Source organism: Ictalurus furcatus, chromosome 10, assembly GCF_023375685.1.
Source record: "Ictalurus furcatus strain D&B chromosome 10, Billie_1.0, whole genome shotgun sequence".
In the NCBI taxonomy this organism is placed as follows: domain Eukaryota; kingdom Metazoa; phylum Chordata; class Actinopteri; order Siluriformes; family Ictaluridae; genus Ictalurus; species Ictalurus furcatus.
In genome coordinates, this window is record NC_071264.1 from 9,594,427 (window position 1) to 9,716,322 (window position 121,896).

The window sequence follows — 121,896 nt, forward strand, 5'->3', positions numbered from 1 at the left end:
GATAGTCTGATAGTATGTATGATAGTATGTATGATAGTATGATAGTATGTATGATAGTATGTATGATAGTATGATAGTATGTATGATAGTATGTATGATAGTATGTATGATAGTATGATAGTATGTATGATAGTATGTATGATAGTATGATAGTATGTATGATAGTATGTATGATAGTAAGTATGATAGTATGTATGATAGTATGTATGATAGTATGATAGTATGTATGATAGTATGTATGATAGTATGTATGTATGATAGTATGTATGATTGTATGTATGATTGTATGTATGATAGTATGTATGATAGTATGTATGTATGATAGTATGTATGATTGTATGTATGATTGTATGTATGATAGTATGTCTGATAGTATGATAGTATGTATGATAGTATGATAGTATGTATGATAGTATGTATGATAGTATGATAGTATGTATGATAGTATGTATGATAGCATGTATGATAGTATGATAGTATGTATGATAGTTTGATAGTATGTATGATAGTATGATAGTATGTATGATAGTATGTATGATAGTATGTATGATAGTATGTATGATAGCATGTATGATAGTATGATAGTATGTATGATAGTATGTATGATAGTATGTATGTATGATAGTATGTATGATAGTATGTATGATAGTATGATAGTATGTATGATAGTATGTATGATAGTATGATAGTATGTATGATAGTATGTATGGTAGTATGTATGATAGTATGATAGTATGTATGATAGTTTGATAGTATGTATGATAGTATGTATGATAGTATGATAGTATGTATAATAGTATGATAGTATGTATGATAGTATGTATGATAGTATGTATGATAGCATGTATGATAGTATGATAGTATGTATGATAGTATGATAGTATGTATGATAGTATGATAGTATGTATGATAGTATGTATGATAGTATGATAGTATGTATGATAGTATGTATGATAGTATGATAGTATGTATGATAGTATGTATGATAGTATGTATGATAGTATGTATAATAGTATGTATGATAGCATGTATGATAGTATGATAGTATGTATGATAGTATGTATGATAGTATGATAGTATGTATGATAGTATGTATGATAGTATGTATGATAGTATGTATGAAAGTATGTATGAAAGTATGTATGAAAGTATGTATGATAGTATGTATGATAGTATGTATGATAGATGTTATGATAGTATGTATGATAGTATGATAGTATGTATGATAGTATGTATGATAGTATGATAGTATGTATGATAGTATGTATGATAGTATGATAGTATGTATGATAGTATGTATGATAGTATGATAGTATGTATGATAGTATGATAGTATGTATGATAGTATGTATGATAGTATGATAGTATGTATGATAGTATGATAGTATGTATGATAGTATGTATGATAGTATGATAGTATGTATGAAAGTATGTATGATAGTATGTATGATAGTATGATAGTATGTATGATAGTATGTATGATAGTATGTATGATAGATGTTATGATAGTATGTATGATAGTATGATAGTATGTATGATAGTATGTATGATAGTATGTATGATAGTATGTATGATAGTATGATAGTATGTATGATAGTATGTATGATAGTATGTATGATAGTATGATAGTATGTATGATAGTATGTATAATAGTATGTATGATAGTATGATAGCATGTATGATAGTATGATAGTATGTATGATAGTATGTATGATAGTATGTATGATAGTATGATAGCATGTATGATAGTATGATAGTATGTATGATAGTATGTATGATAGTATGTATGATAGTATGTATGATTATATGGTAGTATGTATGATAGTATGTATGATAGTATGATAGTATGTATGATAGTATGTATGATTATATGGTAGTATGTATGATAGTATGTATGATAGTATGATAGTATGATAGTATGTATGATAGTATGATAGTATGTATGATTGTATGAATGTATGTATGATAGTATGTATGATAGTATGTATGATAGTATGTATGATAGTATGTATGATAGTATGATAGTATGTATGATAGTATGTATGATAGTATGATAGTATGATAGTATGTATGATAGTATGTATGATAGTATGTATGATAGTATGTATGATAGTATGATAGTATGTATGTATGTATTGTTGTGGATAAAAAATGTCATAAAATAAACATAAGGGAGACCTAGTATCCAGCAAAGGGGAGAGGAAGGACTGACGACGGGCACCTAGACACATAGAAGCGGGATTAGGCGGACATTGACAAATTGGAATTACACTTTAAAGATCTTTAAGAGCAGTAGTAGTCAAAAAAGTCAAACAGAGATATACGAGCTGAGCTGAGGAGTGCTAACACACACACACACACACACACACACACACACACACACGCTTGTACAGTCAAGGGCGGGCAAGTAGACATAACACACACACACACACTCTCCCTCTCACACACTTACTACAATAACTTTATAAGAATAATAAAAAGGAATATTAAGATATTTTAAGGGTAATATCTTATAATAATAATATATATACTCTTTATAAAAACCAGAATAGTAGGATATGTGGGACAGTAGAAGGGTAATATAATGATATTATGAAGTAGGAAGTACAGTAAACCGTGTTTTCCAGCAGTATAACTATATATAAAATAGAGATATAGAGCTAATATGAAAATAAATTATAAACTAGAAATGCAGGCTCGCAAGGAAGGCCTTAAATTTAAGAAAGAACCATGAGGAGCCATTTATAAGGGTGGCTGAGTCAAGCTGCCCCCCCGTGAGATAACAATAAGACCAAGGTCACTCTAGATTGTTTAGTCTTGTCCACTTTCTATTTTACGGGTTATTCAAATTCTCTGGTTTCGATTCTCTGGGTAATTCAAAACTCTGGGTTTTTATTTTCTGGGTTATTAGAAATGCCTGGGTTCTGATTTTATGTGTAAATTAAAACCCCTGGTTTCAATTCTATGTGTAAGTGAAATAGCCCTTTTCTGGAACATAAGAGTAAGGTAAATGAGCTCTTTTTTAACCCTATTGGTAGTGAGATCATAGTCTTCTTGAAACATATGGGTTATTTAGTGTGTAAGTACAGTATAAATACTGGAGCTTAAGCTCAGGGTATTGGGATCACCTCTGAGAATTCTCATCGGTGTGGATCTCGTGTGGTGGAACGGAACAATAAAGCTGGACCCTTGCTTCTTTTCACTCACGGCTGGTGTATTTTTTTCTATCTCCAACTGGGCTCAGAGGTAGATGTGAGTATTGGCTTCTAAGTTGAATTTTAAATGTTTTTGGGTAATAGGCTAAATTTGAACCAACAGTATGATAGTATGTATGATAGTATGTATGATAGTATGTATGATGGTATGTATGATAGTATGTATGATAGTATGATAGTATGTATGATAGTATGTATGATAGTATGATAGTATGTATGATAGTATGTATGATAGTATGATAGTATGTATGATAGTATGTATGATAGTATGATAGTATGTATGATAGTATGTATGATAGTATGATAGTATGTATGATAGTATGATAGTATGTATGATAGTATGATAGTATAACACAACACCTGTGCCACCCTGTGACCACTTCCTGTGTCTTGGCCTTGAACACAAGTTCCCGGTCCTGGTCTGGGAACCCCCAGCCCTTTCTCTGTTCCAAACACACCTGACCAAACTTAATTGAGAGGTTGTTAATTATCTGCTTAGTTGAATCTGATAGGTTGGGAGAAGAGAAACCAGTAAAATGGCCAGGACAAGGGGAACTCCTGGACCAGGGCTGGGAATCTGTGTTCGTTTAACTGTGTGATTATTCCTGGTCTTGGCCACAAGGTGGAGATGTGCATCAACACTGAAGCATGCTCCTTCAAATCCTGCAGAGTACAAACAATAAATACAGTATAAACATTTTCAACAATTTGTTAAAGAACAGCTTTGCATTAAAGTATATTAGTATAAATCCAGTCTCTTTCTGTTAGCATGTTGTGTTACAGGGACAGTGGATTGGAAGGTTAAATGTGACTTTAAATCCCAAGACTCTGTGCTTGCCGTGTGTTCTGCCCGTCTTGTACGCCTCTGCCAAATCTCAAATTCCAAAGTAAATCTCAATGATTTTGTGAACTTTATGTTTTGAAGTTATTTACATCTTAACGCCTGATTCTAATCTAATTGCAGTCATTCCATTCATATGCACACATTCATTTCAGGGTGGTCTGGCATGCACTTGGTCTTGTGTTCACTGAGAACTTGGACTGCTCTTCTGCCTCCAAGTAGCTCTCTTCAGATCTCAACTGAGAGCAGAGCCTCAGAGCTCGGTTATCAGTAGATTAGAAAAATTGCCAAGGTGCTAGATTTTTATTGCCTTGCCATTGAACTCACTAGACCATATTTACAAGCAATTACTGCAACATTTACAGAGGCTGTTAAAACTAATTTAATGAATGCACGAACCAGCTGCTAGCTGTTTACATTGCTTCATCAGCTGCAGAAGGAGGGCCAATTTGTAGAGATGACTTGTCTCTTATGGTGTTCAGTGTAGAACAACCTACAGTTTAGGTTTTGAGATGGGAAAATGTGAGTACTTGGAGTAATGCAGAAATTGATTGTTAAAGAGATGGTTAACTTAGTAACTTTCATTCCTAGGGCACACCTGAGCACTTTAATCGGGACACCTGCACAACTACTCATTCATGCAATTATCTAATCAGCCAATCATGCAGCAGCATGGGCTACAACATGTTACTCTTCTGTCAGCCAAGAACGGTGGAGGCTACAGTGGACACAGACAAAACTGGACAGTTGAAGACACACAGATGATAGGGTCACAATTTGGTGCCAACAGCATGAATCCATGAGACAAACCTGCCTTGTGTCTGCAGTCCAGGCTGGTGGAGGTGGTGTAATGGTGTGGGGAATGTTTCCTTGGCATGCTTTGGACCTGTTAATACCCATCACTCATCGTTTGAATACCACAAACTATTTGAGTATTGTTGCTGACCATGTGCATCCATTCATGCCCACAATTCACCATCTTCTAATGGCTACTTCCAGCATGATGATGCACCACATCACAAAGCAAAAGTCATCTCAAACTGGTTTCATGAACATGACAGTGAGTTCAGTGTTCTTCAGGGGTCTTCCCAGTCACCGGATCTGAATCCAGTAGATCACCTTTGGGATGTGGGAGAACGGGAAATTCACGGGATGTAGTCATGTCAACATGGACCAGAATCTCAATGGAATTGAGGCTTTGACAGTAAAATGAGGCCCTACCCGGTATTAGTATAGTGTTTCTAATAAAGTACTTGTTGAGTGTATCACTCACTTCTAATAAACTGCCTAACAAATCTATTATGCAAGTTTAATTTATTATAATATGATGGTTTCGGTCCATTTAGAATGAGAAGGCAATCATTGTTTGGTCTAAAGTTTGACATCTTTGACCAGTGTTAAAGTATTTCATGTCATAGGCTATAAAAAATGTGTCAAGATACAAGAGAATAAGTGAAGTCTGTCCTTGTTTATAAGATTTTAAATGTTGATATTTATTGGAGTTATTGCTCCAAATCAGGGATTTATATTGTTTTGGCCTCTTTTGGAGAGCAACTGGATGTTTATGATGAAATATCGCCCATGATATGAATCTGTTTTCCATTTTTCCACTGAAGCCTCATTTATTAAAAGATGAGTTGAAACAGGTGTGTTTGAGCTGGAAAACATCTCCGAACTTTGTTGGACTCCGAGCTGTGCATGGCTGTCTTAAATGTTCTATCTGGCTGACTGTAGCCATCCTGTCAAGTCCTCATAGTCTCAATGAAACAGTATTCTGAGCAAATCTGATTGGTTCCACCACACACGAAAGTGTAAGACCTCATAATTCCGTCTCGAAATTTGTGCATGCTTAGAAATACAGGTTAAATCTAGAACCCTGAAGTGTCTTATTGTCCCTATGGATGGATCTCTTGTTACATTTTTTATCTATAACCTCATAACTTAAACAATTAAATGACACTTAATTACCATGCCATCACTGGGCACCATGCACACACAAACATTCACACCTATGTGTAATTTATCGTAAACAATCCACTTAGTCGCATGTTTTTTTGGACAGTTGCAGGAATGTGAACATGGGAAGAACACGCAGAACTCAGCACAGACAGAAACCTGAGCTCTGGATCGAACCCATTAGGCAGCAGTGCTACCCAGTGCACCACCATACTGCCCAAAGCTTCAAATTCTTAACCCTGATTATTCAACGAGTGTATTGTATAAAAAAAATGTAATCACTTTGTGAGCTACATGTTTAGAAAAGGGGTTCTTTGAAAGTTAAGAGCCTCCTTAAGGGGTTCTACTTGGAACCCTCTTTGATAATTGTAGATTTCTGCATCGAACCTTTAGGAGACCGATTTAACCTTTTTTTTTCTTTGTAGAAAATAGTTATCAAGTAATATGTTTCCTTAATAAATAAGACTCTTTGATAAATCTGACAGGAAGGTTTGCTACACCCAGCCTCTGGTGAGTTTTCTTTCAGTCTCCGAATCTCCATTTTGCTAAAGAGTCTTAAAGTATTGGCTTTTGTATAAAATAATCAGCTGACTTTTGTATAACATATCGATCCAGTAGCGTGACTCCTGACTTCTCCCATTCTAATGAGTCAGCATGTATAAAGCAGCTGATGTGGACTTTCTCCTTGACTTACAGCCTTAATTGATTAGCTGTTTCACTTTGCTTTCACAAGTAAGAATTAGCAGCCCATAGTGCTAGTTGCTATGTACCATTGTTTATTATGACTAGTGGTAAACGTTGTGCTAGTCTTTGATTAGCCTGTAGTTGTAATTTCAGATTGTAATGTGTGTGTGGAGTAAAAAAAAAAAAAAAAACGATTGTCACTTATCTTATGGTTGGGGATCAGCAAGCCTGGTTAATTCAAGGAAACCTTTTAATCTAAAGAGGGTATGGAAACCAAAATATAGTTAGCATTGATCCCCATTGCGTATTCTGATTAATGAATGTTGTTTTCTTTTCTTTTTTTTGAACATTAAATCACATTCAATATGAGGGTGGGCATAAAACTGATTTCATTTTCATCTTCACAGGCCCCTTGAGAGTCTGTGAGTGCACCTCTGCTCTCTCTTAATTGTATGCACCCCGAATTGAACAAATGCTTCTATGAATACCTTTGATATCAGTGTTTGTTGGAAGGTTTTCTGGGTAATGGAGAGCACGCTGGTAATCCACTCAGCAGAACCTGTTAGAATCTCTGTCTTGAACCTTTTCTCATTACATATCACAACAATAGATCTGCAGGACAACATAACCTTTTAGTATTGTTTAGCATACAGATGCATTGGTTGCTATAAAGTAATGGATGAGATAAGCTCAGTGTTTATGATGCATTTATTGAAGTCTTCCAAAAATGTAAACAATTTGTAAAACAAAAAAGAACTTTCTGTATGTAAATGTAAGTGGTGGTATGTAGACACCTTATGAGAGTCACACAATTTCTCCAAACAATAGACTACACTAGTACTACGTATATGAGGTGTAATATAGATATTTATAGATATTCATAGTAAATTATATTTATAATACATATTCATACCAATCATGATATAAATGTTAAATATTTATTCCCATTGTGCTAAGTGAATCTTTGGCTGGGAAGCATCTCTTACACAACCAGTGGCAAGTGAAAATTGAGGCACACGATGGAGCTTAAATGAATAAACTTCCAAACCACGAGAATCCCACCACTGAATAATTTACACAGTGCTGAGCCACGGGAATCCAATACACTGCAGCCAAACTTCTCACACACTGGGATTTGGCTGCTTGCAGTATCAGTCAAACACACAACTTGACACACACACACAAAAAAAAACTTAAATGGGGCAATGTGCAGACCTTCATGACTGATAATATGTTGTTTGAAAAGCTTGCCTTTGACAGACAAGATGGAAGGAACATTCTGCAGTAGCCCATAAGCTGTCCCAGAGGAAACTCTCTCTTCAGCCACGTGCCTTGGTGCCATCTGAGGAGAGATGATGACAGACACATACTTTATGCTTTACACATACTTTACACAGACTTCTGATTGATCTATATGAGCATAAAGAGTGTATAAAGAGTGTAGACTAAATCTAAGGTCAGAATATTGCAACAGAGCTGAGAAACGTGTTTGAATTTCCCCTTGGGGATCAATAAAGTATCTATCTATCTATCTATCAATGTTGTGGGGAAAAAAAATACATGTAAGTTCATGTAGTATTTACTTTAACAAAATCCAGGCTAGATACTCTGAACAAAATCCAGGGTAGTTACTTGAACAAAATCCAGGCTAGTTACTTGAACAAAATAAAGACTAGTTACTTGAACAAAATCCAGGCTAGTTACTTGAACAAAATCCAGGCTAGTTACCTTAACAAAATCCAGGTTAGTTACTTGAACAAAATCCAGGCTAGTTACTTGAACAAAATCCAGGCTAGTTACTGAACAAAATCCAGGCTAGTTACTTTAGCAAAATCCAGGCTAGTTACTTGAACAAAATCCAGGCTAGTTACTTTAGCAAAATCCAGGCTAGTTACTGAACAAAATCCAGGCTAGTTACTTGAACAAAATCCAGGCTAGTTACTGACCAAAATCCAGACTAGTTGAAATTTCTATAATAACAAACAGTGTTCAGTCCAGAATAATACTTTAAATGTGTTTTACAGTTCAGCCTGTTTGGTATTGTGGGAATTACTGTTCTGGCAGACAAAAGATCTGCACGGGTGTCAAACTCATTTTAGGTCATGGCCCACATTATACTTAGTCCAGAGTCAAGCAGGCTGAACCAAAAGAAAATCAGTTTAGAAAATCAGCAGCTCCTCTTAAAGGTGTTCATTTATCAGCATTTATCTAAAAGCTACATTCTGAACACACAAACGGATAGATAACCTGCAAAACAGATGAACCGACTGCTGTTCATCAATCGGGATTATATGTAAAGATTGTACGCAAAATAATAATACTCAACTGGGGAGAAAAAAAAATCAATAGAATAATTACAATATCAATAAAACATTGTGAAGTATTCAGCCCTGTTGCTGTGAAAACGTTCAAGAGACATGATTACAAGTCCATCTATTTATTTTCTGTACGTCTTATCCTACACAGGGTCGCGGGGAGCCTGGAGCCAATCCCAGTAGACTCAGGACACAAGGCACAAGGGGGGACACGCTGGACAGGGTGCTTGGACGTTTGTGAAGCCCTTAGATTTTCACACGAGTCCTAAAAGTAGACAAATAGAAATCTATTAAACACATGAATTTATAATAGAAATATTATACTTGGACATTTTTTTGTTGAGAAAAATGATCCAATATTACATATCTAGCCCATTCCTCAGTACAGAACTGCTTCAACTCTGGCATGTTGGTGGGTTTCATCACATGTCCTTCCACAACAATTCCATAGGATTAAGGTCAGGACTTTGACTTGGTCATTCCAAAACATTAATTTTAGTCTTCTTTAACCATTCTTTGCTAGAACGACTTGCGTGCTTAGGGTCACTGTCTTTCTGCATGACCCACTCTCTCTTGAGATTGAGTTCATGAACAGATTTTCTTTAGAATTTGCTGTTTTACAAAGCAAGCAAAGGTTCAAATACTTTTGTCACTCACAGTTATGTAATATTGGATCATTTTCCTCAATAAATAAATGACCAGATATTAGATTTTTGTCTCATATTTTTAATTGGGTTCTACTTTTAGGACTTGTGTGAAAATATGATCATGTCCATCCATCCATCCATCCATTCATCTTATATACTGCTTATCCTTTCCTTCAGGGTCACGGAATGTGATCATGTTTTACATCACATTTATGCAGAAATATAGAAAATTCTACAAACTTTCAATCACCACTGTGTTTCCTTTTCACACCAAAAACAGTGCATTGTGGGTATACTTCTAGTGTTTTATCATTATGGTAAATAGATAAAGGCCATGGTTTAGGTTGAAATTTCACAATTGAAAGCACTGATCACTGTGCACTGCTTTTGATAGTGTTGATAGTGTTATGGACATTGTGTTTTTCAAGAAAATAAAAGTAGATTTTAATGTGTGTTCTAAACATTTTTAAAAAAATCACAAGTACAGTATAAATTTTTATTTGGTTTCAACCTAGAAAGACCTAGAAAATGTTGCTCCTTCCAGTCAAATTTTAAAACATTGTTGCTGTGTGTGCTTATCAGTGAGTTTTCCTCTTTATTGTCCTTTAGATGTCATTCAAGAGCATTATTCACCATTGTTACTGGACCAAACCCCATCAATTCGAAACCCCACCTGATACCCATAATCCCAGAAAATCCCAGAAAAAACCTAATCAGTGAGACTAATTCTTTAAAAATTAAAAATGAAAAAGATATGACTACTAACCCAATCACAACTCCAAACCTTAGCCTTCCATACCTTTTCGCAAAATCTTACACATTTCAAACAGTTAGGCCATATTACACGGTGAGTGCGAGCATGGCCAGCCAAGCTCCTCTTACACACAGCAGATGTAAGGCCTCAGTTTCTCAGTGAAGCACAGCTGCAGGCTTTTCCTTCCTCTCAGAGATGTTTATAGTCACCATGATCTGAAGGCAGCAGTGTGTTTCACAACCCACTTACCTGATCCTCAGTCTTTGGCCAAGACCTAATCAGTATTCACAGTGAACAGTCTGTCCCCACACGGTCTCTTGACCTTAATAACCAAAGTATAAACCGAAAAAGGGATTGAATGACTTTAGGGTGTGATTGCTTGGAAATCACTATTTTCCGCATACAGCTGCCATTTTTACTGGGATTTTCTTGCCCCAGACGGTATGTTTGGACTGCGGTTTTCATTCGTCATGTCACAAACCTCTCTCATTAGCAGAAAGCAAGGGGAAGCCTTTAGCGATGGATGCCATGCCAGGAGAGAAATCTCAGCCCGGGTGCTGGGATTACATTTAGACCACACAAAACAGAAATTTTCTCAGCACCCTAGTGGATTTTTATAAACGCACACTTGCAGACAGAGGTATTTGTAAAATCCCTGTTGGGTCTTGGAGATGATCTTTTTGCATGAGCATGAAATAAAAAGTCTCGCTCCAATTATTTAAATGAACACAGCGTTTAACATTTAATCCTGTTATGAAATTCTATTTAAATACATACATGTGCGTATTATATGCTAAGGTGTAACACAGTCTTTCTCACAGCTGTCAGGCATTATTATTACAAGTTACTCTCAAGGTCATTATTCTGAGGTGGGAAAAAAAATCAACATTGCTGCCGATACATGACTTAAACCCATGTGTTTTTCCATCGCTCTATGGAAACCAAACAAATGTGTTGATCCACATCTAAGTGACACATCTATAACCCTGACTGGATCATCAGTCATAATTGCACTCAGTTTCATTGACTTAAACACAGCCTTCATCAAAAGAGAATTTAAAAAGTCAGTCTAAACCTGTTTGAGTTCGGGAAAAAAAAGGATGTTAATGATGGAGGTCGGGTGTGGTATTTAAATTTAATTTACTGACTTAAAAAACAATCCTAGTTACTATGAAACTACTAGCTTGAAGCAATATTTCAATTTAGACACATATATCTTTTTTTGTTTGTTTGTTTTTTTACACTCAAACACCCATGTATGAAAGTGTTCTATAAATAATTTACTGTATGTTTTCGTCACCAAAAATAAAAAGCGTAAAATGTCTTTAGACTTTACATTAGATCTTAAAATATTTCATTTTAAAAGTCCTCAAAGTATGTTAAATGGGCAGATTGTTGGGAAGCGTAATTCTGAAACTGTATATAGTAGCATAGTAGTCTGAGACTAACATAGGAAATGTAATTCCTAAACTGTACACAATCTCTCCCTTGAAATGTAAACTCATTACCTCTGTGCTCATGGTCACTGTTTGGAGTTTGGACAGTTGGTGGGCTACTTAGATTATCACTCAGATTCTCTGAAATCACACAGTGAATTTCTTAAATGGAATGATATTTTCAACAATATATAGTACAAATATATCAAATTAAGGAGCGAACACTTTTTCACAGTGTTGGTCATGCAGGACAAAACAAGGCAAACCTCCAGCACCATTTCTAGCTCAATGTAATAGGAAACAGATCATGTACATGCACAGAAACTATAGAGCGACAAATTCGTACATTTTATTCCCAAATATCTTCTTGATATTGTAATGATGCAATCTTACCCACCATCTTATCAATTCCAACCAAGCAGGAACCACGCCTGAGACCGAAATCACCAGTTATGATGATGATGATGATGATGATGATAATAATAATAATCATAATAACACTAATAACAACAATAATAATAACAATTAATAATAATAACAGCAATAATAATAGTAGTAGTAATAATAATAACAACAACAACAATAATAATAATAAGAAGAAGATGAAGAAGAAGAACAACAACAACAACAATAATAATAATAATAATAAGAAGAAGAACAACAACAACAATAATAATAATAATAAGAAGAAGAAGAACAAGAAGTAGAAGAAGAAGAACAACAACAATAATAATAATAATAAGAAGCAGAAGAAGAAGAAGAAGAAGAAGAACAACAACAACAACAACAACAAAATAATAAGAAGAAGAAGAAGAGGAAGAAGAACAAGAAGTAGAAGAACAACAACAACAACAACAATAATAATAATAATAAGAAGAAGAAGAAGAAGAACAACAACAACAACAACAACAACAACAACAACAACAACAACAACAACAACAACAATAATAATAATAATAATAATAATAATAATAATAATAATAATAAAGAAAAAAACCACAACACATCACCCCGAAACTGGGCATGTTTCTCTTGCACCTCCAGGGTTGGGGGTTTGATTCCTGCCTCTGCCCTGCTTGCGTGGAGTTTGCATGTTCTCCCCAAGTTCAGGGGCTTCCTCCGGGTCCTCCAGTTTCCTCCTCCAGTCCAAAGACATGCACTGTTGACTGATTTCCAAATGGTCTGTAGTGTGTGAATGGGTGAGTGAGTGTGTGTGTGTGTGCGATTGTGCCCTGTGATGGGTTGGCACCTCATCCAGGGTGTCCCCCGCCTCCTGCCCCGTGTTCCCTGGGATAGGCTCCGTGCTTCCCACGACCCTGTGTAGGGTCAGCGGTACAGAAAATGGATCAATGGATGAGATCCTGAACCAAATGACTGAAGTGACCTCATGCTGGCTCCTGTTGTTAAAAAAAGTAGAAAATGAAGGGCCGGGGGGTGGAAGGAACGCTAAACTGCCTACTTCCATAAAAGCATGTCACACCTGTCATAATGAACCACTTATTGATATACAAGTCACAAGTCATATATTCTGAATTATAATTATAATTATAAACAATACACATAAAACAGTGTTCTCCATAAACATTTGGAAAGTTTTAACTGAAGGGAATATGTGAAAATGACTATAAAAACACAAGACGTTGTGATACTGTGTACCGTACAAATATACATAATGGAAATATACACAATTAGACATTGCTACTGGTCAGTGTACAGGAATTTTTTAGTGACAAATCTATAATTAACTTTTTTCCCCCCTCACTATCCCAGAGGAGGAGCTTATTTATCTTGCATGTGTGTCTCTAACAACACTCCCCATAGTGTCCCCCCTTTCTCCCTCCCATCTCTTCTCCTGAACCATCCCTCTGCAGCAGCGCTTCAGCATTAAACCAGCGTGAGAATCATCTTCACACACCAGTCTGTTCACTACACAAGAAACTGGTCTGGTCATGCTGTGGTTGTTAGACATCTAGTAGCAGCAGATTTGGGTGACTTTTTTTTAATTACTTGGAGAACATTTTATAAGCTTAACATATGGGATTTGTCGGAGCAAAACAAATGTGCTGCCACCAGCTATTCCTTCATTTTAGTGAATCACTGCGAAGGAATTCTGCAGAATAAACAACTTTCTCAAGGCGTTTTATCTTTCAGCGTTGTATTTCATGACAAGCCTGGTGAGAACTAGTAAATTGCGTGCAGAGCTTTTTTTTTTTTTTTTGAAAAAGCACGTGCTTTTTAAATTACTTTTGTGTTTTGTCAGAATATATTTATCACTATTTTGGTCAGTCTTACAGTGTTTTGGTTTTTTTCCTTTTCTTATCATCACATCAACTTTCTGAAATTTATGTTTCTGACTCTGAATGCATAACAAGACCCTGACAACAAGATGTGGATTTGGAGATGTTTTTTACACACCCTGAACTCCTGGATGTCTGATGATCCCTTGAAGCTGAAAGAATGCTGCACTTTGGGGGGCTAATGCTCTAGACTCCTGAATGAAACCTGTGCAAGACAGCAATAAACAGGAGACGAAATAACTACACTGTCTTTCACCGCTCTCAAGTGTAAGAGCTGGAATATTGATTAATGCCATTTTTACCCAGAGGTCAACTGAAAACATTAGCACTCTGACACGTCTGGATAAGCCGGGCAAACGGTAAGAATACATCCTCTATTCCCCACTGAAGCTGGTGCTTAAGATGTCGTTCAAATTTGAATATTAATATTAATTATTATAATGTCAAATTCAAATTTTTTTATAAATAAATATTGCTCTTTAAGTCAACTCCAACAGAAAGTTCTTGTGAAGTTCATGTAAACAAAGCTGTGTAATCTGGAAGAACTTTTCTAAAGTAGCTTAGACTTCCTTATTTTTCTTTCACAAAAACCTTTCCACTTAAACTTGAATTGTAATGGTGCTAGGCGTCAAACCTGCTAGATCTGTGTTTTGTCATTTTATTTACTCGTTCATTGAGTCTTTTCCCACGGTGCGTCATGAAAGAAATGCACTTCAATATTAAATGTACTTTGATATCTACAGATAAAAATGTATTAGTCCAAATGTAGATCATAAAACACTCAAAACGTTGTTTTCTTAGTGACTGAAACGTGTAACTCTCATGCTCACTCTCACATGTAGATATCCAAGGACAGCCTCAGGCGTAAAACACGTGACCTTATGTATTTCTGTGAAAGCACACATGATGTGTAATGTAGCACAGGAGCAGAAAGAAAGCCACTCATGCAAAACCAGCTGGGATTGTTAACACTGTGTGGTGAGCTTTATTTATTAGGCACGCACTTGTACATTAGGCAGAATACAATCCAAGCATAAACCTAAAAAACTTAAGTTTTAGGGTCTTGCTACAACGGCCCAACACGGCCTTCGTCTGGTTCCCAGAACAGATAATGTTGCTGGATCAGGACACATATTTAAATATTATGTATATGTTTTAAATTCAAATACAAACACACTCACCACTGTATTAGGAACACATGTGCACTTGCTCATTTATCAATTAACTAATCAGCCAATCATGTGGCAGCAGAGCAACGCATAAAATTATACAGCTACAGGTCAAGAGCTACAGTTAATGTTCACATCAAGCATCAGAATGGCAGGAGTGGAGCTCAGCGTGGTCTTCTGGTGTTGTAGCCAATCCACCTTACGGTTCATCATATTGTGCTTCCTGAGATACCATTCTGCTCACCACCGTTGTAACGAGCGGTTGTAACAAGCGGTTATTTGAGCTACCGTATCTTTCTTGTCAGCTTGAACCAGTCTGCCTGTTCTCATCTGAAGTTTCTCAACAAACACAGCATTTCCACATTTTTTTATTTTTATTTTTTAGGTTTTTTTTAGGTTTTTTTTCTCATCGTTCTGTGTAAGCCTTAGAGACTCTTGTGTGTGAAAATCCCAGGAGCACCAACATCCATCCACAGTCACCATCAAAGTCACTGAGATCCCATTTTTAACCCGTTTTAATGTTTAACGTGAACATGAACTGAAGCTCTTGAGCTGTATCTGCACGATTGTAGCATTTATGCATTGTGCTGCTGCCACACAATTGGATTGATTGGGTAACTGCATTAATGAGCGGGTGTACCGGTGTTCCTAATAAAGTGGTCAGTGAGTGTATATTTAATGTATAATAATGACTGATTGTACTGAGAATATTCAGCATGAAATTGTCATCAGAAAGTTTAAAAGCCAGCTTTGTTGAATCAGAAAGGAAGAGTTATGGGCCTATTGAGGTGTAGAAATAAATACAGACTACACAGCCATTATGGCTAAACTCTGAGCAATTGCTCCTGGCAGAACAAAGACAAAGGATTGAGAGATGAGATCACTGATAGTGTTCACTTTTCTCTACTTTGACCACCTGGCCAAAGATAGCATGATGTGTGTCTACAGCATGATGTCAGTCTGTTAAATAGAACGTGTCGTAGCGGCCCATTTTGTGTGTTTATTTTTATCTAATCCATAAAGTATATTTAAGTAATCAAATTACATATATACAATGGGTTATAATGATAATTGTTGTTTTATATATATATATATATATATATATATATATATATATATATATATTATAATATATGAATGAGGACTATACTAAAGTCACTGTTAACAACTATAACAACTTAACAAAGTGTTTTTGTTTAATATTGCTCTATTTGGATGCTGAGTTCATATAAAATCATTTCTATATTTCTATTAATATGATCATATTAAAAAGCAATTTTTAAAAGCAAAGAGTTTAATATTTGTATATGGTATCTGCAGGTACAACCCCTGGCAAAATTGATGGAATCACCACACTAAGACGATGCTCACCTGGCTTTTTTACTTTGTAGAAAATAAACAAAGCACAGATATGACACTAAACAATTTTTGTTTAATAGCTGAACATTCTGGTGTCGTGAAACACATCTCAAACAAGTTAAATTAAATTGATTTAATTAGTGGCATATTCATTTCCATATCAATTACACGAAGAAAAAAAATATGGAATCATCAACAACAACAACAACAACAACAAAAATCACAATTAGTACTTTGCTGCTCATCCTCAGGCTTTTATGATGGCATGAATTCTCTGAGGCAGGGACTTCACTAATGAAAAACAATATTCTCCATCAAGCTGGTTACAACCTTCTCGAATAGCGTTTGAAAGATCGGTTTTGCAGGATGGAGCCTTGTCATGGACAATTTTTTAAATTTCCGGATTGAGATCTGAACTGTTTGCTGGCCATGTCATTGAGTTGATCTGCCTTTCCTGAAGAAAAGCTTTAACACTCTTTGCTCTGTGGCAAGATGCATTATCATCCTCAAAAATTACTTCATCTTCACCAAACCTTTTTTCTATTGGGATGAGAAAAGTGTCCAAGATTTCAGTATACACTGTGCATTGACTGTTCATGTCTCTCCTGGTCCTTTACTTGACATGCAACCCCATTTCATAAATGAGTGGGGATGTTTTATTGTTTTCTTTAGGCATCTTTATATGTTTCATTAGAACGGCACCAGACAAAAGTTTCAGCCTCATCTCCTTGGCCAATGCAAATTCATGATTCACCACTGAATGTCACTTTCCTCCACACGCCATGATTGCTTCTCTTCAGCCCACTGTAACCTTGTTTTCTTCTGTTTTGGTGTTAGTGCTGGTTTTCGTTTCGTTTTTCGTTTTCTATACATAAATCCCATTTCATTCCACCGATTTCTTACAGTTCTGTCACAAACATTGACTACAATTTCCGCCCATTTGTTTTTCATTTGTTCTATTTTCAAGGCATATCGCTTTGTGTTTTCTATCCTGAGGCTTTGACGTCTTTCTTGGTCAACCCGTATGTTTTCCTTTTATAACCTTCCCGTTTTGTTTATACCTGCACCAAATTTTAGACAAAGCTGACTGGGAACAACTGACATCTTTTGCCACACTCCGTGTTGGGGCTAGGTTTCCTTTCAAAAAAGTCCAAGGTTAAGGTCTGTAAGCACTCTTTTAAGGTCTGTAAGCACTCTCTTTTAACTGCAGACTAATTTGCATTTTTAGACTTGCTGGTATTTATTTTAGAAATACAAATTACAAGGTGATTCCATCATTTTTTTCCTCTCAACATTGAGTGATTCCATATTTTTTTTTCCTCTACTTGATCTGGAAATAAATATGTCATTAATTAAAACAATTTCATTTAATATGTTTGAGGTATGCCAGAATGTTCAGCTATTAAACAAACATTGTTTGTGTCATATCTGTGATTTGTTTAGTTGCTACGAAATAAAAAAAAAATGCTGGGTGAGCATCCTCTAAGTGTGGTGATTCCATCATTTTTGCCAGGGGTTGTACAATAAGTTGTTTTCATATTATCTATTTGTAGAGTACTAAAAAAACTGAGCCATATTATTAAATATGCCAATCAAGAAAAAAAAAGAACAGCAAACACAAAAGGATACTTCTCACTCATACAGAATAATAATAGCTTGTGTTCTATGCAGTTGCTAGATAAAAAGCCTGAAGGTATGGAAATGAAAAATAAGGATACAAGGTTACATAAAGGTATTTCTGTCTCATGCTTGTCCTATCAACATTGAATATACTGCAGTTCATAAATAATACATTATTTACATTCACTCTTCAGTGAACTTTCCTGGGTAAAAGCAGTTACTATGACAGACTAAATACAACTAGACATAAACATGCAATATAGCAGCAGCAGGCAGGGGAAAAAAAACAAACAAGGGTTTTGAACTAAACATTCATCATATGGCCTATAAACACTGGAGAAGTTCCCTTCATTTGGCAGACATCTGTCTAGTTTCATTCACTTCCATAGAGGGTGTGATTAACTAGCATAAACTTGACGATGAACATAGAACACAAGTCCAATGTTGGCTAAAATTCCAGACCTACACCATGCATGAAATGAACATTATTGTTGGAAAATATAATAAACTCGGTGTTTAGTGTTTTGGACCGTCTCAATATGATCGACATTAGTCTCGCCTATGCTTATGAAGACACCTGGAATACTCAAGTGTTACCCTGAGATTAGCGCTTTCTTCCCTATTCTTGCCAACTTTGTATGTGAGGAAATCATTATCTATTCCCAGTTCAGCATTTAATGGAAGTTACACGATAAAAAACAAATCAAGGTGTGCTTATTGAACAAACCCTGGTGGGACGTAAAAAGAGGACCATGACATCAGAAGGCATAAATATCTTCAGTACAATCAGCAAGAAAGAGGGAGAACGAGGGACTATCATGCAGACTATTATTCATATATTTTACACTGATTACACAGTATGGGGTTGAACAGGGGAGTCTGCTGTCAGGTTAAAGGATAATGCTGTCACTCAACCAAAGCATTTCAACATGTTCTTTTGAGTAGAAACAAATCTGAAAACTTACTGTAATGTTTGGTCCACTTTGATGTTTATTAATGTTGATGAATGATGAGGTCGTAGTAGAAGAATGTTTTGTGGATCATTGTTTGTATCCAAGTAACAAGAGGCCTCTGGGATAGAATAAATAGTTACCAAAACTGACAGAATGTCAGATGTATTATATTTTCTTAAGGACTACACCATGTCACACTTGTAAAATCGTTGTGAATACAGACACATCCTGTTGTCTCAGGATTCATTTGATGATATTTCTACCACACTTAGCTAAAACAGCATATTTTTTTCACCGTTTTAGTTAAGTGTTCAACAGTCATGCTAGTTCATTGTTTCTAAAAAGGGAGCTAGTTTAAGAAATGCATTGGTAAAATCAACATACGCCTAATCAATACTAGCTGTCAAATCGTCCAAGATGCACCTGCACCACAGATTTTTAAAGTGCTATAACTTTGTATGCTGTAGCATTACAATTTCCCTTCACTGGAACTAAGTGGCCCAAACCTTTTCCAGCATAACAATGCTCCTGTGCACAAGGTGAGGTCCATGAAGACATGGTTTGAGAAGGTTGGAGTGGAAGAACTCGAGTGTCCTACACAGAGCCTTGACCTAAACCCCACTGAACACCTTTGGGATGAACTGGAACACTGAGTGCACCCCAGACCTCCTCACTCAACACCAATACCTGACCTCAACCCCACTGAACACCTTTGGGATGAACTGATACACGGACTGCTCTTGTGGTTGAATGAACACAAATCCCCACAGCCACGCTCCAAACTCTAGTGGAAAGCCTTCCCAGAAGAGTGGAGGTTATTATACCAGCAAATGGGGACTAAATCTGGAATGGAATGTTCAACAAGCACGTATGATTGGATGGTCAGATGTCCACAAGCATACTTCAAAAAAAGAGAAACATACTTCATTTCAGGAAAGCAGTTAGTTTGTAGAACTACATTAGAAAACATCAACATGTCACCATTTGAATGGTTTTCCAAGGAAGCCGCACATATGCTCATACGAGTATACGCATTCATTGAGGATGACCGAAAGAGAAAACATCAAAGATAATAGGAGAACAATTGTATATTGTATTTATGCATGTGTATATAGACGTGTTTTGTGAGCGCGTGTGTCTGTCCATGCCTGATGAGCCACGCTGAGTTCTAGGAATGACCGTTTTGATATTAGTTCCCAGGATGTTAGCCTCCACATGATTGACAAAGTAAATAGGATGGTCTTAACACTAATCCAATAAAGCTTTAAATAGCTTTTCCATCCCTTCGTTGTGTTCGTTCATGCATCTGAGTTAATGTGTATGCTTGTGAGACACAGAATTTTTTTGTGTGTGTTGATAACCCGAAATATTTCAAACTGAAATTGATTTTGTATCAGATTACTTGCTCAGGGTCAAAGCTGTTTTCTGAGGTGTATGAAATCAACAAGTATATGATTATACTGTGATAGAGTGCTGTGATATGAGAGTTCATTTCCAATTGTTTCTCTCGCATGAGAACCTCGCGTTAAGGAAAGGTAGTCCTTAAGGTCTTATTGTGTCCGTCTTTGTATTGTTAAGAACCCACTCGACTAAAGAATCTGTTTTATTTTTAGTCTTGTTTTCTGTATTCCATAAATACATATAACATTCCAGTTTCTTTTGTAATGGAAATGCAGATATAGGTTAGTTGGAAGTGGGCAACTTTTCAAAAGCATTCTGTAAACAATTGCATGTTTCCTAATAAAGGAAAAAGGCAGTTAAGTGTCAGATTTAGGGAGAGAGAATAACCTGGACCCCACTTCCGGTGTAGCTATTGAAACAAAGAAACTTCTCTGCGAATGAAGAACAAGGCCTATTAGTCAGGTAAGTGTTTAGACAAGACTGAAGGCGCAAAGACTCACACATAACAAATTATACACACAGAGACGCCATGGTCAAGTGGATATTTCAACAATGACAGTATGAAATACTGATTTTGAATGGAAAATACATTTGAGAACAAACATAAAAAAACGTTAAATGCTTAATTAATGTTCGAGTTTAAACACCTGATCATATTTTTCTATCTGTCCTATTAGAAGTAGATATTTTCCATTACTTCAGGACTACTTTAATCAAATGAAACTATATTATCATGATCTGTATGTCTGGACCTAATCAAGGTGATAATAATAATCATCATCTTAGGGCTCACAAGTCATGCATGGTTGAGGGTGGGGGGTCGTACAGATGTTTGACTCCCGACAGCAGCAAAGCTGTCTGTGGCCAGGAGTCAAAGACAGCAACATTGGCCACTCTTCGTCATCTTTGAGCGTAAAATGTCAGATAGCGATTTTCTCCAAGGGTGTTTGTCTGCCCCTGACATTTAACAAGTGACACTGCATGACCAGCAGTTCAGAAAGATGCGGTGGCAGTGCTGTTTATGTCTCTCAGGATGTGCGTTAGCTCTCAGCCTCTATCATATCGTACAACTAGGCAGTTTCCTCCTCCAGTCCAAAGACATGTGTTGTAGGCTGATTGGCATTTCTAAATTGTCTGTAGTGTGTGAATGTTTGTGGGATTATACCCTGCAATGGGATGGTGCTAAAGAAGTCCTTCATTTCTTGTTCCTATTTCTAAATTTCTTTTCATTTGGTACTTTATGTGTAACCATGATGCTTGGAAAGATTTCATAGTATTGAAATGCTTTCTTTGTCATCACTTCCATACCAGAATAAGATCTGCTTTATTGAATTATTTTAAATCCTTTATTGAATACAATAGTGGAGGATTTGTGACCATTAACTTGTTAGAGGAATTAAGATACATATCCATGTTAAAGCTTAATAAAAAAAATATGGTAGTAAACAGGGCTTGTTTTTACGTGAGTGTTAAGACGCTGGAATGAATATCAGCACCTCCAAGTCAGAGACCATGGTTCTCTGCTGGAAAAGACTGGGATGCTCGTTTCAGGAGAGGGGAGAGACCTTGCTTCTGGTGGAGGAATTTAAGCATATATTCACAAGTGCTGGAAAAAGATAGTGTAAGATTGGGACACAACAGATTGGGTAAGTGTAAGTCACTGTACTGGTGGTGAAACAGGAGCTCTGTTTTTGGACAAAAAACCAAGGATTCCCCCTGGTTGACTCCCACTAGAGCTGTATCAAGCACATCCCACTGAACCTGCTAGAGAGATTAGATTTCACAGTTGGCTCGGGAAAATCTGGGAATCCCCCAGGAGGAGCTGGAATCTGTAGCCATGGCTAGTGAAGTCTGGGCTGACTTTTTCAGTTTGTTGCCATCATCAATGAATGATTTTTTTTTTTATTGTAGTCTCTTTATAAGTAAATGATATGTATCACACTAGAGGCAGGAGCTAGTCGGATATTTAAGAGACACTTGATAATTTTTCCATTCAAATGCCTTTGACCCTCATCCTTCAAATGCTGTGTAATGACTAATTTACTTCACAGTGCATGAAGTTCTTTTCCGCTGACACTTCTTTCAAGACATCAAGCGCACTAAGCTCCAAAGTGCATTTAAAACATTTTAAAGAAACTTTTACGACCCCCAAATTTCCAGCGCAGGTTTAAATTCTTAAAATTAAACCCAGGCAACATTTTTAGGTTTCAAGATGGGTTGTTTAAATCTTTAATTGTATATGCGGAATGAAATGAGCTTAGAAGGAGATCGTAAACACCTCAGATTGGAAGTCACTCTTCATAGGACTGTAAAATATCAGTATCTTCAAAGCCATTCATTTTTCCAAGCATGGAATTCAAAATCTTGGTCACTTTGTTTCTCTGTTCCATATTTGACTCTTTCTAAGTTCTTCTGGTTAAGAACCAAATGCTAATTGAAGTCAAGGTATACTTTATATAAAAAAAAAAAATAAAAAAAAAAAACCTCTGGAAATGTACTTTGAGAAGTTGTTGGTCTGGAGAAATCCTCCACTGTGAGATTATTTTTCCTGATTTACAGAACTGTTTTGCATCCAAGTGTCTCTAGTCTCCTCCAAATACATCGTAAAAAACTAGAAAATAAGGAATGAGGTAACAAAAATAGCATAATATTTTCTGTTAAAGTTATTTGAAGCATATATGAGAAATAGTTACATTACACAACATGGATATATAGAAAAATGCCTATAAATCTATGAACGAAAATATCCCCATAAGGCTAGATACCCAAGAACCCACAGAGTGCACTAACCGGGTAGATCAATGAAAGAAACGCACTAATCTGCTTTTCGTGTGTGTCTTGGCAAATCCCCAAAAGAGGATCCTATGACTAATGTAACACCATAATAGTTTATCCAGAACCTGTGCTGGATTTCCAGTTTCAAGTGCAACAAGAGATTCAAAATAATAAAACAATAAATAAGAGCATGTAGGGATTGAATGTTCAAGGTGGTTCTCTGAACACGAACCATCAATCGAGGGACATCGCATCCCTTCAAACACTCCACAGCAGTGAGTATTAAATGACGAGGAAAGTTCAAAAGAGAGCTAAAATATCTTACCATTTGTAATAACATCTGTGAAGGAAATTGCTGAAGGGTGAAGCTTTCTACAGGAAACCCTTTTCACAGAAGGGAAAATACTCCAGTGCACATGCAATTTGTTTGGTATGCGTCATTTGGTACGGCACAACATCGCAGCATTTCATTGAAAATTTCTGAGTGTAAGATGACGAAGCAATTTTTAATGTTTCCGAGGGTTTGTTTATGAGTAAGAGCAGCTGTTCTCAGAGAGGAGTACGGGGAATTACAATTACAGTCCAACCATTATCAAAGTTTATTATACACATTTAAATAATACACATGAAATAAATTTGTATTGACTTTATTTCACAGTATAAAGGGTCACTGGTTACAGAAGGATTAGCGAATAGTATTAGACAATGGTATTAGGGTAATAATGAATAATATGTAGAGCTTTCTTTACAAGTCATGTTTATTTAAAAATAATAATTGGGTGCATTGATATGAAACCCTTTTTTTCCCTTGCAGAGTGCCAATGCTCTTAATCATTTTAAGATGAAGTTATGGAAGTGTGTTGCCATCGTCTTGATGCTCTGCGGTGCTGCACTCTCCGTCTTCCTCTCTAGAATTCTGCTTTCCTCCAAAGCACATGTTCTTCCTCACTTTGAGCATTCATCTTCCTTATTAACATCATCAGCATCAGCATCTGCAGCATCAATGTCTTCAAACATCTCCTCATCTGGGACTAGGGGGAAGTTTCGGAGGGTCAGATCGGCAAATGGGGACAACTCGGCCATCTCGGATTGTAAGCTACAGTCTTTTATCTCTCAGTAATCTGGGAAGTATGTAATATATTTACTGGCTTAATGAAAAAGCCTTTATATAGCAATGAATCAATGTATTTCGAGGCTCAGTGGCTGTATCAGAATGAAAAGCATTGTTTGCGATTCTTTAAAAGGCATACCCTATATTGGTCCAGTCAATACAATAATATAACAATGCAGTAATGCAATAATGCAAGAGGTCACGAAGTCAGAGAGAAAGCATTGTTTAATCTGGATTCTTCTTATACAGAATATGAAGTACAAATTGATTTTTTATTTTTTTGTATTTTCATATGAATAGTTATGGATACAGGAACTAACTGTAATGGATCGCCTGATCAATTGCTTTAACATACAATAAGGTAACATAATAATTAATGCATAATGATGCAAACAGACACAAGCACACACTTTCAGCAGAGATGAATTCTCGAGAATCCAATTGACTACCGAGTCGTCTGATTAGAGGACGGATCAGAGAATTACTCGTGCTAAGCAGGTCAGCGAGGGCTCAGCGTACTCTTTGGCCACCTGTCCTTAAACTCTAGTGCTTAGCACAACACTAAGGATAATGTATAAAGTGATCTGAAATGACATTAAGATTCCGAAAAATTTGTTCCATACTGTGTAAAACTTAACATAAGTACAATATCGGGTATATACATACAGTATATCAAGAGGCTAGCAAGACATTTGTCCCGTTTCATCTTCTGACTCAGTGAAAGGGCTGAATAATTAGTTAAATGTAACAGAAGCATTTTTTTTTTGCAATGCAATATCTTTATGGAAATATTCATGTTCAGGCTATACACATACTGTTTTTTAATGACAAACAGATGGATATTTTTTGAACGATTTTCCATTCATACATGCAGTAAGAGCTTAGCAAAGAATTCTGGACCCCCTGGAAGAATACTGCTCTGGGCCCCAAACTCGTTTTAAGTTTATATTGCATTTTGGATATATTAGCCATATATTCTGACATACTACTGGAATTTTTGTGGCTGTGTGCCCCTGGAATGATTGTCTCCTTTCACCCCACTAGATCTGGCTTTGTATGCAGTTCAAGCAAGCGCTTACTATAGTAAATTGTTACCAGTTTAGGCGAAGCATGAATGGAACACATTAGTATTAGCATATCCTGTTACTATTAGCTTATTTTGTATGAACCTTTAACCCTCTTATTCTGTTTGCTAGTTAGCAATGGTTGTGGGTTTGAGCCAGGTCTCCTATTCAGATTTTTATAGAGATACAAATGTAAAATTGGTTAAAATACCCAAATAAGCCTTATTGTTCATCCCATATTAGGTACATTTACAATACATGTGAAAATAAATGTGCAAAACTACGTCACATACTTGAAGATGCTAGCAACCAATGGCAAAGGTATAAATGCCAGAGATGAAGGTAGTTATTTATATAGTATATAGTTATTTTAATCTTAGTTACACTTGTTAGTGTTTATTAGAGAACCTACCCCTCTAAAACAATTAAATCTGACTAGCATAACCAGCTAAGACTAGATAAATGTCCCAGGCTGTTTTTTTGTTTTATTTTTTTTCTAGCAGGGAAACATTTTGGAATTTCATTTTGGAAGAAAAACTGTATATTTATTCTGACCTAAGTAAAACATTGGAGTTCACTGTATCTCCTTCTTCTATCCTGTCTCCAGTCATGCACCTATTCCAGAGTTTCACGGAGGGTGAGTTGAAACAGGTCATCGGCACGCTGGTGCAGAGGAAAGCTCAAAGGGATGCTAAACTGGGTAAAAGAACTAAGCGGGCCAAGAAGGGTACCAAGCCATGTTCACTGACAGACAAGGAGGTCACGGTAAGCCAACTGGGCTTGGGCTACGTCAGCGACGAAGTTATCCTTTTCCGGTACTGCAGTGGCAAATGCGTGGCCAGTCGCCGCAACTACGACCTGGCGCTGGCGAAGCTGAAAGGTCAGCGTTTGTTGACTAGAGAGAACGTGGACAGGGCTCGGCACAGCCCATGCTGCCGGCCCACGGCCTATGAAGAGATTACCTTCCTGGACAACCACAGCCACTACCACACCATCCATGAGGTTTCTGCACTGAAGTGTGCTTGTGTATGACATCAGTCACATGGCAAATGAGGATTCTTCTTTTTCAAGTAAAGGCATAGTTCGTATGAAGTACAACAAAATTAATAACATGGGGAACATGTCATGACAGCTCTAGGGAAACTGAAATGGAAAGAGGCCAGGTTAAGAATACAGAGGCTGCAATTGAAATGAACAGTATAGCCTTATATTGCTGGTCTTAAAAACAGAAGAAGCTGTTTTTATGTTTTTATTTGCCTTTCTGGGATAAGGTTGTTTTTTTTTATTTAGATATAATTAGTCAGTCAGCAAATAAACTGCAAGACTAAACAGGATTTTAAATAATCAATCAATCATTTTCTTCTCCACTAAACTTCTCGAGCAGTCAGAAGAATCTGCTCAGCCTGAAAAGTCCTACTCTATAACTCAAAGACGTACTTAAAATATACGCATACTTGTTTCCCTTACAAGCAAGTCTAATCCCACATCCCCCAGACCACACACTTAACAAGACTATGACACAAAAGCAGCAACAAATTGCATGAAAAGATGAAATGAACATCGATACTGTAGACACTGGTAATGAAAGTAAAGGTAGAGATAGATATTGACAGATATACTGTATAAAAAAGAGTAGCTCCACTATTAAGTAACAATGCATAACATTTCGTCTTTAAAATACGCTACAAGGTCAAGACAGCTTGTCCTTTTGCACAGAGTGGCCATTAGAGAAAAAGAAAAAAAAAACAGAAAAAGACTGAAATGCAGAGAGATTGTAGGCAACATAAGAAAGGACAAAGTCTGCCCCATGAAAATTTGTAAAAGCCTGTATACCTCAAGACAAACCAATCCATCTGTTGGTGTTTCGCAACCTGTCATTTAATTGTTGGCAGTGGATGGTAATATGTTTTACTGTTAAAGTTCTGGCAGCCTGATCAGTTCACTTGATCAAAAAAGAAAGAGAAAGTACATCAATAATTTATTTGTGGTCTGTTTAACTGGAAAACAAACTTACATGAATGTACAGTGTTTCTGCATGACCTATCTATGTCTATCTATGAAAAATCAGTAAGCATTTTCAAAGTTGTCATCCATGTCGTCATATCAGATTCCATTTTAGCGATCCAGGCCACAGTCGAGCTGTTTTTATCAGACTGATCTAATCAGTCTTCAGAGGAAATGTTCCTTGGGGGGAAACTATGACTCATCAACTTTTGCACAAACATTAATTCACATGCACTGCACAGGTCATAACATAACACAAAATCTCCTTTTCTTGTGAAATAGAACCAGCTACTGTACATATATGGATAAAGACCCAGCAGATGGTTAGAAATATTTCTTTCATACCCAATGCATGATTTGAGAAAACCTTGAGAAAATCTTCCTGATGCATAGATACAATATGGGATAAGATATAGGCACTATTGTAGAAACAGTAAAGGTTTCAATAACCGATTCGCATATAGAATTAGATCTGATTGTCGTATTTGACTGCAAAATCAGTCGAGGAGCAGGTGTCCTGTTAAGACTGTGACAGGAGGATTGTGCCTGAGATAGCCTCACCAAATCCATTCCATTTTTGTAAATCCTATAACAGACTACTCTAATCCACTTAGTGCCTTTCGTAGAGACTCACACAAACACTGAATGCTGAAGTGGACAGAACAGTAGGACTTTACTGTACATTATTAAATCAATATTCTACATACGTAAAGGAGTTATTCATTAGTACTTCATATTCATTTTAGTAAAATGCGTAGTTCCTTCTATAGTAAAATCATTAAAACAATGCATTAGAACAGAGGTGTCCGGACGATCTTTTCCGGAAAGGATGCGAGTGCTCATTCTAAACAAGCACACCTTGAACAGTCTATTGAAAGCCAAGATCAACTGATTAAACAGGTGAAATCCTGCACCCACACCGGCTTTTCTTTTGCGGATAAGATTGGACACCCCTGCTTTAGTATGACAAGATACCTCTGTGCAATCCCTCGAACTCCTATCCCTGGGTTTGTAATACAAAATAATTCCATCCAGAAATGTCGCAACGTCAGGCAGATCAAAAAGGAGCTCGGAGTACAAGTGCTTTTCACATATCTGCTCTGTTTTTAATGGAACATTTCAGATAATCAAGGAAAGAAAGAAAGAAAAAAAAAACATCCCGAGTCCAACTATTTAATTAGACTCTCAGCAGGCAAGACATTGTGCTAAAAAAAAAAAAAACACCCAAAAAACCTCCAGGATATAACACTGATATTTATAGCTTATTCCCAAACCTGTGCATTTAATAAAACAGACGTCAGGATGTTGGAGGATTTTGTGCATGCAGTTAAGCCACATTGCAGCATGATAAACTATAACTACGGCACATTATAATATTCGTATTTTTGTTGTTATTCACTGGATGTACCGATTGGAACACTACTTGTCTTTCAAAATTCCAAAATGTATGAATTAAACAGTTATTATGAACGTATTATAAAAAGAAAGCAAAAATACACCGATACAGACACTTTGCCGGGGCTTTGTTGGACCCTGTCAACCAACGACAATAAACATTGATGCAATGCATCTGTATAAAAAGGTTTATCTATATTTATTACAGAGTAAATTATGGTTTATTTATTTACATATCATCACAGACAAAACAGGAGCATTTATTTATTTGAATGTATTGGTGCCAAAGTCTCATGCATTATGTTCTTATCACAGTTTAATAAACTGTACAAGCTTTAAAACATGCCTGTTGTTTTTTATTATTGTGTCTTCTGTTGCCTAATATTCTTTTCGAAATTTATATATATATATATATATATATATATATATATATATATATATATATATATATATATATAGTAAAGTTCATTGTTAGCGCAACATTCTTTTTTTAATGCTTAGTTTAAACATCATGCGCCCTTCACACAGTATCCTACAAAGCTGCACACATGAGCAATATACGCTTTACAATAGCAGTGTGAACATTTTCAAAGATAAAACCATTCATACTCTGATACTGTATACATCAATACACTCTACAAAATGGTGTGTTGAACCTTTTGGGTCATTGAATTGGGTTAATTTCTCAGTCTTGGGTAGTTTTTGGGTAGTTTTGTCTAACCCACCTGTTGGGTTAATGGCTGGGTCATTGTCACTGACAGTTGAATCAATGCAACCCTTCCCCAACCCTGACACCTCAGCCCAACTACTTGGGTCGTATCAACTCAGCGCAGACTGTTTATATTCACCTCAGGTGGAGATAGCGGTTTTTGAGGAAAGGAAAAAAACGACCACATGTAAGTTAGTGTTCATCACCATTTAGCGTTAAAGCCTGGCCGAGTTTGTGATATTTAGGCAGGGAGCTCTCGAAGATGTATTCACTGTAAAACAGTAACTCAGCGAGTGATAATTCACTTTACCTATCGCCACGGCTTCAAAAGTGAATATCATGTACTGCTTCCTCAGTGTTGGAGTTACACTACTAGTGTCGTGTTTATGTTGGCTGTGAAATATGGACTGAGGTTATTATATAATTCTCCGGGTCTGCATCTTATCTGAGGCTCTGAGTGAGGGTTATCTACCTGGATGCTGTCACCAGTAGGGATGAGTGATGCTAACCTAGACCCTCAACTGAGGTAATAACATTACTTTAGTATACAGCTCACGGTAATATTAGACATTCCCATTACCTTTTTGAGAGTTAATGATAACATAGCATTACGGCTGTTCACCATGATGTAATACAGAGATTGGGTTACATTTAGCAGGTGTTTTGGACAAGGCAAGCTGTAGTAATTAGCATTAGGAGGATGGGTTAGGGCAGTGTTTCTTCATGTATTCGGTGAATGTTCATGCAGGTTAACAGGTGCAGACTGTCAGTGGCTAACGGCACTTAGCTAGCTCAGTAATGTCGAGGCCAAAATTTCTACACAAGGTTAACGTGTGTCTGTCTGTCTGTCTTATTATTTCTGTGTCTGTCTTATTATTTCAGACATCTGATATTTATCATATATATTAAATGTTTTATAAACATGTTAGCATTTTAGAAATGTTTGAAGGATTTTTACACACCACCCTGATTGGGAAACACTGGTGTAAGACATCAGTAAGATTTCCTCAGAGCTAATAAATCTAATCCGTCTTCAAAGGGATTGTTCTTCAGGTGAAACTATGATTAATCAACTTTTGCACAATCATTAGCACATGCACTCAAACACACACTGCACAGGTCATAACAAAAACACATTTTGAATGTTCTTTTTTTAATAATTGTTGATATGGTAAAGTTTTCTGAGAGGAGCATGGTGTTAAAGGAAAATAATCAAGTTTGAGCTGGTAACGCACCACTCCATCATTTATTATTTCTCTATAACTGTAAGCCTAATTATATATTATTCCTTGTGTAATCCATGTCATCATGAGGAAAACAGGTCATCTTGTGTCTGAACACATAACAGCACACCAAATCTACCAGAAAACCTGGACTAGAAAGCGTACACAGGGTGATTCAAGAGTGCTATGGTACAAGATTGCTCAGGATTCCTTGGTATTGCCCTTTTGTGCTCTCAGAAAAGTCTATAAGCACCTTTAAAAAGTTAAGTCTACTTACCTACCTCTTGAGTATTTATACTTTCTTTCATTATTTACACTTCTAAAGACTTTGAACATTTACTCCTTTGCCTTTAAAGGAGATTTATCGTAGCACTACTTTTCAACTCCGCTGCATTCATCGAACACCTCATTACGTTGTTTAAACTGAATGTTTTGATGTCTGAGTGACTTGCTAATGAAAACCACCTAATCACGAACTTCATTTTTATGTCAGTATATCTGTGTAATTGTTTGAGTGTTTTTTAAACACGTACAAATTATTCATTTGAGCTCCAGTGCCTCTTGCATGCAAATTCAACTTGAAATTTGATTCACATTACAACATACCGTACATAATACCTAATGTCAACAATTAAATAATCTATATAATGTTTGTTTTTACTTAAACACTTGACAAAGATGTCTGATGGATTTCTGAGTGCTGGGTGTCCTTCACATCCCTCGAACGATTTCAGTTACATTTACAATTTTCCAATGCTGTGACTTCTCTATTCTTAGATCACTTTCAAGCGCACAAATACTGTAACTTTTGGAGTTTCAATATCCATGGTATCCCCATGACCATAAGGGCAGCAGGGTTTTGTTTTCATCTTCTTTTTTCCTCCCTATGTGTGATGTATAAATGTATGTCAAGAGCAATGCTCCTTTTCTCTAGCTTGTTATTATCAGTTAATTTGATATACAATCATGGGAAAAAGAAAGTACACCCTCCTTCAAGTCTATGTTTTTATTTACCAGCAAATCGACATCCAAATGGCTAAAGAAGAAAAAAAATCAAGGTATTGGAATGGCCAAGTCAAAGGTCCAGACCTCAACCCCATTGAAATGCTGTGGCAGGATCTTAAGCTGTGCATAGACGAATGCCCTCAAACATCAATGAACTGAAGCAATGTGGTAAAGAAGAGTGGGGGAAAATTTCTCCAAAAAATTGAGAAAGACTGATAAACTCTTACAGAAAACATTTACTTCAAGTTATTGTTGCTAAAGGAGATTCTAGTAGATTCTACATATTACTGGATTATAGGGTGTACTTATTTTTACCAATCTGGTTTCTGATTGTTGGTTTACTTTCTTTTTCCCATGACTGTAATCTATCAGCAGCAGTATGATGCATTAAATCTGTTCCCAAATGCAGGTACATAAAATGTCCTACTGGTACTCTGTGTTGTGAAACTGGATATTGTGTTTACATAGGAGGTTAGGATGGGATTCATATTTGGGATTCAGACTAAAACAGACATAGACTCTACAAAACCTCTGAAGGTGTGCTGTGGTATCTGGCACCAAGATGTTCCTAACAGATCCTTTAACTTGAGTGGTGGGGCCGGTTCCTCAAACCGTTCCTGAACAATGTTTGGAGTGTCGCAGGGTGCATTATCCTTATGAAAGAGGCCACTGCCATTAGCGAATACCGTAACTATGAAGAGGTGTACTTCATCTGCCACAATGTTTAGGTACGTGCTACGTGTCAAAGTAACATAGACATGAATGCCAGGACCCAAGGTTTCCCAGCAGAACATTGCCCAGAGCATCACACTTCCTCCGCCATCTTGCCTTCTTCCCACAGTGCATCCTGTTGCCATCTCTTCCCCAGGTAAGCGACGCGCACACACACACACACACACACACACACACACACGGTCATCCACATGATGTAAAAGACAACATGATTCATCAGACCAGGCCACTTTTTTCCATTGCTCCCTATGTAGGCACTTTCGGTGTTGGACACGGGTCAGCATGGGCACTCTGACCGGTCTGCAGCTACACAGCTCTGTACACAGCTGTGCGTTCTGACGCCTTTCTATCATAGCCAGCATTAACTGTTTCAGCTATTTGTGCTACAGTAGCTCTTCTGTGGGATTGGACCACACACCTTAGCCTTCGCTCCCCATGTGCATCAATGAGCCTTGGGAACCCATGACCCTGTCACCGGTTGTCCTTCCTTGGATCACTTCTGGTAAATACCAACCATTGCATACCAGGAACACCCAAGAAGACCTGCTGTTTTGGAAATCCTCTGACCCAGTTGTATAGCCATCACAATTTGGCCTTGGTCAAACTTCGAGAACTGAATGGTCACTTGCTGGATAATACATCTGACAGGCGCCATTTTTCACTCATATAATAAATAAAATATTAAACTATTTGCAACAATGTTGCACCATCTGCTTAAATGTTTATAAATGACTGCTCTTTGACACTGAAATTAGAATAATTCATGTGATCATTCAGCACAAACATTAGCCTGCAGGCCTTTAGTGCCAGGTCCAAACCCCTCCCCATTCTACCTTCTGGGACGGAGATCCAAATCAGTCCAAAGAAGAAAAAAAAAAAACTTACTTCGACTTGTATATATCATTTTATCTCCACTACACAAACACCATCCATCACAGTCTCCCACTGTCTTCATTTGTTTATTTTCACTGCATTCAGCCGTTACGTGTGAATATCACTGGGATCTAGGAATAACAGTGTAATGCTTCAGAAAACTCAGAAAGACTATACATGTATATGACTTTAGTTCATTAAAAAAAGTGTTTAGAGCGTTGATTTATTTTAGAAGTGTTGTGAAATCGCTATGATCATAATCCATGTAGTAGTATTCTTTAATAATATAAATAAATAAATAAATCAAATGCAAAAGAATACCACCACAAAATGTATTACTCTTTTTAAACAACAGCAATTTGCCAAAGATTGCCATTTTATTATTGATTAAAGAACAGCATAATTGTTTTATTCATTTATAGTTATGGTGTGGAACATCTATGAAACAAATTAGTTTCCCCTCAAATTAGTCGTTTCCCCTCACCAACCCCACCAACCTTTCTTTCTTTCTTTCTTCAGACAAAACAAATGTAACTTGTGTTACTGAGAAAAAGAAAAGCTCTCCATCCTGAGTTACAGCTTGACCTCTGACTGTTACAAAGAGCTGACAATGAAGACTGGTAAAAACGCTAAATAAATGTTTCCCCACAGAAAACAAAACTAAAACAATGATTAAACATTTTTATACGGCACATCCAACATATAAGTCCCTGTGTTAGATGTTACTACAGAAAATATAATGTATTAGAACAAGCGCATTAATATAAACCATGCCGCTGAAACTACTGTCTGAGGTGTGCTATAACAGAAAATCAATAAACACCTTTTGACCAATCAGAATCAAGCATTTAAGGTCATCAAGTTTGACTAGCTGTTTGCAGTAACGGCATACAAATAACATTCTTCATTTGTTTCTGCAGTTTGATTGAAACTCTGATCATACACACTTATCAAATCTTGAACGCTGGATCCTGAATGCTCGAGTAACTGAATTAGGTGTGTTAAATTAGACATCTTTCCATGATTTTTTTTTTTTTTTTAAATGGTCAAGATGTAATTTAAGAGAGGCTGTTATCAGTAGACAGACTGTATTAGAACATATCCCCCGTATAATACATTAAAGAAGCTGAAGTCTAAGAGGTTATAAACTAAATGCGTGCTGTGGGTTATTGTCTAATTGACTTAATTGTAAAATATGAACAAATCACCGCTTACATATATTTTGAAAACACAGCACTTGTGAGTTACATGTGTGAGTTAACATCTCAGGGCATTGTTTGCAACTGTTTGGAAAGTTCTGCATTTATATTCGCCGCTCATTTTGGAACAGTCTGTTGGAGTGTAATTAAAAGTCATTTTTTAAATCCATGGGATGTCAAAGAGTTGATTTTGTTATTTGATAAGATTGTCATACTCTAGCTTTTGAGCTGATGGAATCTATTTTTGCCTGTTCAGCTCTTGTAAAAAAGACTGAAGTCTCAGTAGAGCCACCCACCAGAGATGACCCTCTCCATAGTTTTAAATAGGAGCCATGTTTGTGGTTCTATCCTGCAGGCAGACATAGAAAGTCGGCTTGTAATGTTCGGAAAGCCTTCCAACTTATTTTTTTTTTTTTTTGTTTGAGCTCTTAAAACATCAATAAGAGTCTAAACTCAGAGAACGTTTTTGTCACATGTGATACACATGGACAAGCCTGGCAGCCCTAGAACACATGAAAAGATTTTATTATGTATAGCTGGCGAAGAAATGCCCTCCCTGTTCAAAAATCCATATGTTACTCAACAGGATTGGTTCCTTTAATGAGTCACAGTTTAGTCACAAAGGCTCCAGGTTTTAAAAGGCTGCTGCAGAACTTGAATCAGTGCCATGGTTATACTGCAAACATAATGATGGAGTCGGTAATTGGAGTTACCACTTTGGACACTTAGGTGACTCATGTGCAACTCTGTTTTCGCTGCTCACCATCTTTGCTTACTTTGAGGTGGAGTGGAAAACCAAAAGTGTGGTCGGGCCACGGCTGTCGCTCGCAAATGTGATTATTATGCTTTTAAATCATGGTTACCTTTGGGTACACAAGGTTCATTTTAGCTATCGGAATTCATAAACATTTGGAAAACGCCAAAACATAAGAGTGTGTTTTCTGACATATCCATTGTGCTTGGAATAGCACCGTTTGCAAAACTGTGAAATACAACGTTACATGATATGTACGGTAAAACACTCCGATTTTGTAATTTGATCACAGTAAATCGTCATGTTTTACAGAGCCGTGATAATCGGTTTTTTCGCCATTTGTCTCTTTTTATGGAAACCCGACTGTTGTTTAAATGTTTTTCCCGGTTTCCTCATTCTCATTTTATTTCACTATTTGAAGTCTATTTCTGCTTACAGCAGGTATATGATCTCAAAATATTCCTACACTAACACAAATTATGGTGTTTCTGACCATGTGGTCACTCCTGAAATAAAAGAGAGCGCTGAGTAATGCCTGCTTATGGAATATACAAGTATCATGAGAGTCAACTGGTTAAAGAAATGTAATCGGCACACAATTCCTCAGGGAAGAAAAACAACATAGCAGCTAAATTAGAACTACTTTTGAATATGATGTACCTTAAAAGGCTAGTTTTAGATTATTATTTTTTTCCTTAAATGTTTTCATTTTGTCCAAGTTATACAGTAAACAGTAACATATTTAAGGCTGTGAACATATGAACGCTTATATTTAAAACGATAAAAAAATTTCACATGTCTGAGCATAAGGAGTTATCTACAAAGGAAAAACATGCTAAGTTTACTTGACATTGTTTTACTGTTTGAAAGACAACGATTCATATTTTCAGCACCTTTAAACCAATTTCAAATAGACTTCATATTTACAGAGCATAACAAATTCTCTCATGCTTCGCTATTGTCCTCCAGCTGCTAACTGTGCAGTGGTAGGATTGGATTCTGCCTCAGTAGTCGGTTATCTTGTATTAAAAACAGCTAATTGATTAAATCTAGCTTTCTTTCAGAGGGAAGCAAAAGATGGACATATATTATTGACGACCCAGACATAGCACTTTTCATAATTTAGTTGAGTGAACAATTGTAAATAATTCAAAATCCAATTGATCACATTAAGAAACTAAAATCATGCTGTTGCAAAGATCTACATATATATTCCCCCCAAAAAAACAGTATCAAATCCCAAACATTTCAAGGTAAAATAACCTGTCTCGAACTGACAGAGCTGTCAAAACTGACATTTTCTCTAAAACCTTAATCGAAATTCCATGTTGGTCTTATATTTCCTAAAATAAAAAATAAAAATAAAAAACCACTTCTGGCCCTTCCAGACACATGAAAGCAATTTTCAATACTCATAATGGACCATATATCGAAATATTTTTTCGAATAAGTGGAAAGTTGACTCCTGAATTGTGAGTAAGACGTTTTAGAGATGTGATATAGTGCGTGAAATGTACATAAACCTGCCATAACCCAGTTACAGTCTGTAAAATATTTCAATTTGATATTTCATTAATATTTATACTACAGAATTATTGATGTGCGTTTACCCTACAGACATAATTTCTCACTTCTACTAATCACAGTTTGACTCCACGTTGGCAAAACAACAGAACCTGGATCAAGCTGCCTTTCAAACCCTCAGTAATTTATTTGGAAGACTGCGCTGAAAGAAAGAAAGAAAATTACAAGCATATTTCAGCATCTTGCCAAGTATCCAAAATTTGTTGAAATGAGCCACAAACCAGTTCACAATTTGATATATTAACAGCTGTCTCAAGTAGCCTACATTTCATATGGGTCCTTTTTTCAGTACTTTTAGGAGGAAAAACATCATCATAATATTACTCCAAGATCATTCTGCAGCTTGAATTCTTGTTTTTAGTCTTGTTTATACTGTCTCCTAATCACTCTTCTTTTTCCTGGATCTTGCAGGAGGAATTTAACAATTGAGCAAATTAATTACAACCATCACAAAAACATTCAGAGAGAAACGGACGCAGAAAACACGTAGAACGGATGCTGTGCTGATACAAATACATCTCCTGAACTTTGCACTTTGCTTAATATTCAGGGAGGTCAGTAAAAAATATCACATCTAAATGCAGTTCTCTGTTTAGTAAGCTGGCATTGCATCAAATTGCTCTCAAGCATTATGTAGAAAGCAGCATCACGGGGTATTCATATAATGAATACCTATAGCTTGTTCTAGGGCATGCTAGCGCCGGGATGAGAATGTATCTGGTCAGTGGTGGTCACTGATGGAGGGTTTACAGAATATCTGACAAAATTCAGCAGATGGACTATAATCTGTAATTGTACATCTGCAAAAGTACAACTGTATGGTATGTTTACCTAATGAACTGGCAACCCAGTGTGGGATTGTGATGATTTATGGTATAGTACATAGTGATGATATGCTCTGCTTCATGCATGGATAGTTTATGGATGGCAATGTCGCAAAAAAATTTTTAGGTTATTCACTAGGAGCGTGATTAATTTCTTTTCCTGAGAAATGTGTACATCAACATTGCTTTGATATACTACTGCTTACAACTAACATGATTTACAGAAAACAGATAGCAAACCATGACATTTCCTTGTTCTCTTAACTGTTACAACGTGTATCTACAAATTAGTAACATCATTAGAAATGAGTTTTTTTCCCCCTCAGAGATCGTCTACTCCTGTGTTCCTGCAGGTGAAGACGCATTTTCCACTGGTGTGAACATTTTTAAATTCAACCCAAAAGAGAGCATGTTAGCAGTAATCTCCAAGATCTGTCAAGGCTCCGGTTATGGTCCAGTGATTTGACATGAACTGATTGAAAATGTTTTTACATCCGACTTGTTTTAACCTGTAAAAATCGCTTTCCAGCTCGTCTCTAGTCATCACTTCCGCTCCTCCAGCAAGCAATTCTTAGCTGCAGCTTTGTTGTTTGCGGCTGCTGACTCTACTGTCACTATCTATCAGACACACACTGATAGAAAAAAGGAAAATAGTAAAAGCAGTTCGTTTTGTGAATACCAGCCAAATGTCCTCATAATTTCATTATGGCGCCATTTCAGCCTAATAAAAGGCTCAAAGCCTGCACCACACATGCACACACACATGCACAGGCTGTTTTGAAATCATAATTCACTCAGTCCGCCTGTCAGTTTACCACGCTGATGACAGGTACCCTAATTTATTCTGGCATGCATATCCTGACCTTCCAGTTTCCAAACACAACTGCATTTAAACAGAATGAATATGTGAAAAATTTAAATTAGCTGCATGTTTCACTAAGCTTACTGGCAGGTTAAAAAATGGAAATCATTTTGGTTTTTAACTGAAACAGCAAAAAACAGGTCAAGTGTCATTAGTCCACGTGTCAAATTCATAGAAAATTAAGGATAATGAGTGCACTTTTCCCTCTCCAGTTACGTTTATGTTTAGACAGCATACTTTCCTCTGAATTGACAGCTGGTGATGAGCAGGTTCTCTGGCTTGGCCGCTGGATGATTTTGACTCCACACTGCTCTCTGCTGTTGCTTTGCTGCTTTTCCCAAGCTTCTGAAAACCACAGCACACTGCTCAACATCATGCCTCAGCAAACACTGCTGTGCTTCTGTGACATCTTTTTTTTTATTCTGACATGAATAATGTATAATATGATGTAGATACAGAGCTCAGTCGCTGAGACAGCTCCTATAATGCCTGATGAGGTTGGAGAATACATGGCAAGGGATCTGAGACCAGAATCTCTCCAGATTCTTCACATTTTGAGGTCCATGCTGGTGGACTCTCCGGTTCAGTTCACCCCACAGGTTTTCTTTTTCTTCAACCATTTTTGTGATGATTTTGATTTTGATCATTGTCCTGCTGGAAAATCCATCCACGGCCCATTTTAAGCTTTCTGGCAGAGGCAGTCAGGTTTAAATTTAATATCTGTTGATATTTGATAGTCCTTTTTGGATAATTCTGTGTTGTGTTTGCAGTTGTTTGATATCTATGAGAGCAGAGTATTTTTGTGAATTTTCTGAACAAAAGATCAACGGGTCAATTTTTCACCACTTTCTTTGCTAATATTTACCGAGGGTGCCAAATATTCGCGGAGGGCACTGTACGTTCGACTATTTTCAAGATATTTTCACTTGCTAAGATGTCAGTTTTTGCAGTGTGGTTGTGAAACACAGTTCGACTCTTGGCTGCATACCGTACATCATTCATCCTGCATGCTGTTATAATCTAGTATTTGGATCAGAGTGTGAAAATGGATAGTCTGCAGATAATTTTCCACCTTTTCCTAAACTTAAAACTAATGCAGAGATTGGCATATGCTAGGATTGGGATATTCTGAGCTTAAGTCAAATTCCTTACTAATTTCATCATGAATGCAAATAGTGAAAGGTCTGGTGAGAGATGTCTGAAGCACAGAAAACGCCATACACACAAAATACATTCTGACAGCACAAGGTTCACTGCACACAAGCCATGATTATAATAGAACCATCAGAGATGCTCATGTGAGCAGTGTTGATGAATGATCAATGGACAGCAGAGAGAGACACTCTTTTGAGTGGTTTACCTATCTAAATTCACCACATTGTGCTAGAACACAGTAGAGAATATTGTACCATAGAATGTAAAAGAAAATGTGTGATGTACAGTATGAACTCACCAGGCTATGAATCAACAATTCCAGATGGTGAAGGCAGAGACTAGATGGCAAGGAAATATTATTCTTAGACACTGGAAAAGTGAAAAGAACAACCATCAATCAAAAAAACCCACAAATAAATACGGAACGATCAGATAACTCGACAAAGTTCCGAAACGAAACAAATATGCCTTACTGTGAGTAACAGGAGAAGTAAAATTATAGCCACAGAGGGTAGAAGGTGTGTGTATGATGGTGTGTCTCATTTAGTGGGATGGCTGTAGCTGTTATAATCTGGGAAACATGGGACCCAATTTAGTAAAGACTGTAAAGCAGACCTTCTGACTGATATATTTCTTAAATACAACCTGGAACAGTTGTAGCAGGTTTATCTGCAATATAGAGATACATTTGGTGAACTGCATTAAGTGCAAAACGTCTAATATTTCAAAAAGTATTGTAAGATTGCCACATGCATTCATTTTTAACTGATAAAACTTGGATAACCAGTAACAAACAGTGCCATCCATGACTTTATTTATTAACAACAGCACAGATTTTGAAGTGAGGAGACATTTTAATATATTCATTTTGATGGAATTGGGCTTTGGCTAATTATGCACCATTATCCAAATTACGGCCCGTCACAGTTTCTAAAACAACCTGTGATGTACTTTAGAAACAAAATTAAAGTTATCTCATTATTAAGAAAGTACAAAAAAAAAAAAAAAAAACAAGGTTCCTAATTTGTAATACTGTATAATGTAATACTGTCTTGTCACATACAAGTACAATACAAGTACAAAGGAAAAAATTGATTTTTAAATGTCAGTGTGCTTACAGATTTGACCTAAACACCAATGTATATAATTAAAGTAATACATCTACTAGTAGTTAAACATAAAACATCAAATCTTTGAATTTAGGCGTACTTTAAATATATATTTAAAATTTTTTAAAGCATAACAGAATGTGCAATTATCCTTCTTAAGAATCATTTAGAGGAAATAAAATATCAATTTCTTTTGTCCAGCTACCTACTGACAGTAATTTGTGTTTAAAGGATTTGGTCCAAAATGTTATGCATATAAAACCTATATTAAAAATCATTATAAAAATCATTATTCTCTTGTGCAGAGTGTCCAATGTCCTACTACTTTAAGGCACCTTTACCTGAACCGCAACACAACTGCACATAATCAGAAGTCCTTCCCAATTCAGAACACTGGGTGTCCCTATAGTGTAAAACGAGCCCACATTGTTAATGACGTTAATTTTACATGCCGATGTTAATGATGGCCAGCTATCATGACTGGCGGCACCAAATACACAAAAAAATAGAAGTTTGCAGTAAATGCAGAAAATTTCAGTCATGTTGACAAATGTTCAGAGGGAAGTGTCTGTTTAGTTTGGGGTAAGGGGTAAATGTTAAGCGACGTTATGAAATGAAACACTCTTTCAAGTCGTATGCTGGTGCTGAACGAGAATTGAACGTAATACAACTGGAAGCTCCTGTTTTTTATCCTCCTCAATAAAAAACAGTATTTTGTTTTGTGCTCAACTGATAGCCCAGCGTGGAAAACCGTTTGCAGAGGGAGACTGTATAAAGCAGTGCTGATGAAAGTCATTTCTATAACATAACTATGCCAGAGCCATATCTCCCTGCAGTTCTGGCCTGGTTTCCCAACTGAAGCTAAGCAGGGTTGAGCCTGGCCAGTACCTGGATGGGAGACCTCCTGGGAAAAACGAAGGTTGCTGCTGGAAGTGGTATTAGTGAGGCCAGCAGGGGGTGCTCACCCTGTGGTCTGTTTGGGGCTTAATGCCCCAGTATAGTGACACGGACACTATAATGTAAAAACAGTACAGTATTGCGGATGAGATGTTAAACCTAGGTCCTGACTCTCTGTGGTCATTACAAACCCCAGGACCTGTCGTAAAAGAGTAGGGGTATAACCTCGGTGTCCTGGCGAAATTCCCCCATTGGCCCTTCCCGATCATGGTCCCCTAATAATCGCCATTCCTGAATTGGCTACATCACTCTCTCCTCTCCACTAATAGCTGGTGTGTGGTGGGTGTTCTGACGCACTATGGCTCACAGTGGATGCTACACACTAGTGGTGGTTTAGGAGACCCCCCCCCCCATACTATGTAAAGCACTTTGAGAGTCTAGAAAAGCACTATATAAATGTAACTGTAACTAACTAACTAACATACCCAGAAAAGACGCAAGAATTTAACATTAACCTTTCAAGAAACACAGTGGCCCAATGAATCAAAGATCCGTCAACCAACCAAAAGCAGGAAGTATCTTTACCTGATACTGGGCATGTGAATTAGATTTTTATTCAGTCATTTATGATGGCTCAACATGTACTTATACATGAGCAAACAATTTTTTTTAATGAAGCTAAACAAATGCCGAATGAGTTCCAGGATAACCGAGTCACCTTTGCGATGTGCTTCGAATCTCCACAATAAGACTTATTAATAACCAGTGAGAGTAATCTTTATTTACACAACTCTGTTAAGCATTCAGAATAAAGTGTTTAAAGCCCTCTATTCAGTTAAACAAAAATACAGTGGTGATAATTTTACTGAAACAGACTGTGCCCCTTAACTGCACAGTTTTCTTTTACATCATGTGGACGGACAGGTGTGTGTGTGTGTGTCACTTACCTGGGGAAGAGATGGCACCAGGATGCACTGTGGGAAGAAGGCAAGCTGGCGGGGGAAGTGTGATGCTCTGGGCAAAGTTCTGCTGGGAAACCTTGGGTCCTGGCATTCATGTGGATGTTACTTTGACACGTACCACTGACCTAAACACTGCTGCAGACCAAATACACCATGGCAATGTTGCTGCCTAATGGCAGTGGGCCCTTTCAGGAGGATAATGTGTCCTGCCACACCGCAAAAAATGTTCAGGAACGGTTTGAGGAACAGGACAGAGTTCAAGGTGTTGAATTGGCCTCCAGTTCCCCAGATCTCAATCCAGTTGGGCATCTGTGGGATGTGCTGGACAAACAAGTGCAATCCATGGAGGCCCCACCTAGCAAATTACAGGACTTAAAGGATCTGCTGCTAATGTTTTGCTGCCAGATACCACAGCACACCTTCAGAGGTCTTGTGGAGTCCAGGAGTCAACGGGTCAGAGCTGTTTTGGTGGCACAAGGGGGACCTACACATTAGTAGGTAGGTGGTTTTAATGTTATGGCTGATCAATTTATATTCTTATTCAATCGGTCTACACTACACCGTTATTATCTAGAAATTATTCCCATATTCTGTGTGTGATAAGTGTGAGGTGGAGCCGAGTACTCTCTCTCACACAATCTAGTCATGGTTGTTTTGGCAATTAATTTTCCAGAGCTTTTGGGAGTGATCATTTAGTCCACTGCTATTATTGTGATATTTGGAGCAGTTGCAGATTAACTTAGTGTATCTAATTCTGCTAAAGCAATGATAGCATTCTCTATAGCTAATAATAATCAAATCTGGCAGTTCTGATGTTTATAGGTTCCATAAATAAGTCTTTCTTTGTCTGATGATGTATTGTACTGACAATTCAGCATTCCTTAAAACAAAACACAACTAAAACTAGAAAGTTTGTAATGTAGTCGATTTAAAAATCTTAAATGAATTAATGTTTGAAACCCTATAAACCCTCGGCATAAAAAAAAGATTTGTAAACCTGTTTGAAAGTCTCCCTTTCTCTGCCTCTTGCATCCCCTACTGGGAAAGAATAAAATCATCTAAGATTGTACTTGTAATCCAACTCTTTTTCCCCCCATCCAGTTAGTAACAAACAAAAAATATCAGAAACCTCCACAATTCAGACTGCCCGTTTTTATTTTGCACAAATAAAGAGATAAATGAATACAATAACTGTTTAATGAAATATATTAATAGGCAGGCAGGCTTGAATGGAATTAAAGGTTTTACATTTCATTATTAAAGTACTCCTGAATGCAGAAAGCATAAAAATAATTCATATATAATATACAATTTGGAAGCCGCTCAATTTTCTCTCGTCATCAGTATCGTCGGTAACATTAGGTAATTTAGCCAGCCTGCAGGCTAACCTAGTAGACCTGAGGAGGATAGATTTTATCAGTAGGCAGAAACTGTCACAATATACACTCAAAACTCATTTGTTACTATTTCACTAGCCTCAGTCAAACAGCTAAAAGTTTCCAGGCACGTCCTCGAATCTGGGACGTGATTGCTCCAAAGCTGTGGAGCTTATTTTATGACATCATTCAGTACGTTTACATGGACAACAATAATCCGATATTAACCCGATTAAGACAATACTCTGATTAAGAAACTAGCATGTAATCAGTGATTACTGATGACCTTAATCCGACTAAAGTCATACTTGTAGTAAATACAAAATGAATAAAGACATGTGGAGTATTCCTGTTTAAGTGTATTACAGACATGTACACACCTTAATCACACTATTAACATCATGTGGGAGTTTTCACACCTTTTTGCGACAGGACACGTACACACACGGCAGCGCTCAACTGTTTGATGGCAAACAAGAGAGCACGGCTGCGTCCGAAATCGCGTACTTATTTACTAAATACATGTATCTCGGCTACTATATAGTAGGTAAGTACGCAGTTTCGGAGGCAGCCCACGGCTTCAAGCAGTCGTCTATTTGCACGTACAGCATGACAAATAATTAACTGCACTTGAAGTGTTCGTAAAATTATAAATGAAACACCCAAAACTGTATACGGTTCCATAACGAAGACAAACTGTATGTCGATACGTGAAATTCTGGAGGGAACGTCGGACGGCGTGGCGTGGGGACGTAATGACGTGTGCTGTTAATCGATCTGTGTTCTATAACATGTAACATGGGAACATGAAAGGAATATTCCAAAAGTGACTAATGTAAACACCTTAATCACAATATTGTCTTATTCAGAATAAGGTCAAGAATTAGATTACTGCTGTCCATGTAAACGTAGTCATTAACTGTGTATGTAATACTGTCTTGTTACATACAAGTATTGGGGAAAAAATGGATTTTTAAATGTCAGTGCATTTTCAAATTTGACCTGAACACCAATGTATATAAATTTTAAAGTAATAAATCTACTAGTAGTTAAACATAAAACATCATATCTTTGAATTAAGGTGTACTTTAAATATTTAAATGGAAAAAAAAACCCAACATTTTTAAAGTATAACAGAATGTGCAATTATCCTTTTTAATAATTATTTAGAGAAAATAAAATATCAAATTCTTTTTGTCCAGATACCTACTGACAGTAATTTGTGTTTAAAGGATTTGGTCCAAAATGTTATGCATAGAAAACCTATATTATAAATCATTATAAAAATAATTATTCTCTTGTGAGGCATGTCCCATGTCCTACTACTTTAAGGCACCTTTACCTGAACCACAACTCAACTGCACACAATCAGAAGTCCTTCCTATTAGTCACCGCTCAGTACCTGATATACAGGATCTTTACTGCGATAAAGGCAGTAGTGCTGTATCATAAATATGATGTCGAAAAATATTGAGAAGATGCCCAATCCGAATTTTGTTGGGTCTCCAAATATGAGTTTCCACTGATCTGCAAAAGGAACAGAAATACAGAAAGAGTTACAAAGTATATAGAAGCTATATTTAGCTATTTATATTTTTATATTAGCTATCTTTATATGTACTGTTCCTAAGTTCAGTTTTGATGTTTGTGTGCATTTGCTGTCCCTCCATCCATATCTATTTCTGAACTGTATACCCCAGGAGAAAGCCAGATGACGTGACACTGGGATTTACACACAGGAAACTTCATCACAGGATAATAAAAAGGAGAATGCCAGCAGCACATCTGAACCCATTATGTCTCTCAGCTTTAATAAAACTCTGTACATTTCCAGGGTACGTTTTAACAGGTAACAGATCAGGATTCTAACTCCATAGTCTGGAACATGGCATAATGCTGTATCCAGCTTAACTTAAATTCAGAATTACATCATTTTATTCATTCAATCTAAAAAAAAATTTTTAAATAATTTTTTTAAAAAAATCAACGCTTCCATGAAAGCTTGGATGGAAACAAGCTAGCCGGTTAACCTTGGCCATATGAGCGCTATTTAAAGTTCATGATATAGACAATATGGCCAAAAGTATGTGGACACATGGCCATCACACCCACCACAAAGTGTGGTCCATGAAGACGCGAGTTCTTCCACTCCAACCATGGCAAACCGAGTTTGAGCACGGAATGAGCACAATTCCCCACAGCCACACTCCAAAATCTAGTGGAAAGCCTTCCCAGGAGAGTGGTGGTTATTATAACAGCAAAGAGGGACTAAATCTAGAATGGGACGTCCAAAAAGCACATAGGGGTGTGATGGTCAGGTGTTCACATACTTTTGGCTATACAGTGTATTTAAATGTGTGCAAATTTCACTCTTTAAGAGATTTATAAAACATTTACAGTGGGGGGGAATAAGTATTGAACGCGTCAAAATTTTTTTCAGTAAACATATTTCCAATGAGGCTATTCACATGAAATTTTCACAAGAATTTGGTATTAACTCAAGAAATCCACACATATCATTAAAGTCCATCAATGAAGTTATGTGTAATAAAGAGGAATGACACAGGAAAAAGTATCGAACACGCTAACTGAAATGTATTTAATACTTAGTGGAGAAGCCTTTGTTTGTAATGACTGCTTGAAGACGCTTCCTGTATGAAGAAATTAATTGGCCGCAGTATTCAGGAATGATTTTGGCCCATTCTTCTAAACATATTGTCTTTAAATCTTGTTCAATTAGATTCAGTATATTTAATATATTGTGGTGTAGGGATTGGAGTAGAAAGTGCTGCAGCAGGGATGTCTAAAAGGTCATGTCCAAATAAAATAAACACTTTAAAAACACAAAATGTAACAAATTCCTGTGCAGTTATGATTATTCTATTCGGTGTTGATCCAAATAAAAGTATTAAACTGTGTGTGTGTGTGTGTGTGTTTATTCTTACCGTTGTTGTAGGACTGCAGGAACATCTGAAGCAGGCTGAAACTGCCTCCTGTTAAATCCAGTAACACATTGCCAATGCTCCACCCTTCTGTGCTTTGTCTGCGATAGTTCATGTAAGCCTAAAAATGGTTAATGTGAGACAATTATAAATCATAAACATAGCTACAAGCAGTGACTAGCGGGTCCAAGCACCAAGGGTGTGGCAACGTCAGTTGCACGACATCCCAATGAGGTATCAGTGAAGACAACTGGTGGTAAAGGTCTGATACGAACTGGATGAATCCACTCCAGAAAGAGTATTTAAAAGTTTAGTCTAATGAAGTTTAGCGTCACTTCCTGCTGCCAGTTAGTGGCGCCATGACAGTGAATCACTACTGACATGTGATTGTGTCTACGCACCATTAATATAACATAAATGTGAACTTTAGGCCACAATGCATATGCACAATTGCGTGGCACAACGATTGATTGTTTCGTCATGGTCACACCATTTGAGATATCTAAAATTCATTCTAAAATTAATTAGCATGGATATCTTGATGTCATCCTGACCAAACCTGGTATGAACTGGATGAACCCTCTAGGAGGAGTATGCATAAGTTTGGTACAATAATAAGAAAAAGAATCTTGCCAAAAAAACAATAGGGTCCTTTCTACCTTTGGTGCTTGGACCCCAATAAACAAATACATGTGCTAAATTCTTAATTCAAGCTTCTTTAAGACATAGTAGTCTATTGGGCTATGAAAGACCAATAGCCAAAGCTGCCTTAATGTTTAACATGTAACATTTTAAAAAGCTTTGCGCACTCTTATGGAAATCTTAACTTCAACAACATAAGACCTGATTGTATTTCAAGTAATAAACTTTCTCAAAGGCTTCCATGTAAGAGTACAAAAAAAAGCCATACCTGAGGGACATACTTAATCAGTGTTATGCCAAGTTTAATGTAGGAGAAGTAGTACAGGTAAGTGAGCCACGAGATCTTCTGAGCAATAGCAACAAAAAATGTGACGAAAGCGAACGTCCAAGAGACCACCAGGAAAAAAATGGCCACCTTGGACACCTTTTGGCCTCCTCTCTAAACAAAACAAACAAAAAAGTTTTCAGATTTCAGATATTGATGCTAAGGGTCCAAATGCATAACGGGTGCTTAAGTAGTGTTACATATACATATTGATTTCTTCTAAAATGTACAAATTGTACGCACTTATGTATGCATTATTTTATTCGATACATGAACATGAAACAAAAACAGGCCTGGTCTGACCTCGTATATTGCACACTGGCAGATGTAGATCAGAGTAAGGACCACTGCATGCAGACTGAAAAACACATCATTGGCATCCACTGGATTGACCCCATTTGGATTTCCCTTCAAGAATTCTTCCTGTTGATATAGTTATTCATAAAGAATTATTAAATAACTCCTGGGAAAATGTCACCTGATAACTTTTCATGTTTGTAAAGAAACTTCATCAACAAAAGTTTGTTGCAGTACAGATAATGCAATGATGTACTACACATAATGAAAGATTATTTGGTGTCTAATGAATCAAAAACAAGGTCGATTCTGTGTTTACCTTTATGTAAGGTATCCAAAAGAGGCCGATATTGAAGACACTGTAGGCAATGAATCCGGTGAGGTTGAGGGCGAGAAAATCAAAGCTCAGGCCCACCACGCTGTAAAATAATATTACAGTATTGATTCAGATAAAGTGGAACATGTAGCCAAATCATAATACTAGTAACCATTTCTACCTCCGTCTTTTCCAGTTGTCAAACGCCTGCGGATAGAAGGAAATAGACCAGGCCAGAAAGTAGATCCAGCCGATGATTTGGTTGATGATGTCGAGAATATTGCTTCTGATTACCACAAATCTGATTCGAGTTTGTAGGCTACGGATGAAAAGTAGTTATAGAACATGGAAGTTAGAATCCTTGTCATCAGCTGAAGAATTGAACATGACCATACATCAGGATACCATAACATACTGGTAAAGCCATGCTGAGGAAATGTACTGTAACCAGATACTGTGACTGAATTTGATAAATATCGTAATGTGATATTTATCTGCTCTGCTACCATTTATCTCATCTGCTCCCATTGGTGTGCGAGTGTGTGTGAGAGTATGGGTGAATGAGACACAGTGTAAAGCGCTTTGGATAAAAGCGCTATATAAGTGCAGACCATATACATATATATGAATATTTATTTCATTTTTTATAAAGTACAGTACATTTTCATGGTAGAGTCTGTACTGTTTATTCTTGTAATAAAGTTCAGCGATATTTCACTTTGAGCGTTGTGTTTTCATTCCGTATCAATTTTTAAAACTATCGATTGATTAATCGGTTAACAGCAGGTACCGCCCAACAGTATCGGTAAAATCCAATATCGGTCAACCTTTACTTCTGGAAGTCTGAATCTGATTTTGGCGTTCCTTTTTGTGAGGAAGAAAAGGAGCACTTGCTTTTTGTGTTTTTATGAGATAACTGCTAAACCTGACAATTATACCTTTTTTTAGTTTGTTGATTTTTTTTTTCTTTTCTTTAAACATCATTAGAACTGACCTAGCAACGTCCCCCTGTCATGTCAGCACCGCAGACATCCCCTAACTTCTTCCAGGAATAACAAAAATGTACCATCAACCAACAAAATTATCACCATGCACTCTACGCACATAAATATTTCAATACAAGTATGTTTAATGCTTTCCTTCAGAAAAGAACCAGAAAAAAAGCAGTCAGTAGTAATCATGTGAAGCTTTGATCTAACTGAAGTGCAACCCAAAGACACGGATTAATGATATGCTGCATACCTTTGGATTTCAGTGTTGTTGCTGTACAGATAAGCGGTGACCTGTCCGACGTGTTTCGCTTGCACTTCAAAATAGGTCGATACATTTTCTGCTGTCAAAACAACCTGCGGAGCCAAACCGAGTGAAAACGCAGTTTCAAACAAACGCAGTATGAAGTTTCGGTTCAAAGTAAAAGTAACGAGGCATTGTATGTGCCATAACGCCCGGCTTAGCTTACCTCTCCTGGAAGATGAATTATTGAAGAGGTGTTTGTTGAGTGATATGTAATATTGAAGAAGATGTAAACGGTAACATTCAGAGGAGAACTGCAACAACAAAAAAAAATAAAAGGAAATGAAAGTAAATGAATTTGAATGTTTTCAGCACTACACTCAAAGGCTGTTTAACCGAAATATATATCTGCATTAAGATCATAAATAATCAGACAGACTGACAACACATGCAGTATTTGAGTGCTTGTCACACCTTGCTGTAATGGTGATATTTTTAGAGACTTTCTCCTCCAAATCAACAACTTCTGGAGCACTCAGGTACACTCTGTCGTCTGTATAGAGATCAGAGAATACAATGATATGTTAGGATCATACCATACCACCTGCACTATGAATTAGGTTCAATAATAAAAAGTTAAGACTCACCACAAAATGCCGTGGATGCCCACACAGACAGAAACAGCAGTGCTACTTCTCGTGTCTGCATCTTCTTCAGCTCAGCCTGCGTGGAAGGAAGCGGACAGACTGCTATTATTAACACAACTACTTCCTCAAATGAACAAATAACACCCAGCTAAGGTACAATGACGCTGCCATACAGATAGCTAAGCCAACATACAGTATGGGGTAAGATATCCATTTTAGCGCTGCCGAGCTACATCTCCCCAGCTCTTTTTCTCTCTCTCTCTCTCTCTCTCTCTCTCTCGTCATTAATAAACCGTGTCTATAACTACACGAAAGGCTACCATACTTTGAATAAACGTGTTCAATGGAAAAACAAGAAATGAAAACAATTACCAGCGTCTACATAATATTAAGTGTCTCACTGTGCAGCCATTTCATGATCATATGACATAAACCAGCTGACTTGGAGATGACGCGAGTCACGTGTTCATAACAGAGCCCGGTGTGTATCGCTGCAGCCCGGAGACCGCCAAGTGGGAGGTACTTAACGCCAAGTGGGAGGTACTTACCTCCAAGTGGGAGGTACTTATGCCACAAGCGGGAGGTACTTACCTAAGTGAGAGATACCAACCGCCAAGTGGGAGGTACTTAACTCCAGATGGGAGGTACTTAACTCCAGATGGGAGGTACTTAACGCCAGGTGGGAGAGAAAATGGGCGAAAATCCAGAAGTGATTGCATGGATGCGGAAATTCCCAATCGCCCCGAGTGCGCGGTGATAAAAGATGACAAAAACACCGACTTAAAACTAAATAGCAACTCTTCTTCTTGTAGTTTTAATTTAATTTCTTACAGCTTTGTTGTTGATGGCAAGTATGCGGAAGTCCCCAATCGCCCCGAGTGCGCGGTGATAAATGACCGGAAGTAGCGACACTAGTGAAAAAACACAGATTTAAAACTAAATATTAACACTTTTTCTTATAGGTTTAATTTAACATCTTACAGCCTTGTCGTTATTGTATGCATGTCCAAAGCCATTCTACTGGCTGAAGTTTATATAATAATTGTCTAATATTAAATATTAATTTTAAAATTCAACAGTATCACGATGGAAGCAAACTTAAAACGAGATCTAACTGTACTCAGTGAGGTGAATGTGTAACAACATTACAACAGACAATTTTTTATTGCTCACTGAGTTTGTTTCTAGGTGAACTATTCATTCACAACAAAATCTACTACAAAATATGTACAAGTTACTCAGAAATAAAAACTACATCGTACATATATTTACAGTACATACCCTTACCAGCGTAACCTGGTGCATACACAAGCACATTATAAAACGGATTTTAAAAAAAGTCTTTTAACAAATTAATATTTAAAATGTAATACCTGCAAGTTTACCTGTTTAACTCGGTCAAGCCACCGTATTTCCTCTGGGGAAAAAAAACAACAGTTTAACCCAACATGACAGACACTACAGTAACCAATCAAAGTCCTCTGGAGGGTTGTACAGCCCACCTGGAGCTAAAGTCCCACCCATTTGGAGCTGACCCTCCAATTTGGAGCTTACCCTCCCATTTGGAGCTGACCCTCCCATTTGGAGCTGACCCGATATAAGATAGAATTAATGAAGAGATATGCAACTATTACTTATGAATTGAAGAGATCTGATACTATTAATTGTAAACTGACACGATATGAGATTATTATATCATTATCATATGAGACTATTATACCATCACAGAACACTAATGGTCCATCCATCCATTTTCTATACCGCTTATCCTTCAGGGTCACGGGAAGCCTATCCCAGGGAACATGGGGCACAAGGCGGGGTACACCCTGGACAGGGTGCTAATCCATCGCAGGGCACAATCACATACACATTCACACACTAGAGACACTTTGGAAATGCCAATCAGCCTACCATGCATTGGACTGGGGGAGGAAACCAGAGTACCCAGAGAACATGTAAACTCTGCGCACACACAGGGCAACAATTACCATTACCATTATTGGTCCTTGATGATATAGACTAGATATGACATACAGAAGGCAACAAATTATCTGAGACCTAAAGGGACCATTACAGTTTCCATTAAAACCAATCCAATCCGCATTATAACCATTAAACCCATTAAAATTCTATTAGGGTTTCTATTGTTTTTTTTGTTCAATTGTTTTCATTTGTTGATATCGCACAAAAATGTGTTATATTATATATGTGGAAATATATAATTAATGCACTGAACTGCTTATAAAAAGTGTACATTGCATCACTCTACAATAGGAACATATGCCCCACATGTCCACCAGAGGGCACAGTCACCAGAATTCATTCGATTACTAGTTACTTCTGCCATTGTCTGGACTATTAAAAAACAATCCTAGCATTCAGTCACTTTTTCACGTGCTGTATTGCACAGTGGGTCTGAACTGTGAAACCCCACCAGATTACTTTGTATTTTTAACCCTGGGCTGTTTACTGTCTTGGATTATCCCTAGTGCCTGTTTGGCCCAACTACTTGTTTTTGGATATTATAAGGTTTATTTACCCCGTCTTTTGAATTATGATATTTGTCTTGGATGTTTGTCTTGGATGTCTTTTTCTGATAAACCACACTGCTCATGGCTCCCCTAAACTCCATCTGTAGTTTATATAATTTATATCTAGTTTAAATTATTATCTGGATGCAGTGACACAGTAGATATTAGAGATGCGCTGATATTAAATTTCTCAGCAGATACGATAACCGATTATTCGGAGTGATATCGGCCGATAACCGATACCGATAGTTCTGCCATTTATGCCTCCTTTTAAATGAATAATAATTAATTCACAATTCTGAAGGAAATGCAAATAAAAACTTTCTTCTCTCCATTTCAACAAGTTGTTTCACAGTAACTGGTCTCATAAACACAAAACACTTTACTCTAATTAACATTAACACATGAACTCAATTCTGAAGATTAAAGTAAGATTTCTTAACTTATTGAATGTTATTAATTCATATTAACATTGACTGAATACTGAAAAACCTCCTGTTAGACTCACATTCACTCTCCACAAACACAAGCATTTCTACTTCATCATTAAATATCAAAGTGGTCATATATAATATCAACTTTTTATATATATTAACATTAACTGGATATGAAATACACTACTCTTCAAATATATTTTTCTGTGCAATATATACTTTTTTTGTCAATTCATCCTCATTTAAATATTTCAACAGTGTACTGGTGCTTTAATTCAGCGCGAGCAGTGGTAATAAAAAAATTTTTTGACTTGACCCGAAACTCCCGCTTCACTGCTGCAGCGTCCGGTGTAAAATTTTAGCAGTGCAGAGTCAACCATTAGCTTACTCTCAGCGAACACGCGAAGGTGAAGTGCTGTTGTGTATGGCATCAAACAGTTGCTTGACAATAGCAGCAAATGACAGCAGTCCTGAGAGGAAACACTGCTTTGTGTCACATGGTCATTCAAATGTGTAAATGTTGGCAGAAGGTACATTCGTGGCATCTGATATTTAATTTTATTCCATGGACAGTCAAAAGAATGTAGGAAGAAATGTCAAATGTGGACAGAATGAAATCACTTTTATTGATATATATTTATGTGATGCTAATAATGTGTCTTTTTCAGTGTATTAAAGTCTGCATTCATAGTAACACTGTTTTGAACATGAAGAATAGATCATATTGCTTTAGATCATATATCCCCCCACCCCCCACCCCCCCCCCCCACACACAAAATTTCAATGGGATTCAAATCCAGGCTTTTTCTAGACCATTCCATAACCCTCAGTTTCTTCTTTTTGAGCCATTCCTTGGTGGATTTGCTGGTGTGCTTAGCATCATTATCCCGTTGAAAGGTTCACTTTTGGTTCAGCTTCAACTTTTGGCCTCACATTATCTTCAAGCACTCTTTGATATGATGCAGAATTCATAGTTGAATCAATGAATGCAAGCTGTCCAGTCCCTGAGGCTGTGAAGCAACCCCAAACCATAACATTTCCACCACTGTGCTTTTGGTATGAGCTGCTTCTCCTGAAACGCTGTTTTTGGTCTGTGCCAAACGTGTCTGTTGTTACTGTGGTCAAACAGCTCTATCTATGATTCATCTGTCCAGAGCACATTATTCCAAAAGGTATGTCTTTGCTTATACAGTGGGGGAAATAAGTATTGAACACGTCAACATTTTTTTCAGTAAATATATTTCCAATGAGGCTATTCACATGAAATTTTCAACAGACATCAGTATTAACTCAAGAAATCCACAAATATATAGAATTCACAACTTTAAAGTCCATAAATAAAGTTATGTGTAATAAAGTAGAATGACACCGGAAAAACGTATTGAACACACTAAGAAAAAGCAGTTCTCCAAGGCAAGGTAAGACAAGGAACCAGCTGAAATCCGTAAGTAATTATACCTCCTATCTGTGCAAATTAATATCAGCTGGGTTAGTAAATTGATGGTCTATAAAAAGGCTTTTCATTACCAAGGTGTCACACAAGAAACATCTCATGATGGGTAAAAGCAAAGAGCTCTCCTAAGACCTTCACAACCTTATTGTTGTGAAACATATTGATGGAATCGGATACAGACGCATGTCAAAACTTCTTAATCTTCCAGTAAGCACCATTGGGGCCATTATCTGCAAGTGGAAGCAACATCACTCCGTCATCATCCGACCACACACAGGAGCTTCTCACAAGATTTCTGACCAGGCAGTCAGAAGAATAGTCAGAAGAGTAGCCCAAGAGCCAAGGACCACTCGGAAAGATACTTAATACTTCTCCACTAAGTATTAAATAAATTTCAGCTAGCATGTTCAATAAGTTTTTCTTGTATCATTCCTCTTTTTACACATAACTTAATTTATGGACTTTAATGTTTTGATTTCTTTATATGTGTGGATTTCTTGAGTTAATACTAAAGTCTTGTGAAAATTTCATGTGAATAGTGTCATTGAAAAAAATGTTGACGCGTCCAATAGTTATTTCCCCCACTGTATGCTCATTTGCAGACTGTAGTCTTGCAAAGGATTTATCCTGGCACACCTCCTATAAATTTGTGCAATCTGTTTCTGATTGTAGAAGCATCCACTTTGACACCAACAGTTGCAAGACTTACTCACAGATCCTGAGATGAAATTTTGCGGTTCTTGGAAACTTCTTTTTGCATCAGACGGTCTGCTCTTGGGCTGAATTTGCAGGAACGGACAGTTCTGGATGAATTGACAGTCATTTAAAATCTGCTCCACTTGTAGATTTTGTTCCTTACAGTGGAATGATGTATTTTAAATAATTTGGGGATCCTTTTAAATCCCTTGCCAGACATCCACAACCTTTTTTCTGAAGGCCTTACAGAACTCTTTAGATCTTGGCATGATGACACCACACACCTCAATAGCAAAGGGAACACCAGACACTAGATATGAGCGGAGAATAAATAAGACCGGTTCCACCTGCACTCCCTAAGCAAGTTCTAATCACTGGCTTGAACACCTGAATTTAATTTTATGGATTTGAATGTGTGATAAATGTAGGGGTGTCCTTACTTTTTCCATGTGACTGATTGGTTTTTCGTTCATTTAAATTGTGAAAATTACTACAAAATGTCAATTTTATGTGTCATTTGATAAAGTGTATTGCCTTCATTAATAGGCACTGTTTCAAAGAGGACCAAATGTTTGCTTGCCCAAATATGTCAAAAAAAGCCAACAATTTCCATAGGGTCATATATATATGATGGCCACTGAGGAACACTGAACTCATTATTATGTTCATGATAGAAGATGGTGAATTGTGGGCATGAAATGATGCACATGGTCAGCAACAATACTCAGCAATAGTCTGTGGTATTCAAGTGATGATTGATGGGTATTAACAGGCCCAAAGTGTGCCAAGAAAACATTCCCCACACCAATACACCACCTCCATCAGCCTGGACTGTTGACACATTGACACAAGGCAAGGTCAAAGAGTTATAAAAAGTGTTTGCAAGTGATCAAATGCTAGCAGTCGTTTTGCATACATGTATGCAAGATTAGGATCTAGTAATTACATAGTACTTCACCAGTAGGAAATGCAAATTTCTAACTGACATTTGGAAGCAAAGATTGAAAACCTTAAAAAAAAATGGTCATGGTCATTTCATATTCTTGCCTTCTCTTGAATTAATAATATCTAGTCTATTAACAATTAATAATATCTAATGTATCTAGTAATATTATTTATGTTTGACCTCATCAGTGAAGATACTGTACTAAAATCTGGTGTATTATTATTATTATTATTATTATTATTATTATTATTATTATTGACGCCTTTGCAACTTAGCAACATTATATCTATCTGAAACTTACCAAGTAATTTCCTTATAAAACGGCACAAACTGTACCAGAGACTACTATTTTTTTTGTGTGTGTGTCACACCAAAAATTGATTTAATTTACTACTGTTTACTGCTCTTTACGGTATTTTCTTTTTAATGTAGAAACATTTAATTGCATTATTTTGAAGGCATCTTTGCTCTACAGCAAAACTTTAAAACATTTGCACAGTTATGTATATATATATATATATATATATATATAGAGAGAGAGAGAGAGAGAGAGAGAGAGAGAGAGAGAGATGCTGTAATGAATGACTTACATAATAAGTCTTAAAACAGGGACATGTGAAGAAGTTTCAACAAATGCGATGAAGCAGTCTGAATGAACTGCATGTGTATTTTGCCCCCATGCACAGTAAGGATAATTACTTCTTCCTGTGAAAAGAAAAGAAAAAATTCCACACTGTTTGCTGTGTCTTGTTATAGCCTTATGAAAGCTCTTAAGTTTTCAGTTAAATGCTGTTAAGTTTTATTTGGGACCAGGTTGTATGAAAACATTTGTATGTCAACAAACACCACAGATTTGTTGTATATATGAAAACTACAGGAAACTAATTTCAATGTAAATGTGAAACATTGCAGTAAATGTGAACGCTGAAAAGAATCATGATTTCCAAGTAAGATGTTTTTTTCTTCTTCTTCCAAAGATTCATGGGAAACTTGCTTTTGAAATCATTTTACGGTAAATAGGATCATGAACTTGCGGAACAAAATCTGGCAGCCGTCACTAAATATGCAACATTGATTATTTTAGGTTAAGTTGTTTTAGGCTGCTTGTTGGATGTTTCAGCAGGATAACGATCCAAGAATGTTCTCAAGAGATACCCAAAACTGAGTCCTTGAACCCAGACCAAGGTCCTCCCCCCATCCAACTTACGGAAAACCCAAATCCCACTGAAAATGTGTGAGATCCACAGAGGATGAGAATGTGGAGATATTCTGAATATCAAGACATCATAATATCTGCAGATAATCCTAATAAAGAATAGAAGTGATATATATTCACTCATGAAATCACTCATGATTCATGAAATATTATACTATGAGTCAGGACATTAGTGAGGCTTATAAGTGAGGACAACCATGTGTCCAGGAAATTGATCTTTTTTCCCTCCAAGTTTGCAATCAAATCAAAAAGTTTGGAATTGATTAACAAAATGTCCTCACACCTCTATCCCTCAAATGTATTTGTACTTATTTTATCAATAGTAATAAATCTGTACTTTAGGCAGTGTGGAATTTTGTTTATTCCTTGGTTGGGTTATAGAAAAAAAAGGGGGTGTCAAAATATTTAGCAATAAAATAAACAGTTCTGGTTCACAGGTAGATGCTATCTTCAAGGTGATATACTGGAAGGATATTTATGTAATGCAATGCTAAGTGTCATTAAGTCCTGAAATATATTCACAAAGACAAAATATATTAAAAATGTGCATCATAAAATCTGGAAAGATTTTTTAAACTTGTATTTTGTTTCACTAGACATCTAAAAACGTGCACTACAGAACACCTAAGGCTCAAGTTACTTTTGTTTTCGACAGTGTTTTCAAAAAAGAGCACATGAACATGTTTCAAGCTGTGTATGTACAGAGTTCATGCAAATCATTGCACAATCTCACTTCTCAGGTTTTTGTTTTTATTGGCTTTTATGTGTTCCAGATGTGCATGATCAAGAGTTGGGGGACAATATGCAAGCAATCCCATATTGCACAGCATTGACTTGGTTAGTTTATCAGAATAAGTCTTTAAAAGTTTATGAACAATCCTTCTTTCCTATTGAAACAGAAACCAGTGAACTCTTGGAAGGCTATTTCTTGAAGTAGCCATGAAGATGACTGTTTAAGGATTGTACTGTTGTAATGTTGTTATAGTTTTGTTCTACCAACCAGAAAAAAAAAAAGAAGAAGAAGAATCTGGTTTCAAGTTAATGTCTTCTTCATCATTGGTAGGATCCTTTGTGAAATGAGAGGAAGAGGCGTGTTCGTGTAATTGCTGGAAGCCATAAATGGCAGAAGCTCCCCCAAAGGGTGCATACGAGCAGTGGACTTTCAGCGATTGAGCAACATTCTCTATTCTTCAGACTGCCAAGGTATGTGTTTTAACCCCACACCGATTTGATCCCAGCTCAGGAATTGATTACATACAGAAGTATTAGATTCATTTAATGCTAGAGCTCAAAGCGAATGTTTTATTCTGTCTCAGGTCAAATCAGATTGAGCAGCAATGAAGTTTTATGTCCTCTGTTTTCTCCTGCTTCTGGCATGCATGTACCCAAGTTTGGCACAAGGTCGGTAACCACTTTTCTGCATCTGCACCATCCTTTTGTAATGACTGACATGTGTTTCGGGGTTTAATTGCACCATTCCAAAAGCCATGAAAACGCAGATGATTTATAGTATTATACTTTTTTTTTTCTTTTAAACTAAATTTGTTATTCGGAATAAATTTTCAATGCCTCATGTACATTCAGCTGAAAATATTGAAGATATTATGAAATGCTATGAATATTATGCAGCTCATATTTGATCCATTTTATGAAGATTAATATTATCTCCATTTTGTAACAGGTTCTTATGAAAATTGTTGCTTAAGGTATGGTAATGAGCCTAACAGAAAAGTCAAACGCAAAGTTGTGAGATTTAGGATTCAGGAGACTGATGGAGGATGCAACATCCCTGCTGTTGTGTAAGTCCTGGTTATTTTCCAATCTGACTCGGAGAGATTAATAAACTTCTCAACATCTAGACTAGATCTCCAAATGGAGAGTGAGAGTATATTCTCTTTATTTTAATAACAGTCAACATGTTATTCCATGATATTTTAGTGAAACTGTTATGTTATTGATATATTCATTGATCAATATTTTCTTCTCTATGTTTCCAAAAAGATTCACTTTTCGAAAGAAATCACTCTGTGCTGACCCCAAAAAAGCCTGGGTGCAAGAACTGATGAAAAGACTAAAATGATTTGTTTTAATTGAAAGTGCTCTGGAAGCCAAGGTGGGAAACAATTTATTGAAATCATTCCAACTGTTTTCATCTATTTGTGTGCTGATTATGATTTTTTTTTTTTTTAAAGAAGCAGTTAATAAAAACGTTTGAGCTGAGTGTTAGCAGCTCGTAACCTTAATAACCTAAATGTATTACTCTTTCTAAGAAATTATGTTTAAAGTTTTTTTTAATCACAGATCATTTTAAGTGCAAAGATTTTTATTTAAGCTTCACAATGAATGTTTTATGTATTTGACTGTATTCTTCTGCAGTTCAGTGTTTGCAAATGAATGCATTGTAAATATTAGACGTACTTGCTCTATTTTCTGTGTTTCCTGTATACGCTGTGCTGTTACACTTTTAATCAAGTGCCCAGTCCTTTCTGGTTTCAAGGCATCGATTGAACCTATTAGGTTTTGTTTGTTTTGTTTCATGATATATTTTTTCATTTTTTATATTTTATATCAATGTAATTTTGTTCATAGACATTCCATTACAATACATCACGTTGCATTAAATGTGAATATGTGTGTGGGGGGGGGGGCATTTATGTATTGTTCTTCATAATAAAACACTGAAAATATTTCCTTAAAATTTGTCTGGGATATTAATGATTATTTTTTCAGTGATAAGATCACATTTATTTTGTGGTGTTTAAAAAGCACTACAGAAAAAGAGCACACCAGTGCATCATTAACCCTCTTACCCTTTAGTTCCCACAGTATTATGTCCCACAACCCTATATTCCCCATAGAAACAGCACGCCAACCCTGAGTTCCCAGGCCAAAATTGGCCCCAAAATCAACATTTTAATTTTAACATTTTTAGGCCTTGAGACAACTTATAATAATGTGTGTAATAATACTTTGAAAATGAAGCAGTTCAGTGTTTTTACTCCACTTAGAGCACAATTCTTAACTAGAGAAATGACGAAAAATGCTCGCTAAAATCCTTATACTCCTTTAGAAGTACCATACGAGCATCAGCATGGACAATGCCTTTGAATAAATTCAAGTAAATAATAAATAAATAAATAAATGCATTTTAGCGCCAAAAGTCAAGTTTATGGTGATAATCAATCCATCTCCAGAATTCATAAAACTGAGCACAAAATGAATATCCAAAATAAAGAATGATCTGGGCTAGGTTCCCCAAAAGCACTGCAAGGTTCATTTGAACAGGGAGAGAGAACGTTCAATGTGATGCTCACTCCACCATTTAATGATGCTCTTTGTTCAGGATTGCTCTGTGAAACGCGGTCGTTTATAGTTGTATTTTTTTACATAGACATTACAGCCATTTTTAACTAGTCCTCCATTTTCACAGGTCCAAAAGTAATTGGACAAACTCACATACTGTAATTATAAATATCTATTCCTCCAACCATCCATCCATCCATCCATCAGTCCATCGCAGGGCACAATCACATACACCCATTCATACTCTACGGACACTTTTTTGGACATGCCAATCTCTTTGGGTTCAGGGAGGAAACCGGAGTACCTGGAGGAAACCCCCGAAGCACTTGGAGAACATGCAAACTCCGCACACACAGTGCCAGTGTGAGGCAAACAGGCCTAGCACTAAGCCACCTTTAATTATAAGTATAAGGATTATTTTTAATACTTGAATGCAAATCCTTTGCAATCAATGACTGCCTGAAATCTGGAACCCATGGACATCATCAAATGCTGAGTTTCCTCTCTTGAGATGCTTTGCCAGGTCTTTACCACAGCTGCCTTCAGTTGCTGCTTGTTTGTGGGTCTTTCTGCCTTTGCATGTGAAAGTGAAAGCATGCTCAACTGGGTTGAAGTCAGGTCACTGACTCGGCCATTTAAGAACATTCTGTATCTTTGACTTAATGGTTGCTTTCACAGTATGTTTTGAGTCATTATCTATTTGTACTGTGAAGCACCCGTCTTCAGAGAACAGAATGTTGTGAAAAATTGTCTTTATTGTTTAAACTTTTGATCTTTTGTTCAAACAATTCCCAAAAATACTCTGCGCTCATGGATATCAAACAATTGCAAACACAACACAGGTATATTAAAAAAAAATCTTTGCCTTTGCCAGAATGATGTGTTAAAATATCAAAAGGTTAAACATTAAAGACAATTTTTGACAGCATTCTTTGCACATATTTACCAAGGGTGCTAATATTAATGAAGGGCACTGTATCGCTAAACACTTCAGAATTCATCCTGCTACGTCTATCAGCAGTCACATCATCAATAAACACAAGTGACCCAGTTCCACTGACAACCATACATGCCCATTCCTCCACCATGTTTGACAGATGATGTGTATGCTTTGGATCATGAGCCCTTCCTTTCCTTCTTAATACTCTTCTCTTCCCATCATTCTGGTACAAGTTAATCCCGGTTTCATATGTCCAAAGAATCTTTCTACAGAACTGGACAGACTTTTTAGATGCTTTCAAGCAAAGTCTAATCTGGCCTTTCTGTTCTTGAGTGTAACTAGTGGTTTGCATCTTTAGGTAAACTCTTTGTATTTACATTCATGAAGGCATCTCTTAATTGTAGACTTTGACAATGATATGTCTACTTCCTCGAGAGTGTTCTTGACTTGTCCACTTTGATAATTTTCAGTAGTCTTCCAGGCCTTTTGGTGTTGCTGAACTCACCGGTGCATTCCTTCTTTTTAAGAATGTACCAAATTGTTGATTTGACAACTCCTAAAGTTTCTGCTATCTCTCTGATAGGTCTGTTTTGTTTTTCCAGCCTAATGATGGCAAACTTCACTTGCATTGACACCTCATTGGACCGCATATTGAGAGTTCCCCTGAACAGCTACCAAATGCAAATTCAACACATGGAATCAACTCCAGACCTTTTATCTCCTTAGTTTGTCATGAAATAATGAGGAAACAGGCCACACCTGTTCATGAAACTGCTTATCAATCAAGTGTCCAATTACTTTTGAGCCTGTGGAAAATTGATGGGGGGTGGGGGGTGGGGGGCCTGATGGCTGTAATTCTTAAATGGTTAATGCAATATTTTTTGTTAAACCCCTTGAATTAAGACTGGAAGTCTACGCTTCCATCACATCACAAACGATTGGGTGATACAGATAAACCAGATCAAAAACAAAGGTAACGCAAAAGGCTTAAGCTGGATTAGGATCCAGATGGATCCTGAGTGGTAGTTCCTGGATTGGCAGTGTACCAGTGCTGTGAAAAAGTATTTGCCCTCATTCTGATTTCTTCTGTTGAACACACTATGCCAAAGTTGAAAGAAATTCCAGAAATGATGAGGAAGAAGGTGATTGAAATACATCAGTCTGGGAAGGGTTACAAAGCTATTTCAAAGGCTCTGGGACTCCAGAGAACCACAGTGAGAGTCATTATCTCCAAATTGAAAAACTTGGCACAGTAGTGAACCTTCCCGACCTTCCAAAATTCCTCCAAGAGCACAGCAACGACTCATCCAGCAAGTCACAAAAGAGCTAAGGACAACATCAAAGAACCTACAGGCCACTATTGCACCAATAAAGGTCACTGTTCATGACTCCACTATCAGAAAGACACTGGGCAAAAATGGCATTCATAGAAGAGTGGTGAGGAGAAAGCTCCTGCTAACCCAGAAGAACATTAAGGCTCGTCTGAATTTTGCCAAAACACATCTTGATGATCCTCAAACCTTTTGGAAGAATGTTCTGTGGATTGATGAGTCGAAAGTGGAACTGTTTGGAACACAGGGGTGTCCTTACATCTGGCGTAAACCAAACACAGAATTCCACAAAAAGAACATCATACCTACAGTCAAGCATGGTGGTGGAAGTGTGATGATGTGGGGATGCTTTGCTGCATCAGGACCTGGGCAACTTGCAATAATTGAGGGAAACATAAATTCTGCTCTCTACCAGAAAATCGTAAAGGAGGATGCCCTGCCATAAGTCCATAAATTGAAACTCAAGCACAACTGGATTATGCAGCAAAACAATAATCCAAAGCATAGGAGTAAATCCTAATCCTAGAAGTAAGTGAAAGACTGATCTCCAGTTATCTGAAGAGTTTGGTTGCAGTTATTGCTGCTAAAGGTGACACAAGCGGATTTTAAGTTTAAGAGAGCAAATAGTTTTCCACAGTGGTGATAGGTGCTGGTTTTTTTTTTTTGCTTCCAAAAAAATAATTAATTAAATAAATAAAAACTGTACTGTGTGTTTACTCAGCTTGCCTTTGTTTTATGATTATTTCGTTTGAAGATCTAAAACTATTTAGAGTGAGATACTCACAAAAACCGGAGGTGAGATATGAAAGATCTTATCTGACTACAACTCACTTTCATTCAACTGATGCTTGATCATGCTTTGAGTTCATGGGCTGCATTTTGGGGGGGGGGGGTTGTTTGTTTGTTTGTTTTTTCAAAAAGAGCTCCATTCATGCAAATTTTACAACAACTTGTTTTTATTGAAGTGGTGTTTAATAGTCCATTTTGAAACTCAAAACCATCAGGAACTTGTTCAATTGTGTAATTCTAATACAGTGATCTTTGGATTCTTCACACACCATCCTTGTCACTGTGAGGAAGAACAGCATTACCATGCATCCTCCTTTTGGTGATTTTTCTGTTGTTCCAGAGCATTGAAACTTTTTATTATGCCTTTAATTATGGCCATTGAAAGCTTTAACTATTTATATTTAAAAAAAATGTCAGTCATACTGTCATTTAAATTCTTAAAAGATCTTATTGGTGACTGAATTTGGAATGAGTGAGAAGTCAGTTAGGCCCAAACTGAAAGCTTAAAAAATGAAAAACATACTTTGAAGTGAAATGGGCCAAGGAATACTGAACATGAGATCACATTTCATCTGAACTTGTGAAAGCTGGACATTTTGGTGGATGACTTTTGCAAGGAGAAAATAAGAAAAAAATCTAAAGTCGCCTAAGGTAAGACTGCCTTCTTCAAAGCACAGAGGCTACTCAAATACTCATAATGGATGTGCAGTGTAGTAATGTTTGTTGGTTGCTGTATGTATGGGTTGCAGGGCAGTCAGGGATCCATGCATTGGTTCATGCAAGGTGAGGAGGAGAGCCCTGCTTACTATTCTGTCCCTGCTGATTTGAACAATCATTTTTGCCTATTCTCTTGATCAATTTGAATGATTCCTGAGTTGATTGTAAATTGTAATCATTTGTTGTAAAACCAAGAAATCCATTCTATTGTTGATTGTGCCTAGAAAGATGGTCAAACCTGAGAAGCCAAGTGGAACAACACATTGACAACATTGCAAGGAGGTTCCAGAAATACAAACCATCCATCCATTTTCTATACCGTTTATCCTACAGGGTCGCGAGGAACCTGGAGCCTACCCCAGGGCATGGGGGACAAGGCGGGGTACACCCTTGACCGGGTGCGAATTCATCGCAGGGCACAATCACATACATATTCACACACCCGTTCATACACTACGGACACTTTGGACATGCCAATCAGCCTACCATGCATGTCTTCGGACAGGGGCGGGGGCGGGGTTGGGGGGGGGGGGTCATAGGACCAGGCGTAGGAGAGGAAACCCCCGCAGCAGGGGAATTGTGCTGGATTTGTGTGTAATACGCTTAAGACACATTTAAATGTCTAATACATCATGTACATGAAAAAGTTGCACAATATGGAAGGTTGCACAATAAGAACATTCTTTTATGAGAACGTTATGGACAAACATTTTTCATAATAAAAAGTCACTAATCTAATGTGGATAAGTTCTGTCAATATGCCTGTTATAAATATGATTCAGCGTGACAAGATGTGATATGTTGTGTTTTTCACTAACAAAAGTACAGTGTAGTGTTGCCAAGTTCCTGCATTTGATTGGAACCTTAATTAGGAAATCTCAATACTTTGTTGTACTACTGTGTTAACTGTCAGCTAGTTCTTTATGCCTCATTAACTTCCCTCATCAATGGTATACAAATCAGACTCATCTGTTGTAATGTTCAATCTGTGATACATAACACTGGCATTGATTTCAAGCTGTTCTGCAAGTTAGTTCATGCTGTGACATCCTTATGGGGAGAGTACCCAAACCGGTTTATCTTTTCCTCAGTCATCAATCCTCTGCTTCATCAGCGTGGGATAAAGAAGCCTGTACTCCCTTGAGGGGATAGGATTACAAAAAAGATTTGGTTTTTTCTCTCTCTCTCTGAGCTTAACGCTACTCTAAATCTATCATCAAATCCAACAGGCTTTACGTGGAGGAATTTTAATATTTGGTACAAACAATGAATTTTTTTTTTTTCTTACACCTTATAAACTTAATGTTAGTTCTGATTTATTGTGATCGCATTTACTGTAAATGAAAGACTTGATATCCTGTGATAAATCATGTTAGGTGTGGATAATTGTGGTTAAGCAATATGTTCTGACTAATATCATTCAGATAAACCACTCTCACTTTTATGGGGGGAACCAATAAAATGTAGAGACATGTCTAGTCAGCTGAATGCCAACTATTTCAGCACAAGCACTGCATACACTTTAACTCTTGTGCTGAAATGTAGACCTGTGATTTTTAAAACAGTTAAAAAACCACTAGCATTCTGGGTTGTCTGAAATGATGTCATTAGGTCAATCATAGGCTGTTATGCAGTAGCAATAGTGTGGTTATCTTGTATATCATCATGGCTGTGATTTGGCACAGACATGAGCCCGCAGGACGAGAGGTGTAAGTAATCCAATACTGCAGACTGATCCTGACGAAGCCACACCCACTTTATAGCTTAAAGGTTCCAGAAAATTAGCGTCCCTTCTTCCTTTTCATCTTCAGATGATGAGCTTTCATATATATTAAACCAAAAGTTATGTTCCTGAAAATGATTGTTTGGCATGTCCGCTGATGATGCTGCTGCTAACACTGCCGTAGTAACGGTTTCGAACTAGAAAGTGGAATTTTACGTGGCGAACACAGACGAGCAGACTGATACACACAGTAAAACGTCTCGTGACCAATCAATTTAGTGGACTGGAACGAAGTGCCTTTCTAGAATGTTGTAGGCACCAACAAAACAGCAATAAAACCTTGTTTTTGTGAAAACTGCATTACTTAGTCATGAAAGTAAAAAGTATAAAACACTAATAATACAGCTTGTGTGAAGGTAACTTGAGGGAACATAAAAAAAAAATCTAAGGCTAGCAAAGACTTGCCAGTGTGTACTTTTGCTTCTTGCTACTCTCTCCAGAAAATGTTTCAGCAGATATTGACAGATGTGTGTGTGCTGTGTGCGTGTCTATGCATGTGAGTATTGCAAAAGCTTTGCCACTGGAATTCATAAAAGTAACAAGCAAAAACTCAAACACAGTAAAATATCAATGGACTTTTTTGAGAAGGGTCTGGCTGCAGACTTTCACTCTCCGGCTTGCACACTCACTCACCTGCATTTCCTCTGCAAATGACGTCACGTGCAATAGCCACCTGCAGTGACGTCACTTACAATCGACGCAAAGAAACATTTCCTCATTCTGTTCACGTTTTCTACACATTTTCTACAAAGACTGAGAGCGAAATCTATTTTTTTAAAGATTTTTGTTGTTGCAAGAGTTTATGTTTATTGCGCGATTATAATAAATTGTATACTTAAGCATTCAAGTTGGCTACACACTATTTATTTATAATAGCAAAAGTAATAATATATAGCCCATACCAAGGAGCGCTGAAAAAAATGGAATATGTGGTCGTATTACATTTCTCATCAAAACGTGATTTCATTGCTTACGCTAAACTTAATTTAAACAACTTTCTAATTAATTAGATTGAAATATGTAAAGTGAGAATGATCAATTCACATGGAATTAACATAAACCAATTACATTATGAAATCTTGCGGAGATGTTGGCACTGACAGGTACTATAGCTATACTGTTTAAATTAATATGATTAAAATGTGTGTGGTAGATTGGTGCGGTGGTAACGTCGCAGCTGTGGCATGTTGGCTCAGGTGAGAGTGCGGAGTTCACTTTTTTCATCACTGTAAAACCGGACAGTTCATTTAACTCAAAAAATTTGAGGAAACTAATTACCTCAAAATTTTTAAGTTGATAAATCAATTTCTTTAAGCCAAATTCACTTAAATATAACAAAAATTTAACTCAAACTTTGTCATTTAAAATTAATTTTTGTTATATTTAAGTGTAACAACACTTAATATAACAACAAATTTATAGTATCTCTAACAGTTTGATCTTTCTTTTTTTTTCTGAAAGAAAATATCCCAAAACAATTTGTAAAGAAAACTAAAATGCAATACAAAGATGCACATGGCCAGCTATGGGACGGTCTGATTCTGTGTGTCAGAAGATCAACATTCATCATATCCCTTACCTGTTCAAGGAACATTTGTATATCCTGTATCTGTCAAAAGACAAGGCTGAAAGGTTGTACAGCCTGAAGCCTGTCTCTGGAAATTAATAAGTTGTCCATGGACTCAGCAACATCTTGGTTCTCCATGACGTTGTCATAAACCAATAACAGCACTATAGCACCTTCACTGAACCCCATAGAGAATCTATGAGAGACACCGGACCCAACAATACAGACGAGCTGAAGGCCGCTATCAAAGCAACCTGGGCTTCCAGAACACCTCAGCAGTGCCACAGGCTGATTGCCTCCATGCCACGCTGCATTGACGCAGTAATTCATGCAAAAGAATTAAAGCCCTGACCAAGTATCAAGTGCATAAATTAACATACTTTTCAGAAGGTCGACATTTCTGTATTATAAATTCTTTACTCTAATATTTTGAGAAGCTGGATTTTGGATTTCCATGAGCTGTAAGTCATAATCATTGAGATTAAAAAGAAAAAAAAGGCTGGAAATATTTCACTTTATGTGTACTGAATATATGAAAGCTTCACTTTTTGAATTAAACTCAATGGGGTTCGTTCTTTGAGCCATTCAGAGGTGCTCTTGTACCTGCTCTATAACTTAATTGTGCTTGAGCAGCAGATCATGGACTGACGACCAGACGTTCTCCATCAGGATTTTCTGGCAGAGAGCAGAATTCATAGTTTCTCAGAAGCAGCAAAGCATTCCCACACCATCACACTAACACCAGTGTTACACTGTTTGTATGATGTTGTTATTGTGGAATGCTGTGTTAGCTTTAGGCCAGATGTACCGGAGCCAAGTCTTCCAAAAAAGTTCCACTTTTGACTCAGCAGTCCACAGACCATTATCCCAAAAGGCTTGGGAGTCATCAGGGTTGGTTTTTTTTGGCTAGATAGGCCTTTATGTTCCTCTTGGTTAGCAGGGATTTTCACCTTGAAACTCTCCCATGGATACAATTTTTGCCCAGTCTCTCTCTAATCATGGAATTATGAATGCTGACCTGATGAGGCTAATGAAGGAGGCCTCCGATTCCTTAGATGTTCATGTAGGTTTTGTACTCTTGGGAGGAATTTTGTTAGTCTGACCCATTTGTTTGTTTTCTCCATTTGTATATAATGGCTCTCAGTGTGTTTGAATAACTTTCTTTGTCATCACTGCTGGAATTTCTTTTGATCAGAGCATAGTGTGCTGCATGTTGAGACCTTTTAGCATACTTCACATTGTTGCAGGACCGGCACCACCTATAGGCAGAGTAGGCAATTGCCTAGGGTCTCGGGCGTGGAGGCGGTTCCTCCATAACTGTAACATCCCTATATGTTGTTCCACCAATCAAGACAGGCAGCAAAAGACTAGGCTCTTTGTCAATTAGATATAGATGAAATGCCACTCCCCTGTAGTGACACCAATTAATGTCACCGTTTCAAACTGGGTCCCACTCTCTGAATGTATGAAAACATATGGTACGATGAACAAAATGCAAAAATGCAACTTTTCTGCAGCTGACTGACTTTATGTCAGTGACTTATTATTGCGCAGAAACAACCACATCCTTTGGGGGTTGCTGAGCGAAAGGCTAAACAGGCACGCAAAGAAAGTTCAACTCGGGTATGTGAGTTATTATCGTCCATTTTGGAGTGATCGTAATGTATTCTAATAATAAACTGGGCCTTGTTCTGTCGATCAGCGTCATATCCGGATAGATCATTTGCCATTTTATTCTGAGTTCAAAAGAACGTGAGCGCCGTCCACACGTCGAGACTGTCAGACACTTTAAATTCACAATGACATTGCGTTGGGAGCCGACTAGCAAAATACTAAAGTTTGTATTCAAAGTCAAAGACCAAACACACTAGAGCATTAAAAAAAAGTGCCTCAACTGTCTGTATATCTTCTAAATTCCACTAAATGGTAAATGGTTTGCACTTATATAGCGCTTTTATCCAAAGCGCATTACACCGTGTCTCATTCACCCAGTCACACACACACGGTAGCAGAGCTGCCATACAAGACGCTAACTTGCTACCGAGAGCAACTTGGGGTTCAGTGTCTTGCCCAAGGACACTTCGGTATGTGGAGTCACGTGGGCCGGGAATCGAACCGCCAATCCTACGATTAGTGGACAATCCACTCTACCACCTGAGCCACAGCCATGAGCACTAAAATAAGCATACAATTTTATGAAGAAATTAACTATTCATTCTGCTTAGTAGTTTGTCTCTTTTACTTCCACTAGCAGTTGATTTGTGTATATACAGTGAGGGAAAAAAATATTTGATCCCCTGCTGATTTTGTATGTTTGCCCACTGACAAAGAAATGGTCATTCTATAATTTTAATGGTAGATTTATTTGAACAGTGAGAGACAGAATAACAACAAGAAAATCCAGAAAAACGCATGTCAAAAATGTTATAAATTGATTTGCATTTTAATGAGGGAAATAAGTATTTGACCCCCTCTCAATCAGAAAGATTTCTGGCTCCCAGGTGTCTTTTATACAGGTAACGAGCTGAGATTAGGAGCACACTCTTAAAGGGAGTGCTCCTAATCTCAGCTCGTTACCTGTATAAAAGACACCTGTCCACAGAAGCAATCAATCGATCAGATTCCAAACTCTCCACCATGGCCAAGACCAAAGAGCTCTCCAAGGATGTCAGGGACAAGATTGTAGGCCTACACAAGTCTGGAATGGGCTACAAGACCATTGCCAAGCAGCTTGGTGAGAAGGTGACAACAGTTGGTGCGATTATTCGCAAATGGAAGAAACACAAAAGAACTGTCAATCTCCCTCAGCCTGGGGCTCCATGCAAAATCTCACCTCGTGGAGTTGCAATGATCATGAGAACAGTGAGGAATCAGCCCAGAACTACACGGGAGGATCTTGTCAATGATCTCAAGGCAGCTGGGACCATAGTCACCAAGAAAACAATTGGTAACACACTACGCCGTGAAGGACTGAAATCCTGCAGCACCTGCAAGGTCCCCCTGCTCAAGAAAGCACATATACATGCCCGTCTGAAGTTTGCCAATGAACATCTGAATGATTCAGAGGACAACTGGGTGAAAGTGTTGTGGTCAGATGAGACCAAAATGGAGCTCTTTGGCATCAACTCAACTCGCCGTGTTTGGAGGAGGAGGAATGCTGCCTATGACCCCAAGAACACCATCCCCACCGTCAAACATGGAAGTGGAAACATTATGCTTTGGGGGTGTTTTTCTGCTAAGGGGACAGGACAACTTCACCGCATCAAAGGGAAGATGGACGGGGCCATGTACCGTCAAATCTTGGGTGAGAACCTCCTTCCCTCAGCCAGGGCATTGAAAATGGGTCATGGATGGGCATTCCAGCATGACAATGACCCAAAACACACGGCCAAGGCAACAAAGGAGTGGCTCAAGAAGAAGCACATTAAGGTCCTGGAGTGGCCTAGCCAGTCTCCAGACCTTAATCCCATAGAAAATCTGTGGAGGGAGCTGAAGGTTTGAGTTGCCAAACGTCAGCCACGAAACCTTAATGACTTGGAGAAGATCTGCAAAGAGGAGTGGGACAAAATCCCTCCTGAGATGTGTGCAAACCTGGTGGCCTACTACAAGAAACGTCTGACCTCTGTGATCGCCAACAAGGGTTTTCCCACCAAGTACTAAGTCATGTTTTGCAGAGGGGTCAAATACATATTTCCCTCATTAAAATGCAAATCAATTTATAACGTTTTTGACATGCGTTTTTCTGGATTTTTTTTGTTGTTATTCTGTCTCTCACTGTTCAAATAAATCTACCATTAAAATTATAGAATGATCATTTCTTTGTCAGTGGGCAAATGTACAAAATCAGCAGGGGATCAAATACTTTTTTCCCTCAATGTAGTGCATGTTTAACGTATTGCACTACAACACATAATATGACTATATCTGGGCCTCCAACATAAATTTTGCTTAGGGCCTCTAAATGTCTAGACCGGCCCTGCATTGTTGGAAAGGTTCTATTTAAGTGATGTTTATATTCAGCAGGGTTGGCAGTAATTACTTCTGGGTGTGTCTAGCCTAATTGTACCCAATTATTAATTACATTTGGCTAATAAATTGTTTGCGTAACTAAGGAGTCAGTTACTTTTTCACACAGGGTCAGTTGCTGTTTTCCTTTTTACCTTCAATAAATAAAATGATCTTTCAAAAGCGGTGTATTTTGTAGTTTTTCAGGTTGTTTTTGTCTTCATTTACATTTTGTTTGAAGATCTGAAACATACAAGAGTGTCAAATATGCAAAAAATCCGAAGATATCATGAACAGGCAAATGCTTCCTTGTGGCACTTGTATGAGCAGATGCCTCAGTAAGGCCTCTTTTTTTCTAGAAATTTCACCTCGGGCTTCAGGAAGTCATGTAGGAAGATTCGCTGACGTTTCTTTACATTCTAACTTTTTACAGCAGGGTGAGGACAGAGTGTTGGCCAATTTCAGTTGGGTAAGTCTTACTTTCTGATGAAATATACCCTAAAATGTTGATGTTGGCATGGATTTCGTTGCAAACTTTGTGGAAAAGTACTAAAGGAGCTTCATAACTTGTTATATGATACAGTAGGAAGTAGCATACACACATCCAACTGTATCACATAAGTTACAGTTTCCTGCATGTTAAATTTGTACTGTAATATAACAATGATTTGTAGCTAGTAGCTCTTTATTGGCTGTTGGACCCTAAAGTACTTGTATTTAGGACAAGAGGTAACTTGGTTTTAAAGTGGGTAAAACAGACACTATCATGTATCTTGTAAACACATGGCATGCGGAAATATGGATGTACTGAATGCAGGTACTTACATGTGGAATAGCAAGCGATTGACTTTAGGAAAAGATGCATAATACCATTCCAGCTGGTACAGTTGTAGGGCTATTTGTTAACACTGGTAAATTTGGTAGCCACCAAACATGTCAATTTTTTCCTGATCTGAGCATGAATAGCACCATAGTCATATCCACTTAAAGAGTTACTACTAGAGTACTATGGCCAGTATTATAAATGAATTTTAACCTTAAATTGCACAGGTTTAGTCTGTTTCAAGAGCAACAGAGAGCATTTCACAGACGTGATGCCACATTTTAAGGTGTCTTTTTGTGCAATGCAGCACGTGTTGCTGTTATGTGTCTTATTACAATTCCATTTCAAAAATGATCTTAGTAGAGGAAAAAAGGTGAAAAGGAGACTGTATCACACCAGGGCAACCTGCATGAAGATGCCAAACCATCTAATCTAAACAACTTAGATTTGGAAAGTAACCGTGCAGCCAACCGACCCATGTGGCCACCAAGGACCGATGACGTGATTCTGACATGCCTAAAGTTTGGTTTAGACGCTGACTGTCTTCATTGGGGCAGGTTTTGTGCAATTCTGTGTACATGAGCAGTCAGGTCAAAAAAATGAAGGAAGTGGTTGCAACAGAGTGAAGTATGTATCATAATGTTCATTTACATGAAGTTAAACGCGGCTCACGATCCAGTCCAAATGAGCACCAGGTGGCAGTAGTTACAACTGTCTGGGTTTTGGCAGAGAAATTTCATACAAAACTCTGTTGCCTGCTGAGACTCTGATGTTGTGGAAATTAGGCAACACTCGCAGACTCGTCCTCTGAAGATAAAAAGGTTTATTACAGAAAGATGGTTAATACAGGATAGAATAAAGCATGATAGAATAATGAGAGCACTCTAAAGCATTTGTACTAAATCACTACTATATATATGAAACGCAGAGCATGACATAATTCTGTGTACCGATAAGAAGCAGTTTGAGGCAGTTCAAACAGGCTTTGTTTTAGGGTCTTGGAAGATGTTTAGACGAACCTTGAACAGAAGAACATGTTTGTGTCTCTGTAAGCAGATACACATTCTGTACTGATCTCAGTGACATGACATGGCCTTCTTAGGCGTTATCCTCAGATGAGAATGAAATAGAACAAGAACAATCTTATTTCAAAGTAAAAATGAGTAATTCCCCTCAAATTTCCCTCATTTTATCATTCCAAAATATGATAACTAAAATTAACAGAGAAATTACAATGCTGTGAATACATCAGAACTTCAGAATCCTTTCACGGTTCAACTGAATTCATCGTAAAACAGAAATAATGACGGCGCTAAGGGTTTTTTTTTTTGTAGATATAAAGTATCCTGTCATCAAGCAAGCTCATTTAGGCTGAAATGAGAGTCGTCATGGTCAAAGGAATATTTACAATAGGTGTGAAATGGATGTCAATGGGTCGTCATTGTCAGTGTCACTGAGAGAATCTGATACCCAGTCAGGTTTAGGATACAAGTCAGGTTGGTCATCATAGGGATTTCACTCAGTCTTTGTCAACATCAGCGTTTGGTCATTAGTGATTTCAACGAGCGTGAGAGACTGCTCCGAATGAGAGAAACAATACAAGGCAAAATGAGCAAGACAAGAAGAATTATTGCACCTATTGGTAGACAGACGGTTAATACTCACGAGCCCCATTCCCCGAGTACTGAGTTCAGCCAATCAAACCCCATCTTTGTAGTCTGTGGAGGGTTGCGTATCGCAGACCGCATGTGTTCAATGATAGAATAATCATTATGTGTCTGTGTGACGAGGGGACATGTGATGTTGTGTGGGTAGCACTGTTGGCAATGATTCTTATTCTTATGAAGTTCATCCCCAAACTTTCGTCCTCCTACTTCGCGTAGAGCCGGCAGATGCGTCATGCTGCTCCTGATGTCTTCCAATGTCCAGGGTCTGTGAACTAGCATAGGGCCTCCTTCTCTGACCACTTCTAGCATTGGGGCATTTACCATGGCGTGCACTGTCCCTTCTCTGTCTGATTTTGTTGGTCTGAAGCTCTCAGGCAACAATGTTGTTGGTCCCTTCACTTGGGATCTTGTGTGTAACGCAACCGGTGAGGATAGGACAGCTGGCGCATAGTTCAGTGGGGGTTGGAGGCTCAGTTCTGACAGGTTCGGATGGAGTGGCGTAGGCTGGGCCACTTCATCATGAGGAGGTGCCTCTGAAACTGCAGGTTCCTCCCTCCTTACTGGCTGTGGGCGTCGTGGTGGGGCGGAGTCCAGGTTGGGATCGGCTTTCTGCAATTTAGCACACTGAGAAACAGATGAGGGCCCTGCCTGACATTTTTTCTCTCTTTTATGTGCCTCGCTCTGCCATTCAGCAAATGCCTTCCAGTCAGCTAAAAACTGCACTTCCCTCTTTGTTTTAGGGGTCTGTCTCTCTCTCTCTCTCTCTCTCTCTCTCTCTCTCTCTCTCTCTCTCTCTCTCTCTCTCTCTCTCTCTCTCTCTCTCTCCTTTGTCTCTAAATTAAGTTTCAGTTGTTCTAACTGTCTGAGGCTAAAACTACCCTTTTCAGGGAAAGCACATTCTTTAACCCATAAATCATATTGGTTCAAACATCCTTCCCCATAATTCACACACATAAATGTGATATTAGGACCAGCATATGAGCATCCTGTACATACCATAGCATGTGTCACAGGATATCCTTTGCTACATGTTTTTCTCATATTATTTTTTTCTTTTTACACCTTCTATAACTTTCAAAGTTTTAATCAATTTAACATGCTATGAAAATCAAGTGAATATGCGTTCTCGTGCACAGACAGAAAAGGTTCTAAATGCGTGCCAAATCTCTAGACATTCAATTAATCATATAACCTATAGGTTCAATAGAGCAAACCTTAAGAATGTAAAAGAGTTTACCTGTGAGGGCGAGTCCACATACAGCAATTTGGTAGGACTTACAGTTTTCTCTTCCCTTCTTTTTTTTAAGAATAATTTTATTATTATTATTATTATTATTATTATTATTATTATTATTTATCTCAGTAAAATTTACTTGTGCATTAAATTTGCCAAATATATCATGTACCGTTGATATGATGGAATGAGTCAATGGGGCATGCCACTTGATAATAATCCGCCGTAAAAATACTGCACCTCTTGCACTTCTTAATAAGCACTCTCTTTACTTATTTATTCCTCGAAACTGAATCTTTCCGTTTATTTTACCATTATTATCTCTCTCTATATATATACCCATCGGTATATATCTTAGTTTTGAAGCTGTGATCTAAGAAACACCAATCTATCTGCCGTCGCAGAGGTGAAGTTCCCCGAACTTCTTATAAGAAATCGCCTCCTTGTAATATTTCTTATATCATTGACTTGCTTCCATACAGACAGCAATACACTATGACTTCATAAAATTCGAATTCTAATTCTATATCATTGACTCCCTTCCATACAGACAGCAATACACTATGACTTTATAAAATTCTCATTTACCTTAAGGCTGTTTTTTTTTATGACTCCTATCAGTCAGTGGTAAGGCTACATTGGTCTTTCACTCTGCACAACAAAGGGCAAACCGCCTGTATCAACACGGACTTCAGGGTGAAAACTTTTCCAGGAGCGTTCTCTGGCTTGCTTGTTGTCCAGAAAAACTGAAAGACTCGCGCAGCCCAGCCAGGAGACGCCAAATTGTCGTGGAAATTAGACAACACTCGCAGACTCGTCCTCTGAAGGTAAAAAGGTTTATTACAGAAAGATGGTTAATACAGGATAGAATAAAGCAGGATAGAATAATGAGAGCACTCTAAAGCATTTGTACTAAATCACTACTATATATATGAAATGCAGAGCATGACATAATTCTGTGCACCGATAAGAAGCAGTTTGAGGCAGTTTAAACAGGCTTTGTTTTAGGGTCTTGGAAGATGTTTAGACGAACCTTGAACAGAAGAACATGTTTGTGTCTCTGTAAGCAGATACACATTCTGTACTGATCTCAGTGACATGACATGGCCTTCTTAGGCGTTATCCTCAGATGAGAATGAAATAGAACAAGAACAATCTTATTACAAAGTAAAAATGAGTAATTTCCCTCACATTAGACAGCACCAGATAGCAAGCACACAGGGCCTTCAGTTTTAGACACATCACAAAATAACGACAGTCAAAACAAATGGTTGTCCATTTGGCAAGTCATCATGTCATCACATCAGCTATAGACAACCATATAAATATTTGCATATGTATGGAAAATCAGGCATGATTGTAAGCTCAGTTATGATGAAAACTAGATATGTATCTGCTATTACATAATTATTTAATTAGGTCATATAATTCATGTAATTTTATTCCCATCCAGAGCTAGATAAATTTAGTATATCTATTTAAAACTACTCTGACAGGATGCACATGTAGTAGTTAGTATCATTACTATAATAAAACAACAACAGCAAAAATACCAATAAGAATCAAGGTGTGCTGAGGACCTGTTATATTTGGAGTTGAAAAGTAGCAAGATGGAAGCAAGAATGTAATTGATGTCTGGAAAGTTGACCCTGAATAGTAGGTCTGTATCTGAATCTGTTTAGAACTCCAAATATCAGCATCTGTAACTGTTTTCATATTTAAATCCGAAATTGGCATGACCTAAAAGTGAAAGGATGTTTGTTTGTTTTTGTTTGTTTGTTTGTTTGTTTGTCTGAGGATAAAACTGAGATAGAAATGCCAGCACTGTCAGCGTGGACAATGAATTCTGGCTCTCACAGTTCATCAACCTCAGCTACATCACTACAATTCATCATTGGTCTCAACATGAGTTTTGCGCAGGACTTAGGGTTTTGTTTTTGTTTTTGTTTTTGTTGCTTTTTTTTTGTTGCGTTTATGCCGCAATATTTTCTAACAAATTTATATGATTGTAATTCCCAAAATATAAACAACCAGTATCCTAATCTAAACTGGGACTCTTAGCAGGTAGTTACTAATGCTGTGTTTCACTAGAGGTCATAACTTGTAATTCCCAACTTCCAACCAGGAAAAGTCAAAGAAAACACCCCCTCAACTCAAAATTCCTACTCATGAACTTTCCTTGTTAAAGCTATAACATTATCTATACCATCTCAAACTCTGACTTAACACTTTTAATGTAAGTCAAATGCAGCATACAGATACGTCCAGATTAATGAATGTGGTCTTTATTTTCCCCCGAGCTTCATATCAAGTCTGCATTAAAGTAAAAACCTCCTGTTTATGCAACTTTTTGTTGCATCTCGAAGGATCTCAGTCCCGATGCAAAACTTTAGTCTCGCCCTGTGAATCTTTCTAAAAAAATTAAAAATAAATAAAAACATATTTGTATTTGTTTCTGTTTAGACATGCATTATTTGTTCATCCCGAATAATGTATTTGTATTTGGTTACAGCCCAACTATATAGATCCAGCACTGGGACCAGGGCCAATAATACAATCTGTTTTTATATGCTGATTTGAGACTGGTTTTGGGTTTGCTACTTATATTTAACACTATAGGGCTTTGTTGTTCTTGGTCAGTGCTAAAGGGCAACCTTTACCCAGTATTGCCCAGCGTGTGGTCGAGGGGAGGGAGAACGGAGCTTCTGATGGTCAGGTCAGGGGAGATGACAGACTGTTTCATGTTTATCAGCACATGAGTATAGCAATGTGCCACCAGTCATAAACGTGAACTCTTCTATGAATTACAGTTCTATTGCTCCATAGACAGCAAGTACCCGCAACATCTTAAAATCATGAGTGGTAAGTGGACATAGTGAAGTTGGTTTATGTTGGGCAGTAGCTACTTAATCTGAAAATAAAACATTTAAAGATAAAAATGTAAAGGTAAAGTTTAAATATGGATCTTTGCAATATGTTGGATTAATTGTTACATGTTTAAAGAATTAATTTTGGGCTAATTCTGTGCTACCTTATAATATGATATGGTGATTCTGATATGATGATTTTTTTTAATAATCTAACTGGGATATTCTATTTAACTTACATACAACTAAGTAATGTACTGTCAGTGTGATCTTCAGTTACCCATGGAATTTTGGTGATTGAAGATGCTCAGGTATCTGAGATATACCACCTCTCTAAGCAGTTACACTGAACACAACACATTGTGCACTGTACATGAATCAATAGCACTTGAAAACAAATTCAGTTTGTTGAACTTAGCTTTAACATGCATGTCTTCAATGTGGACTGTGTACTTTGTAGGCCACCATGAAATGAAGTTGTATTTACTAACCATTAGAATCTTTGTGCACAGGTTGTTTGCTTGTATATGACTCTGCCATTTGTAGAGTCAGAATGCTGACTTGCAGCCTGGGGCTCAAACACCTTTCATTTGACCCAGCTGGTCAAGATGAACTAGAACCACTCTAGCAGAATAACTGTGAAGTAGAGACTGACAGCAAAATCTTTACCTTTGTTTTTTAAAGGATGTATTTTAATTGCTCATGATGATGATCCTGTCATTTGAAAGACATATTTAACAGTTGAATATTTAAATTGTAGTAAAATAAGAGCTCCCAATGATGATGCAACAGCTATAGTACTACAGGAATTGATGCATACACTGATTTGGTGGTAGTCTTGCTCTAAATAACTTCCTTATGGCATAAAGGTGAACGTTCTATACTGGACTTGATAAGTATAGATACTAAGCTCTCTGTACTAAACCTAGGGTACAGAACAAGTGGAGAATATGAGCATATTGTTAAGTATGACTTAGAAAATAAAAAATAAGCAATTATGCATAATGCAATATTAGTTTTTTTTTTGTTTTGTTTTTTATTTTAACCATAACAATGGTTAGAAATTTAAAGAAAGGTAAATTTAGATTAACACACAAATAAAAACGAAAAGCAGTCCTCTAACCTGGAAGTCAACAAAGTATTTACATAGAAATAAAGTAAACTAATTTAAGATGTGAATGAGTGGTGGTCTCTTTTAATGTTTTATCCTATTATTATTATTATTATTATTATTATTATTATTATTTTATTATTATTATTTTTTTTTTTTTTTTTTAAAAAAACCCACACACATATTACTAATATAATGTAATGTAATGTCTCAGTCAGTTACCATGTATGGGGTTGCCTCGCACCTCCGGGGTTGGGGGTTCGAATCCCACTTCTACCCTGTGTGCGTGGAATTTGCATATTCTCCCCATGTTTTGGGGTTTTCACTGGGTACACCAGTTTCCTCCCTCAGTCCAAAGACAAATGCTGTAGGCTGATTGGCATCACTAAATTGTCCGTAGTGTGTGAATGGTTGTGTGAATGTGTATGCGACTGTTCCTTTCAATGGATTGGCACCCTGTCCAGGGTGTCCCCCAACTTGCAACTTGTGCCCCAAGTTCCTTGGGAAAGGCTCCGGACTCCCCGTGACCCTGTGTAGGATAAGCCATATGGAAAATGGATGGATGGATGGAACATGTATCTTTATTTTATATTTAGTATATATATATATATATATATAGTCTTGTTCCAAGATCACAGGTTTGGCAAGTAAGATATTGCCAGAGGTTGACAGTGAGAATTAACTTGCAACCCATCTTCCACACTCATGAGAAATGCAATATTGAAGGAAAGCAGAATCCAGGGCATAGACACACAGCAACATATCATTCTTGTAAATCAAAAAACAAACAGGAGGAATGAGTAGATATGCTGGCCTGAACCAAATGTACCAAATGTTCCTGAAACAAGTGTAACCATTGGTGGATTGAGGTATTACGCAGATAAACATCCATGGTTGCCAAAGACGAGATGCAACAAGTTGAATTATATCTGGAAGTTAAAACTTGGGTGTTGATGAAAGACAAGTCGAATACCAAATTACTATACACTCTTCTGGGAAGAGCAAATGCTTCTATTGGTAGAAGATTTACCTACACTTGAGCGTGTTGAATATAATGGAGAATATGATGGAATCTTCTCAAAACTGTAAAGCTTTTAATCTAGGCCCCCGATACCAAGGAGCACTTAGTTCCACTATTCCCTCACTGTGACACTCTTACGTCATTATCTATGCTTGTGGGGTAGAGACTGTTAATGAAGTTTCAGTAAAATTAGCCTAAAATGCCTATCCAAGGCATACCCAAAGATAAATTAAAGCTGTTCTTGAACCACTTGGTGTACATGAATGGTTTTGGTTTCTTTTGAAAGGGGACACTATAAGGTTTTGTTCCCAGAAGAATCACTGTAAGTGCTATTGGTGTTGAGTAATAGAGGTTTGAACATACTGAAACAGAAGGGGTTTTTTTCTGTCTGATTTGTTTATTTTTTTTGCATACACAGGCCTGCAGATGCCTACAGCTGGGATCTATTAGCTGGAAAACACAGTTGGACCACACCATAAAGCCTTTCCTAGTCCAAGTTCCAATTTGATAACAATAGCAAAGAAAATGAACATTTTACGCATGTTTTTCTACCAAAAACTTTTGGAGACTCATATTGGGTCAAATGATGTGTCATTCGATAGGTCTCAGCCCGAGGGCCATTTTAAGCTCTGCGTTAGGTGTATTCACTCGTGCACTGAGGAGATATGGAGAACAATGCAGTCTTCTGAGATGATTTGGAACGACGCAGCAGCAGTTCTTTTGGATCTGTTGATGTAAAATGTGTTTTGGACTAAATATTTTTACATAATTGGATTCTTTGGATCTTTGGCAGTGTAACAAGACTGTTTTTTGTTGGGATGTTATGGTTCAGTGGACTGCTATCTGGCTGCATAGATGGGTTGGCTCCGTTTGGTGTTCTTTTGTTTGTATTGCTGGTCGTCTGACAAAGACGGTGATTGTAGCTGCTTTTGTGTCTGTATCTTTAAATGGTTTATATCACTCGAATCACAAGACTCTTAGCTTTCCAGTGGAATATCGCAAGAGAACATAAGTACTACATACAGCTGTGGAAATGGCAAAGTTCTCCTAATAACACTGCATAAAAGGATGTTAAAATTCCTATGGCCCAGGTCCTAACACCAAGCACTCTCCTTTCACATTCTTTGTTGAAATATGCAGAGCAATATTTTTAAAAAAAAAAAAAAAAAAAAAAAAAAAAAAAACCTTTGTAAGGAATCAAACAACAGAGTGTTGTTCTAGAAAAATAATCAACAACAGCATGGTACGATGTGGCCCAGCACTGATTACAACCCCAAAGCCGATTATTTTCAGCACATCCTAAAGTTTTATGCCTTTTACACTACAGTAATTTGCCAACAATTAAAAAAATATATTAATTAAAGAATACTGTATACAACCAAAGTGAGTAAACCTCTGTGCAATATCACTTAAATGTCAAATGATTCAAAATTGTATCACCCCTCTGTAATTGCAGCATTTCTAAATTGACACATAGAGTATTTCCTCTTATGAACAATATAAAACAAATGATTTAGATAGACTGTATTGAAAATACAGGCCCCAAAGTAGAAAATAAGTGAATACACCTGTGATCATTGACACACAAGTTAGAAAAGCTGTGATCATTGAAACAAAATTGAGTATACCTGTGATTTCCATTTAGCCTAATTGCATGAACATGGTTATACATTCAGCTGTGAAACCAGAACTTTCTCAATTTTGGGCCTATGGGCTGTGTCTCTCTGCACAGAATTGCCAGAGGAATTGAAAAATCTGATTGTTCCTGAATCTTCCACAAAGATAGAAAATTATACAGGAAGATCATGACCAACTAAAAACCAGTTGAACCACAGTTGCAGAGGTAATCAGGAGGTATAGAACGAGCCATAGTACCCCTGATCAGAGCTGTAGTTGCCGTCCTCCTAAAACGACGCCACAGACAGTGTGCTACGCTCTTCGGCACAAATCTGCAAGATTAAACTTTGCTAAAGAACATGAGTATAAGTGAATATTGGGAGCACATTCTTTGGTCAGATCAGACTGAGATAAATTTGTTTGGCTAAGATGTTTGGCATGAACCTGGCCAGGACTACCACGGTGAATGCATAGTCCTGACAGTGAAGCATGGTGGTGGGAGTGTGATATGGGGCTGCATGAGTGCAAAATGTGTTGGGGAGATGATATTTATATACAGCACCATGAATATTTGTGGATATGCCAAAATACTGGCTGACAAGATGACTCGCAGGCTCCAGAAGCTCTGCAGAAGAGGAATAATCCAGCAGGGTAACTGGCAAAATCATGCCAGAGTTTCTAAAGAAGAAAAAATTGAAAACTATGACCTGGCCAAGTATGTCGCCTGACTCGAATACAATAGAACACCTTTGGGATATTTTAACGAGAAAGGTAGAGCAGATGATGAAAAAAATTGTCTCTGAAGAATTGCAAAGCAGCTCTCTAGACATTTGTGCAACACTGGTATCTTCCATGCTGAGGATGATTGAGTTTGTCATCAAAAATAAAGGTGGACATACAAAGTATTGAAAAAATAAAAGATTTGAATCTCAGTAAAGAACGGTGCACTGGCTTTTGTCGCATTGAGTTCGACAAAATTGAGTAAAAATGTATTTTTAATACAATTTTTTTTAAAAAGTCAATCTAAACAAAGCAAATACCCTGCTGTTTTTAGATGTAATGCAATTACTATAAGGTGTTACAATTTTAAATCATTTAACATTTAAGTGATAATGCCAGTCATGCTAATGGAAAATAAGCTGGTAGAAATTGGAGAAGAGTGAAACAAGAGCACATACACAATGCCAGAAGTTAATGGTAGCGTTTAGGTAGTTATCTGGAACAATGAAGCTGTTAAGTCATTATAGGAACTTGTGATGACACCAACCCCAATGAGGAAGTGAAACATTTATAATATATTCAGGCAACAACAGCACTCAGTGTAGGCATTTGGGTAGGTGTAATGTTGAGTGAACAGTTTAAAACTGAATATTCTCTAAAGTTCTTCTCTATCTTTCACCTTTACTCTTGATCAGTTTCTCATGAAACCTGCCTCCTTGACCAAGTCTTTGAGTTGATTATAAACGAGAAGCCCCCAAACAGCAACAGCCTCTTTCTTGACGAAGACTCTGAGAAGCCCCATCACCCTGAGAAGGACCTTCACTGGTTGCACAGAGCCATGCAGAAACAAGTGTCTGGAACCAAAGTCAGGATGTGCTCCATCAACCGAAATGCCATCAAGGCGTTCCTGCATCGCAACTCCTTTGTGCTCTTCACTGTGGGAGCAGTTGTAATAGGTAAGGTTTACCAAATCAGTATTATACATAGATGCCCATTTTTTAAATTAAGACACACTAACACATACAGTATATATTTGTTCTAGTGTTTTAGGAAGTCACTGGGCAGTAAATATCAAGTGGCAGCTTTGGTGAAGTTAAATTTCATCTTAAGACTTATTATTTCTTGTTGTTCAGGAATCATTTTGGGATTTGCTCTGCGACCTCAAAACTTATCATTGAGAGAAATAAAGTATATATCCTTCCCTGGGGAGATACTGATGAGGATGTTACAGATGATGGTCCTTCCACTCATTGTATCCAGTCTTGTTACAGGTATGTGGACAAAGTCAAGTAGAAAACCATATATGGCCCCTTTTAGTGTAATAATATATTTACACCATATGTCCAAAAGTAGGTAGACACCTGACCATCACACCCATATGTGGGTCTTCCCCAGCCTGTTGTTACAAAGTTGGAAGCACACAATTGTCTAGAATGTCTTTGTATGCTGTAGCTTTAAGAATTTCCTACACTGGAACTAAGAGGCCCAAACTTGTTCCAGCATGACAATGCACCTGTACACAAAGTAAGCTCCATGAAGACATGATTTGTTAAGGTTAATGTTGCAGAACTCGAGTGACCTACAAAGAGCCCTGACCTCAACCTGACCTGAACACCTTTGGGATGAACTGGAACACCTACTGCAAAATCCCCACAGCCACGCTCCAGCATCTAGAGGAAAGCCTTCCCAGAAGAGCGTAGGTTATTATAACAGCAAAGGGAGACAAAATCTGGAATGATATGTTCAAAAAGGACATATGGGTGTGATTTGTAAGGTGTCCATATACTTTTAGTATATAGTAGTGCATGTTTCAAATGGATCTCTTCATTCTCAAAAGCATCTTATCTCAATTATAAGTTACACTGGTTTGGTTCACTTTGAGAGTCTGTTGCTTCTGTTATATTACAATAAGTATGTGGGGAAATTATTCTTTTTAATTTTACCAGGTATTTCATATTTGGACAGTAAAGCCACTGGAAAGATGGGAGTGCGGGCTATCATTTACTATATTGTGACTACTTTTATTGCTGTGATCATTGGTATTCTCATGGTGACCATCATAAGACCTGGAAAAGGCCAAAGAGACACTCCAATGTCTACTAGTGGTATGGTTGAATCGGTGACAGCTGCTGATGCATTTCTTGATCTCATTAGGTAAAAAGAAACACATGATTCTATTTAGTACCTTGTTTGAAGATTTATTATTGTGACATTATGCAAGCATGTGTTTTATTTTTCTTACAGAAATATGTTCCCTTCTAATTTAGTGGAAGCCTGCTTTAAACAGGTAGATAAATGTTGCTTCTCTACAATATGGCAGTATCTAGTTTGCCTTTACTTTAAAAATGAATCCTTATTTATCTGTTCCAGTACAAAACACTTTACAAGAAAACGGTTTTGACAAAGAACATCACTGTTATGGTGAATGGAAGTGGCATTCTTATTAATGCCACTGAGTCCAGCCAAATGGGAAATTACAGCTCAGTCCTGCAGACCATTCAGGAGACAGTGGAGGAGATTGTTCCAGTCTCTGGCTCCTCTAATGGAGTGAATGCTCTGGGTCTAGTGGTATTCTCCATGTTCTTTGGCTTTGTGATTGGAAATATGAAGCAGCAGGGCCAGCCATTGAAGGATTTCTTCGACTGCCTCAATGATGCCATAATGCGCTTAGTAGCAATCATTATGTGGTGAGTACCAGCCTATGTTCTGTTATTAACTAATTCTGTGTGGATTGGTTTTGTCTATTCCGTCTTCGTTCAGCTCATGTTCCATCAGAACTTGTTTCAGTCATTAACTATTAATCAGTTCCCTATTTAAGGTGTTGAATTTGGTGTGTTAAAGGAGGATAAAGTCTGTGAATACACACATACCCAAGGAGCAGGAAATTTTATTTTAAATTTTACATATATATATATATATATATATGTATATACTGGCAGACTTCATATAATTAAAGGAACGATGAATGGAGCCCTTTACCGGGAGATTCTTGAGAAGAATCTGCTGCCATCCACCAGGATGATGAAGATGAGACGTGGGTGGACCTTCCAGCAGGACAACGGTCCAAAGCATACAGCAAAGGAAACTCTCAATTGGTTTCAGAGAAAAAAAGAAAAAGAATCAAGGTGTTAGAATGGCCCAGTCAATCACCTGACTTGAATCCAACTGAACAAGATTTAAAGACAATATGTTTAGAAGAATGGGCCAAAATCGCACCTGAATACAGCGGCCCATTCATTTCTTCATACAGTCAGCGTCTTGAAGCTGTCATTACAAACAAAGGCTTCTCCACTAAGTATTAAATACATTTCAGTTAGCGTGTTCAATACTTTTTTCCTGTGTCATTCCTCTTTATTACACATAACTTCATTTATGGACTTTAATGTTGTGAAACATTTTTATTTCCGGAATTCTTGAGTGAATAGCCTCATAGGAAATATATTTACTTAAAATAATTTTGACGCGTTCAATACTTATTTCCCCCACACACCCCCGTTTATATGGCAGGTATTTTGTGATGATAAATCAACATATGAAACGTGAAATTACAACATGTAAAATTAAGTGAAAAACAATCAAAACAATTTGGGGGAAAATAGGAAAAAATAAGAAACCATATAATTACAATAACAATTACAACAACCTGGCTGCATGAGTGTACATACCTTTTTACAATTGTAATTATCATACAGCTGTCATCAATGAAATTATTCTAATTAACCCCAAATAAAGATCAGCTGTTTCTGTAGGATTTTCTCCAAATCTTACTGGTTTCATTCGACTGCAGAAGCCCTGGTCCGCAAAGAGCTTACAAAGCATGCATGGTATCTCATTTGCTCAAAGGTATCGATAGGGAGAGGGGTATAAAAGATTTTCCAAAACATTATATGTACCATGGAACACAGTGAAGGCCATCATCAATGAATAAAAAAAATGGAGCACCATACTGACATCACTAAGAACAGAATGTCCCTCCAAAATTTATAAAAGAACAAGACAAAAACTCACCAGGGAGGCTGCCAAGAGACCATCGGCAACATTAAAGGAGCTGTAGGAATATCTGATAAGTACTGATTTTTCTCGGCATGTGAGAACACTTATATTTTTCATATTGTCTGGGCTTTGGGGTAGGGTGGCTAGATGAAAGCCCTTTCTCACAAAAAACATCCAAGCTCAACTAAATTACCCCAACCCATGTGGTAAAATGTGTTATGGCCTGATGAGACCAATTTCAAAAAGTATAATAAATTCCATAATTCCAAAAGGTATGTTTGGTGCAAAAAAATAAAGCACATGACCAAAAACACCATATCCATGATGAAGCATGGTGGTGGCAACATCATGCTTTACGGCTGCTTTTCTTCAGGCAGAACTGTTGTTTTTATTTATTTATTTATTTCTTTCTTTTTTATCAACGTGGAGGGAATCTTGAATAGCTTCAAATACCAGTTGATTTTAGTACTTTCAGGTGTCTGCTAGTAAGCTGAAGATGAAAAAGGAATTTCGCCTTTCTGCAAGACAGTGACCAAAAGCATACATCCAAATCAACAAAGGAATAGCTTAACCAAAAGTAGATCAATGTTTTAGAATGATCTATCCAGACCCAGACCTGAATCCAACTAAAAATCTGTGTGGTGACCTGAAGCAGGCGGTGCACAGGAGATACCCTTACAATTTGATGGATCTGGAATGTTTTTGCAAGAAACAGTGGAAAATATTGCCAAGTCAAGATGTGCCACACTGATATTATTACACCATTCAGTCTTTTTGGGTAAGAATATAAAATCAATTGGTGCGTCAATATAGTATTAATTTAGGGGTGTGCACACTTATGCAACCAGGTTACTGTAAGTTTTTTTTTCCCCCCATAAAAACGTTTCTGATTGTTTTTCACTTTATTTGTATACTTTGCAATTTCACATTAAAGGTGGAAAAAGTTCTGACATGATTATTTTAATTGCATTTTTTTACTTCACAAAAAACTGCCATTTTAGCAGGGGTGTGTAGACTTTTTATATCCATACTGTATATAGTGGTTACCACATTTGCCTTGCACCTCCAGGGGTGGGGGTTCGATTCCCGTCTCCACCCTGTGTGCACTGAGTTTGCATGTTCTCACCGTGCTTCGGGGGTTTCCTCCAGGTACTCCGGTTTCCCCCCCCAGTCCAAAGACATGTGGTGTGTTGACTGGCAATTCCAAATTGTCTGTACTGTGTGAATGGGTGTGAAAAGTGTGTGTGAGATTGTGCCATGTGATGGGTTGGCACCCCGTCCAGGCTGTCCCCCGCCTTGTGCCCCGAGTACCTTGGGAAAGGCTCCAGCCTCCCTCTGACCCTGTGTAGGATAAGCGGTATAGAAAATGGATGGATGAATTGCCATTCTGTTATTTCTCTTCAAACATTCTCTCTTAGGTATGCTCCAGTTGGAATCCTCTTTCTAATTGCTGGGAAGATTATTGAAATGAAAGACCTGTTGCAAGTTGGAGGACAGCTGGGAATGTACATGTTGTGTGTCATCGTCGGTCTGCTCATCCACAGCCTCATTGCTCTGCCTCTGCTTTTCTATTTGGCAACACGGAAGAACCCCTACACCTTCATCTCTGGTCTGCTCCAGGCTTTAATTACGGCCTTTGGAACATCCTCAAGGTAGTAAAACGATCTTAACATGCAATGGAGCTCTATATTCATAGAGAAAATATGATATTTTATTGTTTAGAGTTTTTGTTTAATTGTAGTGTGTATGGAGTTTCAGAAAGGACATTATAGAGAATTACTATAACATAATATATTAAGGGAAATATCCCTGCTGAAAAATCCAGCTTGATCTGACCAGCTACCAAAACACGGGCAGAGCTGGTCAAGCTGGTAGACCATCTTTGCCAGCTGGTAAGTTATTTTCCAGCTTCTGAATTATTTGAATTAATTGCTAAATAAATGTTTTAGATTTTCTATCTTATCATTGGACTATTATTTTCTTAAAAATAACGTCTATTTTGTTGCATTAGTATCAGTCATTCAGAAACTCTTTCTTTTCTACCAGCACTAACCAACTAACAAAGACAGTCTATCAGTTGTGCTTTGCCAGCTAGACTTTTAAGCAGGAAAGGTATTAGATGTTTGATTTCTTTTCTGCAGTTCAGCCACCCTTCCCATCACCTTCCGTTGTTTGGAAGAGAACAACCATGTGGACAAACGTGTAACACGCCTTGTTTTGCCTGTGGGAGCCACCATAAACATGGATGGTACAGCTCTTTATGAAGCAGTGGCTGCCATTTTCATAGCCCAAGTTAATGACATGGACCTGAACTTTGGACAAATACTTACCATCAGGTAACAATAACAAAGCCACTAAAAATAACAATATGTTACTGTATAAAGTGGATCCATAGAGTTAAAGGGCTTATAGCCCAAGACAAGACCAAAACTATAAACCAATAATGCGTAATCTAGTCTGTCCCTCAGTGCATACTTTATTTAGAATTTTCAGTATGTTTCATACTTCATACATCACTTCTCAGGACACATTCCTGCACTGCAAAAAAAAAAAAAAAAAATGCTGTATATTTCACAGTAATTTATTGCCAATTTTGCAGTAAACACCTGTAAAACAAACTTTTACAATAAATAAATTTACAATAAAGTACTGTAATATCTTAAAAGTTGTATAAAATAACACAGGATACAACTGTGATAAAGGTTAATGGTCTTGCCCAACCATGCCAGCATGGCGGTGCTGGGATTTGAACACAAAACCTTCCGCTCTGTGACTCAAAGCCTTAACCACAACTACATCACAACTACACCACAACTAGCTTACACTGATTCAACTACTTTACCACTGACCTAACGCCACTTAAAGATTGCATCGAAGCAATCCAAGCTAGTCGAGCTAGTTGTGGTGGCTCAGTGGCTCACACAAAAGAAGGTCATGTGTTCAAATCCCAGCACCACCAACCTGCCTTGAGTGGGTCCTTGAGCTCAATTGTTTCCTGCATCAACCAAATGAGCAAATGTACCTGGTTATGTGTTACTTTTATACTAAGAAAGCTATTATAGTTCTTTTTTGTAAATACTGTATGTTTTATGTTACAGTTGTTTACTGTAAATTTTACAGTACTTAATTGGCAATCCAGGTTGCAAGTAAATTACTGAAAAATCTACAGTAATTTTTTTTTTACAGTGTGCTGTATTTTCTTACTGTTAAAATGTCATTTTCCAGCATCACAGCAACTGCTGCCAGCATTGGAGCAGCAGCTATTCCTCAGGCTGGTCTGGTAACCATGGTGATTGTATTGACATCCGTGGGACTGCCCACCGAGGACATAACACTCATCGTTGCTGTGGATTGGTTCCTGTAAGTCTTGACTAAATGTCACATTTGTCACATCTCCAGCAGAGAGCACTCTTGCAAAAAGGTTATTGATACATAATGCAGATACAACGTAAGAGAATATGAAATGGTCTAATAGCTATACAACAGCCACCAAACTGACTGGAGAATTATTGTGTATTTAGCCGTTTTCAGAATTATTCTGTCAGAACCACTTCCATACATTCTCTTTATAAAAATCAAAGTTTATTGCAAAGACTTTTAGATGTCTATAACGTCTGTTCCTATTTTCACTGAGACAGGGATCGCCTCAGAACCACCACCAATGTGCTGGGAGACTCATTAGGGGCTGGTATTGTGGGACATCTATCAAGAGAGGAACTGCAGAACCTGGATGCTGGGATCAGCAGCTCTGTGATTGAGGTCAATGAAAAACCTTACCAGCTCATCTGCCAGGAGGATGACTGTCTCAGACATCGAAACAGCGAAACGACAATGTAATAACCATTATACTAAACGGCATCTAGAATAGTACAGTGGTATTGTTTTAAGTGTTGCAAACAAGAGCAAAACATGGAAAACACAAATATTTCAAGACAAAAACTTTTAATCAGCATGTTCTTACCAAGTACATTAAAACCATATCAGCCATTAACCCTTTAACAAGCACACAACAAAATACTTGTGGAAAAAATAGTTTTACCTTAATTCTTAAAAATTGGCTCACATTCAACAGAATGACGCTGATTTTTCTTTTAATTCACCCATTTGATTAGGAGTCATAAAAGTCTACCGTCCGGTTAAGCTGCCTGTTTATGGAACAGTAGAAGTGCTTATTGTGCACAATGGACTAGTATTATAGTTTAACTTTTGCAACTACAAATTTAACGAATTTTCATTGTAAACTTTTCCAAGTGCTTCGATATGAAATTACAATCAAATATTTTTTTGGTATTTAGTCTCCCACACACATTAGACAGGACAAGACCATGACTATAAGCTTCTATAATAAACAAACAAATAAATACAACAACATAAATTATATTACATATCCTACACGCACAGTTGGAAACTTTATTCTACATATTTTAGTAAAAAGCTCACAAAAGCTTAACCCATAGCCACTCAGTTTATGGGTTAAGCTTTTAACCCAGTAAACCCTGAGGACTGTGTATCATGAGTGCGGTCTCTTTTATTGATTTATTATTTTTCTTTTTGATAATCACTGTAAAACAAGTTGATAAAAACATACTTGTGAAACTGCTGATAAATCTAGGTCACAGCTGACTGACAACTGCTAATTAAAATCAGTTTAGCAACTTAGTAACACAACTCATATGTAAATACAAGGGCATGACTACAATTTAATACCTGCATTGTGTCAAGAGTGGAAAGTCAAAAACAACTTTGACTAATTTTTGACATTTTAGCTCGGTAACTTGATGAATGAAGAGTGGCGCTAATGATATCACTGTCTGGTTTTCATTCCAATTTCAAAGCTATGTTTCAAAAACGGAAACGACCCTGTTGTGGATATATTATTTAGAGAAAAAAAAACACTCTTTGTAATCCCTTGAGATAAAGGGAAAAGTTGGAGAGGAATTTATGACACTGTATAATGGAATTACAATGGTGTGTAACTGTGTGGTTGAGCTGCCTGTGAGACCTAATATATCCTACACATTTTACACCAAATAGTGCAGTTATTAAACAATAAAACACGCCGTAGCTTGGTGCTATAGAAAAAGATGTAATATGGCCTGACACGTCCATCGTGGATCTTTTATTTTATTATTTGCCTAGATCAACACATCCCGAAGTGTTTTACTCCTCTTATACCACAGCAATGTTGCCAGTGATTATAATGTTTTAAGTACAACACTTCTTTTGAATCATTCATAGTTACTATTGTTTTAATGAAGACTTTCCTAAGTGGAAAAAGTAATGGAACAGCTTTACCTCTGACTGATACAAAGGATTGACACTGGAGGCTCCTTCCAAAAGTATTAAATAAATGTCTCCTAATAGAAAACTTATCATATCAGCAATTTGATGTTTTCTTTTTGTTTTGTTTTTACAGAACATTATTTTAACCTCTTTATTATTAGGCTTAGATTATTATCCAGTCTCTGCCATACAAGACCCTATGAATGAGCTGTTCCTATAGAAATGCTGGGGTAGTGGTAGTAACTGATCAGAAAGTTAAGGTGAATTCAAGTGCCAGCACCAGCAAGCTCCCACTGCTGGGCTTTGTGTCTGCCAAATGCTGTAAATGTAAATGATAATGTATTAGAATGAATGCATTAATACTACCATGTGTTTTTTGCCTTACATCTGGTACTACTGTGAGAGCTGCTATTATCATGCATGTTAACCTAACCGTAAAGAAATATGGAGACAGGTGATGGAAAACCTGTAGAATTTAGTAAAAACCTAGAGTCGGTGCAAACCCCAAAGAAAAGGCTTTCCACACTTTTCCTTTTCTTGTTTTATTGTCATTGTTGTCTTTGTAAAATAGACTGATGCATTGACATAAAGCATAAAAAACCTGAACAAACAGAAAGCTGTGTGTGTGTGTGTGTGTGTGTGTCAATTGCTCTTGAGTGCTGTGCTCTGTATTGTACAATGGTGTAATTTGCTTTCCAATCTTGAGCATTTTTTCCCAATTGTACTACTGAAATTCTAACACTGCAACTGCTGCTCTTTCATTTCAGTAGAGCAGTGAGTCTTTCAGTCCTTATACTGTTCCTTGATCTTCATTTTAATGTCGAATACCCCTGACTCTGTGATCTTTTCATCACGCCTACACACTTTATAAAATGCATTGTGTTCCCCCCAGGTTTGATTCTTTATGCAGTCAGACTGAAATTTTGTCAGGTATCTGGCTGGTTTTGGAAATTTGCCTTCATGGCCATGAATTCACAACAAAGATAAAAAAAAAAATAAAAATAAATAAAAAAAACATTAGTCACAAATATAAACCGTGATATTTGATAGGTACGCTGTTATAAAAAATGAATCAACACCTTCTGACCAATACGATTTCAGAATTCAACAGAGCCTTGATATAAGTTGACATTTTATGTTTAGTAGATCATCTATTCACCATTACACCCTCACTTTTGCACTTTATACTGGATAGTCCATTTGATGTCTCAAACATTGTTAGATTATCTCAATACATTTAATTGGAAACGTGTACTGTGTCAAAATACATTATCATATATTATTAAAAGACAGACAAACATCTGTTGACATTGTTCAGAATCAATTGCGAAACTGATTCATGGCAGTCTATATATGGTTTGTTGACTATAGAGAGTCTAAAGGGGTACATCTTGTATATGAAATATATAAAATTATGGGTTTTTCATTTAACTAGTATTTTTAAGTTTATTTTTAAACTTTAGTTTTTTTTTTTTTATGTGGCCTTGTACATGTACTTGTATGCTGATGGTTAATAGATGGATATTCTGTTTTTGACACTTTTATTTTGAAAGGCTGTGAAGGCTTTTCTTTTTTGTGTCAAAACAATCCAGCATATAAATATGTAGCAGTGTAGCATAAATTATTTTAAAAATGACCCATGCAAAGTAGCGTTTGACAATAGGACACGTTTTTACCTCTGCGTTTAATGCACTGGGTCCACATTAAAGTAATTACATACTAGGCGTACTCACTAGAAAGTCAGCCACTAGACAACATCAGGTGTAAATTATGAAAATGTTTTTCAACTAACTTGAATAGTTATCAGGTTTTCAGCCAGTTGTAGAAACCAAGATTTCTGACCCTTTGCCAGATTAGTTCTTATTTTGCATAATACATATATTTAAGTCTATTATTTAAGTCATGAGGTTGTGTCGGTGTCAAGCGAGTTTTGTTACTGCTCCCAGAAACATCACAGTACTGCACTTTTACGCATTATTTGTCAGTAACAATCAGAATTGTTAATCAGTCCATGGCCACTGTTTCAGCAAAACCTGACTAATGCTACACTTTTAGTAAATGTAATCCTCAGAGGTCTTTTTTATCCTACCAAAGTAAAACCACCACAGCGCCAACACTCCATTTTTTTTTTTTTTAATTTGTTAAAAACATTTTGTGTGCTTAATTTGTCCTTTTGGAAGGACAAAGAACTCCACCTTTCTTTTTCCCCCCCATTAAAATCAATGCACACTGCATTTTCCAATATTTCTGTATATATATATTAATATATATATAAAAATTGATTGCATTACCATACATAATAGAATATGTATTTGCACTATGTTTGAGCCAGGAACAGTCATGTCACTTTAACTCTATATAACAGCTTGTATAGCTTATAAGATACACATATAATGTATATAGAGAATGAACAAGCTTGAAGTACAGAGTTAAAAATAATGCTTTGGCATATATAGATTAACAGTCAGTTTAGAAAGAGATCTAAAATATTACATATCTTAGAGGGACAGCATACTGTTCTGTAAAAGTTGAAAGTCAGTGATCTACATACGTTCAAGAAGACAGTGATGGATGAAAAGGCTAAAGTGGTCAGTCAAATTCATTCCATTATTTACTGGATCTGATGGAGACAAAAAACAGTAATAATAATCATTAATAAGTAATTACAGTCACTGTAAACCCCTTTGTAGACAAGACCCCCAGCAAAAAAAAAGGCTCTAACGGATCCTTTTTGAATCCCCAAGTTACTTAAAGCAATATTTTCCTGAGGCATACCCATGTGGTCGTCAGCAGAAACAATATGGTTCCTCAAGTTACCGTATTCTAACCATTGAAATGAATCCATCCATTCATACTCAATAACTGCTTTATCCAGGTCAGGGTTCCTGTGAATCTGGAGCCTATCCTGGGAATACACCCCGTATGGGATTCTAGTCCATCAAAGGACGCCATGCACATTAACATACATGTTCTATCCTAGGGGCAATTTACAGTTGCCAGTCCACCTACTGACATGTTTCTGGGAGGTAGGAGAAAACCAGAGAATGCAAAGAAAACCCATCCGCTCATGGGAAAACTCCACACAGAAGGTAACCTGAGATCAGGATCGAACAGTTCGAATATGTTGCTGTGGCTAAATTCTGTAAACAGGCAACAATATATTTTGACATTTCTTCATGAAGAAAACAAATGACATGGAAATGTTTTTATTTAGGCTACATTCTACCCTTGTTTTGGCTATGTTCCTGCAAAGATCACACAGGCTAAGGAGCCAGTTTAACAAACACAGTGATAAAAGGTGACAGTAAATGTGTGCTTTTCTCACACAATAAATGTCACACTTGGGTAATGTTGGTGGATAGCTATGTGCTGTAGCAAAACAGACATAAGTCTAATCAATTCCGTTAACATTTTTCATTTAAAAATGTTTAAAATAAATGATAAAGACATTCATAAAAAGAAATTTAGTGAGCAGAGCAGAAGTGAAGTAATCAGCAGTCATTTGCTCATCTATGCTGACATGAACAGAGATCAGTCGAGTGAAGAGATGACGATGAGACCGCAAGAAACTTGAGACAAAGACTGACATGGATGATATTGATAATCAAAGTGAGAACTCATTTCCCATAAATAGATTTGGGTATAAATGTATTTATACAATTATACCCAAATCTAGATGTAGGCAGGGTGTCTTTCAGTGGAATAGGAATGGAATCTTTAAATGCAATTTCACTTTTAGTGCTGAACAGATTTTAAAATGGTATAGCTTGTGGTTGAGATACATGCAAACCTAAACATTTTTTATATTTCACAATTAGCAGTGTGAAGGGTTTTTTTCTGCTATACTCATGTTAATGTTCACAATAGTTTACCATCTTGTGCTATTTTCTCATCTCAAAAGTTGCTCACAGAATTATGCTGTCTACTTCATGGTTTCTCAGCTCCAGTCCCGGGGACCCATTGACCTTCTTGGTTTTCTAACACACCTGATCCAACTCCCCAACTCATTGTTAAGCCTCTCAGTGTGTTAGATGCATTGGGACCATGCTCTAGTTCATCCTAGTGTAGTCTGTATTTAGTACCAGTGGTAGTGGCTCTTCCATAGAGGCAGGTGGGCCAGAGCCCTATCATATATATCAGCGGTTCAAGAAATTTTCTTCCTAAAGTCCTCATTCGAAATCCCATACACTTTTAATTTCTGTTGAAATTATTTCTTTTGAATGAATAACATTTTTTTAATGCTGTTTGACATATATATAAGCCAATGTTCAATTGATTTGGCACAGTGTCCTTCTAGATGAGGTGCAATTGTGGGTACAATGCCCCGATTAGCCACATAGACTTATTAATGCACCTAGTGGTCAAAGATGGGAAGTGTAACAAATGGGAATTTTAGCACGCACTAATAAAGGCCCATCAGGACAGGAATCATGCTATATGAACATTTTCATTGGCGCAGGAACACTGGACAGAACAGATAATGAAAGGGTTGCATTTTTTACACCAGATTGGGCTAATATATATATATATATATATATATATATATATATATATATATATATATTCTGATGGTGTCAAAATCTTGTTTCATAGCAAATAATCTAACTTAAATCTAATTATTTTGCACAAAGACAAATTGTAAGTGAAAACATTATGGCTATAATATACAGAACCATTTCTATTGTAAGATATATTAATATCTGTTAATCAGTAATGTGTTTGCCCCACAGTGACCTTGTTTCCCACACAAAGGCTGAGAAAAAGAAGAAAAATATCTTCCTTTTCCAATGCCTGAAATTTTGGGGTCTTTTATGATATATTTTGCCTGGAGATTTTGGCGAAATCTGGCAAACCTGGTTTATGATATTAGCTCTTCTGTGTATGCCTCACTGGTGATGTGAAACATACCTGTTGTACTGAACACAAACTGCTCAAAGTCTATATGCTGTGGACTCCATACTAGTTACAGGGTTATTCTAAAAATCTATAGATTGTAGCCTATCAAAAGTCAAGTGTGATAGCCTTCAAACTTAATGTTATTTGAGGTTATACCATTGATAATGTCATCCTACCCCACCACAATGTATGGTCACAAGCCACTGCTGGTCGGTACACAATAATATTAGCCATACTATAATTTAATTGCACTTGTTGCAGTCTACAGTATGTAGTATTGTGTATAGAATGCCCCTCTATTGTCTTGGAAGTTGCACCATGATTCTGGAGTTATACTATTTCATCCACTACTGTATATCAGGGGTCTTCAATCTTATCCCACAAAAGGCCTATAGTGTGGCTATAGGTTTATTACAGCCAAACTGGAGGTGAGGCACACTTGATAGTTGATTGGAGATTAAGATGAACAGATTAAACAAGTGAAATCAGGCTACTACTTGGTTGGAATGAAAGTCTGCAGCCACACCGGCCCTTTCCGGATAAGATTCAAGACCCCTGCACTATACAATCATAAAAATAAAAACAGACTTCTTACAATGATTCAAAAGACTTACTTTTGACATGACAGGCAAGTGTCTTTGCGGCAGAACCTTTATGGACTTGTGGGCTTTGGCTCTCTGCCTCAGTTTCTTCAGTAACCTCTTCACTTTCCTGTCCCTGGGGTCTGCACACTTCACCATTTTCTTAGTGTACAATCTGTCCAGATTTACACAAAGCCAGGACAAGTAAGGCAAAGTTGCCTCCTTCTTAGATTCCTTTTTATATATAATGGAGTTTTAAATCAGCACCAGAAAAATTGGTCCATTAAGAAATCTGCTTTGCTATTTTTCATCCAGCCTAGAGTGCATTCTTGACTGACAACACCACATTTCATAATAGAACTATGACCTGCAAGGATTGAACGATATTATTTTTAAAAAAAAGCATAGTTTTCCAGGTATTTGAGTGTTTCAAGATGTCTGAAATACTTGCATGATGGCTTTTATGCTGCAGTCTGGCCCCTCTGTCTGCACCTCAAACTTAAGAACGTCTTTGGTCCGCACATTCTGCTGCGAGTACTGCATACAACACTGAACGTCCCGCTGCATCTGAACACCCTTCCCTGCCAAAGAGATCCCATTTAATTACAATTTACAAACAGACAACAAACTTTCAGACACAAATCTTTTTGAAATCTAACTTTGCCATTCTCGATCAATAAGCCCACCAATGTAGGTACTTCTAAGATGTATAAAAATAAAATTAAAAAATTAAAAAGGACCGTTGGAATGCACACTGAAAATACATACATTTAGTACATGCATGGTGTTCTATATCCACGTGTTTTGTTAATGCTTAAGCATGACATAACATGGCTGACACAAATGACCTTCACATATCATGTTTATGCATCCTTCATTATAGATGAGGATTATGACACACTACAGATATTGTAATGATTAGAAATGCAGAGCAAACAAAAACAAGCTAATGTGCTAGATTTTTCCTGTAGCTGGCATAGTAACACAGAACAGCCTCTTTCATATCAGCACACATGGCTGATTAGCATCAAAAGCTTATTACAGCAAATAGATAAGACTCTAGTCCTTCCACCATGATCTGTTCCTTGTGCCAATTATCGACATCCCACTAATGCAAAACTCCAGAGCATCTCAAAACAGCAGTGCCATTTCTTTCTTCTTACCTTCCAGATAACCGAAGAAAACAGTTGCAGAGAGCATGAAGATGGTCTGCAGCAACATGGTCAATCTTCCGTTTAAAATAAACGACTGTGTTATCTGCTATCTTCTGGAGGGATTTTTTTTTATATCTCTCCACTCACTGACTCCCTCCCTTTGCCTGCTGTCGTTTTCTCACATGCTAACACTCCCACCTCCTCCTCACTGTTCTTGCTTGTGTGTGATCCTCGCTGTGTCTCCTCTCTCTATGCAGAAAAAAAAGACTCTCACAAGTGCTTCACTCCAAGATGATGAGGATTTACAGCAGGATCTGAGGTGGAAGATTAACTTACTTTAAAAAAAAACAAACAACAGATGTCTAATGATAAACTGCTGTTCGGGTATATATGGCATGTACTGTACATATATGATTTGTTACTAGTTCAGCATATGAGATGTTGTTTAGGCCATTTTTGAAGGTTTACCACTAATGTGTGCAGAAAGTGTTTTCATGTTCACAAGAAACATGAAATGACACATTTGGATAATGAATGAGTCTTAATGAGGGTAAATCTAGTATGTCAGAGGTTTCATATGACTAGACGGTACATCATAGATGCACTAAAAGTGTTCTTTATTTATATCAATTAACAGTTTCAACATCTGTAATGACTCCTACATTTCTTATAATGTAAGATTCATACACTGAAACTGCTCTTGATATCAAACCAAGAGTGCCATACATTATTAAGTAAAAGAGTCTTTCAACGGCTTTCTAAAGGGGTTCCACTTGAAATCAGTTGTAGGAGGGCACTACGCAGACCCTTTAAGGGATTCCTCACAGACAAACAAACTGATTTAGGAAAAATCCACTCAACATGAGCATCAATATTTATTCAGTATTCATTATTTATGACATCCAAGAGGTATTTTATGAATATCTGAGGATGACTTTTCTGTAAACTATAGATAATCAGCAGTTCACATGTGAACAATGAGATGCAATCCTTGACCACGAGCTAAAAATAATGTAAGCAAAATCTGTCTGTGCTGTCTCTCACCTGTCACCGTGAAAGTAGCCAATCATGGGTGTCTGTGTGGACATGTATGCGGAAGAGGGTTGAGAGCACTTTTCTCCGAGTATGTCACGCTGCCCTGTGACACAGCATGAGCAGCAGTTCGTGTTTTGTAGGAAGCAAGTCTCAGCCTTCATCCTCCCAGGTCAGTAAATGTCATATGATGGGGGAAAGCTGGCTGGTTGGTAGGAATTGTTGGGCAACCAAAGTTTCCAAGAGGAACCACTTTAGGAAAATACAAACAGTACTTCAGGGACTTAAGAATCTAGGCCCAAGATTTCAGATGTTCCAAGAGGTTATCAATCAAGTATAATTTACAATCTTAAGAAAAAAAAGTTCCAAGTAGAACCCCTTTGGGAAGCAAGGCCCTAAACATCCAAAGAACCATTGAGGGACCCAAGAGTGTACTATGAATTACAAGTACACATTAATAAACAGGAATTTAGTAAACACTGATTGTGATAGAATTATAGCATGGATGTGTTTTGTGCTTTATTTATATTGTTTATATTGGTCAGCACTTGCTCAATGGTTAAGGCTCTGGGTTACTGATCAGAAGGTCAGGGGTTCAAGCTGCCACTCTTGGGCCCTCAAGCAAGGGGTGCCATATCATGGCCAGGTGTGCCGAACCTCCTAACAAGCTGGGATATGCAAAAAAAAATTCTTTCATATGTGACAAATAAATGCTTTTTTCTTCTGGAAAGATACCTGCTTGGTTTCCATTAAATGAAACAAACCATATGGTGTAGTTACAAAGTTGATCACATGCGCTTATTAATAAATAAAGGCATATAAATGTGGTTATTTCAATTGTACTGGTTGAAAACCCCAGAAAATTGTAAAACACATGAATGTTATTATTATTATTATTAATAATAATAGCAATAGAATTAAATTTGTTTTTTTTTTATGTGAACATTTGAACAAGTCATTCAATTCATATGAGGAAGGAAACACATACCTGAGGTCATGAGAAAAAGTCTGTATGGACAGGGGATGGATTTCAGGCTGGAATAATTGAGCTGTATAAACATTCTTTCTCATTTAAGCCAGTGTCCAAGTCACAAAGGTATGCTCATTTCCACATTTCCTGCATACCTTTCAGTCATTTTGGGATCGCTGAACATTGTGCAGACATAAACATACCAAACAATGTTTTAAAAAAGCCTCCTTAATTCACTGGTATGAAGTTAGAAAAGTAAGACGAACAATAATGTGGTTTGAGATTTAAAAACACACAAAGTTACTACAATGTAAAATATATTCATCTATACTCACCGCCCACTTTATTAGGAATACTTGTACACCTGCACATTCATGCAGTTATCTAATCAGCCAATCATGTGGCAGCAGCGTAATGCATAACAATCATGCAGATACAGAACAAGAGTTTCAATTAATGTCCACATCAAACATCAGAATGAGGATGCAGTGTGATCTCTGTGACTTTAATCATGACATGGATGTTGGTACCAGATGGGCTGGTTTGAGTATTTCAGAAACTGCTGATCTCCTAGGATTTTCACACACAACAGTCTCTAGAGTTTACATAGAATGGTGTGAAAAGCAAAAACATCCTGTGGCTCTACAGGCTGAAACAACTTGTTGATTAGAGAGATCAGAGGAGAATGACCAGACTGGTCTGAACTGACAGGAAGTCTATAGTCATTCAAATAACTACAACACTGGAAGACCACATCAGCTTCCACTCCTGTCATCCAAGATCAAGAATCTGAGGAGATCATGGGCACAGACTTTTTTTCTAATCTTCAGTTGCTATATACTTCCTGCCAGCCCAAACCAAACTGGCCATTTTCCTCTGACCTCTCTCATCAACAAGGCATATTCACCCTCAGAACTGTTGCACAATTCTGTGTAAACCCTAGAGACTGTTGTGTATGAAAAATCCAGGACATCAGCAGTTTCTGAAATACTCAAACCAGCCCATCTGGTACCAACAACCACGGTCACAGTTAAAGTGACACTTTTCCCCATTCCGATGATCAATGTGAACATTAAGCTCTTGACATGTATCTGCATGATTTTATGCATTGTGCTGCTGCCACATGATTGGCTGATTGGATAACTGCATGAATGTGCAGTTTTACAGGTCTTCCTAATAAAGTGGACGGTGAGCGAATTTATCAACATTAACTTACTTTCTCTTTTTGCTCATGTCTTCCCTCAGGTACATAACATATAGTCAGTAGGCCAGTGTCTGTCATGCTAATACCTGGTAGGGCATTGGGCTCATAAATATTAATCACGTTGTATTCGTTCGCCTGCACTGATTTGCTAAAATCAAAACGCAGACGGTGAGCGCTAGCTCACCAATGGGATTGGTGCTTGTGCATTAATTCCCGCTATATTGTGCTTAATCAAAATAAACTTATTCAAATGTAGTTATCATTTCTCTAAATGTGAGCAGGAAATGCCTCCCCCCAGTTATAAAGGTTGCTACACCTCTAGCCATGCACCATCGCAGCCTTGTGCAAGTGTCACTGAGCTTTTAAGAAAGGTATTAACGAAGTTTTGTGGCTCATTTCCACTTGAAATGACCTTACTATCCTAAAGTTTAGAAAATAATAAAGTTGTAAAGTTGAAGTGGTGTTGAAGTTGACAATTTAAATCATTAAAATGGTTCCAAAATTTACTTCAGACTTACCTGCTACTTTAGCTCACATTTAAATTTGTATAAATTATAAAATTATGAAGCAGGAACGTTATAAAAGCTTCAAAATATAAAACATTACAACTCTAAAATTATATTTAACATTAAACATGGGAACCACTATATTAAAGCGACGAACAAAACATACTTTTTTGCTTACCTTTACCTCGGCGTGAAGTGACAGTTGGCCAGACGTCTCTTTGCTACGAGGATATGACAGCCTGGCTGCGGCAGTATTCAGAAAATTACACCCTATAGTTGTGTATTTTGACACGGTCAATATTTCATTAACTTTTGCTAGCTGGCTAGTTACCAGGATTTACCAGGAGTTTTCCAGGTGGTTCTCGCCACGGTGGTTAATTGTGTCCACTTTCTCAATTTCTTAAGTTGTTGTTAAAGATGAAGAAGATTGATATGGAATGAGTAATAATTTTAGTTCTTGAAACCGATCAGTATAATTACTCCACTCTCAAATATTCTGATTGAAATTTACCAAAAAATATTAAGGATATCTTAAAAATGTATAATTTGTTAGTCAAATGCTAAATTTCTTTTCGTGAAATAAACTTAAATAATACATGCAAATTTTAGAGAAAATGAACTGTTGGATTTTTAGGCATTTATTTTGGTATGTCCAACTCAAAGAATTGATATTCAGAGATGTTATTACGGTAGTAGAGCTTTTTATCATAGTGATATTTACAAAGCCACTGAATGATTTGTTAGAGTGTGCTCACCAGCAGATAAACACAGAGTCATGATACTCTACACACAGAAACCCAACAGCGTCCTGACTAATCTTGTAACAGCCTAACGGCCTAACAGCTGGTGATAAAATAATTCATTTGTTTTTACTGGTTGAAAATGTCTGATAAGTCGATTTCCAATCTGCCGTCGGAACAGGGCACCTGTTCAAAACACCTGTCAATCTTTCTAGAATCGCACGTCAGCTTATCAGGTATTTTTACTGGAGAAAAAAAAGACGACGGCTCTTTTTGTGTAGCTTTGAGTGATGAAAGATTTGCATGATGTAGCTTTGAGTTCCTACACAATATGTGTAAAGGTTTGCAGGTCATGCAGGATCTTGCACAGAAGCTGACCAAGCATCATTTTGGCAGACCTTATTCTTCATGAACTGTTGGTATCTCCAACACTGCCATTCTAATAGGACAGGCTGCATCTCACACACCAGGTTTTGTTGTAATTTCAAACAAGACCCTTGTTATGCAGTCGGTGTAATGAAAATTCTGCTCAGTTCTCTCTGAGCCAGTAGCAAAACAATCTGGACATAATGGCATGATAAATGTGGTCCTCAAGCTTTTGACTCAAACTAATCTGTACACATTTGCAAAGAACCAAAAGAAAATTCCCAACTTGCTCAAGGCACTGAGGGAGATCTGCACAGAGTATTTCTGAAATCCCACATTTATATTTCAGAGTGAAAATTTGTAATTAAAGGGACACCCAGGGCAAAATAAAACATTTAATCATCGATACATCCGTTGTATACATGCATGCTTTTGTCTTCAAAACAGTGATGCAGTGAGCTCTATTTCCCGGTTTAAGCACTGGGGAAACCCCCTCCAGATTATGGATGTGGTTGCGAAATTTGAAAGAATACAATGGTTAGGTTTGGATATTTGGGTGAAAGGGTGAACAAGGGTAGAAGAAGAGAATGGGGTGCAGTGCTGATTAATGGTATGTTCAGGGAAGCCAGATAGATACTGCTAGTAAACACTTTGCTTTGAAAGTAAATAATTGCAATGGAGCTAATGGATTACTCAAGCACCAGACATGACTCAACAGATTGGACTACTTTTGCACAGTGACATAAAACCATGGTTCTAGCTTCCAAACTGTAGGTCTTTCAAAATTACACTGAGCCAAATGATGGAAATTAGAAGCAATACAATTGGCTACCATAATGGACAAGTGAACCTTCACTAGTTGTCCTCTCTCAGCTGAACTTGAACAGGTTCGGAACTCGCAGAATCAAAGTTTTCTTTAGGATCTTCTTCTGTAGAAGACTCAGTAACTCTGCTTTCAAATCTCTTTTATAGAACTCCAGTTTGAAGTGCTGCATATCAGTTTTGCTGTTTATTTTTGTTTTAAATGCCCCCTGACTACTTCAGACTTGCATCGTACTTTCTGGAAATAATGTTACTATTCCCAGTTAATAGCGTGCAAAATCTTAGGCTTGTATCTGCGTTTGATTCGGAGATATGGAGGCTTTAATAAGAGGGTGTGGCCCTGTATAAACAAGTGCTACAGAAAAAGTTACAATGTTTCATAAGTTGTTACTTTTGAACTATTCATGTTGATGCATGAAATTTTTAGGGATTGTTGTCTGGTATAAGATGTCTTAAGTAAGCTATAAATCACAGCTAGACGTGCATTACACAATTTTAATCCACGATGTGGAGATATCAAACTTATACCATGGTCACTTACCAGCAGTTAAAGTTAAAGCTGTCATTGATGTTGCAAAATTTGACTGAAATTATAAAAATAATGGTTCATTTTAATTAGTTATGTTAGATCTTGAATTCTGGGTTAAGATTGCATTTATTTGAATTAATTATAATAGTTATTAGAGGGGGGAGAGACAGAGACAGAGAGGCTATGTCTGTGCCATGTCTCTACTAATAATGTTCCTTTAAATTCAGTAATTTGCCTTGTTCAGCCACTCATCAACCTCACTGGACAAACAGCAAACTAAAATAATAATAATAATAATAATAATAATAGTAATTTATTTCAACATTAAAATATTTTGCAAGAGCATAGTAGTATTCACAAATAAAACTGTCACTTCACAGACAAATTTCACACACAGATTTGTCAATATATTCTAAGCTGTACATGTTCATATTTAAAAAGTGAGCAAAAACAACTCCACTTCTCCTGAACATAGAGTTCCCCAGCCCAAAACTGTACAAAAATAAACAAAAAGATCAATATTGTCCTTATTACAGGAAGGCAGGTACAAGTTAATCCAAGGTACCTGGGGGGGAAAAAAACAAAACAAGACAAAATATAAGAAACATGTCACATAACATGTCACATAATTGTCACACAAGTTGGCACAGGAACATCAAAATTGGACTAATACAGGCTATTGAATTTAAAAAGGAGTGTTCATGTTCTTCAGTGGCCTTTAGAGCCCTTGGATTTTAACACTGTTAACAGTACACTGCACACATTCACACTGCAGTGAAACAACAAATGCCCTTCTCCTGCCGTTGGCCACTTGGCATACCATTAAAAAACAAGCACTAGCTATCAGGAGTAAAGTGCACAGTTGTAGTTCCACTGAAACAAAGGTTAAAGCAGGCTATATATGCATATGCTTTCAGACATCTTTGTTCATGTTTCTTAAATGTACGTTCGTCCCAATGAGTGCTGGATGTGCACTGGAGTATTCAATAAAATGTCATTTTACCCTGCAGTATTTATTTCCTGCTTATTTTGGAGGTCTTTTGTTTGGTATGCTGAGCAATAAAAAATGACTTCCTATCACTGTACTGTTATAATACTGCTTTAGTTGCTACTACACTGCTGTCCATCTCTTTCATTTTGTAATGCACTAACAGTTTTTTTCTGCTCTTCTCAGCTGCTTTGCATGACTTTCGCTCCCACAGTCTTCTGAGGATTTTTGCCTGTCTCCATCGAAAATGAAGGGGAGGTGGGACGAAAAAAGGTTTTCAATCGCTACAATGTGAATGTACTGCAAATGGAACTTTGCAGTTGTCCAATATTTTACTTTAATAGGAACACCTGTACACTTGCTCATTCATGCCATTATCCAATCAGCCAATCATGTGGAAGCTGTGCCATGCATAGCATCATGCAGATACAGGCAAAGAGCTGCAGTTAAACTTCACATCAAATATTAGAATGGGGGGGGGGGGGGCAGACATGCTGGTTTGAGTATTTCTAGAACTGATGATCTCCTGGGATTTTCCACACACAAACGTCTCCAGAGTTTACTACGAATGGTGCAATTAAAAAAATTTTAAAAAAACATCCAGCGAGTGGCGGTTTGGTGGATGGAGACGCCTTTTTGATGAAAGAGGTCAGCGGAGAATTACCAGGCTGGTTCTAGCTGACAGAAAGGCTACAGTAACTCAGATAATCACTCTGTACAATTGTGGTGAGCTGAAAAGCATCTCAGAACACACAACACCTCCAACATTGATGTGGATGTATTACATAAGCAGAAGACCAAGTCGGGTTCCACTTCTGTCAGCCAAGAACAGAAAACTGAGGCTGCAGTGGACTCAGACTCACAAACACTGGACAGTTGAAGACTGGAAAAACGTAACCTGGTCTGATGAATCTCGATTTCTGCTGAGGCACACAGATGATAGGGTCAGAATTTGGCACCAACAGCATGAATCCATGGACCCAACCTGCCTTGTGTCAACAGTCCAGGTTGGTGGAGGTGGTATAATGGTGTGGGGAATGTTTTCTTGGCACAGTTTAGGCCTGTTAATACCCATCAATCATCGCTTGAATACCACAGACTATTTGAGTATTGTTGCTGACCATGTGCATCACTTCATGCCCACAATTTCCCATCTTCTAATGGCTACTTCCAGCATGATAATGCACCACATCACAAAGCAAAAGTCATCTCAAACTGGTTTCATGAACATGACAGTGAGTTCAGTGTTCTTCAGTGGTCTTCCCAGTCACCGCATCTGAATCCAGTAGATCACCTTTGGGATGTGGGAGAACGGGAGATTCACAGCATGAAAGTGCAGCTGAAAAATCTGCAGGAATTGTGTGATGCAAAATCATGTCAACATGAACCCGAACCTCAAAGGAATGTTTCCAATATCTTGTGGAATCCATGCCATGAAGAATTGAGGCTGTTTTGAGAGCCCTACCCAGTATTAGTATAGTGCTCCTAATAAAGTGTTCAGCGAGTGTATATCATTTCAGGGTATGAAATTATCCATATTGTGATACAAGATTTTGTTCATATCGACCAGCCCAAGTATGAATGCCACAGCCTATGTGAGTACTGTTTCTGACCACATGTATCCATTTAAGGCCACAATTCTACCATTTTATAATGGCTACTTCCAGCAAGATAATACACCAGGTCACACAGAAAAGGTTATCTCCAACTGTACGGCAATATAAGCTAGCTTTTTTCACTCACTTGAATTCATTCATTTCATACATTTAATCGTTTGTTTAACTGTTGTAAACTTAATGTTCAGTACATGATATTAAACATTTGCTGAGGTCAAATTTATTCCTTCTCAGAACAAGCAGGCATTTGGGTCATTTTAAAATCCACAGCTTTCAAACACTGTTTTTCCACGTTTCCTCCCCCCCCCCCCCCCCCCCCGCAAATAAAAAATATAGATCGTTTATCTTAGTAATTTTGGATTATTTTGTGTTTTATTGTGTTTACTGCATACAATAATTGTTGATCATTTTAATTAAGTGCTCAATAAATGTGGAGGACAATGTAATAACATGGTTTCTTATTATTTTTAGTAGCGTGACATTTCTGAACATTTGTAGGCTTGATGGTGTTAATATAGGGAATACAATCCATCCATATAACAACAATTTCCTTAACAGTGCTATCCGAAAGCTGAACATACAAATCCAAACTAAAGCCCAACATCAAAATCATTGTGAAATTAATTTTAATATTTCAAAATAACGCAATACCATTTCTCTTAAATAAAGTAGCATTAAAGACAAAAATGTAGTAATGTGACTGTTTTGTAAATTAAATGTTTACATTTTTGGGAAGTGATGTCTATTTCAAATACCCAAGAACTGATTTCAACCCTGTGTATTTCATTTACTTACCCTCTAGAAATGCAAACTCGTCTGCTGCCTCAATAGCATTGTCTGTCGAAAAGAGTTGCACAAATTACTACTGATAGGAGCAGGGTTCAGAATCACACTAAACGTAACTAATCTTAAAACTCTGTAACGTACCTAGATCTTTCCTTTGTAGCGTTTTCCTTTTTCCTTGCTGTGCATAAACAAGCGCATCCTTGGCAATCATTTCCACAAACAGCTCCTTTAAGATTAACATAAAAATTGGGATATTCTTCATCAGGACTGGTTGGCCTACACAGAACTTACAGATTGATAATAACGTTAAGAACCTGTGTCAGTGTCATTGCACCTAACTAACTAGATCGCACATCCCCTATTTCTATATGTGCAGCAATGAAGCCAGAAAGAAACAACTGAGATTATAAATCTACGTTAAGCTACATACAACATCACAGCTGCTGATTGCACGAGTTGAGAAAGCACGTTCGATTGACTCATCACCAGTATGTATTGCTTATGTTCCCAAAATCCAATCCCTAATCACAAGGGCTGGATATTGCGACCAATTTGGCAATTCAATTTGATTCTTATTTATATGGTTTCGATGCAATGCAGACATGGAATCCATGTTTTAATATAAATGCTGGTAACTGAAACCCTCCTACTTGGCTATATTACTGAAATACACATTTACTTTAACAATAGGGTACACACAATTATGTTTAGTTAATTGTTACTTTTACTTTGAGTAACAAACACTGTAAAATGAAATCATAAATGTGCATAAGTGCACACAAGATAAGCACAAACTGCACATTACTGTAAAAAAGGTAAACATTGTAAATGTGCAACAGTGAAATTCATTAAATACTTGAAACGTTTAAGAAATGAAACCGTTTTCAAAATTCAAAACATGAAAGATGGCGACGTGTTCAGAACGAGAGGCGAACTACAGAAAATATCCACATCCTCTCAAGTAAAGCACGCGCATTAAGAATCGATTCAGGAATTTCCCAAATCCATATCGTTTCATTATACTGAAGATGGATTCAAATCGGATTTTTTTTTTTTTACCCAGCCCTATTTATCACCATTGTTCCCAACAACTAATCACCATTTATCACTCACTATGTTTATATGGACAGCAATAATCTAATTACTGGCCTTGTTCTGAATAAGACAATATTGTGATTAAGGTGTTTACATGAGTAGCTTTTAGACTATTCCTTTCATGTTCCCTTTTACATGTTATAGAACATAGATCAATTAACGGCACACGGCATTACTTCCCCACATAATTATTTGTCATGTTATACGTGCAAATAGATGACTGCTTAAAGCCATAGGCTGCGTCCCAAACCGCATACTTACCTACCATATAGTAGCTGAAATACATGTATCTCGCCTACTATACACGTGTATTTCGCCTACTACATAGTAAGTACGTGGTTTGGGACGCAGCCGTGCTCTCGTTTGCCGTCAAATGGTTGAGCTCTGCCGTGTGTACGTGTCCTGTCACAAAATGCGGTGAAAACTCCCACATGACGTTAATGGTGTGATTAAGGTGTGTACATGTCTGTAACGCACGTCCATAATGCGACTAAAACAGGAATACTCCACACGTCTTAATTCCATTTGTGTTTACTTCGAGTATGACTTTAGTCTGATTAAGGTCATCAGTAATCACTGCTTACATGCTAGTTTCTTAATCAGAGTATTGTTTGAATCGGGTTAATATCGGATTATTGTTGTCCATGTAAACGTACTGACTGTCTCACTCTCTTATTGGCTATACTTACAAGTAATAAAAGAGAGTTATTCCACCTGTAACCAACTCCTTCATGTCCATTTCCAAATTAATTACTAACACTGCAAGTTTTTGTCTGCATTCTTGACAGAAATTATACTATAGGTTAGATTCTATTTTGCAAATAAGTAAATAAGGAACACTTCGTTGCCATGGTGTCATGAACAAATGTGCCTGTATTTGAACAAACACATCTACAAAGTACATCTACTACTCTAATATTTATGTTCTATTCGAAGTATCTTCAAAAAAAAATAAATCTTCCTTCTCCATGTAACACGTATTGATATGCAAATAACAATGACGATCTAATGAATATGCAAAATAGTCCACGACGTCACTAGAGGGACTTCTAGAAACTTTTTACCGCGTGCATTAGCAACTTTCCCCGTAAAAGAATTGGCCGAACTTACTTTCTGGATACTAATAATATCATAACTTAAATACTACTTAAGCGCCTAACCAGCTAATATGTTATCACAGACATGGCAAGTCCAGCTGCTCTAAGTTTCTAACTCGTGTGACCAAGCTAGCTTGCTAGCATAAGACACATAACTTGAGGCTGCTGATATAGTACTGTAGGCTAAAGTTAGCTACTCCTCACATTAATTATTATTATTATTATTATTATTGTTGTTGTTGTTGTTGTTGTTGTTAAAAGCATCCTACTGGTCTGGCAAACTAACGTTACGTCTAACGTTAACACTGGCGCTTGATTAATTACTGGGTTACATTAGCTAGTTAAATAGTGCTACATGCAGGTCAGATACTCACCGTGGCTTTAGCTATGATGAACACAGACTCCTGACTCGCCAAGCTCACGTCCGGGTCAGCCTTCATGAGGGCTTTAATCCGGGACAGGGGTAATTTAGAAAGGCGATGCTGAGGGCCTGAGGTAGGCCGGGTGTGCTGTGAGTGGTCCTCCTCGGGATCATTTCCCCGCACTTCCTCTTCACTCCGCTCAAACTCCGGCTCTGAGGCAGATACACTCACCGCTACTCCTGTGGCCATAGCGCTGAATACTTACTCTGATAATCACAACAGTAAACATGCGGTTTGAAATGTGTATTGAAAGCGCGCTATTTCTCTCCCACCAAATCACACTACAGAGGGAAAGGGGCGGGGCGCCGGAGTTACGTAACGTGGTGACGTAAAGGTTATAGGTTACCTCACTGGAGAGCAGATTTTATTTCATTTGGAAGCTTATTTAAACCTACGTTTGCTTTGTTCAGCCTTACGTTTGTTTTATATCTATCTATCTATCTATATATATATATATATATATATATATATATATATATATATATATATATATGTGTGTGTGTGTGTGTGTGTGTGTGTGTATACATATGTAAATATATGTATAAATATATATGTATAAATATATATATATATATATATATATATATTTATACATATATATATATATATGTGTGTGTGTGTGTGTGTGTGTGTGTGTATATATATATATATATATATATATAAATATAGGTAGAAAGATAAACGAATAATATATAAACTGGAGATATATGAAACTGGAGAAATCATTATAAGTTGCATTTTCAGTTGAATTTGGGGAAACCACTTGAAGCATCCATTGTGTTGAACTATTTCAATTGCTTTTGTTGGATTTGTTCATTGCAAACAGCTGAAAGTCTGTAAATTTTGACAATAAACCTGATTTGCAATCGGGGTTGGTATATAAGAGGTCAGTCCAGACCTCTCTATCCCAGGCCACAGATTCCAGCTCGTCCTGTGGGATTCCCAGATGTCCCCAAGCCAACTGTGAGATGTCCTGAGTCTGTCTCAGGGCCTTCATCCACTGACGTGCTTGATACAGCTCTAGCAGGAATTGACCAGGGGAGTATTGTTGTAATGTACCTAAACCACCTCCTCTCGATTCAGAAGAGCACGGTCTATACAGGATACGCTCCACGATTATCGAGCTCCTTACTCTGTCACGGAGAGTAAAACCAGACCCCAGAGGAAAGCTATTACACAGAGAGTAACCAGAGCTCAGAAAGGAAACAGACACCCTGGTCGTCTACCCACTGTGACACTGTGTCAGCCCCAATAAAGTTTGCCTTGTTCTTACTTGCTGAAAACCAATCATACTTAGATAAAGTTTATATTTCTTACATGATGTAATTTGAATGGGCATATTTAGATTATATTTGTTTCAATAAATTAGTTACAGGATGGCTTCAGAACATGTAAACCCCAAAAGTGAAGTGGTATCTAGTCCTGTGTCCTCCATTTGAGCCAATTTAACAGAAATCTGGAGTTTGTCATTAAGCACAGAAATAATTTGTGAACAAACATTATGGTTGATGACAGATGTACTTGGTATTTAAAGTTGACTTCATTATGTTTAAAGTTGGCTCTTTTTATTTAAAGTAGACTTTTTTTTTATAAAGTCGACTCGTTTTATTTAGTTGATTTCATTATTTTTAAAAGTGACTGTTTTATTGTAATGTTGACTTTTTTTGCTACCTAGCACAGCGTACAGATGGCAAAACACATCTGAAAATAAATGTACTGCTAATATTAATTTAGCATAAGTCTAAAATATAGCTCTAGAAATCACACAGTTGCTTGGTTAATTGTTGTTTCAAACAACTCAAATAGAAATAATAATAAAAATATATAGAACAAGAATGATTTTCCAACCTGAGGCATGTTTAAGATTTTTTTACTGTTTTACAGCTAAAACTGTTTCTGCATAGCTGGGTGAGACATGATGTGTTGTCCAGACATCTCCTCATATTTGATGGATAAATGACACAGAGCAGTTAAATACAGAACTAAAGACCTGTTTAATGTTTTGTTTTGTTTTGTCTGTCACTCTGTCTGTCGGAGATTATCGTTAGCGCAATATCTCAAGAACGAGTAATTGCATGTTTGTGGGAATGTTTATATGGAGTTATCGTTCTATCCAGCAGATGATCTGATTAAGTTTTAGAATTTATCCAAATGAAGTCAAGGTCACAACAAGGTCAAATGTCTGAAATAGTTTTTCTTCGATAGCTTCGTTCCTGTTTGTCATACAGAACATGTTCAAGTTCACATTAATGTTCAGAAACTCAAGACCCATTTTCTGGCTAATCACCCATTTGTCCTTTGTCCTTAAATCCAAGATTCTCATTAGTACAATATCAAAAGAATGAGTGCTTGAATGTTTGTAGGATTTATATGGAATTATCATTCTAACCAGCAGAAGAACCTATTAGATTTTGGAATTGATTCAAAGAGGATCAAGGTCACAGTAAGGTCTATAGTTTCCTTCCTGTTTGAGGTCTATTTTAAGTGTCTTATAGTTATACAAATGTCACAGTAAGGTTCTTTCCTGTTATATATTATTTAAGGGTATTATAGGCATACAAATTAGTATCCAGAAGGACTAGTTGGTGGTGGAGGCCCCCTTCAATCCTGTTGGCATCGAGTTCTGTTTGTTTTCCTGTGCTTGCAGCTTTAATTTGTATGCAATTGGCCCATTGTATTTTTATATGCTTAGGTTGTTTTATATTATCAACTGCATTTCTTTCTCCCAGACTTCACAGTTGAGGTGTTAGAGCAGTACATGGATAAGGAACGTCTGGTGTTTTCACAGACAGCAACAGCTCAGATATTAATACGTCCTCCTAATTGGATTGGCCCTTAATGATCTGCACTGGTTTAGAGAGGCAGAGTGTTGTCTTTCTCAGTATAGACGGTTCTCTGCTACAGACAGTAAGATGAAGGACCCCCAGCTACCAGGTAAGTGTTAAATACATTCATATTCTATAGACCAATGAAGAATACAATCTAAATCTAAATGCAATGTGGGTGAATTTCTTTTCTGATTGTTGGTTGTTTTATTCTCTGTTTGTAAGTTTTTATTTCTAATTTTTATATTATTCACACACACATTGTATATATTTAATATTTATAATAAGTAATATATATTTGTTCTGAAATTGTGATATTTGGCATCTATGATTTTTTTTTATTTGTCACATTTACGGGCTCTGTTTATTTACTCTCTAAATCTAATTTTACTTTCTAAATCACAATTGAACAGAACACAGTAGCTACATAAATAGTGTAACACACATTATTCCCAACATATATGCACTATTAAGCAATTCACAAAGTCTCAGCTCAAACCTTACAGTCTCTTTGTTCTATAAATTTAATTTGTTTATATCATTTAGGATAACGATAAGTAGGTTCTCACCGATCATCACCAGACGAAAATAAAAGTAACAGGTTTGCTGAAATCTATTTTTAGAAATCAAGCTAGTCCTTATAATAAAGCGTGATTCTATATCTGGCTTCTAATCTCAAACTGTTACATCCTTTCCGGGTCAATGGTACTGCCTTAATCTGTCCATGCTTGTGAAAGATAAAGGGATTAAAGTGGAAGGGATGGAACACTGTGGACTATATAAATAACTCCTAAAAATGCAACTTTAGCAATGCGGGTTCATATTCATGTAGTGATGTTCATGTTTATTTTAATCAGAATTCAAAATTGTTCTTTCTTAATACACTGTAAAACATGATAGCCCTATTAGGTTATTCTCTTTCACTCCAATTACCATGACAGTTTGAACTCAAGGTTATACATCTCAACAATTAACCGTAAAGTAATCTATTGTCGTGATTTGTAAAACTTGTAAGATGTAACTTTTTGAGTCGAAACAAAGGTTATCTTCAAGTTGAGTTCACTCGCGTTTTTAAGGCAGCAGGTGAACTTTCGTTTCTAAGTTTAACCACCTGAAATGTCTTACAGTGTAGAAGAATCCTTTATATAATGAATTACCGCTTTAAAACTGTTCCATCATTACTAGCACTGTGTCAAGGACTAATTACAATGTGCTTTGCTGGTCTGTCCTGACCTTGCTGTGTATTTGTCTGGGAGATTTAACATGTGGTGTCTGCTACATCAACATGGTCACGGTCATCCATTTTGACCCAGACTGTCTCTAATAGAAGATCAATCAAACGAAGTATTCAGCATTCATTCTGTGCTGTGAGATTTTGTGATCGCATTACAAAACTATAATCAAACATAGCACAGTTATTGTATAATAACCATTTTACACCTTTGAACAAATAGTGATTAAAAGAGAATATCACCAAGAATACATTACATTACATGATTGTAATGTGAATATTATAGCATTGGTTTCCTCAAAAATTCTAAGCATTGCTTTTAGCTGTTGTGACCTGAAACTCTTGAAATATATCACAGATTTATCCTCAGTAGACATTTAAACTGCTCACACATGCAGACGGATGATTAGCATGCACATTATGACCTGTAAGGGATTCAGACACACTGATAAGCAAGGTCATTCTTCTGTCTTTTCTTCATTACAGCTCATCTGAATGAAAGTCTTAGCACATCCAGTCTATATTAATGTTCTTGACCAAACATTGACCCATGTTTTGCTAGTCCCTTTGTGCTAATCTATGAATAATATGTTTGTAGGTTTAACTGTATATTCTTTGCTCTAAGTAGGTTCAGATGTACATTATTGAGCTATTCTTGGATTTTAAAATGAAAGTTTAATGGATTTAATCACTGGATTGAATTCATTCCTGTTCTTCTGATCTTTACCCAGGTTATAACTTCCAAAAGGCATGTCCAAAGCGATATGAGGATAAAAAAACAAAAAACCAAACTCTGATCAAACCCACCAGACCTCCACTGCTGGGGTCCAGAGCACCAGCTGTAACAGCAGAGCAACAAATGAAGCAAACAGCATTTGAGAGGGTTGTGTACAACATGTCCCACAATGAAACAGTCATCAGCGACATTATTCTGGGCAAAAGGATAGCCTTTTACGAGCTCAGAGGGGAAATCGGCACTGGAAATTTCTCAAAAGTCAGACTTGGTGTTCATGAATTAACTAAAGGTGAAACTCTTGTAAACTATTAATCATATAGTGTTACTGTTATTTATCAAAACATTGAAACACTGTTGTTTTCCTTTTCCCAGCAGTCTTAACAATTCATAAACTAATTAACAGGCCATGTATGAGAAAAAATCAATGTGTTAGAGCAGAAAAATACTAGATCTAGATGGGGAAAAAGCACTATAAAGGACAAAACGCGGAGCACCACATAAAGACCCTCGTACAGTCCATTTATCCATGACTGTACACGCCAGTAACCAAAGCTGATCTATTCACATAAGCATTATGTAATCTCACAAGACCACTAAACAACATTTGTTTATCAGACATACTGATGCCTGAAGGTAATCTAGTGTAAGGTAGGTGTGCATTTGACCACATGTCTTTCTTAGGCCCATAGGTGAAGTTTATATAAAGATTTGAGTGACATAGACGCCAGGTATATTTAACCATATTCCTCTTCCATAACCCACTATAACCAGCTTGTATATAATACACTTTCCATTTCATACAATGTTTCACTTGTACTCTTTGTCGACGTGTCCTCTGCTGTTTCTCACTCTGTCCAGAGCGGGTTGCAGTCAAGATTCTCAATAAACGGCGCTTGGACAAGAAGACACAAATGTTATTTGCTTCTGAAATCTCTTGTCTGGAAAGATTGTCCCATCCAAACATTGTGCGTCTTTATGAGGTGGTAGAAACAAGTAAGCACCTGTACTTGGTTATGGAGTACGGCAGTGGAGGAGACCTCTTTTCACGCATCAGCACAAGGGGACGCCTGTCGGACTTGGAGAGCAAGCTCATCTTTGCACAGATCATTTCTGCTGTTAAATACATGGTGAGAAAAATGTGGTTCCAACATAAAAGCTGATCTGAGAATTAGAATGGTAAAAGTAGTCCTAAATTAGCTCTTCAGTAGAAGTTGACCAGAAGTCTTGCCATATCAAAATAATTATGCACTAAAATTAGGTACTGAAATTATTATGCATATAATTCAGTGAGTATGTAACACTTCACTTAACGGTGGTGCTAATACAGCTATATGACACCTACATAAGCATTTCATGACAACTGATGTAAGCCTATATAAACATTTGTTAAGGCTTATTCCAACAGGCGTCAGCTGTCAAAGTCCTGATTATTGACATTATTGTGTGACAACATTTTCAGGTTGACCTTCGCTAGAAAGTCTTTGTAACTGAGTGTGCTTCTGGGCAGAGTCATATGATGATGATGATGTGACATAATATTACTGCTTGTAAGAATTTTAGGAAAGCATACAACAGGCGTCAGCCCAGAAAGTGTCATTTTATTTCAACAAAGTCTGTGTCACTTGACATGAGCACTGTGTCAACTCAATGGTTGTGACATCCAAGTTTAAAGCCTTTATAAATGTTTATGCAGGTTTAAAAGTTTTTATGCATGACTTGTGTAAATGTTATGACCATACTTTACCTATTATAGTAGGCTATCCTCAGAAACATTAGACACCATGATCAGAGGAACTTATTTTTTAATTTTCTACCATTACAGCATGAGAGCAATATAGTTCATCGTGACCTAAAGGCTGAAAACATTTTCTACACTACCAGCTACTGCATCAAGATAGGTGATTTTGGTTTCAGCACTGTAAGTGGCCCAAGTGACAATCTGACTACATTTTGTGGCTCTCCTCCTTACGCTGCGCCAGAGCTGTTTAAGGATAAAGGCTACGTGGGCCGTTACGTAGACATCTGGGCACTGGGTGTTTTGCTGTACTTCATGGTGACTGCTACCATGCCATTCAACGCTGAAAACCTGGGCCGTCTAAAGCGCTGCATCTTGCAGGGTGTCTACACCATCCCGCAGTACGTGCCTGAGCCCTGCCAGCAGACTGTTAAAGGCATGCTAAGGGCTGTTCCTGCAGACCGCAGCAGCATTTCCCAGATCATGACCTGTTCCTGGATGAGTGGCATTGACTACCCAAAGCCTTTTCCTTGCCTCAGGCTGACACCCAGTCACCTGGTGGAGCCCTCTCAGGGCCTGTGTGCAGAGGAGGAGGAAGTCAAGTTAGCGCTGAAGGACTTGGGAATTAGCAACATGCACCTGCAGAATAACACCTGCATAGACTTGTGCAGTCCCATCACAGGAACATATCGTATTTTGCTGCACGGCATTCAGAAAAGGAGATTGGTGGAGGCTGTGGGATATTCAGCACTGGACCCTGATGATTTATGTGACAGAAAGCAATGGAACAGCAAATATGACCCTTCCACTGTCTGTACTGTGCTGTAAAGAATCACTGCACCAAATAGAAGATACCTGTATTGCACACAGGAGACATATGGGAATTGTATTGAACTCCAAAAGCATATTTTGCTATTTGAAGGTGCTAAATTAGAGCTAAATCCCGTTGATGTATACATGTTTAAAGAAAGTAAACAATAAATTTTCCGTCTCTCTAGGCCAGTATGGGCTAATGCATTAAAGAGTAATGTTAAAGAAATGCATTTTATAACTTATATGCTTATATGAAAATATGCTACTCTGAGATTTACTGTATTCATATGTATTTCATACATTTTTTATATTGTGCATAGAAACTTTACTTGCATTGACTACTTTTTACATGTAAGATTATGTAAACATACAGTATAAAAAACATTGATACCTTTATATTAATGCACACTTAGCACTAATAAATTACAGTGCAGTGTTTAAATAATTAAATACTGGAATTCATTAATAGGCCTGCAAGTGACTTGGTATTATACAGTACATCTGTAAACAAAAGATTAAAACCCTTCCCAAGGCATTTGGTAGTTGTAACTGAGCTCTTTTCATATGAAGTCATAGAGATATAAAACATTAAATAGTCTATGTGTCTCAGAGTTTTCTATTACAACCCCATAACAGGAAATACACTACAAAACACGACATCTTAACAAGTGGATATACCTTGAATATTGTCAAATTTATCTAGTATTTAGCTAGTATTTCTTTAAATTCATCTAGTATTTCTTATTATAAAAATATAAGATGTATTAACCTACAAAATATAAGATTATTAAATCTATTTCAAACCATTTGTACTCATTCCAAGCTTGCTATTGTTCTCTCTCATTTTAAGCATTTATTTCTCGAAAGAAGCAAAATTATCTGCCGATAGAATAAGAAAACTAAAAGCTTGAAATGAGTAATAATGTCCAGAAATAGGTTTAATGATCTTATATTTGGTTTATTGTAATCTTATAATAAGAAATACTAGATACATTTAACTATATTCAAGATATTTTCACTTGCTAAGATGACTTTTTTTTGCAGGGTATGCAGAGCTCATCCAAGTTACTTAATGAAATGTCCACCAGATTAACTTGAATGTCACTTAGTGGTTGCACTTAGTGGAACAGGTATAAAGATAAAGCTAACACTACTTAAAGTGTTATACTAGAGGCTTAGAGCAAGTGACTGACGCAGAGTATTAATCACCATACTGTAACTGTCCTTCAGTGCAAATTAGTAGTTATTCTGTGGCATCAGCTGATGTGTAACGCATGGCATTTTGATAAAGTTGGTATAGAAGAATGATGTTATAATAGTACATTTAGTACTTGTTTTTTCAACTTTAAACTTTGAAGTCTTTGTAAATTGTTATTCATTTATACATTTACATGTAACTTTTAAGTAAATAAAAAAAAAATTATCATCTTGACCTAGTATTTGGATTGCAGATAAATGTTACATAATTGTGTGTGTGTGTGTGTGTGTGTGTGTATATATATATATATATATATATATATATATATATATATATATATATATAATTTTTTTATTAATTTGCTGTATATACTTATGGTGATGTAGGTGACTTTGGATTGTAGTTTTGGAGACTTTCTGACCCCAAGATGCAACTAACTTCTGCAATTCTCCAGCTGTGATCCTTGGAGATTTTTTGGCCACTCGAACCATCCTCTTCACAGTGCGTTGAGACAATATACACACACGTCCAATTCCAGGTTGATTCATAACATTTCCAGTTGACTGGAACTTCTTAATTATTGCCCTGAAGGTGGAAATGGGTATTTTCAATGCTTGTGCTGTTTTCTTATTGCCACTTCCCATTTTGTGAAGCTCAACAACCTTTTGCTGCACATCACAGCTATATTCCTTGGTCTTACCCATTGTTATGAGTGACTAAGGGAATTTGGCCAATGTGTTACGTCATATTTATACCCCTGTGAAACAGGAAGACATGTTTGAACAATTTCCTGTTCCTAGTCACCCAGGTGTACTAACAAATGAAAAATATCAATGGGAAAATACTTCAAATATATTTTTCTCATATGAATTCATAGGGGTGCCAATAATTGTTGCACACCTATATTTAACAAATATATATTTTTGATAACCCTGTCCAGGGTGTACCCCGCCTTGTGCCCGATGCACCCTGGGATGGGCTCCAGGTTTCCCTTGACCCTGAAAAGGATAAGCGGTATAGAAAATGGATGGATGCATGGATATTTTATAAACCTGTGTTGTGTTTGCAATTGTTTGATATCCATGAGAGCAGAGTATTTTTGTGAATTTGTTTTAACAAAAGAGCAAAAGGTTAAACAATAAATACAATTTTTCACAGCCTTCTTTGCTCATATTTACCAAGGGTGCCAATATTAGTGGAGGGCACTATGTGTGTGTACAATTGGATCAATTATGAGTTTATGAATAATGAATTTTTGTATTCTGCTTAAATATAGTGAACTGCTCTGTTGTTCTTACCACAAAATAAGCCAAGCTTTCAACTTCTTAGAATTTGACATTCAATTCTTTTTTATATATAAACATACAGGTAGCTGACATGATTTGATTCAACTTGTCCTATTAGAAGGAAGAGTCACTGTGAAGTAAACACTGTTCCATTTTAATACATATTCTAAACTGAGATAAAAACATGGATATGAAGCAACAGTATTTACATAATATTGGGTTTGTATAATACACCCAACCACTATATCAGCGAGTAATTGACTTCAGTGCTTTGCACCAAGCTGATATTTAATTGTCTTATAATACTATTAAAAACATACGGTAATTATGATGTATATAATTTATTTATTATTTAATATCTAGGTTTGACTACAGCTCCATCTATAGGTACCTTGCACAAAGAAAATATATCTGAAAATGTCTATAAACTTATCGTTCTCATTATGATTCCTTAAATCATAATTTAAGACATAGCATACCATGTCTGCTCACATCTCATGAAGGACTTTGCATCACAATCATCTGTGACAATATTAAGTTTGAAGAGGTTGAAGTACAC

At 37.1% G+C, this 121,896-nt stretch overlaps 7 protein-coding genes across 13 annotated transcripts; 4 read left to right on the forward strand and 3 right to left on the reverse strand.

Moving 5' to 3' along the window:
* Positions 1-13,797: 13,797 nt before the first annotated feature.
* nrtn (neurturin) lies at positions 13,798-26,629 on the forward strand. Of its 3 annotated transcripts, XM_053635412.1 has the most exons (4): positions 13,798-14,022; positions 14,221-14,504; positions 24,237-24,513; positions 26,205-26,629. In XM_053635412.1, exons 3-4 carry the CDS (start codon positions 24,264-24,266, stop codon positions 26,627-26,629), a joined length of 675 nt encoding a protein of 224 aa, XP_053491387.1. In that variant the 5' UTR covers positions 13,798-14,022; positions 14,221-14,504; positions 24,237-24,263. The 3 variants fall into 3 exon arrangements, with proteins under 3 accessions (XP_053491387.1, XP_053491386.1, XP_053491388.1); XM_053635411.1 differs by having other exon boundaries at positions 13,798-14,504; XM_053635413.1 differs by lacking the exons at positions 13,798-14,022; positions 14,221-14,504 and having other exon boundaries at positions 23,362-24,513.
* Positions 26,630-44,021: 17,392 nt separating this feature from the next.
* On the reverse strand, positions 44,022-52,053 carry ctns (cystinosin, lysosomal cystine transporter). 3 transcript variants are annotated; one of them, XM_053635455.1, is made up of 12 exons: positions 52,036-52,053; positions 51,254-51,573; positions 50,663-50,738; positions 50,490-50,568; positions 50,242-50,329; positions 50,025-50,128; positions 48,964-49,101; positions 48,786-48,885; positions 48,473-48,592; positions 48,113-48,283; positions 47,206-47,323; positions 44,022-45,787 (listed from the first exon to the last, which is right to left on the reverse strand). In XM_053635455.1, exons 3-12 carry the CDS (start codon positions 50,721-50,723, stop codon positions 45,645-45,647), a joined length of 1,122 nt encoding a protein of 373 aa, XP_053491430.1. In that variant the 5' UTR covers positions 50,724-50,738; positions 51,254-51,573; positions 52,036-52,053; the 3' UTR covers positions 44,022-45,644. The 3 variants fall into 3 exon arrangements, with proteins under 3 accessions (XP_053491430.1, XP_053491429.1, XP_053491428.1); XM_053635454.1 differs by lacking the exons at positions 51,254-51,573; positions 52,036-52,053 and adding an exon at positions 51,035-51,119; XM_053635453.1 differs by lacking the exons at positions 51,254-51,573; positions 52,036-52,053 and adding an exon at positions 50,856-51,028.
* A 7,207-nt stretch (positions 52,054-59,260) lies between these two features.
* Positions 59,261-60,124, forward strand: ccl25b (chemokine (C-C motif) ligand 25b). Its single transcript, XM_053635582.1, has 3 exons — positions 59,261-59,339; positions 59,620-59,737; positions 59,940-60,124. Exons 1-3 carry the CDS (start codon positions 59,276-59,278, stop codon positions 60,016-60,018), a joined length of 261 nt encoding a protein of 86 aa, XP_053491557.1. The 5' UTR covers positions 59,261-59,275; the 3' UTR covers positions 60,019-60,124.
* A 12,614-nt stretch (positions 60,125-72,738) lies between these two features.
* LOC128613543 (excitatory amino acid transporter 1) lies at positions 72,739-93,335 on the forward strand. 3 transcript variants are annotated; one of them, XM_053634418.1, is made up of 11 exons: positions 72,742-72,842; positions 76,719-76,924; positions 84,129-84,389; positions 84,567-84,704; positions 85,380-85,587; positions 85,678-85,720; positions 85,804-86,120; positions 88,845-89,078; positions 89,568-89,762; positions 90,652-90,786; positions 91,065-93,335. In XM_053634418.1, exons 3-11 carry the CDS (start codon positions 84,272-84,274, stop codon positions 91,261-91,263), a joined length of 1,587 nt encoding a protein of 528 aa, XP_053490393.1. In that variant the 5' UTR covers positions 72,742-72,842; positions 76,719-76,924; positions 84,129-84,271; the 3' UTR covers positions 91,264-93,335. The 3 variants fall into 3 exon arrangements, with proteins under 3 accessions (XP_053490394.1, XP_053490393.1, XP_053490392.1); XM_053634419.1 differs by lacking the exon at positions 76,719-76,924 and having other exon boundaries at positions 72,739-72,842; XM_053634417.1 differs by lacking the exon at positions 72,742-72,842 and having other exon boundaries at positions 76,620-76,924.
* A 1,201-nt stretch (positions 93,336-94,536) lies between these two features.
* On the reverse strand, positions 94,537-99,594 carry ccl44 (chemokine (C-C motif) ligand 44). The gene is made up of 4 exons (XM_053634421.1): positions 99,350-99,594; positions 98,638-98,767; positions 98,220-98,361; positions 94,537-95,329 (listed from the first exon to the last, which is right to left on the reverse strand). The coding sequence occupies exons 1-4, from the start codon at positions 99,405-99,407 to the stop codon at positions 95,321-95,323; spliced, it is 339 nt and encodes a 112-aa protein (XP_053490396.1). The 5' UTR covers positions 99,408-99,594; the 3' UTR covers positions 94,537-95,320.
* Positions 99,595-105,805: 6,211 nt separating this feature from the next.
* pole4 (polymerase (DNA-directed), epsilon 4, accessory subunit) lies at positions 105,806-111,808 on the reverse strand. The gene is made up of 4 exons (XM_053634420.1): positions 111,466-111,808; positions 109,041-109,125; positions 108,909-108,950; positions 105,806-106,074 (listed from the first exon to the last, which is right to left on the reverse strand). The coding sequence occupies exons 1-4, from the start codon at positions 111,700-111,702 to the stop codon at positions 106,061-106,063; spliced, it is 378 nt and encodes a 125-aa protein (XP_053490395.1). The 5' UTR covers positions 111,703-111,808; the 3' UTR covers positions 105,806-106,060.
* A 2,617-nt stretch (positions 111,809-114,425) lies between these two features.
* LOC128613915 (serine/threonine-protein kinase NIM1) lies at positions 114,426-119,437 on the forward strand. The gene is made up of 4 exons (XM_053635089.1): positions 114,426-114,447; positions 116,301-116,594; positions 117,164-117,432; positions 118,128-119,437. Exons 1-4 carry the CDS (start codon positions 114,426-114,428, stop codon positions 118,866-118,868), a joined length of 1,326 nt encoding a protein of 441 aa, XP_053491064.1. The 3' UTR covers positions 118,869-119,437.
* Positions 119,438-121,896: the final 2,459 nt, after the last annotated feature.

Bases quoted from the DNA above. Each gene is read 5' to 3' on its own strand.
- nrtn (XM_053635411.1), top strand. From the start codon at position 24,264: ATGAAGTTATGGAAGTGTGTTGCCATCGTCTTGATGCTCTGCGGTGCT. The intron at 24,514-26,204 runs GTAAGCTACAGT...TCCTGTCTCCAG, and splicing joins CAACTCGGCCATCTCGGATT to TCATGCACCTATTCCAGAGT.
- ctns (XM_053635453.1), bottom strand. From the start codon at position 50,876: ATGGATATCTTACCCCATACT. The intron at 50,569-50,662 runs GTGAGTCTTAAC...ATCTCTATACAG, and splicing joins GGCATCCACGGCATTTTGTG to ACGACAGAGTGTACCTGAGT. The intron at 45,788-47,205 runs GTAAGAATAAAC...TTCCTTTTGCAG, and splicing joins CCTGCAGTCCTACAACAACG to ATCAGTGGAAACTCATATTT.
- ccl25b (XM_053635582.1), top strand. From the start codon at position 59,276: ATGAAGTTTTATGTCCTCTGTTTTCTCCTGCTTCTGGCATGCATGTAC. The intron at 59,340-59,619 runs GTCGGTAACCAC...ATTTTGTAACAG, and splicing joins GTACCCAAGTTTGGCACAAG to GTTCTTATGAAAATTGTTGC. The intron at 59,738-59,939 runs GTAAGTCCTGGT...GTTTCCAAAAAG, and splicing joins TGCAACATCCCTGCTGTTGT to ATTCACTTTTCGAAAGAAAT.
- LOC128613543 (XM_053634419.1), top strand. From the start codon at position 84,272: ATGCAGAAACAAGTGTCTGGAACCAAAGTCAGGATGTGCTCCATCAAC. The intron at 86,121-88,844 runs GTGAGTACCAGC...ATTCTCTCTTAG, and splicing joins TTAGTAGCAATCATTATGTG to GTATGCTCCAGTTGGAATCC. The intron at 89,079-89,567 runs GTAGTAAAACGA...TCTTTTCTGCAG, and splicing joins GCCTTTGGAACATCCTCAAG to TTCAGCCACCCTTCCCATCA.
- ccl44 (XM_053634421.1), bottom strand. From the start codon at position 99,407: ATGTTGCTGCAGACCATCTTCATGCTCTCTGCAACTGTTTTCTTCGGT. The intron at 98,768-99,349 runs GTAAGAAGAAAG...TCTCTTTGGCAG, and splicing joins TTTCTTCGGTTATCTGGAAG to GGAAGGGTGTTCAGATGCAG. The intron at 98,362-98,637 runs GCAAGTATTTCA...AAATCTGGACAG, and splicing joins TGCAGCATAAAAGCCATCAT to ATTGTACACTAAGAAAATGG.
- pole4 (XM_053634420.1), bottom strand. From the start codon at position 111,702: ATGGCCACAGGAGTAGCGGTGAGTGTATCTGCCTCAGAGCCGGAGTTT. The intron at 109,126-111,465 runs GTGAGTATCTGA...TTAATCTTAAAG, and splicing joins TCATCATAGCTAAAGCCACG to GAGCTGTTTGTGGAAATGAT. The intron at 108,951-109,040 runs GTACGTTACAGA...TCTTTTCGACAG, and splicing joins GCTACAAAGGAAAGATCTAG to ACAATGCTATTGAGGCAGCA.
- LOC128613915 (XM_053635089.1), top strand. From the start codon at position 114,426: ATGAAGGACCCCCAGCTACCAG. The intron at 116,595-117,163 runs GTGAAACTCTTG...CACTCTGTCCAG, and splicing joins TGTTCATGAATTAACTAAAG to AGCGGGTTGCAGTCAAGATT. The intron at 117,433-118,127 runs GTGAGAAAAATG...CTACCATTACAG, and splicing joins TTTCTGCTGTTAAATACATG to CATGAGAGCAATATAGTTCA.